At 46.9% G+C, this 132,633-nt stretch overlaps 2 protein-coding genes and 3 long non-coding RNA genes across 11 annotated transcripts; 4 read left to right on the top strand and 1 right to left on the bottom strand.

Moving 5' to 3' along the window:
• Window positions 1-11,497: 11,497 nt before the first annotated feature.
• Window positions 11,498-25,146, top strand: LOC128075508 (uncharacterized). The gene is made up of 5 exons (XR_008203872.1): window positions 11,498-12,520; window positions 12,625-12,709; window positions 14,274-14,476; window positions 21,782-21,854; window positions 24,546-25,146. It is a non-coding gene; the product is annotated as an uncharacterized LOC128075508 (long non-coding RNA).
• A 1,385-nt stretch (window positions 25,147-26,531) lies between these two features.
• CHD2 (chromodomain helicase DNA binding protein 2) lies at window positions 26,532-95,433 on the top strand. Of its 7 annotated transcripts, none has more exons than XM_052672325.1 (43): window positions 26,532-26,925; window positions 29,493-29,564; window positions 30,262-30,341; window positions 34,203-34,259; window positions 39,760-42,965; window positions 43,303-43,436; window positions 55,986-56,205; window positions 58,910-58,996; window positions 64,307-64,368; window positions 65,685-65,807; window positions 66,102-66,251; window positions 66,415-66,548; window positions 67,220-67,445; window positions 68,282-68,382; window positions 68,877-68,921; window positions 69,069-69,244; window positions 69,926-70,050; window positions 70,218-70,434; window positions 70,853-70,942; window positions 71,066-71,256; window positions 72,280-72,468; window positions 72,895-73,057; window positions 73,424-73,576; window positions 74,717-74,788; window positions 75,792-75,941; window positions 76,557-76,705; window positions 77,199-77,295; window positions 78,022-78,114; window positions 78,580-78,753; window positions 79,643-79,818; window positions 81,274-81,315; window positions 83,260-83,399; window positions 83,838-83,976; window positions 84,118-84,268; window positions 85,522-85,644; window positions 86,474-86,602; window positions 87,335-87,475; window positions 88,639-88,773; window positions 90,349-90,527; window positions 90,932-91,031; window positions 91,238-91,463; window positions 91,821-92,070; window positions 92,285-95,433. In XM_052672325.1, the coding sequence occupies exons 6-43, from the start codon at window positions 43,375-43,377 to the stop codon at window positions 92,616-92,618; spliced, it is 5,514 nt and encodes a 1,837-aa protein (XP_052528285.1). In that variant the 5' UTR covers window positions 26,532-26,925; window positions 29,493-29,564; window positions 30,262-30,341; window positions 34,203-34,259; window positions 39,760-42,965; window positions 43,303-43,374; the 3' UTR covers window positions 92,619-95,433. The 7 variants fall into 7 exon arrangements, with proteins under 7 accessions (XP_052528285.1, XP_052528281.1, XP_052528282.1 ...); XM_052672321.1 differs by having other exon boundaries at window positions 26,533-26,925; window positions 83,835-83,976; XM_052672322.1 differs by having other exon boundaries at window positions 26,533-26,925; window positions 39,760-42,969; window positions 83,835-83,976.
• A 1,396-nt stretch (window positions 95,434-96,829) lies between these two features.
• RGMA (repulsive guidance molecule BMP co-receptor a) lies at window positions 96,830-118,907 on the bottom strand. Its single transcript, XM_052672334.1, has 4 exons — window positions 118,750-118,907; window positions 112,404-112,519; window positions 101,794-102,305; window positions 96,830-99,913 (listed from the first exon to the last, which is right to left on the bottom strand). Exons 1-4 carry the CDS (start codon window positions 118,761-118,763, stop codon window positions 99,203-99,205), a joined length of 1,353 nt encoding a protein of 450 aa, XP_052528294.1. The 5' UTR covers window positions 118,764-118,907; the 3' UTR covers window positions 96,830-99,202.
• Window positions 111,729-115,056, top strand: LOC128075512 (uncharacterized). The gene is made up of 2 exons (XR_008203878.1): window positions 111,729-111,831; window positions 113,725-115,056. It is a non-coding gene; the product is annotated as an uncharacterized LOC128075512 (long non-coding RNA).
• Window positions 118,908-126,434: 7,527 nt separating the features above from the next.
• LOC128075513 (uncharacterized) lies at window positions 126,435-130,656 on the top strand. Its single transcript, XR_008203879.1, has 3 exons — window positions 126,435-126,938; window positions 129,360-129,499; window positions 130,566-130,656. It is a non-coding gene; the product is annotated as an uncharacterized LOC128075513 (long non-coding RNA).
• Window positions 130,657-132,633: the final 1,977 nt, after the last annotated feature.

Here is a 132,633-nt window from a genome sequence, read left to right as displayed (position 1 = left end):
CAGATTGTCTGATTCCTGGCAGTATATTTTGAGCGCCCAATTTGTTTCATGGCACAGAAGCATTTGTGGACCATGATGTTTCTATGTCAACACGTGCTTGAGGAGGCAGTCTATTCAGCTGAAGTGGCAGGTGTTAGAATCCAGATCAGAGCTCTCTCCACATCATTATTTTTAGTAAAGAACTTCTTTTTTAATAAGACATGTTGATATATTTTTCTCTATGTGGGATTAAAAGTACTTCAGGCTCATGCATGGAATTTCACTTTATAAATCTCTGTGAGCACAGATTTTCTCCACTCTTGTCCACTCTGGTTATATTGCCTTTGTGAAATGGGAATAATAAACCTTGTCTGCTTCCTGAAGGGGCAGGGAATTAACTCTCTGAAGTTTGTAAGACCATATAAATGCCTTGCTATTATTAAAGTTACTGCTATTCGGGGCTATTACACAGCTGCCACATTTCACTTGAGGGGAGGTTGCCTTGAACTGGTAGGTGAAGTGAACACAGTATATCAGGGTGTTATGTTGGAAAAAGGCTTTGGGATCTGTAGACTGAAAGGTGCTATATAAATATGAGTTATTTGCAAAAATGGATTTTATAACCCCATCACTCTCCTCTGGTGTACCTCTTAATCTAAAGGCTCCAGTATTCTTTATGATCATTTAACAAGATCTATATTAAGCTTCAAACCTCTTCAGTGCACATATTTTATATTTGCATCACTTTACAGCCTGAGTCAATGCAGTGGGAACAGATTTGGTTTTCTGCCCAGCTCACACAGTAGGTCAGCAATGGACATGACTTGCCTGCTTTGATAATTAGTAATTCATAGTGACCTGCTGTCTGAAAATGGTGAGAGACCTGCCGTAGCTTTAGGAACAGGGGCCTTTCAAGCTGTAATGGTCTTAGAATATGCATGCTTCTTCCTGTCCTTGCAGCCTTTCTAGGAATAACTGATGGTTTCATTTAGGCTCTGGGTAAGTGGGTTTGGATTACAGGCACAAGGCTCTGCCTCTCAGGCCGGTTTATCTGTGTTTGATCCATAGTCACTGTTCCCATTCCTTTCATAAATAATGGGACAAGAATAAACGATGAAAGCCTGTGAGTATCTCCGTTAATGCAGTAATGGTGACATGATGAGCAAACTATAGAGACTGAGCAATGGAGGAAGTGAGCTGGCATTTCTCACAGTTCTGTATTCAGGCTTCCAGACTCTTCATTGCTAGAAGATGAAGGATTTAAGCCCAGATAAGCATTTCTTGAAGGAAGATGATGAGAACTTCATTACTCCTGGTCCTTACACTTCTAACCTAGTGAGCTTTTTAATCTGCTTTGAGTCTTTATTAGTGGAGCAAAAACATTGTTCCTAACCTTTGCTTTATTATTTCTGCTTGGGAAGATGTGAGACAGGAACCAAATTTTGATCTGTGATACTTCACCAATGTGGAATGACATTCCTGAAAAGCAGCTGTTTCGGACTGAGTCTGGTGACTTGTTTTGAGCTTCCAAAGCTGCAGAGCAACAGCAGGGCACAGCCGCTCTCTTGCTTCTGCTCAGGGAGAAGCTCTCCCAACACAGTGTCTGTGGGAAGTCAGCAGTATGTTAATGTCTTACCAACAGACCTTAGGGAAGGCACAAACAGCCTGATGAGTCTCTTTCCTCCTCAGCAAGAAACGCTGTTGGTTTTGAATTCATCATTTGTGTTGCTGGAGAGTATAGGAGCACAGCCTTTCACCTTGCCATGGGAAGCAGCGGGCACGTTTGCACAGGATGTGTGTGGACACGTGCTATGCCCCGTGGGTTGGGACTGGGATAGATAGTGTGAGTATCCAGGTTTCTCTTTGCTCCCACGTGCTCTGGGTCCCTTCGTTAGTATCTTTGCCAAGTATCTATTGATTTCAGGCACGCTAAACAAGGTCCCTAAAATGCATTTGTTGCTTTATGTCTTCGGAGTACTCAACAAGCATTAGCAAATTAATCTTTCTAATGTGGCCTGTAAAATAGATAAATATTATTCTTGCCCCGTAGCCAGAGAAATGAAAACAAGGAGATACAGCAGCTCCATCAAGCTAACCTGGAAAGTTTTGTTAAGGCCAGAAATAGTGAAGAATTCTGACGTTTGATGGCAGTCGCCGTCTGTGCTGCCACAGGCAGGTGTACGTGTGGCATCCTTTTCTAGAGGAATTAACAGCAGAGAACTCATTTGTCATTGTGCTGATAAGCGAGATGTAGCATGAATTCTAATTTTTAGCTCTGCAATCCACATGGACTTCACCAAGTCTGGAGCTGCCAGAAGGGACTAAGCAGAGCCGATCCCTGTTTGCAGCATCACTTTATTTTAGATGCTCAGCTGCATTTACAGGTGCCACAAGATTTAGAAAATGAAATAGTGTGAGACAGCCTCTTCTTTTACAGCCACTTCATTTACAGCTGCCACGTAAATTGGATTTTGAAGAGGCATCTGAATTTAGGATGTTTCTTTCCATCAAACCACCAAACCTCCCAGAACTGGTGAGTCTACTAAGCACCCTTTCTACTGATCCTCAGTAGTTTTGCTTGTTCTCACCTGAAATCTGGTAAGAGGGAAGGTGAACTATGGAGGCAGGAGAGTATCCTGGATTTGAAAACCAAAGAAGCTTCCTTTACTGCTCTCAGTTTGAGCTAAAATTTCTCTATCAAGTTTGTAGCTGCCAGCATGCGGCTGGAAATTATTTGCCTTACTTTTGCATGGCTGTGTTTTGAATAACATAAGTCTTAATAAGAAAAAAAATACAGCCCAAAAGCTTGACACCGTTTTGCCCCGTTCGATGGTCAAAAGTTCTTTTGTTCTTTGTGCTGCCCCTGTTGTTTTACATGGAGAAGTGAGGCTGCACAGGCAGCTGCAGAGAAGAGGATTGAACTCCAGGAGTGAGCACCTGGTGATACCTGGAGGTGATGTGTTTTGTACAGAACATTTCGTTAGCTCCCACAACGCTAACGGATGCCTGTTCGTTAGCCATATACGTCCCAAACCAATTGCCATGTAGCTTTATCCCAGCAGTGCAGAGCAGGAGCATTCTGGAATTCAAGCTAGCCCCTCAGTAGGAGATGAGGGAGGTTGGTCCATCAATATTTCACTGCATTTCTGCCCTGCGACAGAAGTGGCTGTGGGATGTTTCTCTCTAGCTCTTGTGCTTCTCAAACATATCTCCTTGACAACTTTAAACAAGGTTTTTTTGGAACAGGAGCTGTCAAGGAATGACTCCAAGGAAGTTTTCTTGTTAAAACATGTTGGCTCGGCAGCACCATCTTCTGTTCTGCCCTTTGAACAGCCTTGGACATCACACAAAGCGAGTGAGCGTTGTCTTGGCCAGCTCAGGGCAAAAGGAGAGTTTGAAAAAGATGGAGCTAATGTTTTCCACGCTGGGAGCGTGAGCCATAGAGCTGACACGGGAGGTGTGGGTGCAGGTCTGCAGAGCAGGAGGACAGCAGGGCTGTGGCACACAGCGGGAGCTCCTTCGAGCAGCTGTGGGCACAGTGCTGGCAGCACAGTGGAGAAGGAGAAAGTGAAAGAGACCGTGTGCAGACCCAGACTTGGAGTCTGAGGACTCCAGGGAAGTCAGTAGGTCCCATCAGTGTGTTCCCAATGCTTACAAGCTCTGTTGCCTTTATCTTTGCAGTATCAAGCTTGATACCTCATTGTATTAATATATGTACACAACTGCCTACGTGTGTTACTATAGCATATATATATATATTTGAGAGAGAATATCTATGTTTTACTTCTGATTTAGAGTGTTTTTGTTAGGCCATAAGTAATTAATACATGAGCGGCTCAGATCCTTGCATGGTAATCCCCACACAAGAGAAAAGTGCTCCTATAAAAAATACAACAAAGGCAACAAAGGCCTTAAATCTAAACCACAACAGCTTTCTTGTCAGAGACACTCGGTGGCAGGAGCCTGCAACACAGCCATCGGCCCCCTTTCAATATCCACAACAGAACAATGTGGGAAATACTTGGACAGCAGCCACAGCTCTCATAGCAGCTGCTGCTACGTTTTTGTCAGGATTAAGTTCATTTCAATTATAGAAAGGCTTGTGATCACCTGCTAGGAGGTTTTCAGCAGCTCGGGTGGCCGAGGGCATGTATACAGCTATATTTAGCACTGACCCCCTTACATGTCCAGCACCATCCCATTTGCAGAGAGCTCTGTGGACATTCCCTACGAAAGTGCTTAAATATAGATTCCTTCTTCCTTCACGGCTTGATACGAGTGGAATTTTTTAAGATCCCTGTAAATCCTCATTTACTTTGAGGAGAATTTAAAGGAACTGAGGAGACGGACATCGGGTCGTGGATCCCTTTGTTACTGCTGCAATGCTCAGGCTGTGCCAGTAGGGGGCTGAGCACTGCAGCTTTTGGTGCTGTCCCACCCCTTCGCTTTCCACAGCCAAGTGTAAATAGTGCCAAGGACAGAAGTGCTGGCCATCGCCTCAAAAGGGAGCATTTCACTGGCACAGGGGCTGGCGATGATGCAGGCATCAAAAAGCCAGGGCTGAGAAGGCAGCATGGAGACCCGGAGCCCTCTGTGCAATTAGTGTGGAAAGGGAGAAAAAGAGGAAAAAGAAGATGCCCCATCCCTGGAGGTGCTCAAAGCCAGGTTGGTTGGGGCTCTGGGCAGTCTGAGCTGGCAGGTGGCACCCAGCCCATGGCAGTGGGTTGGAGCACAGTGGTCCTTAAGGTCTCTTCCAACACAAGCCCTGATTCTGATACGACTAGATCCTGCTTTGAGTAATGGTTACAGCCAGAGGATGCACAATTTCACATGACCCCCCCTTGATCTTATCCCAGGTGTAAATGAACCCAAGCAGCCTGAGTATATAAGTGGTCATTAATGCTCATCACCATGCCATTCCTTGTTGGTTGTCACCGGAGTCCTCCATCACGAGGAAGGTGACAAGTTTGCAGTGAGACGTGGCCTCCAGAGTGTCTGCACTCACAATTTCCTGTGCCTGTCTGCTTTTACTCATGTGTATCCTTCCTTTCCATCCATGTTTGAATGAGACAGAGAGGGATTTCTGACATTTGAATGCCACAGACCAACTGATGCTGTTCTGCACGTTTGCTTGTCATGTCCCATCAGCGCCACGGCACCATCACACAGGATGTGCTGCAGCAAAAAGGGACAGAGAGCGAAGCAGCCAGAGGACAACGTCAGCAAAAGGGAAGCCTTTGGTGACAGCAGCAAGTGGGGTGCTTGGCAGCTATGGGAAGTGGCTTCTGAGAAGAACGTCTGGCACCTCACCTTCTGGTAATGTATCTGGCCACAGGAGAGCCACAGGTATCGTTTGGCTTGGGGGGTGCTGTGATTTGGTTGTCTTTTTAGAAATAAATTGGAAAGTGGCTAACGCCAATTTTTAAGCATCTGAATAACTGAAGCTTCGTAGCACTTTCCAAAGTGCTGCCAGAAGGTTGTTCTCAAAGGAATTCATTTTGTCTAATTAAATATCTCTGTAGAGCTCTCCAAGTATCAAACCAAAACATGCAGCACTTCGCATGCTGGAGCCTGGCATTGTGAGCTGACAGGCGGGCAGATGGAGCTGATGGTGGTGGTGGTGGAAAAGTGAGAGGATAAGCCTCCCTTCCTACCCCCGCCCCAAATAACCGGTTTTGTCCCCCGTCTCAGTTCACCCATCTGTAAAATGTCTGGAAAATACTTGCTGTGGCAGGATTTACCCAGAGGGAAGCTGGTCATGGTCACGGAGCGTGAGGCAAAGGCTTTGTGTGAGCTGAGAGCTTTGTGCTTTTTGGATGGTGTTCTGATGAGCAGGGGCAGCAGCCCTGGTGGGAACCGGAGGATTGCATCTCTCTCTGCACTGCAGCAAGGCAACACTCAGTGCTTGCAAAACCCAAGCATCCAGGCCTGCCACTGTGTGCCCAAGGCTGGCTCCCAATCTCTGGGCGTTGTTGCATGTTGCACACCAGAGCACTGAGCTCCAGCCTGGAGCCAGAGGGCATCCACCACAGAGTCCTGCCCTGGCACATCCTCTTGGGTTTCCACCTCACACAAAACACCAGGAATTTCTGCTTTCAGCCTTCTGCAGCTGCCAGCTCCTTTTGAAGTCCCTATGGAGTGCATACCTTGCAATACAGCTCCCCAGTTGCTGCTGTCAGCTCCTCTCTCTTGCTTCTATTGAAGCATAGTGTTTACATACATTGCTATGTTTTTGCAAGCCAGAGAGATTTTTCATGCTTGGAAAGCAGAGGTTTTAAAAATATTTCTTACCATAACACCTTCGATTTTATAAAACCCCTAACAGTCCTTACAAATGAGGTTAAACAAAAAGAAGTGGAAAATGGCAAAGTCCTCAGAAGGTATAAATAGCAGTTGAAATGTCAGGTGCAGCCAATTGCTGCTTGGTGTGTGTTATAATATGTATGTTAAGTACCATCTCAATTACTTCTCAGACCATTCTGAGTTTGCTGCCTTTACCTATAATGAGCCTTTTCTCTATTTATAGGAGACTCTTCTATACTGCTCAAATGCTGGATGAGATTCCACAAGGTGAAAGCTGTCAGATGCTGATTACCTTGCAGCAGACAATAAGGTAATCCTGGGGCTTTTGGGGGGCTCCTTTAGCGAAGCTGCAGACACTGAGATGAACGTTTGCATGCTGGATGGTTTCCATTGACAGGAATAAGTTCTTTGTTTGGCTAAGCAACTGAAAGTAATAAGGGATGTGTAAAAAACGCTCAGTGTTCTGTTTCTGTAGCCACTGATAATTCAGCACATCTGGTAACTGACGTTTCCAATGGCCCCATTCCTGTCAGTGCTGGAAGGCTCCCAGGGGTGAATAGGGGCTCAAGGTGATTTTTGACAGGAGGGGGAGCTCTCTCTGCACCAACTGCTGTGGAAACACTGCTTGCTTCAGGCGGAAGGGCAGGGAAAAAGCCACGCTCACCATTTTGTTCCTTTGTGTGTTTTCTCATCTGTTTGCAGGAATTTTGCTGTTCTTACCTCAGTGATTCAGGTTTATACATTTATAGCAAAGCTATATAAACGTAGCAGTAATACAAGCTTCTGTGCAAGGTGTGGTTCAAGAAGAAACATGCCTGCTTAAATCCAACAGCTTGGTTCTTTTGGCACGGGAAGGGGATGGTGCACTGCTCACATCCCTCACGTCCCTAGGGGAGAGCACCTCCCTTGTAATGTCAGGAGTTGCTAAAAGTATGCAAGGCAGTAACACACGGTATCCAAATTTCTTATTAGCAGCAGCAGATTTCATATCAGATAAAAGTATTGCTGCCCTTCAAACTCAAATAAATAAGAAAAAACCAAGGACTTAAACATGAAGGGAAGGGAAGGGAAAGGAAGGGAAAGAAGCTGCAGCAGGATTCATTTCTTTGACTGAGATTTGCATGTTTACAAATAAACATAATCCCAGTTTTCTGATCACGAGGACTCCGTCGGGGCAGTTCCCTTGTTCAGCTGTTCAGCACTGTGCACCATAACTTGTTTGGGCTGTTCTGGAACACCTTTGTTTCTCACTTGCAGCAGTACTGCTGCTTACTTTTCAGTTTATATCACACCCTTTTGTCCAACGACAAAACACCATACATCCAAACACACCTACTCATCCAAAAGCCCCAGCGATGCGAACCAATCCAGAAGCTAAAGGCATCATTTATTTCTCGGCGGGTTTTTACTGCATTCCTAGTTTCTGTTTGTTAATTTAATTATTTTTTTTCCCCCAGCTATTCCAGGTTTTGCAGCAGGGCAGAGGCCCGGGGCTGTGCAGCCGGCAGGTGGCAGCAGCTCGTTTCCAGCGGGGCCGGAGCGGCTCCCGGTGCGGGATCGCAGGCACCGAGATCGGTGAGCGGAGCTGGAGGAGCCGAGTTCTATTTGCTCGCCAATTTTGTGCTTCATTTCACTCTGTCTGTTTGAATATCAGATGTAGTTTAATTCTCCTGGCTGTTAACGCGCTGAGCGAGTAGGGCAGATTAGCAGCCCTTGCACTTGAATTCCCAATTCCTTTTTTGTCTTAGCTCATAAGGCGGAATTACTTTCCAGTTTACTGCAGTGGACAAAGTGTGTGGCAAAGATGTGATTCCTTTTTACACACTGTGCTGGTTTTGGTTGGATTACAGCTGTGACCTCAATCTCTGTATACAAAGGTGTGTAACAGGATTTGCACAAGTTGTGATAGGTGTTAAGCAAAAAGCACAGCCAGACAAGCAGAACTTCCTTTTTGCAGTTCTGATCTTTGTCTCAGAACAGGAGGAATTTAAAGTCTGCTGGTATCCATCTGGTGAAGCATCCAGAACATTTTCCATTTCCATTATTTGTTTCTTCTCTGAGATACTTGCAGACATTAACAAATTGTGTGATCCCAATGGCTGTTTTAACACATCACCGAAACGATTCATACTTGCAACAGCCTTCAGAGTCATAGCATGACTGCCTGCTGAAATAGTTTTGCTCATTGATGATAGAACGCTTCTGTGTTTAAACAAGACATTCTGTCATAAAAAAAAGCCAAGATGGAGCTTTGACTACAAAATTCCTAGCAGATGAATGACATTTTATCTCTGTGTATTTCACAGTTTCAGGAAGATTCAGAGGACTTCAGCATTTCATGCTGACAACAGGATGGAGATGTGGACCCACCTGAGTGCACCTCCCTGGGCTGGATTGAAACAGAGCAGCCCCACACTCACTGTGGAGAAGGAAATGGGACCAGCTGCATATTTTCCAGTTTCTGGCAGCCCCATCTCAGGAGAGGTCAGTACAAACCCTTCAGTCCCAGTTTGCAGATGTGGGTGTGAAAAATCTGTCTTCACATACAGTGTGGGATGGCAAAGAGACATGGTTAAAGTCAAGGTCCCCAGAAACCCTTTCCTCATAGCACTGCTTTAGTCTTTAGCCTACCCTTGGCATTCACATTCATTTCTCCCTTAAAGGTTTTGCATTTATTCAGTGTAATGTGTCAGTGTGGTAGGGCTGTGCCAAGCAGAGGGGCAGCCCTGACACCACCACCGCAGGCATTAACAGCACAGCTGTGCCAACAGCACATGGGGCTAAGGCTGGGGTGCTGATGTGGGATCTCCCAAGCGCTCTCAGGGCTGCTAGGTGGGCATTATGTGTGTTTTGGAGAGCAACATGCATATTTTAGCATATTTTCCCAGAACAGACAACTGGAACCTGTTTCTCCATGAGCAGAAAATAAATCCCAGTTTCCTGCAAATCTGCGTCCTTTATAACTGGATTCCACCACAAGCATCCCAGCTGCCTGCCCACCCACACTAGGCGGGCAGGACATGTTGTGATTGACTGTGCAGTAATTGTCAGCTAAAGCACACGTGTGGGCTGGGGGGGCAGCGGGATGACAGATGGGTGCATTTACAGCCTCCTTACCCCCTGCTCAAGGGCATGGGATTTGGGAGAGAAAGGCGGAGACTTCTGGTGGGTTCATGCACCTTTCAGACGGGGCTGAGGTCGGAGCTCAAAGTGTTGCAGGGAGGCAGTGGCAGATGGTGCAGCACAGTGTTTCCATGGGGAAGTAAGACAGCAGGACTGAGCCAAGCTGAGCCGGTTACTGTCTCATGTGATTTCACAAAATGTCCACTTTCTGTATCTCCCAAACACCCTTCCCAGGTCTGCAGCTGCAGCTACCAGCACATCAAACGGGCTCCTGTTGGCTGCAGGCTGTAGCCGTTTCTGCATTTGGCCTTTTCTGGGCTAACACAGAAATACAGAAAATGTATAAATACAGAAACCAGAAATGCAGTTGGGTGAGTGAAAGAGCTGGTAGTGTCTCTCCTGAAGTTCCTCTTCCTATGTTTCCTCTATGTCTTCCGGCCCCTTACGTGGTCAAACCTTATCCCAGCATGAAGGAAACGCAGAGCACGCTGTGGTGGCCATGCTCTTTCTCCCCCACTGCTGTTTTTGCAAGCTCAGCAGAGAGGTACAAAGCTGCAGCAGAAGCAGAGGCACCAAGGGAAGGTTCAGCAGTTTGTTATGAAGGGCATGAAGCTGCAGCTTGACAAATATCTCCTAACATACTGGGGGTCAGCACCTGGCCTGGCCGAAAACCCTCTGTTTCACCGTCACCCAGAGCTGCTCCTCAGCCCAGCAGCCTGCAAGGCCACACAAGCACTGCTGCCAGCTCTCTCTCGTGGGTCTGTACCCAATTAAAATGACTATTAACTATGGCTCTCATTAGTAAGATTGACAACGACAACTTTTAATCGTGCGCTTGGCTTGTGGAAGAGGTGGAGGAGGGAACGGCTCACTTTTCCATTTACCACGGATACGCTCTTAAAAAAGCAACTACAAAAATTCCCTGCAAGTAATTTGAGTGCAGTGCAGCTGGATTTTAAAATTCAAGATTTAGGCCTGAGAAGGGCAAAACATGTTTTAAATCCCCATTTTCTCTCCCAAGCCAGACGAATTTGAGCATGGATCAGGTTCAGTTAAGATTATTTTCCACAATTACTTTTGTATTTCTGCCAGGACTGATTTTTTACATCCTATTTACAGTGGTGGGGATAGAGTAGAGGTGCTGACATGGCTTCACCCCCACAGTGCTGCTGCTAAAGACACGCATGGAGCTGGCCTTGGCAGCTTACCCAGGGCTCTTGGGAAACAGCTCTAAAAATAAGCCTGAGGAGAGCAAGCTGCTTGCACTGAGTGGGTGCAGCATGGCTGCTAGCTGTGCTACAGTCCCAGGACACTGCCTAGGGCTTCTCTAGAATCACTACCACAAGATGGGGTTAATGGCTCAAGGCGTGCTGGGAACTGCTGGCCTGATTTATGAATATCTGATATCCCAGGTGTATGAAAGGGAGAGGAAAAACCTAGCTGTGAGCTAGAATGGCCCTGTGTGGCCAAGGGTGGGGTTGATCAGAGTGCAAAGACCAAACACAGCCAATCTGTGCTGTGTCCTTCTGTCCCTATGTTAGTCCCTGGGAGCTGTGCTCCGCAAGGGCACTGCCCTTCCCTCACCTCTTGCTGAGATGCTCGTTGGGCCACAAACCACACGGTGAACCCACTGCAGGTGCAGGCCGTGACAGTTCTGCTTGGTGCCTGGATGCGGAAGGGCTGGCACTGCGAGAAACAGCCTTGTACTGAACAACACACAGTGTCTTAAGCTGGGGGCAACAACGTTACCTTGATTTTGAAAGAACCCAGGCCAAACCTTTGAGCAAAGCTGAACCTCGTTGTTTGCAGGGGGAATCTGCAGAAATCAGGAAGCTTGAGGCTTGCTCAAGCAGAAATGCTTGCTCAAACCGCAACAACTGAAGGGGAATTTAAGAGAGCCAGGGGCTTTTTACAAGAATTTGCTCTTTTCACACAATGTGAGTTCCTCCATGCAAGCAGGGCAGTGTGAGAGGAAACGTGAGAATTGCTCAGGAGTCTCTGTGGGCAAGATGGAGCCAAAAGGCAGAGCACTGTGGGCTTCACAAGAACTGGAAAAATGAATTCAAAATGAATATTCAGGTGGATTTCTGCGCCCACCCTGGCTGCAGGAAATGCGGTTATCCAGTCACTGGCTGCATTTGGTCTTCCCCTTATGACAACAGTATCCGCTGTATGGAAACCCAGATTGCATTAGCAAAGTTATAGAAAAGCCAGCAAAGCCATGACACATCTGCGTTCAGCTCCCTCATGCACGGTTACTGAACTTAAATTCTTTTGCTGTCTGTCAGAGCACGGCCTCAGCAGTGCAGCAGAAAACACCAGCAGCTCCACAGGAAGAGAAGCACGGGGCCACAGCTTACTCCAGCCTCGGATGCCTGCACATAGATCTCTTCTGAGCCCAAGATGAGCTTTCACCCACAATGCACATTTGTGGTTCTTCCAGGAGGTCTCTGTAGCAGCATTATGCAGTGCTGGAGGGTTTCATTTCATTTCTCTATACAGCTGTAAAAGGTTTCTCGGAAACCAGAGATCGTTGCATTTGACTTGAGTTTGCTTGTCTGCCAGAGGCTGTTTCAAGTTACTCTTTGTAGCCATACTGAATGAATCCCGAGGTGAGAAGGAGGCAGCAACAACAAGTGCTCTTTATCCTTGTTTAGAAGTCACTGCTTCTAATTACGTTCCCTCCTTGTAATCATTAATATCAAGAAAATGAGGTCAACCTCTATTAAATGCAATGACTTTGCCTGCGGAGTTGGCGATGAAAGCAGCTTCACAATAAAGGTTTCCATTTAGGGGGAAGCTTCTGTTTCAAGAAGTCCCCTAACCCAGTGCAGCGGCTTCATTTTTCATGTGCTGGTTGTAACAAAACACAGAGACTAGGGCTGAGATTTTAATCAGCAAAAACCCAGGAAAAACAGAAGAGTAAAATCTAAACATGCAAATTAAGAATACAAGAATACCAAAAGACAAGTTGCTGCAGGTCTGGCAAGCAAAACCTTAATTGGCAGAGATGACTGAGAGCTGCACCCCCGAACCAACTCGGGGTCATCATAAGCAACAGCTGCATGCAGCAAGAGGCAAGCAAGAGCAGCAGGTTTGCCTCATTTACCTGTAGGTAAGTGGGAATTCCCTGCACCTGGTTCCCTATAGGTGCCCCCAGTAAGCAGATACTGTGTGCTGTTTCTTGTGGTGGTAAAATGAAACTCGTTATGGATACAGGAGCTCATTTTGAGATGTGAAAGACTACTGGCTGTGTAGCAGCACTGCTTTCTGCCTGGTAGAGGAGTGCAGTCCTGTCCCATTGGTAAGTCTGCAATCTCTAATGTCTGATTTTCACCCAGCAGTAGCATGCAGTTTAAATGGGGTCGTAGTGTTATTACATTTGCTATTAGCTAAAGAGCTATTTGCATGGCTCTTTAGTTTGGCTTTAAGGTAGGCAGGCACAGGGCTGCCTTAAGAAATTGGCCTCTTTTTCACTTGAAACTGGAGGTAAAGATGGCCACGATTTTTCATAGCAGCTGATAAAAGCTTTGTGACTGGGGAAGTGAGATTGTTTTTTTCTTAAGGACTCCTGCAGCCGAGGCAGAGCATTATTGTGACTTCAGCTCATGGCTACTGTTAACTGCACCATGCACGGGTTGCCATCTGGCCGTGCTGAAAGCAGATCTACCATGTCTCCTCTTCGCTGCTCAGCTCTCTGCTTTGCATTTCTACCACTGCAGTCTGCTGAAATACCATGCAAATGCTCCCTGCCTTATTAACGCCCCAGCGTGCCGCTGACGCACTGCAGACCAACCTTCCCCGCTTAAAGGGGATTCTCGCCCTTTAAGAAAAAGCCCGCAGTAATTTTCCATTGCCCTGCTCTCTCCTGCCTACGTGGCAAGAATTGTTTGCGGAGGCCGGAGCGCAGCAAGCACCGATCCTGCTGCGTTGCCTGGGCACCCGCCTCCCTGGGTGGAATTGGGATTCTGTCCTCGTGCTGTGGGTGGGTGACAAATACTGCCCTTCCAAAGCAGCCTGGGGTTGGAAACACCAAGAGCCTCCCCAAATTGTGGTAATAATAGATCGGGAGTTATCGCCTGCGATGATTTCTCTGCCTTCGCGCAAGGAATTGCCTTATTAAAATGAGGTCTTATTTGCCGCTGCAGCAGTTGCTTCTGCAAAGCAGCGTGTCACATCACAGAAATCATACCAGCATATCTTAAATCCCCCTGCTTCTGTTGTTCTCATTTAATAAACGAGATGGATATTAGCTGCTCTGCAGCTTGCTAAACAGATTTGTTGGGCAGCCCCTGGGGTGCCACTGGGCGAGTCCCTGCCGCAGTCTGTGGAGGGCTGTGGGAAATGCCTGAAATGCTTGCAGCACTGCTGACAAGCTGTGTAGCAGCAGGGAGGACTGCCTTTACGTGCTTTATCTGCCTGCTGATGCCAGGAGAGTGCAACAGGCATTGCCGTGGTGGCTCAGGGATCATTTATTTGTGCGAGGCTGGATCTTTCCACACAGATAGCACAGCTTCTGTGTGCTTCTGTTAGCTGCCTGTATTGTTAAGGATTTTCCCTACATCAGTGAGGTCTACCTCCTGTGTTGGGAATGACCAAGTGCCCAGATGCTCAGGACTGAGCTTCTACATCCCAAGGTCCCACTTCCCCTCATGAGTAACTTTGAGGTTAGAAACAGCAGCTTACCCACCTGTGTGCTGCCTGGCTCCCTCTGCTCAGTTATTTTTTTTTTACTTGTCTCATCTGTCCCTGGATTGTGAAAAACTTCAGCTGCTGCCTCTGAGCAATCTTACTCAATCTTGGTATGAGTTTGGCCTTTGAAAAGTAATCACTAGTAATGGCTGTTTTCCTTTTCACTGTATTTTCAGGCATGAAAAGCAGGAGGTCTGGGCTCAAGAATTTTCCAGCTAACCCAGCAGCAAAGGGGGCCCCTTACTAACACTGGTTTGGCCCCTTCTGCATCAGCTCCAATGTGCTGCCAGTGCTGGACATTGCTTGGCACAGTGCAGTGCAGAGGATCTGGTCCGCCAGGAGCAGGACTCGCCTCTTGTTGGAGCAGTCAGGAATGTGGGTGAGTCACTGCTTTGTCTGAGGAATGCGACCTTAGATCTTGGTTTCTTAAAACTTTGTTTGCTTTCAGAACTGCAGTGGTTTTGAAGGCAGCACGCGCTCCTGGGTCTCCTTTGCCTCTCAATCGTAACATCAGCTTTCGTATTTTTCATTTCTCTATCTTGTAGAACCATGCAGGAGGGAATACCCATTTTTGCATGCACTCGTAAGTCCGTAGGATCCCATAGAATTATCTAGGTCAGAGCATGCAAAACGAGCTGGCGCTGCCCATTCTTCTCTGAAGCACAGCCTTGATACTGTGGTTCTGCCACAGTATCCTGACTTCTGTCCCCAGCGGTCAGGGCTCGTGTTCTGTACAACCACTGCAGCAGGAACTGCTCAGGGTTCTTCCACAGAATGTGACTAATGAAAGCCGTCTCAGTTTCCACATGACACTAGAATGGTCTTTGAGGCTGATTTGTTTAAGGAGGGTGAGAAAAGCAGAGGAGAGAACGGGCAGGGAAAACAACAGAACACAGCACAGTCTTCCAACTTTTGTAGCTTTCAACTGTTTAATTAAGCTTAGGGACCTGTGGCCATTTTGCGAATGGTTCATCTGATTTCAAAGGGTTTGGATACCTCAGGAGCTATTGCTACCTTTGAAAATAAGGCTTTTCATGTGGATGCTTCAGCATGAGCTTAGGTTCTTCCTATTATGTTTGCAAAATGGAAAAAGATGATGCTAAAATATTGCTCAAATATTCCTCGTACTGTTTTCCTTCACGAATATTTGATATCTAAGCCTGACCATATTTATGTAATAGATATTTTCATTATCTATTTATTGCTGTTTTGCTTTTTACAATTTATGATTTAATTCTACCAGTTATTCCCAAGTACTCTATATTTATTCAGTAGTGAGCATGGACTGCTGTGACCACATAATTATATCAAAATGAATTTGGGTTCTTTTTGTTGCAAAACATTCTAGGGCTGCAGATAGAGACTGAATGTATGATAAGCTCTGAGCATTGAGATCACAAGAAAAGCTATCTACAAAATCCTACAGATTAAGGTCATGCACGAGTTACTAATTCTCCCTCCAGTGAGGTTTGATTGCAAGACATAGTCAGCTCCCACTGACTTCTTAAAATGAGATGGCTTGAAAAATTGACCAGATTCTGTCAAATCTGCTGCTAGAAGAGCTGGAGGTGTCGAAGAAATAGGAAACTGTCAGGAAAGAAAGAAGCAGGGACCAAGAGAGGGTCAAAATCCGTGCTGGCTAGCAGCTTGAGAGTGAAGGAAATCACTGACTCCTCCTTTTTCTTTTTTCCCTTATTGGAACTTGATCTGCTGTGGAATTATGGTGCTCACAGCAGTGTTTTTGGGGCTGGAACTGAGGCTCCATTGTGCCAGAATACTCATCTTTCCAAGTAAGAGATACGAGAGCAGAGAAAATATGGAGAACAGAATAGGGGGGTAATAGGGAAAGCACCTTGATCATACAGAAAATTAAGTCACTGTCTTCTCCCGTGGAGGCAGAGATGCAACAGTCCACAACTGTATGGGGAAGGACAACAGCAGCATGTGCTTTTCTACCTCAATTTGCTGTTATCTACGTTTGGTCAATACGTTTCCCTGTGATCCGTGCAGCAGAGGGTAGCACTGGGCTCATCAACTTAGAGAAAGTATTTTTATTTGTTGCATCTAAGTACCTTTGAAAGGTGCCAAACTGGATATCCCTCTAGCTTGTAGATTTTTGCTTGGTGTTGATTTGCAATGCATCATGTGGCTTTGTGCTTGCTTACCTTCTGTTACACCTTGAAGCAACATGCCACAAAGCCCTGGTTTGCTGGAAGTTAAAATTGGATTACTCTCCATGGGCCAGCCCTATGGGAGTGATTTAGAGTAACTCATTTTGCCAAATGAGTGAGATGTATCTTTACAGGGAGAAAGCACTGTGTTTTTAATGGTTAAATATCAGTCAGCTGCACACACATTCCTCTTGAAATAACCCGTGGCCGTAACAGTCTCATCCTGCTGGAGCTGTTATTAGTCTCCCCCTTTCTTCATGATGCCTGTAACTAGGGCACGCTGCTGCCTGGCTGCACATCCCAAGGGAGCCTGGTGGTGTTTGTACAAATGTGATTGGGCTGCAAAAGGGGTGGAGAAATGCAGTTCTCTGTGCAGGATATATTTAGTGAATGCAGCTGTGGGAGGCAACAGGAACAAGAGAGCTCTTGTACTGCCAAGGCTCAGAGCTTGGAAGCCTAAATCTGCTGTTTGCTTTGCAGTACATTTCTTCCTCTCTACAGTGTTTATTTGAATGTAGATTTGCACTTCAGTGTAGCCAGAGCTGCTCTTGAAGCTTAGAAATGAGATGTCACAGTGCCAACCCTGTTAGCTCCTTCTGCAGACTCTGAACTTTTTCCTGGGTAAGGAGGGAGATTTGACCTCGTTTTCTCCGTTGGAGAGACTAGTGTTGTAGGAATAGGTGTGTCATATGCTGTGGCTCCTGCCTGGAGTGGAAGCAGCCTTGCAGCACCAGGATGGCCTCTCCCCAGCAGCAGGTGGGGAGCTTAGTGCATTTTGTGCTGCCATGTAAACACTCCTGGCTTCCCTGACAGTCTGATCCAATATTCTCTTGTACGTCATGGAATACAGAGAGCACAAAAATAGGTCTGCTGACCTGCCGAGTCAAGTGGGAGCCTGTTGCCCTTAGGTGTCCAGGCATGGCGCTGGAGGAAAGGGCTGGGAACTGAACCTTGTTTGCTTTGTTCCAATGCAGTAGGGGATAAAAAAACAATAATAAAGATGAGTGCATGGAGGACTGTGTCTGGGCACAGGGGATTATGAAGACACATATGTTTAGAGGGAGATGGGTTCTATCACTGCTCTCCCATGCAGAGGTGTTGTTCGCGTAGGAAATGCAGCACTTCCCCATAGGATGGCACGGATCTGGAAACGCTTACAGCTTCATTAGAACTGGCGCGCTTTAGTTCTGGATGCGGCCGTTTGGTCCCTGCAGCGCTTTCAGCTCCTCACCTCCCCGAGCCCGTGCCTGAAGCTCGAGTTTCCCCGCAGCGAAGCGGTTAACTCTCTGACTAATTGGCTCCGAGAGCTCCAACCCTTCGCAGCAGATGACTGCGGGCGGGGGAGCTGCTCCCTTCCCCCATCGCAGGAGCAACCGCTGCGCCGAGAAACCCAACACCGCGCGGCCCCGGCCCGCTGTGCCCCACGGCGGGGCGTCGTCCCGCAGCAGTCGGGGGTGGAGCGGCTGCGCGGGTCAGGCTGAGGCTGTGCAGAAGGTTCTGCCCGCACCGCCCCTCTAGGCCTGAGAGCAGGGAGAGAAAAATAATAGCGAACACAAAAGAAAGTGGTGTTCGCGGCCTCCTGCGGGACGCCCTGCGCCTTTCCAGGCGGCGGTGGGTCGAGCCGCCGCCATTTTGTGGAGCGGGGCGGGAGGAGCCATGTTGTGGAGCCGGAGCTGCTCCGCCTGGAAGGAGACAACCGCCTTCTGTCGCCCTCCTTTAGTGCGAAGGATTCTAGATTCAGGCTTAAGATAAAGAAAAGAATAAATTATATACGTATAAATTAAAGACAAGAAGGGAAAGCAAGGAAAAAATGATTTCTCAGGGAATAAGTGAGCAGTGGGAAACAAAAGTCTTCTCCAGAGGCTGCAGAAATGGCGGAGCTGTAACGTGGCTCTCACTGTGCGGCCGAGGTGCAAGGAGATGAGGTGTTTCAGCAGGAGGAAAAAGGTGTTTTTGTGCAGTATTTGGCTCCGGTAGGAGAAGATGGCTGTACACAAAACAGCGGTGCTTTCTGATGTGGCTTCCAGGTGTTGAGACAGATAGCTTTGATTTAAAAATCTCAGGCTGGCTGCAGCTGTCAGAACTGCCTGTTAGATGGGGAGAACGTGGAGGTTTTTGTCAGCATGGCCAGGCCGACTGCCCTCCAGCAGACCATCCTTAGAGCAAAAAGCAGCGTTTCTGCATGGGCCTCTGGTGTCTGAGTTTACTTTCTTTGCTCCTGGATCTCTCCCTTTCAGAGCGCGTTATACAGCTGGTTTGTTTAATGAGCCTCTGGGAGAGGGAGCGTTAATGCTGGCATTTGGGAAATACAGGAGAGATTGCTGCATGTGATTTTTGGTTTTGTGTCATTGTTTTCTGGTTTCAGACTCAGGAAAAGCTGCTCATCTATTTTTCATGCTGCTGTATTTTTATCCTGGCTTCCTAATGAGGCAGAGCTTGAGAAACCATGCTGTTGGAGGCCTTTAGCGTTTGATCCAATGGTGTGTTTCCAGCAAATTTCAGTGAAGTTTGTGGGAAGCTCTGGGTTACAGAGGCAAATCAGTGCTTCCACTAGAGAACTTCACAGTGCGAATAAGGGCTCATTGCTCTGCTGTCCTTGCTGCCCAGACCATCAGCGTCTTCTGGTCAGCGATGCTTGGCACAGAAGTACTCCAGCCCATGCTGTGTGGCACCCAGCCCTGCTCAGGACAGGGGGCAGTGAGCTGAGATTGTTGGGTAGAGGAAAGAACCTGTACACAGTACTGGGATTTCAGAGAGTTTTACTCATAAATGAAGCCAAGAGTCAGCTTCTTCCATGTTAACTGCAGTTCAGTTTTGCAAGGTGCCCGATTCTCTGTCTCTGCCTCTAAAGGAATGTTTCCTTTCAAATTTGTCTCCAACTATGAACTGCCTGAGGCAGTGATTCCTTTATCACAGAAAAAGAATGGAAAGAAGCCGTTTTGCAACCTCGGGATCATTATTTTCTTGATTACCCATCTGTATTCTACTTGGGGTACCTTAAATCCATAGGTCAGCGTGTCCTGAAAGCAGCGTGCATCGATTGCCAGCAGCATGTGCAGCATAGAGATCTGGTACAAAGTTGATGTACATCTTTAGTTTGCTTTTGTAAGACTGCATTATTATCATAAAGAATATAGTAATTGTAATTTATAAAAATTACTTTCCCAGCATATACTAATACACTTTTCTGAACCTCTCAGTTAGGTTCTATTTTCTCCTAAGCTTAATTCCGTTTTAGCATCACTTGAGTAGACTTTCTGCATTTAAATAATTGATCTTCAGCTTCATTTTTTGTTCCAGTTTTGGTCATTTTTGACTGTATGTGTATATAAAGACAGTCCTTTATTAATCTTTTAAACGTGAGGTTTTGTTCATGCAGTAAAAGCTCTCTCCAAATACTTATTATCAGTATTTGATTTTCTAGCCAGCAGCGCAATGTTTTAATAATTGGGATTAAAAAAAATAAAGTCGGTTATTAAAATCCCAGTGTTTCAATTTTGCTCGTTATGATTCTGAATTATTCAAGCATTTCGCTTAATTTCCTGTGCATACACACTTGTATTCCCCATACGTTTCCCTCCACAAAGTGTTCTGGAATCTTTTTTGTCTTGTGTACGTGTGCTCTTACTCAAAATTCTTGCAGTTCATTTCAGATCCTTAGGACAACATTCCATTTAGACACACCAAGAAAAAGCTGGAGTGATTCCACTGACCTAAATGTAATTACTCAGAGTGAATTAAAGGCACAGATATGCAAGTTAAGGCCTATACATCTGGAGTAGCAAGAAGAGATCAAAATCACAGCTTTTGTTAAAATGTTAAATGTTTCTGCGTTTTGAAGTGAGACAATTTCTAGGGCAAGTTAAATAACTTTTAGTTGCGCCCAGTATTCAGTCTTGAAGAAAATAAGTGATCTTTTTGGGCACACAGAGCCTGAAGTAGATCTTCCACTGGGCAAATCTGCAGTGAAGTTTGCAGTCCGATAGTGATTGGATGTCTGACCTGAGCTATCTTGTCTTGTGCCCTAATTTTGCAAAAAGCTCCTGGCCTTATGTTGTGGCAGTGCTGTTCTGACAGTGCTTCTTTGGGCTGCATATGTTTGGTTTTTTTTTACCTTTTATACCCTTTTAATATCAAATCTTTGAGTAAATATAAAAAAAAAATTCATAGTGAATTATTTCATTGAGACAAGATCTTCACCATTGATGACTTGGTTGGAGAGAGAGAGAACATTTGTTTCAGCATGCAAATTTATTGCTTTCAAGTATTAAAGCTGCTTATTCTCAATAGATAACATGCTGGACGTGCACAAAACTGCTCGAGTTTCAGGCTGGGTGAGGCCCTGCCAGCAGCCAGCGTGTAGCAAATAAACTGCAGGAAATAGAAAACCTCATGGGTAACATCAGGAGCTGTTTCTGGGAAGGTGACATTCTAATCCGAGCATGTCCTTGATACAGTATCACTACATCAAAAATTGGCTTTCTCCTCATCTAACTAGTGTTGACAAAGATAGAGGAGTTTGTTTTGAGCTATGAGTGTAAGAAGCCTTTCCTTTTATATATACCATGCGTTGTCATGCTGGTTGTCTATAAAATTTAAAAAGTAGGCTTGTATAATTTCGGAGAAAAGCGTGGTTCCTGTTACTGCATGTGGCAATTTGCTGAATAATGCATCATTTTGTCAACTATTATATAGTAATCAATACATTGCCCTGTGGTGCTACCTGTGCAGAAGAGAAAGGAATGAAGATTGTTATGGAAACAGGCTGTTACTATGTTGTTTGACTTGCTTGGAACAAGAATCTCATTCTGTATTGTATTTTTCGAGGCCTGGGTTGTGTTTCTTTCTTTATTCTAGAGTAGCTGTAATTCGTCTTGCTCTCTCCGAGTGAAATTCATCATGTTTGTAAGGGCAGCACAGAGCCCTCGTGGCCCTGGAACTCCAGAGATTTTTCAAGAAGAAACACCTTTTGTTATGTTTGTCATCAAAGCTTTCATAAGTCTCCCTTGACGAAAATAAAAATTGAGATTTGATAAAAAATAAGAATTAAATCTCACAGAGGTTTTTTCCCTTGATTTTTTTTTAATCTGTAAACGCAGGTTTGTGCTGTTTTCCCTATTCTCACACTATTTCTTAAATGCTGAAGCAATCAAACGTTACTGACTCGCATTTGAAGAAAACAAATTGGAAGGATGAATAGATGAATGATTTCAGGAAGTAAAATTTAAATCTGTGCAGGGCACAAGTCATGGTAGGATGTCAAATTATTGGAGTTTGAAAAATACTACATTAACTTTCTAGAAGTTCTAAATTTTTTTTTTCAGTTGTATTTGAAATCCAAATATTCTGAAGGTTTTGTTTAAAAACTATAAAATTTTTAACTCTTTGCATATCAGCTGTGTGTTACCTTGGAACACAGGAGTATGGTGTCTTTATTTTGAAACATGAAGCTGGGCGCAGCTCTCCTAACCTTGCCAATGCTTTCTTTTTTTTTTTTTCTTTTCTGACTCAAGATGAAATGGTGACCATTCCCCATCACAGCAGAACACTTCTATGACTCTGCAGACTGTATTTACAGCCAGAATGGTAAGAATACCGATTGCAGTTCTTCATTTCAAACCCTACAGATTTGTCTGACCTTTGCATAACTATCAAGTCTCCTAAGTTTCCAAAGCAGTGAAGAGTGTCAGTACAGAGAAGTTAAAGCGCGTAACTCAAGTGATACAGCCTGACTTCACATCCTGTAGCTGTTGGTGTTAAAGTTCCTGGGAATGTCCACATTAATCTCGTTTGCTTTCAGAAGTGATGTCAGTTATAAGCAGAGTTGCATCATTCTTCTTCGTGTCCAGATACTTGTTAGCACTTGTACAGATTCAGGTGTTCAAGTAGGTGCGTGGAAGGAGTTGATCAGTATTTTTTTCTACAATGTCCCACTCCTTTCATAAAAGTTTGCCAAGCCAAGAAGAATAGTTTAATAGTTACCCAAGAACCAAACTTGACAAACCAGGGCATTCCATACGAGTAGCTGTGGTAATAAGCTCCAGCAGCTAAATATATAAAAGCATCAAACTTCAAATTTCAGAGCTCCTTGAAGAAAAGAGCTCTAGATTTCTCCAGAAGAACAAGTGTGTATTCCTTGGTCAAGTCAATATAAAGTGCAGTAAGCACCAGGCAGTAGTTACCTTTTTTCTGTTTGCCTTACTGTGTGTGGGAATTCACACCAAATGAAATGAGCTGGGCAGGTTTTTGGGTGGTCTTAGATCTAAAATCTGAGCTCAGACCACAACTTCATGTGTACAGAAACAGTATCAATTCTTTGTGTTCTGACCAACAAGTCAAAAAAATTGCTTAGGATAGGAGACTAAATGCCACAAAAGATATTAGTTCAATGTCTCATTTTCCTTATGATATTATTTTTGTATTGATAAATTGTTTTTCTTTGAAAACATAAAAAGAGCTGAATTGTGGTTAAAAGAGTTTAATTTTGAGTAAGCTGCAAAAAGTACTGGAATATGGCGCAGCGGATTGAAAGATTTATTTTCTTTACCATATGCTTGTGACAGCGACAAAAATTTGTTTCAAATTATTCTTGGTAATAAAACTTTCTCTTGCTGCTCAAAAGGTTCATCGTTCTAAATGGGAGCACCATAAAAGTGCTAGCAAAAGTGCCATATTAACAGAATTGTCATTTTCAGCATTAAGTCATAGCAGCAAAAAGGGCGTATGCAAAATTTCTCCATGTAGATGTGTTTGCAGTTGTTCCTTACATGATGGAACAAAGGTCTGAGCTTGAATTCCAGTTCCAGACCCAGAGGAGAATGAACAGCATGAACTGACTGCTAGAACTGTTGGTGCTATCACTGCTTGCTGTGTGAAAGTAGCAAAAAACTTCAGCTAGGATCAATATACCATAATAATCTTTGCAGCCACAGAGGGAAGTTGGTTCTGTGCTTAGAAGAACTTTGTCTCTATTTACCTTTCTGTTTATTGACATTATTCTGTGTCAAAGTTTAGTCAAATCAATATCAGTCATTGTGAAAAGTCCACAAATGAGAGCAGTGCAGCTGCAGCTCTGTTCACTCAGCCTTGGTGCACGCTGCTCCAAAATTGCAGGTTTTCAGAAGTGTGATCAAAGGTAATTTATATTTGCCTGGGTGTTACTGTGTTTTTAATGGTGAATTAATAAGAAGGAAACACAAGAGAAAACACTGTTTATTTTATTAACACATTATATACAGGAATGGAATGTAGGAGTAGACTTAGTTTAGGACGAAGTGACAATTTCTGTGAACACACTGGAGGAATTTAAATGCCTACCACAAAATAGCTTATGTTTTTGAAGGGCTTCTGTTGTCCTGTTTGATAATGACCTTCATGGAAGCTGGGGAGGAAGGTTAAAAGCTCATAGAATAAAATTGGGTGCCTGAATTGGGAGTTGTAGCCACAGATGCAGTCTCAGAAAGCATTTCCCAAATTAGTAATGGAAACCCTAAGTTGCCTCATTATTCTCTGACAAGTGGTTCATAAAACATGGGTGAAGTATTTGGTTTAACGATACAGGAAGCCAGAAAAAGAAAGTGCTGTCTAGAATAGAATACAGTGTATAGAGGAAATTGCAGTTGATCAGAAATAAGAAATTTAGAAACCATAGAGGTGGTAGGAACAAGAATTTAGTGTTTATGCGGAGCTGACCATGGGAGATGAAAGTGTGAGAAAGGAAACTAGCACTGTTCTTCCGTTTTAGTAGGAAAACAGAATGCAAATGGTGTGTCATTGATATATGAACACGAAATTTGTCTGATGAGTGTAGTGACTGGTTGGAGTGACTGCACTTACATTCCCTTACGTACAGCTCACTAGAAGCCAAGAAAGAGGAGGAGAAATGGATCCTTCTGTCAGTCTTTTTGGAGCTGCTTTTGCCTTGGTGGCCAGGAAGCAAATGAGCAGCACTGACTATATTTAATTAGGATATTAGACTTCCAGTAACTTTCTGGTTATACTTAAACGCAGTAGAGTAATCGACTGTTAAAAACATACATCTGTAGAAGGTACAGGAATAAATATGTTTTTAAAGATGAATAATGTATTACATTAGGTAGTCCTGGGGTGTTGGAGAAAATCAGATAAGCGTGCAGGTCAGGTCTTGTTCAGTTATAACCTTAAACCATTCTGGCTAGAACCACACTATTCTTACGAAGTGCAGTTATGTCTTAAACACTTGATCTTTTCCATTTCATGTGGCTGTCACAAGTGATCGTACTTGATATGCTTTTCTAGGAATGTGTTCTGGGAAGAAACAGCAGAAAGGCTAGGAGTCGTATATTGAACTTCATGTCTTTACCCTTGCTGTGAAGACGGTCCTTCCACACTGAGTGACGATGCCTTGTAAGTAGCAGTGCTTTTGCTGTACTGTACTTCTGTCTGATTTGTGCCTCATAGTGGTTGGCTTTCCCTTCTCTTCGTTGTTGGTGATCTTCCAAGGAGCACAGGCAGCACCTGGGTTCTGTGCGTGCCAGCACCTTTGCATGCAGTTATGCATGCACAGTTCCACTGAGAGCAAGAGGATTAGCTTTTGCTTTGCAAGAATCTGAATGGAAATGAAGCTGCAGAACAGGTTCCCTGTACCCCATATTTTCAACAAACCAGATCTCCGATTCTGCTTGTGGAGAAAAATCAAAAGGCCTTTTGTGCTCTGCCAGTGAGAATCCAATATCTGCGTGTTTGCCCCACCAGTACTTCCTTGGCTGGAGGCTCCCTTTATCACCATGTGGGCCACCAGCACTGCTTTTAGGAGACTGCTAATGCTGTATCACCGCAGTCTGTAAGGCAGCAGATTTGTGCAGTCCTGCCATACAAATTGTCTCCACCTATCCTATGCAGAGAGGTCTGCGTTTCTCTGTATTTTGCAAAGAAATGCATCTCCCAGCTCAGAATCATTATCCTTGGGGACATTAGTGAATGATTCTTTCCAGCTGACCAGATACTGGCTTTTCCAGGGCTGCAATTCAGGAGGCTGCTGCTGCAGTCCAATTGCATGATTTCCAGTGCCGGACTAGTTCTCTATAGGCCTTCCCCAAACATTTCAGGTATTGCTGACTTAATTGCTGCCATAGCTACTTGCATTACTGTTTAAAAATAGGGGAAGAACGGGCCATCTTTTTGCTTTTAACAGAGTAAGCTGTACAAACAGAAGGAGAAAGGCATGCTAATCGCTCACTGCGATCGCTGAAGCATGTAAATATTAATTATGTCATTGTCACGTTAGCTGGGTGCAGAGCAGTATCCTCACTGACTGGCTGCAGGCTGACATCTCAGATGCTGGCCAGCACGTGGGGATGCTCCCATCCTCTTGGTATCTGGTTTCCATGGCAGTAGTCAAAATAGGAGACAGCATCCCGCTGAGGTTGCCATATGAGCCAGTTTCTATGGTGTTGGCTAAAAAAAGCAGGGTGCTGTGTTGTGTTTGGGCGCTTGTGGTGTTTTTGAGAGGCTCTAATGCAGACAGTGATGCTGCAGGCAGGCAGGTAAGAAGTTCCTGCAGTGCATTTGTCTGCATGGATGGGCATGTGGAGCAGGTGGAGGCCTCAGAGAAGGCACTAGGGTGAAGGGAGAAACATCTCTGCGGTATGTGGTGAGGTGGGCCCTGTCCGGACACGGCTGCTGGAAGGGCCCAAGCGAGATGTCCTGCCTCAAGGACGAATGAGAGCTGAGGCACTTTGTGAGCGCCTGAGGGTTGTCGAAGCCCCGTCTGGGAAGGAGGCGGTGCTCAGCTCGAGCGGGGCCGAGGCTAGGTGGAGCCGGGGATGCCCCGGCCAGGTGGGGTTGGCGCCGCCGGCAGGGTGGGCGCTCACGGCCGGCTCCCGCCGCCTCCTTCCCCCTGAGGGGAGGCCAGGGCGGACGGGACGCGAGCCCGCGGCGGGCGGGGCGGGCGCGAGGAGGCGGGCGGGAGCCAATGGGCGGCGGCCGGCGGCCTCCGAGGCGGGGAGCTGCGGTGCGCGCAGCCAACGGGAGACGGCGGCTGGGGTGCGCGCGAGCTCGGAGCGGGGAGGTCGAAGGAGGGCGCGGCGCGGCCAATAGGAGCGGTGCGCGCCCTCGGTCCCGGCGGGGAGGGCGCGGCGCGGCCAATGGAGAGCGGCGTGCCGCGCACGCGTAGTCGGAGGCGGCGGCGGGGGGGAGCGCCGCGCGCCGTAGGTTGGGGGCAGGGGCGGCCCCGCCCCTTCCTCGCCGCAGTGAGTAGCGAGCGGGCGGCCATGTTGTGCGGGGGGGAGGGGAGGAAGGAGTTGAGAGGAGACGGGAGAGACTCCCTCACACACACGGCACAAGATGGCCGGGGAAGCAGCCGCCGCCGCCGCCCGGCTCCCGGGCGCTTTCCCCGCCGCCCGGAACGGGGGGGTCCGGCGGGCGCTCCGGGTGCCGGGCTCGGCGGCCACGTCGGGCCCGGTGCTGCGGGGTCTCCGGGGGCGACGGAGCGCGGCCGGGGGAGCCGCCGAAGGGCTGCGACGGGCGAAGGGCAATGGCGCCGGGCTGCCGAGCCCTGCCCGAACCTCGCCCTCGGCGGGCGGGCGCGGAGCCGTCCCCCGGGCGCCGGCGGGGCGAGGAGGGCGGCAGTGCCCCTTGCTCGGGGCCCTCGTCGGCCGGCAGCGGGCTGCAGTCGCCGGTAAGTGCCCGAGCCGCCCTGCTCCTCATTGTCCTTTGTCCTTGGGAGGAAAAACAAAACGTCCTTGGAGCCGGTAGGGGGAGGGGGCCGCCGTCGCTCCCGCCGTCCCGTCCTCCCCCCCCACCCCCGCCCCTCTCCCCGAGGGCGGCCCGGGGGACCCCGGCTCTTCTCCCCGAGCCCCTCCGGGCCGAGAGGGAACCTTGGGGTCGGGGTGCCGCGGAGGGAGTCCCGCTACGACGCGTCCTCCCCGCCGCCTCTGGGGCTGCGGAGCGCTCCCCGCCCCCCGCGTGCAGGGCGGCCCCGGGCCGGGGAGTCGTGGATGGGGGCGACGGCGGGCGGCGGCCCCGGTGCTGCGGCAAGCGGACGAGGGGCTGCGGGGCCGCACCGCTCCGTGCAGCGCCGAGCCGCCCTACGACTCCGCTGCAGCGGCGAGAACTCGGGGGGTGCGGACCGTGGCACGGCAGTGGTTACGTGCTTAGCCCCGAAGCTCCCGTCCGTTTAAAGAGCGTTTGTTGCCCGTCGCTTCTCGGATGGGGGGTATGTTTTCGTAGTTGATAAGAACAAAGACGCCATGTCCTTTTCTCTCAAAAATAAAACTTAGTGGTTTTTTTTGGTGGGGTGTTGGCTTTTAACTCTTTCTAAACCAGCAAGTAAAAAAAAACAGGCTGCGGATGAGACAGCTCGGTACTTTATTGAGACAATGGATAGGAATATACCGCACTTGGAAAACAGTTGTTCAGGTGCTGAACTTTAAAGAAAACTCCAACAATTACGGATGATACGATTTTACTATTTAAATGGCAATATGAAAACTTCCAAACATGAGGAAAACAAAGATCGGTGGTGCCAAGTCTGTAGTTTGAAGTTGGCAGAATACTACAGTTGTGATTTAGGCGATGGCAGGAGAAGAGAAGGTACTTATTTAAATAGGAATTACGCGATACGGAGGCGAATGGGTTCCCGTGTGACAGTAGAAGCTTTTAAAAAGCATTTATTGGGTGACAGTTTTATTCCTAGTGTTCAATCCGTGCATTTTTCAGGGAGCTTGCAGTCGTTTCAGTTTATATAGCATTTCTATCGTTGTTTTGCTTGTTAATAATTTAGAAGTTGTCCGACAGCTATTGCAAGACTTTTGGAAAATGCAAGTTTAAATATCTGATGTTTGTTTTGTGCTGGCTTACGTTCAGCAATTAACAATTTAGGGGTAAAGCTGTAATTCCAAATGTGTAAGAAGTCACTGCAGTAAAGCAGGAGGTAAATATTAAGAACTTCAGTTCTAATTGGATATTGTGTGTAGCCATATTTATTGCATTCATCTGTTGTACAAGATTATAAAACTCCGTGCAGGTTTTAAATGCTGCAGTTAGAGGTAAACCTACATTTTCATTTTTTTCCTCTGCAAACACGAATCCATCGTGGCAACAATGAAAGTGGCCTTTTTTAGAGATGGAGATAGAAGTTTGAGCAGCCATTGGACTTGTATCACCTTTATGCAGGGTGCTTCATATCTTTGTTTTAGGTTTGGGTTCTGGCTTTGTAATTCCAGCAACAGTTCTGCAGTGTAGAACAGGTTCTGACATGCAGACTTTGCAGAAAAGAAAGTTCTAGCTTTAGGTGGGGAGCTGTAGTTTTTTGCTCTTTTAGTATGTAAGGGGACATGTTTTCAGATAGCTTTGGTTTGTTTCTTTCAGCTGCTGAAGCCAAAATAGCAGCCGTCGCTCACAATGAATTGCTTGTAATTTTTAACGTATTTTGTTTAATATCTGTGCATTTTTGTGTACGTGGGATGTTGGTCTTATAATTTAAATCCTTAACGTAACATGAAAACGATTTTTAATTTACCCACATATGAATGGGATTATTTCAAACTTCTTCCAGAGTATGAAGTAGCGATGGCAAATGTGAGTGCTGCAGGATTAAATGTTGAGGCTTTGCACAAAAAGCGAGGGAAGTTGGCTGAAGGTAATGCAGATATGGGTTGGGTGTGTGGAGGAGCACGGTTTGGGATCTCATGAAGGTCGGAGAGCTGGAGGCTTTAAATTCTATTCGGAGGGGCACGAAAGAAACCTTATTTGGGGAAATGAGGTAACTCTTGACTTAGCATTCAGAGAGGCCAATGACAGAAACCATTTCAGAACTTGCAGCGATAGCAAGTAATTTAAAATAGCGTTGCATAGCCTACTTGTAGGGACTTTAATGTGGGAAGAGTGCAGGGACTGAGAAGCGTTCTGCAATACAGAAATGACTCCTAAGGAAAAGCTAAACTGGTTAAGCATTTGATCTTTTGGTCAAAGGAATAGGAGACAGAAGAGCAGATTACAGCTCTTCATGCAGAAATAGAGATCGTGCTTGTTGTGTGTCAGTCACTCTGCATCTCCTGTGTTTTTCTTCAGCCAAGCATGTACAGTCACCCGTACTTTTATTTTTAGAGTTGAGTTATAAAGATGCAGTTACTGCTATTGTAAGTTTTTCTTAATTTAATAATCATCAAAAGGTCAATAAATTTCAAGCATCTTGTCCTAATTTTCTAAAGCAAAATGCTGAGTGTATTTTTTTTTTTCTTTCAGGTAGAGTTCCATGAACAATACCTTGTTTCCTGAATGGCTTCCAGAAGAATCGTTGGTACCTTATTTTCTTAGGTAAGAGTGGTTATAACTTATGTTAGTACATACAATTATTGGTAATTATATGATTGTGAGTTGTGCATTTTTACTACTGTGGGGAAAAAAAAGGCAAAAAATTCAACTTAAATTGGAAGGAATGCGTTTTATAAACGGTCTGGACTTCTTGGATGCCTTCTTTCTGCAGACACGGTTAGACTTCCAGCAATTAATGAAATACATGCCCTCTCTTTTCACTTTAGCTTTTCTAAGGTTATTTATGAAAGTGGACTGTATGTGTGTGAATATACACACGTGTTGTATTTGAGGGAGGTGACAGTGTATTTGTGTAGACCCAGATAACTGCATGCGTCCCGTTTCACCTGTGAAAACAGGCATTCAGCTTCAGAAACTGTGTTTTTTGTATTCAGAAAGTTTGTAGCATTAATGCTTGGGCGCATGGTGACATCTGTGTGTGACAGAATAACTTTAGGCTTCAGGTATTTCTGCAGAAGACTGTTCTGCGGGGTCTTGTTCGTTTTTGGAGACCTGAATGGTAATGCTTGGTAAATACAGATATTAACATGTATTCTAGGTACAATTTTTATCAGTCGTAAGACACCCAATGTGTTTTCAAGAAGTTTTTATCGGTCAAGAACATAAAGACCATAGGTAAAAACCCATGTGTGTCTTTCTTCTCTGACAGACTTGTTTCTTTTGCTTTGTTTTTCTTTAGTGGCTATTAATGAATACGGAGGATTCAGATGGCTGGTCAAGTAAAAGACCTTGATCAGAATTGAATGCTGTGTGTGCCAGGTATGTTCTACCATTGGTTTTCTGTTTTTAATTCTAGATGTGTTATTTTTTTAAGCAAAATAAACATGACGTGTTTAAGCTCAGACCTTGTTGAATTTTCTTTCCAATCTCAGTGCATTTGAGAACTGCTATTACATGCTAAATAATGCTCAAGTCTCTTTACTAATTTTCTGATTTTTATGTTATTTGTAAGACATTTTTTAAGAATCTGAAATGAGCAGAACTGTGAAGTAAGCCTGTGCTTATGGGAGTTGCCATTCTTGTCAACGACGACCAGTTTAATCAAACTTTAGAAATAGTTGAACTGAAGGTATTGATTTGTTAAAGGTGATGTTTGTGAGTTTTTACGCACTATTTTTACAGAAGAAAGATAGAAATTCTCTTCTCAACATTTTAATTTTTTTTACTCTTAGGAGCCTAAACCCACACTCAGTCTGAACAAAAAAATCTTGCTGTCCTTGCAGTGTCAGTTAACCAGCGTTCCAATGTTTGATTATTATTATTATTTTTTACATTTCGAGGTTCTGTGTTTAGAGACAGAGTAACATGTTACATTTGTGCCATGCTTTTACCACTGTATAATTAAAAGTTGGGAATCTTGTTTGTCTGTCTTAACTGGTTCCTTTTTGCAGCTTACGATGCTAATGTCCTTCAATGTAAATTCGGGACCTCAGAGCTTAAGGGCGTTTACTTGGAGATGTGTAGCAGAACTCTCAAAAATACTCCTGACAATTTGCTTTTAAATATACACAGAATTTATCCTCGTAAGTTAAGAAGACCAGTCTTACAGACTTACCTGAGTGCAGCTTTTCTCCTTGGCTTGGATGAAGCAACAGCCTGCTCGTATAAGAGGAGTTAAATACCTATTTTCTTTAGGCATTTTAAATCTGTTTGTATTGTAATGAACTTCTGGCAGTAACTTGCTGCAGACAATAGGCAAGATGGAAATCAGTGTTTTCAGGTAACAGACATACACCGTACTGTGTGGATGTGCTGCAGCAAAGATTAGAAAGGAAATACGTTGTTCAGTGCATTCTGGACCTTCGTTGTGCCTCTGCCTGAGGAGAAGTTTGAGAAGTAGAAATTAGTAGGAATGATCTGATACCTGGAGAAGAGCAGCACAGCATACTTGAAATCCCATGTGAATCTTCAGTTATGAGGGGCCAGAATTGCCAGGCGTATTACAGTCTATTATGTAGACTGAGCTGTGATTCACATAAAAGAATATTTGGACCTTGGTGGTAATAATGGAGCAAGTCAAACTCAAGATTTGTGTCCTAATACTATATCTTTAAGCTACTAAAATTACCACTCTTAATGACTTGCTTTTAAAAAGTGCTTAGAGCTGAGTCATCTTGACTGACCTGAGCATTTTAGAATGCATGTGAAATTGAGCTCTTTGGTCTTAATTGTTTTATATGCTCTGTATGCCATCGTGATGCTGTTTGTGCTGAATGGATACTTACAATACAAACAGTTTTAAAAGTCCCTTGCTGATTTTGTGACCTCTTTGGAGTCTCTTGTTTTTGTATGAACGAGTTTTCATCTAGTAAGTGTCAGCTTGCTCCTTAATTTAGGTATGCCTTACTGGGACTCAAGGAAAGGTTTAAGTTCACGACCACACTGCAGCATATTAATAGGGCATAACGTTTGTAGGATTGACAGCTTATGTGGAAAACCAGTGGAACGGCTATAGGTTGTATCATCTTCACAAAAATACTTCCTTAGTTTCTCCTGATAAAGAATGTGATGTCAAGTCAGTGGTTTAAGAGCAGCTCGTCTCGCCTCATTATGAAAGGAGACGTGTTTTCCTGCTTCGTGGACACACTAGTGCTAATCTCTTGGTGAAGGAGTAGCATCTGTGCTGCAAAGCATGTTTTCTGTGGGGGACTTACAACATCTCTTTGTACTCTGGAAATATAAGATGCAACTGTAAGCCTACCAAAGAAGTCCACATTAGTTTAATAATCTAATCACATGATATCTACAGCAATTACTGTGACCAGTTGGATTAAGAGCTGTTTAATTTGCCGCGTATGAAAGAACGCTAAATAGGAAATAGATGTGTTAATTGTCTTAAGCTTTTGTTTACTGTCTGCCCAGTCTGCCGCTCTTGGTGTAAGCATTCAGCTTTTGTGGTGCATTTAATAGGGAGTGAATACCTCAAGGGTATCGACAATTGTAAACTGAATTGTTCAGGTGTGTCTGAAAATAGTGAAAAAAGGATCACCTGTTTATGTACGTTAACTTGTATCTTGGTGGTGTTTTGTGAACCTCACTGTTCGATGGATTCATCTGTTCAATGAAGAGAGGTTTCACTACTTCTTAGCAGTGCCACCACAACAAATACTGCATCTGTTCTCCAACGTTTTGCTGAGTTGGGAAGAGTGCTGTCTGGTCAGCTCTGAACTTGAGCGTTTTGGTAGAGGAGGCTTTTACTTCGTGCTGTTACAAAGCCATATTTTATATCCTCATTCAAGTTTCTGAGAAATTACCTTAAATGAATGCTATCTCTAGATTTAAAGAAAACAAAGTAGCTTGAAGGTAGATAATGTGTTTTCGTTGTTAGAAATGATTGAGTGCTGTAACTGGAAAACCTTTCCATGGCTGGCTTTACTTAGTCTTCATCTATTACATTGCACTCTTGAGTGTTTTATTGAGTGCAATGTTAAATATGGGAGAGAAGGAGATTTGAAGGACATAATTAAGCCTCTTTATCTAGTTCACACATCTTAAGCTTTTCATGTGTGTTCTGAGTAAATGACTGATAGGTGCCTCTTGAATGGTCAAAAGCTGGCAACCATGTTGTGTTCTACAGACTCATCCACCATTTTAGGATTGCCTTCATGTTGTGCTTTCATTTAGTAATAGCTGTTGGATCATCATTTTAAGTACATGTTTTAAACATGTAAATTTCATGTTCATCTTGATATCCTTCATGTTTATGCACTCATGATCTTTATTAATTTTTCCTTCTAAAGGGATTTTTTCCCGTGTTAATTGTTTCAAGTGAATTGTAACAGCAGAGAAATAACTGTTCATCTGTTTTTCTTTCTACTCATCTGAGTAGCTATCAGTTTGAAGATGAGAATGTATAATACTGTAGGAAATGAACCTCATTATAATGGTTCATCATACAGGTTCATTAATTTTTACTTTGTTGGAAGGTGTGTTCTAGTATAAATAGAGTCTGAGAGACCATGAGAGAAGTATTTTCCTTCTACATCAGAAGGCAACTTCTGTATCTCATGACTGTAGGTTGATTGGTATGGATGAAATTCAGCAAGAAAAGGAGAGGAATTGGTGAGGTCTTGACATTTCAGGTTCTGTTTTAGTCTTTTTACCTCTGCATAACATGATTCTCAGTAGGAGTTTGTCAGTAGGGATTCCCAATAAGCATTTTCCAGATGGAGTTTTCATATCTGGGACTCGACCATAACGAGCAGCTTTGTAAGATACAGATCAAATAACTTGTTCCATGTGAGTCTGTCAAACTATCCTACTGCATCCAACTGATACCACCTATTTGTGAAATGAGTATTTTAATTACTTTTATGTGGAAGGCAGATTGGTTTCAGCATGTTTCCACTTGGTTTATTTTCTCTTTAGGAGATTTATGAATAGTTTTTTGGGGGAGAGTTGTACAGATTCTTACTGCACATTGCCCAGTCATCCCTCAGGTTCAGATTCTTCATAAAAGTGCCTTCCATACGTTGTGCTTGAGAGTGTTTCTATTCAAGGGGGGAACTTAACTTCTGTCATAAGCCTAGGCTTGTGTGTTCTGGTCTGCTATGTCTTTGTCTATGTTTTTATTTTTTTTTACTATTAATTTAAGCATTTAATATACTGTTTTTCCTGCAGATGTATTGAGGAAATGATTTACTGTAAGCAAAATAACTGCTCTTGGTTGAAGCACTGGTAAGTTGTTATTCTTAATAATGATTTTTACATTTTAGCTGTAAAAACAACTAAGAAAGAAAAAAACCAACATATGACTGTAATGTTGAACTTGCTGAAGTTTTTGGCTGAGTACATTCTGAAGTCCTTAAAAATGTATTGCTGTGCATGTGTGTGTTTCTACAAGGCTCACTTAGGAGGACCACAGCAGCATTGTTGCTGAGCTATAAGAAACAAAAGCTATCTTTCTGGAGAAGAGCTTTCATATGTAATTGTGGTATTCTGCTGCTTCTGTCACTGAACTCCGTATTTATGAGCATTATTGAATCATAAATTTGCTAGTTTAGAAGGGCTTGACACACAAATGCCTGTCACTCTGCACTTAAAATTTAGGTAACAAATGGTGTGGAAAGTGTCACAGCAGGATAAATTTGCCTTACAAGCATTTCATGTTGTCCTTTTATGCTTCTGTCAGCCTCAAGAGAGTGGCTTTGAGCAGATAGTAATTGTCTCTGTAGACTTTTTTCTTCTATGATGATTCTGTTTCTGTTCCATCTTTCAGAGTGTTTCAGCTTTGCAGAAAGCTGTAATGTTGATACAGCTTGCTGCATTAAACGGCTAGCTGATAAACCTTCATTTAAGAATCATTCCCCATATAGTCAACGTGTAAAAATGACTTGAGTCATTTGGCTTGAGTAGAAGAGTTTATTCAGTTCTGCACTGGATGAAGGTGGGGATGGAATAGTCTCCATCTTCCTTTACTGAAAGCAGTTGGGTCTCGATTTGTTTGCTGACTCTGGCACGTTCTGTGACTCTTTCAGGAGCCCTCTCTGGAAATACTCAAGTCCTTTTGTTTTCCTGTCTGCTTAAAGTTCCACATCCTTGGTTCTACGTTTTCACTTAGTCCATCCATTGGATTTGTGTGCATCAAGTGACTTTAGTAGGAGGCTCTGTATTCCTGTGGAACTGTGCTTCAGAACGTACCTTCCTTTAAGAGACAATTTCTTGGAGGCAGTTCTTCGTGTTTGAAGGGGTGTCTCATTGAGCAGAGCCTGCCTTAGGCTGCAGGTAGCTTGGAAAACATGTTGCTCCAAGATGCAGATTTTCCCTAGTTTCAGTGATGCACAGTAGCTGTTAACTTTTAACTGGCTATGTTAGCAGCAACCTCCAGCAACCAAACCTTAATGAGAACGAAATGCCATCAAAGCTGCCTCACGTGCTAGAAAAGCAACTGCTCCCAAGTCGCTCACTTTCTTCTGTTCTGTTCCTGTGATGTGAGGACAAAGATAGAGAGAGCTCTTCGGAAAGCAAAAAGGAGTGGGGGGGGGGGGGGGGGAGTCCTTATTCACTCCAGGATGTGTTGTGGCCTTGTGCTGCTTTTGTTACGCTTCATTTTGGAGTATGTTATCAGTGAGTGCATTGGGTCGTGAAGCAAAAGAGTAGAAAAGACCAACCTTAGGGAATTCAATTTAGTGTGTGGCATGTTTTGGTGATCTTGGCTTAGTTTCACCACTTCTTCTGTTCTCTAAATTTCATTATGTTCTTCTAAAAGTATTAAGCTACCTTTCATTGTGCAAGTGTATGCAAAACAGCTTATTTCTTCAGGTGTTGTAAGCAGATGTTATTCTCTCTAGCTGTTCCTTGAAACTCTTGCTGAGCTGCTGTCCACTGTTACCTTTCTTCCCTGATCATCTGCTATGATCTCTGAGCATGATTTATTAATGTGTTGCACTTGTCCGTGAAATATCTACCTCTTTCATTTTGTTGTATGTTTTCCCATTTTTTGTCATTGAAATGTAAATAAGCTGTGTCAGATCTGGTCTATTGAGGAGGGATTAGGCTTCAGGTTACACACTGGGTAATTTTTCCTGTCCTTATTTTGTAATCTTTACCTCAAGGAGAGGGTAAATGTGAAAGTGCCAATTGGAGGCAGTTGTCTTCAAGATCTGTTAATTCAAAATGAATTTGCAAAAGAACGTGGGAATGTTTGAGTCTTGAAAAGTGTATTTTAGTACCGTATGTGGGTACCTGCTAGCATGGATCCTGCTTTAAAAATGTTTTAATGTACTTTTTAAATACTTCTGATTTTTAATTCCTTTCTTAATTAGATGGGAGAGGAAAGCACTAGGAGCTTTAATGAAATTAACGTGCTTTGCTATGTGCAGTAAAATCTATGTGGCTTATGTTCATTCCAGATACTTTTTATTTAAATGTGACTTATGGTTGGTTTTGAAAATAATACTCCTGAAAAGTGCAGCTGTACATGAAGTCTGTCCTTGGTCACATCTTACATTAATCTTTAAATCTGGAATACCTGGAAAACTACTTTTCTCAGTTAGAAATTGCTGATCTCATGAGTTGTTTTTCTTTCACTGCTGTGCTTACTTGAAAGTGCAGTAATGCGAACGGGGACTTTGGACTGCCCAGAGCACCTGGTTACTTACTTGGAGGCTCTTAATGTCAACAGAGGGCACATTTGCTTTTCCTTCTAGTGCAGGAGCTACCAGAGGTATCTTCAGAATCTTTAATGACTCTTGAAAGTAAAATTTTTAATCAGCTTTGAAGTACGGAACTTGAGGTTTCATCTGCCAGAACCTCGTTCTGTCCATTCAGCTCCCTCTGTTGGAGTCCATTTCTTCAGCAGGCAGTTTCTAATCTTGTATAGCAGCCTTGGAGTATGAGAGACTTCAGACTAAAGAACTTGTAACTGTGTTGGTGTCTTGCACACTTGCACTGATACGTGGCTGTTCTGTATCTTGTCATTGGTCTTCAATCTCAATACTTGAGAAATAAAGGCTTTCAGCTGACACAAAAAAATGAGACCACAGTTTTGGCAGTAAGGGATGTATGTTGCTGCTTTGGTCTCTGAATAGATACAGTATCACATAAGCAATTATCTGAAGCAAAAACTTTGTAAACACAAAGGTTTCAGGAATGTTACCAGTTTGCCAGACTGGTCATTATGTTACCAGTGGTTACCAGTTTGATGGAAACAATATTACATTGACTACCCAGGTCGTTTTGTTTATCTTGGCTATTATACTGGGTATGGAAGCAAGTATATCGAATAGTAGGTAATAGAAATTGGAAAAATGGGAATATTGTCTAGCTGATGTTACAGAAGGAACTGAGTATGCACGCTGTCTGGCAGAAATTTGGCTGTTCATGGTTACACTAAATGCGAGGTCACTGCATGTCTTAGTGGAGGAGTATATTTTAGCAATGCTGCTGAAATGTCTTAGCCATCTTTTTCATAAGGACAGCTTGTAAGTACACAAGTGGTGTGAAATCATCTAATGAAGAAGTTTCACGTGAGACATATTGATTGCTCTTACGACGTTAGCCATTACTTCTTGATGTATGAGCAACTTCTAGACCAGTAGCTGTTGCAGCACTTTCTTAATTATGCTAACAGTTCTGTTTACTGCTAATTATTTTGCAAGGTCAAAAGAAGTGTGTGAAGTGAATGTGACAGGGCTATTTGCAGAGTTTTTTGTACAACCAAGTGTAGGTGAACCTAGTAAAGAAATTTGCCCTTAAATGTTTCTTGGCAGATCTCGTTAGTGTTTAAGGCAGAAAGCTAACTCAACTGAAAAGGGCCTTTCAAGGTTGAGTGATGTATAACTAAATTACATTTTTGAGAAGTGGGAAAAGCTATTATCAATAATTAAATTCACTTATTTCTTGAAATAAACAAAATATTTTAAAGATATTATTTGTAGGGCTTCCATTGCACTGCTGTTAATGCTTCTGAATATTTGATGATAACAGTAGTGTACAAATTAGTGCTGGTGATTTTTTTCCTCATGTTTTGGTACATGTTTGAACATCTTTGTTAAAAATACCCAAAGTATTACTTTATTTTCAATTGGCTGAATGAGTTTGAAATTAGGCTAGTGTATAAAGCAATCATTCAAACCAATCAACCAACCAATCCACAAACTGTTTTTTTTTTTTTTAGGTTAGCAATGAAAAGAAACCCTTCCATATATTTAATTTGTTCTCAGTGAGGATAAATTGAATGCTTGAAACAAAGAACTTGGGCAAATACGTACATTTTCAGAAGCAGAAATCAAAGATCTCATGACTAAGAGTGCCATTAGTGCAAGTGATGCACAGTGTTTATTAAGGAAAGTGGCTGACCAGCTCCTGCATTCCTCTTCTGTGCTGTGCTGCTTTTCCATTGTGTTTAAAACAAGGAGTAAACTTTTCTATAGAGGAATGGTGCATGAGGCCCATAGGTGGACTTCATTATGGAAGTCAGGTGGAGGCTTGCTGCACTGGTTCCATCACTATTTACTTTGCTCTTACTGGTAATTTTGAGACGAGGATGGAGAAACGTGGATAATGGGGGCCCACTAGATGGCTCCACTGATTCTTGCTGTGCTGTGGGTAATTTCTGTATCCCTTCTGAGAATGTGCCCACGACTCACAGGAGCAGCATAGGGGTGGAGTTAGCTTTCAGACTAAAATCTGATTAAAGCTGTGCACATTCAAAACAAAATACATAAATGTATTGTTAGAGTGCAGATACTCAAAATCAGGAAGCCATTATAAAATCTTTATTGTGTTTCAATCTCTTGTGGTCATCGTTCATTTTGGAATGATATTTTGACCATAGAGTAACTTCCTGTTCTTGATGTTTGAGTGTTAGGAGTGTTAGTAGTTTCCTTGAGGTACCCCAGCTTATTACTCTTGGAAGAAAACGTAAAGGTGGAGGCATTTGATTTTTGTTCATCCACATAGAGTTCATCTGGGAAATTGGTTTTTGTAATTCACCTGTGAGCTGGATTGCTGTTACGTGAAAATGAAGCTGGACTATGGCTCAGGAGTAGTATGGTGGCTTTGCTAAAGCAACTAAACTGACTTGTGACCTTATTCATCTGCTTTCTGACATGTTTGTTCTCAGTAGTAACCAGATCAGCCATCCTTTTTGTTTCTAAGTGTTTTTTTGTTGAACTGTATGTCTCCCATAAGCTAGAGAACTGTATTATGATGGTGTGATTTCAAGAATGTCTTGTTTCCTGTCACTGTCTTCATATAGGAAGCCAGTTTTCATACTTTGGTTTTGGTGGGTCACTGTGTTAGAAGAAAGGACAGTGAACAGCCGTTAAAAATTTTTGGGTTAATTATAATTAAATTGGCTTTTCTAAGCAGTGTCAGCTTTAGTTGATGGGTCAGACCAATAAAGATGGTTCCCAGGGCAAGTATCTCATGTTTTCCCACTATTGATTTATCTAGTGTTTTAACGCTATAGGAAAAAAAGATTAAATGGAGCTTATGGGGCCTGAAAAGGTTCTTGAAGTTGAAATCATTCCTCCTCTGCTTCTTTACAGTTTGGATTCAAGTTCACATTTTTGACTTTTGAACTGATGACCTTCTTAGTTGGTGAAAAAAGTAGTTATTTTTGGGTGCATGATATGGAATGAAGCATATTCTAAGGTACTGTTGTTGAATGTCTTAGTTTAAAGATAAGATGATCTGTATTCCAACAGCGTTTTTCTTTTAATTTTCCATTAAGAATCCAGTAAGATGAAGAATGTCAAAAGGAGTCTACGAATGAGAACAAGATGGCAGTTCCACTCTTGATTGAGAGGTTGAGGAAGTGGACTAATGCATGAGTGCTGTGATATTTCTGTCCAAGAGAAGGACGTTAAAACGTGGACTCCTGTGTTTTTTAAACCAGAGAAGATCTGGGTTGTGATCATCCGATCAAAATGGACTTTGCACTTGAATTGATCAGGGGACTGGGTCAGTGGTTGTCCAGTAATGGATCTGTTTGAGGATTGGGTGGTAAAATTTTATTCTCAGATTATATATGTTTAAGAAGGGAATTAAATTGGTAAGAAATCTGTTACTATCCCATTGGACAAAATGTATTTTTATTTTTTTTTAAAGTGACTTAATAAAAGGTTTTGGTTTCTTTCATGCTTTGTGTTTGTCCTTTCTGGCTGAATCTTTTCTTGGTCGTGTTGATATTTAAGTGTTGTATTTTTGGTTGCTATGAAAGTGAGAAATACTTTAGCTGCCAAACACTAAAGGCAAGGTAAAATTTTATGTTCCTAATGTTTAAAATGTGGTTTTCATTTACAAATTATCTTCACTTTGCTATGACTTCTAATGAATATTTATTCTGGTTTGTTCATTTAGGTGCTTAATGTGGGGCACTTTTTCTAAGCTTGGTGTGTTGTCAGGGTGCTTCTGCTGAGCCTTCTGAAGTTATTTTAAGGTGGAATCAGTATCATGCTGAAGGCTGGGCAAATGTGTTATAATAAAGGAGTACTTAAATGTTTTCTGTAGGTTTGTAAGATGTGCTTGTTCAGTCGTGTGTGTGTGTGTGTACAGAAACTGTTACCAGACTTCCTGGACAACATACTTCCTAAACAGTCTTTTTTCCTAAAATTGTTCTGTATGTGTACCTGAACTGTTTCACTGCTATTTAATGTGGACATGGCTTCCTGATTCTGTACCATGTATTTGATAAGGAAAGTTGTGTTAATTTTCTCACTGCTTCAGGTGATGGTTGCTTTTTCAAATGAATTTGAAGGTGGTTCTTACACTAAAAAAAAAAAAAAAAAATTCCAGATTTTTTGTGAATGAAATAATTGAACGATATTTCAACTACGTTTCACTTGAAATTCATGGTTGTCTGTGTCAGTTGGTCTTCATGCATAAGACAGATCTCATTCTGAGAGCTTAAGCAATGGAAGTTGTTGTTGTTTTTGTTTTTTTTTTTTTTAAAGAAAAAAAAAAAAAGTGGGCTATTCAGTGATTTTGCTCCTTTAGGCCTCTTTGGAAATATCCACTGGTACCGTAATGAGTTGTTCATGCTTGTTGGATCCAGCTGTTTCGATGATGCTGATGTCAATGCTTGCCTGTTGAAGTTTGCTTTTGCCATGCTTTATATGAGGTGGTGTTGGATGCTGGGACCAGCTCAGAGATCCACATTCAGATGAGTGGATTTTCTTTACTGTTAACCGAAAGCATTTGCAATTTTGTTGTTCTACTCCTTGGTTCCAGTTCAGGTGTTAAGGGGTCTTCTGTAAATTGTTGGTAAACTGACGTTCAGTGAAGTGGATGCTGACAGCAGAGCGGACCTTAATGTACCTCTTGGTATGGAGATACGATAGGTTGTTGGCAGAAATAGGCAGCAGGTGTGTAGAGTTCAAAGGAAATTTATTGGTTCAGCTGGTGGAAGCCAGTTGTTTCCAAGCTGTTGGGATGCTGTGCTGTGGACAGTCCTTGTAGACAGTGGAACTTGCCCAGTGCCTTCTTCCCCTCCATCAGTTACCCAGTGGCTGATTTCCATCTCTGGTTGTGATGGCTACAAATGTGGAAGAAGTCCTTGTGATTTAAGTTGTCTGTTGCTTGTGGGGAAACAAATGGCGGTCAGGAAGCAAGAGGCTGGGGATGCTTGGTTCTCCTCCATCTCCTCTGTGATGTCTTCTCAGTACCCCGGATGTTGGACTGTAGACGTGGCTTGATTTCTGAATGTTCATCTTGGCTGTTTCGCGGCTTTGAATTCTTTTGTTTAAATCTCTTGGCAAATATTAATGAGTTAAGAATGGAAATGAGAAATAATTCATTTGATGGTGTGGGACTTATTCTACAGCAGTGCCTTCATGTCGCTGATGAGATTGCCGTAGCAGTTGGGTTTGTGTTGCTGGGGCAGACCACTAGGGAGGCGCTGTTGAGCTGGAAGGGGTTGGAAGCACTGTGGGGCTTTTTCAGCAGCTCGTGGCACTTCTGTCCCAAGCACTACGTGCAAGCATTGGATGACAAAAGGAAGGGCTTTTGTCTGGGGGTACTATGGCTTAATTTAAAAATAAATGCCCCTCGGGTGGGGCGACCCCCAAGGTGGGCTGTTGCTGGCTGCATGGCTGTGAGCTCCACTGCCATTCTTTCAAAATGGCTTGTAGCAGCAGCACTTCCTGTCCAGGGAGGAAGTAATTTTAGCCCATGCACTGAAATATTTAGCAAATCTTTAAAACAAAAGGAACAAATTACGTTTCTTTCTGGTTTCAAAAGGGTGGCTGAGCCACAGGGGGTTAAGGTGCCCCTTCTGCTGGGGTAGTTGGAAGGAGCCAGGGCTGTGGGGGGTAGCAGGCACCCTTTAGGTGGAGGCTATCTCTTTTTTTGGTAGAAATGAAGGGGTGGGTCTATGGTACATCACCTGAGTTGTGGGGTAAATGTAGAGAGTGTCAATCAAAGGCAGAGCTCAGAGCTGGGAAGGAGCTCTAGATGGCGGCTGTGCCTTAGAGAGAGCGCGCTCAGCTCCGTGCCTTCCCCAACACTTTACGCAACTTTCCCTAACTTTCGGGCAGCCTCAGGGGGCCCCCACAGCCCCTTGCCTCTCCTAGGCACTAATAGGGGGCCGAGCGGATCTTTTTCGGGCAGAAAAGCAGCTTTTGAGGGCTCCCTTTTCGTGCCTTGCTGGAAAGAAGAAGCCGTGGAGAGAGCCCAGGTCGTTGTTTTTCCAGCTTAGAAGCCATGGCGTACCTCCATTTTTGTGCGCTCTCCTAATGAGCTTTTTCCCCCGGACATTTTTGTACTAATTATCGTTCCTTTTGCTTTACCGACAGCATATTTTTGGGATTAGAATATATATATTTTTTCTTTTTCTGAATTTCGTATTTTATCATCCGAACTCTAAATATTTTGGATCTAATGTTTTTCCACGACCCGAAACTAAGATCGACTTGGTCCTGGCGGCGGTGCATGGATCAGGTAGGTGAGCAATTAATAATAATAATTTTTAGATTTCTGCCGTTTTGAGTACTTTGATTTTCGACCGATTCGGGCTGTATTCGGATGACGCAATAAGATAGAGATTATTTGCATCCAGTGTTACTTTGGGAAAGTTTGCAGGATGCTCCTCTTCGATGTTTATTCCCCCGTATTTTTTTCTCTAAAAAATGATTATTTGTTTTAAATCTCCGTTTTGCTGTGTCGATCAGTTTTGTGTATTGTTACAACAATATCATTGCAGCGTCAGGACTTTGTTCCTGATAATGAAAGCCAGTGAAACGAGCTGGGACCTTACCTTTCTTTCAACTTTTGACAGTAAATACCTGGGCACAGGACTTCAAAGCAAGCAGACATCCCTGACCCCCTCTTATTATTTAAGAATAAAAAGATGATGAGAAATAAGGACAAAAGCCAAGGAGAGGAGGGTTCAGTCCACAGCAATGCATCGAGGTATGATCTATCAACTTTCTTTTTTTTTTTTGGTAAAACCTGTGAATACCCTGTTTACTTTGACAGCCTTGGGTTACTGTCAGTGCTGAATACAAAACATTTTACTGATTTTTGTTTCCTTTTTAAGGAATGACCTTGAGATTGTTAGCATGCCACACCCTAATTTTTTTGGTAGCAATTTCTGAAAGTTGTGTTGTGACTTAAGGGCCCATGTCATAGTCAAAAGGTACTGTACCTTCATTCAGGGGAGCCCTTTTCTCTGTATGATGTTTTTCCAGCTTTTGAATTTCAGTTTTTAGGTTTTTTGTGCTGTGAAAAATGACCTTGTCGGTTTAGCCATTGCTGCATTGCACCATTTTACATACAAGGCAAATTTTTCTTTGAAGAATCTCAGAAGTCTAAACTTTAACTGAGGGCCATACAGAAGCCTGGTGTAGTAGTAAATTATAGTAAATAGGCACAAGAAAAAGTTGCATGAATGAAAAAAAGCTCATTTTAAAATATAAACTGAAAAGTGCCTTTCTGTCCGGTAGCCCTTACTTCATTTTTTATTTGAGCTTGTGGAACTTTGATGCTGTTTTGATATTTTAGAATATTTTCATACAATTTATACTCAACTTTTCTCCAGTGGTCGTAGCATTTTGTATTATAAAATACAAACCGGGGCTGCTAACAAGAGGCTGCAAATGCATTGTCTGTTTATTTAATGTATTATTGCTGGGAGTATTTTTATTTATTTTGTGAAGTAATTAGATTCTTTACAGGTTTTTGTGAACTGAACCTTGATGTAGGAAAAGTATGGAATACTGACAATGTTGGTTCATTAAGAATGCACGAGTATAATTACCTATTGCTCATTTTTATATTTAATGGGTCGACTTTAAAAAAAAAAAAAATTGAAAATTAATTTACATGCATTTTGTCTTCTGGTTTGTAAATACGCCGAGTTTTGCATTTTGTTAATTTTGATGGAATTCTGGCCTGCTTATTATTTTTCCTTTGGTGTTAAGTAATTTTTAAGTCGCACTAATAAAAAAAAATTGTGAACAGTTTGTGGTATCACATGTGCTCTGATGTGATGTTTGCAGGTGTTTGACTGGTATTTTTGATGTCCATTATTTAACCTTAAATGCACACTTGACATACTATGGGAATATTATCCAAGTGCTGTGACATTCTAAAATACATTTATGGTATTTGAGATGTATTAAGACTGCGGTCAAATTTTTAATCCTAGAATGGATGGGGGTAAGTTGAAAATGATTATTAATAACGTTAGCTTTAGGGATGTTGAAACATTATATATAGCACCTATACAGTGATGTTATAGTAATGCAATCTGAAAATAAGTCAGATTTTCAAACCTTAATATTAGTGTTATTAGAAATACTGCTGATATTGCTTTAGAAGTCTTATTTAAAAAAAGAAAAAAGAGTATTCACTTTGTTTTTCTGGTGGTTTTAAGTGCGGGTTGACAGCTAAAGCAATAGTAGGTGTGATTTGCTCAGGAAATCAAAATTAAGGCAGCGTATCTGCTAGAAATACTGTGCTGAATAGGAGGTGAAAACAGAGACATCTAGCAGTAGCTGCACAGAAAGAAGACCTTTGTGTTTTTGTCCTCGGGGTGATTATATTTGCATAGTCTCACATGTGTGATTTTGCTGATTTCTTTGAAAGGTTGTTTATCTCGATTGATTTATACGCAACACCTGTTGTGAGGTTACCCTGCCTCTTCCACTGTTCTTCCCTAAATAAACTTGCTGTGGGTAACATCCCCTCACCTGAGGTGTGGGAACAATTGAACACGGGCTGTTTGTGAGTGAGCCCTGTCGAGCTGGCTTCTGAGCTGTGAGTCAGCTGAATGTCGTAAAATGGGCTTTACTTCCTGAGGTTGACTTGAAGTTGCAGGGGAAATGATTTCTAGGAAGTAAAGCCACCACTTTGCTTTACTGCAGCCCAGAGCTGTGCTCATGTCTGCACCTCAAATGCTGCTGGCCTTTTTTTTTTTTTTTTCTTTCCTGAGTTGTGACCATGTGTACATTGGTGAAGTCCTGGTCTGTAGTCCTGGATCGGAGGTGTGGATGGTGGCAGTGGGTGGATAAGGTGGATACAACCACTGCCACTTGAGCTGGAGATGCCAAAATACAGGACTAGGAAAAAAAGATGTTAAAGGAGAAGAAAATGTAATACTTCAATGCTCCTTCAGTGCGCAGCCTGGGGAGTATTTGGAATTGACACCTGCATTGCCAGTCCAAAGGAAGTGAAAAGCTGTGTGAACAAACCAGAATCCATCTGAAGGTTGTCCTCGAGCGGGTGATCATTGCTGGGGACAAAACGATGCTGACCCCCCAGTCTGTGAGCTGAAGGAGTGCTGTGGTGGTGCCCCTAGGGGACCAACCACACCTGCCCTCATGTCCCTTCTCCCCACAGTGCTGGGCCTGCCTTGCTATCAAGTGATCAATTCTGGGCCACCTCCTCCACGTGGGTGAGGTTCTAATAACCACCACCTGTGTGTTGGGGGCATGAATTGCATGTAGCCAAACACAGTCCTGATGCTTCCCAGCATCCTTCGTTTTACCCTTCTTGAAAGGTGGGAGCTTGTGCTGGACACGTTCAGTGCAACCCTGATGTGAGCTGCAGCAGTGCAGTGCAGGTGGGGGTCCTGTGACCCCTGGAGTGGTGCAGGGATAGTTCACAGCACACAGCCACCATCTTGGTTTCCCTTGGCTCGCTCCCTGCCTTTGTTGCAGTGGCTCTTACATCCCTGCGTGCAGGGAATTTGTTACGAAGGCTGCAGGGCTGAACAGCCCATTGCATTTAGGTCTTCTCACCATTTTGGAGGAAAAAAAGAAAGAAAGAAAAAAAAAAAAAAAGTTAAAGCAGGGTGGGCCTGAGGCTGTGTTGTTCGGAGCAGCGGCTCTGACTCGGCGGTGGCTCTGTGGGCAGGGTGCTGCAGGCTGCGCTGCCGCCTCGGCCCAGAACGGCTCGCTGCTCCTCGGCAGCCATTTTATGAAGATGTAGTTCCAGACAGAGCACTTCGTGCGGGGGGGTGGGGGGACGAGGCTGTGAGCAGAAATGGCTGCACCTCTGTCAAGGGGAGCGTGGGGCAGCTCTTCCTCTTTTGCGGCACGAGGAAGGCCACGATACCCCGCGAAGGGCGAGGGGAAGGCCGCTCCGCCTGGCATTTTGGTGCGGGTCCGGTCGAGTCACAAAATGGCTGTTCCTTTGTGCCGCATAGCTGACAGACATACTGCATTGCACTGTGTGTACTCTAAAAACAGCAGGAAGTTGCTGGTGGGGAGTTCAAAGGCCATCTTGTGCTCGCCGGGGCCGGGGATTGGCTGCGCGCTCGCCTGGTAACAGCTGGCTGGACGGAGGCGCTGCGGGAGGCTGGGCCCTGCCTGGGGCTGCGTGCGCAGCCTGCCTGCGCGCTGGGTGCTGGGAGCGGGCTGCGTGCCGAGCGCCGGGTGCTGTGGGAGCGCTGGGTGCCCTCGGTGGGAGCCCAGCGCCTTCGCTACCCTTCTCTCATCCTCTGCCTTCTGGGTTTCCTTTGTGCTTCTACGAAACGAACCGCGGGCTGTTTTTGGAAGCGAGGAGGGGGTGACTTGGAAACGAGCGGAGAGCTATTTTTGCTGTGGCTTTTTTTGTACTTTGGAAGTAATTGCAGAATATAGTATTCCTGAAGCACCTGAATGTCTTTCGTAGCGTTTCAGCTTGCAGCATTCCCAAATCATTGAAAATTAAATTTACTCCCAGCACATTTTGTACGACTGGCTTTATCCAGACTGAGTGGAGGCAGTGACTGTGTTTACTAAACCAAGAGTTCTAGCTTTCCGTCCACGCTGGCAGGTTACTGTGTACTGCTCTGCCGTCCTGCGCGCACAGTCTCTTTCGGTTTCACTTGTGCTGGTGCATTCTTAAATGAGATTTTTCTTCTTCCTACTTGATCTTTAACCCTTTATGAAGCTGTCGAAGGCCTTTTTTGGGAAAGGGAAAATGCTTTCTCAGAGTAGGAATCCAAAGGAGTAATGTGTGAGGAATTCGTACAAGCAGTGATGTAAGCTGTGGGGGGGCACAAGGGAGATTGTTCTTCTTTCCTGACTTCTGTTTCATATTATCCTCTCAAAGGAAATGTCTCATCAAATTACAAACGCGCAATTCTGAGAGCTAAAACTTCTCAGTTTCCTGTTTTATGACTGCTGCCAGGAATGGATACTATATATAAAGCTCACCGACTGCAGGGAGCTGCATTTAGCTAGATTTCATCTCTTTTGGACTGTGTCCTTTAGTTAAACTTTCTAAGGTAGATAATTAAATGTTATATTTTCTTGAAATGCGTGACTTCTGCTGAATAAAAATGGAAAACCAGAGCTCACCTGGGTAATTCAGTAACCGTTCACAAACACTCCTGTAGCACGTGGCACGTGTTTCAGCCAGAGCTCTGCTGAGCTGGGGCACACGTGCCATGCCACAAACATCTCCTGCCTGCATTTCACAGTGCTGCTGCCATGAGGAGCTGCTGTGCTGAGATCGGAAATGAAACACCTGTTCTGCTTCCTTGGGTCGATGTTTCACCTGCAGCACTGAGGGCAACAGTTACGCTCTGCGAACCTTCCCCCGTTTCTGAGGAGAGCTGATGTGGAACGCTCCCACAGATGGGGGAGAAGTGATGTCAAGAGCACAGCTATTTCTTTCAGAGTTGAAGTGAACTTCAAGTATACACCTGGGGCTGTGAGCAGTGCCTGAACTGACGCTTCTGATGCTGTGGCTGTGCAGCTTTTGAACTCCGATCAGCTGCAGTGAGGCGTGGGTTTGGCAGCTCGGGCTGAAGTGGCTTCTCCTGATAAACAACATGGAGGTGTATATGAGCACCTGTTGTGCTGCAGACAGCAGTCCCAGTAGGAATTGCACTTTTAAGTTAGGCCGAGTTCTGAAGATGAGAAATGTTTCTGTGGCTCTGGAAGGCTCTAATGGATGGAGAAAATGCAGAACAGCACTTTCTTTCTTTTTTTCCTTCAAGGGATGTGAATATGAACAGAACAACACTGAGGGAGGGGGTAGCCTGGATTATCGTAATTAGTTAAGCAGCCTTCTAGCAAAGGATGCACTGCCCTACTGACATGGTGTCTTACATAAATTTTGCTGGTGTACTTCTATGACAAGATGTGTGCTGAAACACCACCAAACGAGCTGCTTCCAAGAGGTGGTGGGGTGCTGGTAAAAACTGCCCGTATCCTGCAAAGGATCATTGGAATGAAAGCAAAACCAGTGAGAAGAAAAATTAGTGTCTGGTGGTTTGTGATGAAGCTTTTTGTAAGTGTCACACTGCTCATGCCTTCTTTTCTTGGAGCTGGGAATGTTTTCTGGCTATAATATAATAAGCAAAATCTTGATTAGTCTTTCCAAATATGCAGTAGCATTTATGACCCTGCTGCTTGTGCAGCACTGCTACAAAACTATAATTTTTCAACATAGGGTTTACTTAATGTTAACGTTTTGAGATCGTCTATCTAGAAGCAGTCTATATGGGATCCTGTCTGGGATCCTCTCCTGGTATGGTGCTGGTAACTGCTCACACAGCCTCACACTTTGGCTGGGCTCCTGGGGAGCCTTTGCCAAGTACTGAGCCTCACAGCTTGCTGTGCTCCTCATCTGTTTGCTGCTCACAAACCTCTGCTCCCAGCTCCAAACGACTGTGTTGCAATGTGAAGAATTCCCTGTCTTCAGAACACTCAGATCCCTAGGAAAAGAAAAAAAAAAAAGTTGTAATAGTTTGTTTCTTGTGAGTTTTCTTGCTGGGTGCAGATGTGGTGTAATTGTTCACATATTAACTCGAGGAGTCATTTATGTCTCTTTCATGGGGAGGAGCCTCTGCTCTGAAGCCAGCAGGGCTGTCGGTTGGAGGGCTTTGCATGCCATGTGCTGTCTGTACAATGCAGGCTTAAGGCGAGCCTTAGATCTGTTGCTTAGAAAAAGCTTTCAACAGACACATGGAATGCGATTCTCAGGCTAGGTCAAGTTCCGTTCTTCTGAACTGCGGGTCATCTGGCACCAGGAAGGAAGCTGTGCCTCTGACTTTTTGTAACTGATTCTAAGTCACAAATTCTCATATTCTGTTTCTTTACCGTATTACTTCTCAAAGGAAACTTGCAAATGTTAAAGGGAGAAAAAAAACATGACCTGCCCGCTGCAGTAGTTTAGACTTGACTTGCATGCTGTGTGCTCTGCAGCCTCCCTGTCTTGCAGCTTCGAATTCTTTCTATCTGGCAATGTGTGCTGTTCCCATTGTGCTGCCCGAAGCAGGAGCTGGAGTGGCAGTGGGGTACGGTGAGTTCCCCCCCCCACGCCTTGTTACAGCCGCCTGGAAAAGCATAAGCACCCGTTGGCTGCATTGCATGGAGCTGCTCAGTGCAGCGTGTGGTTTGGAGTGGCTCAGTAATGGATGTTGAGCGTTGCAATGCTTTGCTGCCTTCCTGGGGGTGGGGAGAGCTGTCCTTTCAAATCCGTGAGGGCTGCAATTGTACTTTCTACACTGCAATTGGTGCAGGGAAGGATGCTGTGCTGCCTTTGGACGTTCTCAATGGCACTCCTTAATCAAGCAGACAAGTTGTGACTCCTTTTGTCACCATCTTTTTGTTTCTTTTTTTTTCTCCCCGCTAAACATCCCAGGCATTTTCAGCCTCTGGCCCAAAGATCAGAGAGCAGGAGAGCCCCCTCTCCCACTCATGAATGAACTGCTGGTTTTGCTTTATTATGCAAGCATAATGTGGGGCCTTTGTAGTGGGGGGACGAGGGGAGGAAATTTTCTGGAAAATACTTGTCATTCAAGATAGCCCCATCTGCTTTGAGCTGCAGCAAAGCAGTGAAGGATATATTTAGCTCGCTCTGTGCTCAGGACTGCTTTGCCTTTGGCATTTGGGAGTCCTGTGCTGGAGCAAGTAAATGGTGTCTGTGGAGATTTCCCTCTGCCTCCTCCCCTTCCTGTTCTTTGAGCCAGGCTGGCAAGTGGCACAAGCCAATTCAGATGGTTATTCAGATAGGATGCCTGCTGGGTGCATAATCCCCTGGTTTTTGGGTTGCACGGTGGGCCTGTTGTGCCTGCTGCTGTGTAAATGTAATTAACACCCACTTTCTGCAAGCCGGGTTTGCAGTCACGTGTGGAGGAAGAGTTACCATGGAGAATATACAAGTGCCTATCGAGGAAGAAAAGTTGGCTGTCATTAAGTGAGATTGGGGAAATATTTTTCTACCTCCAAATCCCTCCGTTTCATCTGTGTTTTGAAGGGCACCTTGGTTATCTGGCAGGTACATAAGCCATGGGTTCTTGTGCCCCATGACAGTCTATCCAGATTTTCCCAGATCTGTATGTTGTGAGTATTTTAAGGTGCTGAAGAGCCTCTCTGCCTTCAGTGTGTTGTAGTTTAGAACTAGAGACACAAGCAGTGCGTGAGTACTGATAACAGAGTAATGGCAGTACTTTTCTTCCTCTCCATTCCCTCCCCCATTTGCTTTGTTGCCTGTAGGAGATAAGTTCATTGACTAACCCAGGCTGGGAAACTTTAGTCTTTGTTGACTAAACTGTCCCAACCGTTATCACTAGAAAAAGCCACTGCCTCAGGAGATGGGTGGGTGCCTATCACTTTTTTGAAAATAAAGCCTATAAAGTTATGAATGGATTTATTTTCAGTGACACAGGTCGGATGCTGTTCAGTTAGCTCTTCTACAAGCTCTATGTACGGCTGTACTTCGTATAGCATTGGCTTGTGAACTTTTTTGTTTTCTTAGGCAAAGGATGGATCCTATTGAGAACTTTCAAGTTCTTGTGATCCATTTATTATCCCTTTTTATCAAGTGACCTGTAGCCACAACCACTCATGTTGCTTTCCATGGCTATAGGTGGATTTACATGGCTTGATTTTTTTTTTTATTTGTTATTTTTACAGCTACTGTGTGTCTTGGGCCATGCATCACTATTAACTGATAATGCTTGTTCCTAGTATACATAAACACAGTGTATGTTTGTATATAATAATAGAGAACATCACATTTATATTCGGGGAAATGTTAAAAAAGAAAGCAGCGTGGGATCTGGCTGGATCAGTGCATGTTACGTGGTTTGTCGCATTCCCTTTGTGTGTAGAACCACCTGTGTGTAGGTCACATTAGGAAAGCATATCTGTTTGAAATGGTTGTGAGTTGGTGGCTTGCATTGTCTTTGCCACTGTGTGCTTTGGAGTAAATCCAGGGTTGCTTCCATGACCGGTGCTGCTGGTGGGCAGGTGATGCTGGCAGCCCTCACTGAAAAACTAAAGGGAGTGAGAAACCCCTTCTAGTGGTAAAGCTGGACCTAAAAGATGCATGCCCCAGGGCCTGGGGGAGATGCACAGCTGCTCGGTCTCATGTGCCTGCTGAGTGTATGGCTGGAACATGTCCCAGCCCCTTCAGCTATGTTCCCAACCAGGATTACCATGGGGCTGGAATGCAGCTGACCCTTGTGGCAGGATCATTGGTTTTGCCAGAGGAGGAGGATGTGGATTCAGGTATAGCCAAACTGGCTTCTTCCTATCCCAAAATTGGAGTCATGCTGCTGGCCCCTTTCTCCACTGTACTGCTAGGCATGATATACTTCCAAAGTTCTGAAGACCCGGTTCATGCTGGCTCAAGCAAAAGGTGAGTTTTGGGAACAAGGGCTGGCGAGTAAAGGTGGGTGGGAGCGAGTGCTTCGTGTTCCCAGTTCAGTGACAGTAAGCTGAGATGAAAGTGGGGACCTGGGCCTCTGTCATCTATATGCCATGTGAAGCTTTGCTCAGCCATACACAGGGGTGAAGCATGTGTTTGCCTGCAGGGATCAATAAGTTTCGTTTCTGCTATTATCCAACTCCTGGAGCCTGTGCTGAAGACTGTTTTGAGCCTGCACTAGGATTACTTGGCTAGCACCTGGGTTACTTGGCCAGCACCAAGTGCCAGTTCAGCTTGCAAAGCCTAGCAGAGTGTTGCTGTTGGGATTTAAACTTGTTTAGATTCAAAACAGTGATGTGTTGAGTACTTAAAAATCTTATTTCTGGGAGGGATTTGGCTTATGGGAGGATCTTGGACCTTTCATCCTCACTTCTCCCACTGGCTGCATTCAACTTCTGTCTATTGAAAGCTGAGTTTTGAAGCGTGGGCAGGAAGGTGCTGGTAAGAGCCATTTCCAGGGCAGCTCTTGACTCCAGCAACATGTTGGGTCAGTGCTGAGAGTTGTCAGCTTGCCTTTTATCTTCTGAGAGCGTCCGCTGTTTTTACTGGTTGGGAGCATTTAAAACGTTTTGTTGCTGTTAGCAAAGATGATCTCCTATAGAAAGAAGTCACTTTGCTCAGGCGTGAAATACTAAATGCTAACTCAGGAGGCTTCAGGCATGCTGTAATTGCCTTGTAAACGTAGATGCCTGATGGTGAAAGGTCTTATCATTGCCATTCAGCCACTTATTTCTTGGAAGGAACGTGTCCTTCTTGGTAAGGGATGATTTAGTTGTTTTTTATTTCTGTATTTTTTTCCTTCCATCCAGCAGATTCTTAATTAAAACAGAACTCCGGCCTGAGTAGTTCTTAGAAAACAAAGGAACATGATCTGCTGAGCATTAGCAGATTAGTAATTCCTATTAAAAATTTTCTCACTTTAATGCAGTTTCCAAAGATCCAGCTGTGGTTTTGGCATTAATGGGTGATTATCAGTACTGAATTGGAAGCGCGTGGGACTGGTTGGGTGTTTATAGCTTGCCCTCAATTATACTTCAGTAGAAAATAGGCCTTTTTGGATGTTAACTCATGTATCTTAAAGCAGGACATATTCCCAAACCAGCCTCGGGAAGGAGCCCTTCAGTGTTGGGTTATGTACAGTGGTGGGTCCTGAATTGAAGTGTCACGTTGCTAATCCCTTGTATTCAGTTTGCAGGTGGAAGCACTGCCCCGATTGTCTCAGTGGTATTTATTGAGATCACTTTATGGAATTGGCTTTTTATTACTATTATTTAGCATTTTAATATAGAAACGACGGCGAGCACAAATCCTTTTGTCTTAACTGGATTTCATTGTTGTTTTATATTATTTGCAGCAGCCTAGAGAAGGACGTACCATTTCTCATCTACAGGATATGCAAGAGTTTAAATACAGTAGATATCAGAGTAACACAACTTGTGTTTAATTGCCTAAATTACTACAAGGGGCCTTTCCTTACTAGGGCAGGCGTATGCAGCATTTGTGCCTGTCACTAGGGAAATGGCCTTTTCAGAAAACACTGTTCACATCAAGGAAGAAAATGACAGTCTGCATAACGTAGGTAATGTACATGAGTGATGGCTATTTGTGTCTAGGAAGGCTGTGTTCCTCTGTCCTTGTAATAAAGCTCAGGGCCTTGAGAAACAACGAGCTCTGGCGTGGGAGGAGGCCAGCAATTGCTGCTCTGTCTTTGCACAATACTGCAATGCTGTCTGGCCCCAGCATTGTTCTAATTTCTTCCAGCTCTTGCTAATAAGTCCAATTGAGGAAAAGTTTTTTTTGTTTTTTTTTTCTGTGCCCCCATGGAATACTGCCAACTTAATGCAGTGCCAGCCTGATGTTGCTATTGGTGTGGTGGCAGCAGGGGTTTGGATGCCTCCAGATGCCTTCTGAGGTCAGGGCCCCAGGGGTGGCTCCACAGGATGTGTCCTGCTGTCCCAGGAACAGCTGGTGAATCGTTTTCTTGGATGCTTTTGCAATGGTTTCTAATAAAAATCCCTTGGTTTTCTTGAATAAATGCTAGATCTTCCAAAAATCTCCAGCAAAGAAGTTTCAGTGCTTCTTTGAAGGACGCTGAGTTGGAAAAGTGTGGTTGAGCAGATGTCAGCGCATTCATGGATGAATTCAAGGAGGATCTTGGGGGTGGGGGGGGGGATGGTGTGCCTGATGGCCAGCAAGGCAGGGCCTGGTGTGGGAGCTGGGAGTGCCGCAGCCGGTGGGCAGGAGCTGTGCTGGTGTGCAGAAGCAGGACACGGTGGTAGTTGAGCTGGATTTTCCTGTCCTTCTGGGAGGGAGCACTGCAATACCCTCATGCCTGTCCAAACCAACTGGGACAATGAAAGCAGCAATCATCAGTGATGATGCGTCCACTCCCCTTTGCTGGAAAAGCCTCCGTGTCTCTTACCTTTGACGTTTCAGCTCACAGCTGTTTTTTATTCCTGTGCTCCCCTAGCCCCCACCACAAATGTAACTTCTTCCATTCTCGGCCTTGCAAACAAAGCCAGAGCACCAACCACCCCAGCAATGAACTCCTAAGATGGTGGAGGAGGGATGACTGTGAAATGGCGGCCGGGAGCTTGGCTGCGTGCCCTGCGCTGGAGGGATTTGGGATGAGGCTCCCGCTGCGCTCAGCTGCTGCCCTCTGCCCGCACCCTGGGAGAAGGCAGCTGCAGGCCTGCTGCAGGGAGGCCTCACAGGACTTAACAGCAGTTTTGAGCATCTGGGGCTGAGAGCGGAGATCCGACCTCCCCGGCGTGACCGGTCCCATCTGCACGTGGATGGGCATGTCAGCAGTAGCTGCCTGCAGCTGGTGGGTGCCTCTGAAGTGTGTGTTGATTTCTGCATATTGTTATGTAATTACATACATGCTTTTATTTTCCTTTGGTATATTTTTAATCACGATGAGCAGAGTTTTCCATGTATCTTGTGTAAATGGAGGAAAAATTAAACATCTGCTTTCCCTCTGTGAAGTTTTTTCTGGCTCTTTATTCATGGTGCTGTATTTGCAACATACTCTTAAATATAATGTAAGCATTTAGCAGCAGATAAGAGCTGACTTGGAATGAGAAGCTCCTTGTTCTAAGGATCTGTAGTCTCATTACAACACTGCTTTTTAGCTTGTGATGGTGAGATTTCTAATACTGCCTCACTGGCAAATACGTTATGATGAGTTTTCCGTTTTAATTGGATTTGAAAAGAGGAACAGAATACATGTTGTGGGAGAGGTTGGACAAAAAAGTATTTTGAGTAACAAAGCCTCTCACCGCTTTGTTTAATTGAGGAGCTGTGTTCAACTGAATGTTTGGTGTATTAACATGTTGATGTAAAGCATGTTAACGTAGGAGGAGATAGTCTGCTCTCCTTGTACTGGATAAAGCTCCTCTCTGCTGCTGAATTTACTCTTTTTGAAAAGAATGTCATGTTTTCCAACACATGATATAACGTGCACAGTGCTTGGTGCTTTCAGAAATGGGATTGTACCAGGATGTAGAGGAGAGAAGAGCGAGAGGACCAGTGCTGGTGGTGTTGCTCGCGCTGCTCCTCATGCGGCACCCCTCATTGCTCTGGTTGATGAGCAGTGATTAGGAGCTGGTGCTGTCCTCTCTGCATTCAGCAGAGGTGAATGTGGAGTCCCCTGAAGTCTGCTTCAGTGCAACAAAGCAGAGCATATGTCAGAAGCCACGTGCCTCACACTTGCATTTAGGCTATCCCAAGCTTTGAAGCTTGGCTGCGGCTCAGTTTTACTTGTTGACAGTTCAGTTAAAATATAATCTCTTCTCTCTCTACCATTAGTCACTCGGCATCCGAAGAAGCCTCTGGCTCTGACTCTGCAAGCCAGTCTGAGAGCGAGCAGGGCAGCGAGCAGGGCAGCGAGTCTAACAGCAGCTCCGAGTCCTCTGAAAGTCAGTCTGAATCTGAAAGTGAATCAACGGGTTCGAAATCCCAGCAGACCCCTCCTGAAACCAAAGAAAAACCAGCCTCTAAGAAGGAAAGGATAGCAGATGTTAAAAAGGTATTGCCCCCTGCTGCTCTGCAGAGCTGTTACCCTGCACCCACCGTGGACGGGCAGAACACAGGGCATGAACCTAGCTGTCTTTCACTTCCCTGCCGCTTGGCAGCCTGAATTGCACATCAACCAAGCAAGCTCCCTCTTCTGGTGTCCCCAAGCCCCTTACTGGCCATTTGGTTTGTGTACGTATGGCCCTGTGTCATTGGTGTGAGCAGGAGCTTGTGTGTGCGATGTGACAGCCCTTTGGGCACTAGGCAGGTAATGGAGGAGGAGAAGGAGCCTGTCTTCAGTAAATGACGCTGTCATCTCATCCTCTCCCTCCATCCTTCCATTCCTCTCTGACGTCTGATCTCTCCATCTAGAAATAGTAAAGCTTCCCCACGGGTTGCAACTTGGGAAAGTACTTATCTTTTATTTGGGCCACTTAGTTTTGTTTCCATCACTACCTGCCTCTTTGGAAAAAACATGAAAAAAGTGGTTTAACCTTTTTATTTGTTATGTTCAGCACAGTTGTGTGGTTGTTGTTTTTGGTTTTTTTCCACAGCTCCCTTAGCAATCCCTGTCCTACCTACACAGGCAGGCTTGCCCTCACCTTGTTGCTGCACAGGTAGAGGAGGGCACGCAGGTGGTGCATCTCCATAGTGCAGCAACTGTGCCTTGGCTCTCTGCTTGACCCAAGAGGTGGAGGCACCTGAGTTACACACCAGATGCAAGATGAGGGGAAAAGTGCCCAAGTGCCCATTTGGAGATAGGAACTTGGTGAAGTGAGATTTTTGGAGGGAGGAAGGTCAGGTTAGGTCAGTGATTTTCTGCCTTGCGGTGTGTGACTCGCCTCTTATGCATAACTGTGGCTTGTACTTTGCACAGCTCATTCACAAGATGGAGTTTTGTGGAGAAATTGCTATGTATGTGACGCATAAGAAGAGCAGTGCTTGCAGCCCATGTTCCCCACATACCTGGAGGGGAGAAGTGGGAAATGCAGCATCCGTATTTCTTCCTCTCACCAACCTCTGGCCTGCCTGCTCAGGTTGCAGTAAATCTCCCATATTTAGGGAATGCCAGGGAAGGATGCATTTGTGAGGCAGTTGTGGTAACAGCGTTCAGATTTTTGTTTTATTGTTGATAAGTGGAGACTACTGGAAGTTGTCTCTTCTGTGGCCTTCTAGAAGCATGTTCCCAACAATAAACATTAGGATTACACCATGAGGGAACGCATCCCTGTAGAAGAGGATAATTAGCATGGATAAAACTTCTAAAGGTCAAGACACCCTTTAATAAGGAAGCTTCTCCCTCCCTTAATTCTGCTGTTAATGGGCGTTTTCCTTAGCTACCTCTAACCTGGACATACCTGTTTCCCTTGAATAACCGAGTCAATTAATTATATTATTGTTTATATTCTATCTCTCCAGACACACCCATGAAGGTGAGGTTCACTTGCGTGTGGTTCTATTCTGATGTGTAATGGGAGGCAATTCTTCCTCCAAAAGCTCTGCCACTTAAAAGATAAAAAGACAAATTCCTCAAATAGTTGGGAGAGCGTTTTGAATTGTTCTTTCATGTGGGACAATAAACAATCTCTTAATTTCTCTCTGCCTTTTTTCCTGACAGATAGACACGCCAGCAGTTAGGCTGCTGTCATATTAGCTTCTTGCTTTTCCAACAGCAGCAAAAAAACCAAAAACCTGCCAGGCTGCAGCCTTGCACTCACCATGCCTGCGGTCCCAAGTCACTGCAGTGACTGGCAGTGCATTTTGATTTCTTTTTCCTGCCAGCTGCTTGCTGAGATACTTGAGAACTGGAGGGAGGGAGAAGCAGATAAATGCTGAATAGGTTTAGAAAGCTGAACAGTGATAAACTGCTGAGGGCCAAGGCAGAGGGATTGTTTTAGGTGTTGGAGAGGTGGGTCATGGGTTTGCATCTGCCCTGAAAAGCTTCTGTTGTTACGTGTCACCAACACGGTCACATTCCTATACATCAGGACACCAGTTCTTGAATTCCTCTTCTCCTCCTGTCCATCCAGAGAGAACAAAGGCTTGCTTTTGTACGCAGTGTGAAGTTGCTGTGGGGCCTGGTTACAGCACACAGAGCTGTGTTACGGCACACAACCCTTTCCAATAGTCAGCTGTGCACTTCCACAAGTCCTGCACTGCCGAACCATATCCTGTCCATGCATTCAGGAGAAGAACAAGGTGTTCTGGCTCACTTGCCATCCAGGATGGGTCACAGGCTTCGCACGTGAAGTTGCTGCTGGTGACTTTTTGCCACTGGGCTCGGCAGGCAGCTAATAGGATTTCTCTATGGAAAACAGTAGTGAGGGCTGTGTGCGAGACCGAATCACCCTTTGTGTTGGTAGGTTCATTCATTCCACCTGCACAGTGCTGCCTCTTGTTGCTGCTGAGGGTGGCTGCCTCAGAGCTCTGTCCTTCAGCCTGAATAAGGTAGAAAGTGCTTTATGCCCTATGGGAGAGATGACCAGTATAAAGATAATGCTAAGTTAAATTGTATGCTTGAAAGCGTTACCAAATAGCCCAAAATAATCATGATCTGTTTCAGATTTTTAAGCATCTGTCTACTAGTTGCTGCTATCAAAATTCCCTAATGGTGCTGTGTTGATTCTTTCATTTTTTTCATATTCACAGTCAAACCTCTCTAGAAATCAGAAATAATGGAGCGAAGCAGGCCTGCTGATGGTCTGTTTATTTTGCAGATGTGGGAAGAATATCCTGATGTTTATGGGGTTAGGAGGTCAAACCGAAGCAGACAAGAACCGTCACGATTTAATATAAAAGATGAGGTAAGGAAAAAAAAAAGAATGAGGGATTACTGAACATATAAAAACAACTAAACTCAGAGAACAAAGGCTGGTCTCATCTGCATTGCCTTGTGAACACCGAGTCCTAGCCTGGTTTGTGGATGGTGGAGTTCAGAACTGAGGTCCTGGTGCTGCACTTGAGTCTACGTGGCCCAAAAGCTCCGATCTCAGAGGGCTGCTGCATGGGCTGAGGTCTCTGCACACTCATCCAGCCACTAGAGCGAGGCGTAGCATGGGTCTGCCCTGCTGTAGAAACCTGCTGGAGAGGAGCGGGTGCATGCTTAAAAAGGAAAACACAAAACCACAATGAAAATCCAAGCAGGAATAAAAGAAAGTGCCCAGAAACACCTCACAACGATCAAACAGATGTTGTTGCCCATCCTGGAATGGATCGTGCTCACAAATGCATTTGTGTGTGTGTGTGTGTGTGTTCAGCGTTATGAACCATCACTTCAGTTGAATGTCAGGAGTATTTTGTGCTTTAATTGAAGATGGCAGGCGAAACTTGCTGTTGTTCCTATCTCAGGACTTGCTTTTTCTTTGAAGATGCAGCCTCCGTTTCCATCTATCAGACCTTGTGCACGTCTGCAGATCTTCAGGAAGGTTAAGTAGTTAGAGAGGAGAAAAAAAAACAGGCTTAGACTGAAATTGCAGGGTGGGATACTTCAGTGTGAAAGCAGTTGGGAATCTGCAGAGAAGTAGCCAGATTTTGGGCAGGACAGGAGCCTGGTGGTGCTCTCAGCAGGTCAGGCTGTGCTGTGATGCCAAAATACACCGGTGGATGCCTGAGAGCTGCAAGCATAACACAGGTCTCTGCCACCTCCTGCGCTGGATGTCCCTGCAGCAGCAGTTAGGAAGGCCCTGTGGCACATCATTGACTTGGGTTTTGTTTTCCTTTTCAAGTTCAGGAAAGCCCAGGCTCCCCGGCCGCCTCTCTGTGATGCCCCAGCGTGCACTATGCGCTGTGCTGGCACTGTCACACCCGCCACAGACCTCGCCTGCAGCCCCAGTGCCCTGTAGGGGGTTCAGGTAAGTCCTGTCATTTTTTGTTTTACAATATTACGTGGTTTTGCAAATGTTGTTTTCTTTTTCAATATCTTTATTTCCTTCTATTTGAGGTACGATAAAGTTAAAAAAAAATTATAATAATTCTGAGATGTACAAACTTTGCTATACCACAGAATATTGTAAAAAACAAAAACAAAATCATCTGAATGAGCCCTTCATTCATGGAAATTAATGAAATCGGACCAGTCCATTCCTCCTTCTCCTCCTGAAGCAGCACTGCCTGCTTCCCATAGAGCAACTCCAGTGGCGGGTGTGACGTGTCAGGCACAGTGCTGGGGCCTCGCAGAGATGGGACGTGGCAAGTCTTGCTGTTGGAAGACCCAAAGCAGCAAGGGGAGGGCACAGCAGAGCTGATCCTGCATGGTGCTGAGCGCTGCTGGAGCTGGCAACGAAACAGGGCACTTGACATCATCTAAGATTGCTTCTTGCCTTTCAGGGCTAAGCCTGTCACCAGTAACCTGCTCTTGTTGTTTGCTGCTTGGGACTTCCAGCACCATGTCTAGGAGCTTTGAATTGCTTTCTTCCCTAACACTTCTATGCAGTACTAGCAAGCAGCACTGCCTGGGCAGCGGGTCAGACTCGGTGCCAGGCTGCAGCAGTTCCAGCCTTCTGACTGCCCCTGGTCAGGGTGGTAGAGTTGTTTCAGGTTTTGGAAGCTGCAATCTCTGCCGAAACCACCAGTTTGGGCAGAGCTCCTTCCCTTAAGTGCCTGAAACACTTCTGGGAAGTGCCCTGAGGGCATCGGGCACCTCATGGAACTCTCTGAAATGGAAGCAGAGAGACTGGCAACTTCTGGTTGGGGCAGAAGTGTGGGCTGTGAAGGGCAGGAAGCAGAAGTGCTGTTTTGCATAAGGTGAAGGAGCTGCCCAGGGCACTGAAGCTGGCTCCAGGAATGAGAGCACACGTGAGCTTACAGTACAAACGGTCATTGCTTGTGCATTTTGGGTGCAGCTTATAAATCACCTTCAGGTTTCATGAAGGGGAACTGAAACATGCAGAACAGGGCAGTCAGGAAACAGCGTGCCCAAAACAGGCACAATCCATAGGCTATAAAGAGGATGGTTTGTAATTTGCATTAGTAATAAATGTCACAGTGCATCTGTTCTGTGAAAGAGGCCACAAGTTGTGTGCCACAGCTGTTCCCAAAATATGTTTGGTTTCACCACTGTAAAAAAAACATATTTCTGCTCATCTGCATTTTGATTAATGCTCTTTCTCACATCTTTGCTGAAAGTTCAGATTTTAAACATCAGAGACACAAGAAGACTAAGCTGGCAAGCTGACGGTCTCCAGCTTCTCCAGGCTTGGTCTCTGCTAAGCCTGAAATGAGCAAATCCCTGAGCTCTGTCTGAGATTTTGGGCCTTCCCATCTCCTAGCAGGCAGCATGAGCTCCGGAGCACTGCCTGGACCATGCCAAGGGGCTGAAGCCCCCTCCGTGGGCTGGTAAGGGGACAACCTTGGGCAGTCCGTAGGACCAGAATTGCAAAGCTGCTGCTGCTTTGCTCTGCTTAGTGCAGTGTTTGTGGTGTCATGTCTTGCATAGCATTCCTCCTTGGTAAGCTGCAGCAGAGTTAATCTAGAAAAGTGTGTGCACTAAGTGCTAGCAGAGAAGAAAGAATGGTGGATATCCCATCTCTGGAGCAATCCAGGGTCAGGATGGATGGGGCTCTGAGCACCCTGATCTGGCTACAGAGGCGTTGCCTTTAGAGGTCCCTTCCAGCTCAAATGATTGTATGAAATTATATGGGAGGATTGGGTGAGGCATGGAAAGGGAGGACTGACCCTTCATCTGAGGTGGGCAGTGCAAACAGTAAGAGGCAGGTCCCTAGTCCAATGGGAAGAGGGGCACGTTGGCAGCATTCAGTAGAAGGGGATTAAGGAAGGCAATTTGGGCGGCACTGGTGTGCAGGCTCACAGAGAGAAACACACACCTGGCATCTCTTGCTGGACTGATAAAATCCTGGTGGGGACTGAAGGCTGAATTTGTCACTTTTGCCCATGCCACCTGGGGAGGTGACGTTATTAAAACATGAGTTTAATGCAGTTTTCCCTTCTTGCTGAAGGTGGCTGGTGGGCAGCCTTGGACCAATTTGAGCAAGCCAGTGCTAAGTTCTACAGCTGGGTCAAGAAATCTGAGAGATTGCTATAGTATGGTCTTTAAAAAATTGTTTTAATTATTTTGTAATTACTACACGTAGAACAGAATTAAGCAGCTTTCAGCCATGGCAGGACCTGGGCAGCCTGGTGCTAGGATGGCAGGAAGAGTGGGTGACAAGTGATGCTGGGGTGGATGAGGGCACTGGGGAGCAGAGGCTGAGTCATTGGGTGCGTGGGGTGGCTGTAGCAGCAACAGGCAGTGGTGACTCAGGCTGGGACTGGCTGTGTCAGAGCTGAAAGATCTGGGCTTGCTGCCCGAAAGAGACAACGGCGCTTTGAGCAATGCAGCTGGAGGCAGCTGAGCTTGGAGTCACAAGTTAGATTTGTTTCAAGGCAGAAAGAAAAGAGGAAAAGGTGAGTTGTTGAGCAACAGCTATGTAGAAACTGCAGCGGCAGGAGAAGAGCAGAGGAGTTGGGGAGTGGACAGCAGGATCTTGAAAAGTAGGACTTTGTCAAGTGGATTGAAGTTCAGAAAACAATAAAGGATGTATTTGGTTTTCTACAAACTTCACCAAGTTAGACTTGGCAGCTCTAGGTTAATGGTTGGACTTAGAGATCTTTTCCAACGTAAATGATTCTGTGATTCAAATCTTGTCTTCTCTGATGCAGAGCAGAAGGAAAACTCACCGCTCTCTGCTCATGGTTTGCCTAAAGACAACAAAAAGTAACTGCTCATTGAGAGATGGCTGTTGAAAAATATCCCACCCGCACAGCTGGAGTCAGCTGTGCTGCAGTCACTGCTGTCAGCCAGTCCCTTGTTTCTTGGATGCTTGGTGTGTGAGACAGGGATGTCAGGCAGTGGAACAGGCATTGAGCACGTTCACACTGAGCTGCAGGGCAGGGGTGTCACTGTGCCACACATCAGTCTGGCATGAAACCCCCGAGAGATTCATCAGCGCCCTCGGTCTGACACAGCATCCAATACTCCATTTTGAGCAAAAAGGAAGTTTCTGTTGGGGAGAAGGAAGATGGAAATAAAGGCTGCAGAGATATGGGGCATGTCTTTGTACCCTGCCTCGACTTCTGATCTTGCAGCTCATGCCATTTCATGTCGTTCTCTGAACAGCTCTTGGCGTGAGCCTTGCTGAATGTAGTGGATGTACAGGAGGCACAGACAAAGACAGGCTTCATCTGCAGGGCCTCTCTGACACAGCTTGGATGTTGCAGCAAAAAACAGCATTGAAGAGAAGGTTTCAGATGAGCAAGATGCATACAGCAAGCAGTCCTGAGGCTTCTCAGAGCATTTAAATCCTCTTTAAAAATCTTCTGCTTTCTTCTGCAGTTTGCTCCCTGCTGATTTGTGCTTTCTGTAGCAAGTGTCTAAGGCGAAGTCATCTGTTTGTTTCGGGGTGCTGCGTGTGCAGGGATCTGTTTCTGTGGTGGACTGGCTTTTACAAAAATAGGGTTGTGCCCATCAAAGCTTTTCTAGATTTCTCAGCCAGTGGGAGTTGATGACACCCACGTTTAAAATAGTTCAGCAAGGACGTAGCATCTCTCTCGATATATTTAGCTAGAGAGTCTGCTGGTGGAGGCTGGTATTGCTTGCAGGAAGGAAAGCAGCAGGGCAGGGTCTGACCCATCTGCTTCCTCAGCTGCTTTGGCTGTGGGAGAAAAATTCAGGAAAGCAGGGAACACCCTTGTGATAAGAATGTTGTCCTTTTAGGAGAATTTCCTTCTGTATAGAAAGCTTCTGTAATGAGAGTAGAGCTGGTCACGCATTTGTGTGATTGTGAAAGGTAGGTCTGCAGTCACAGAAACGCAGTCTGATCCATCCCCGACCATTACTGGGTTCATACTGACGTGGCAAGTATGGATGCTCTGCATTCTGCCACTGCACTTTTCAGTTACAGCCTTGTAAAAGAGCTCAGCTGCTGCAGGAGCTGTGTGGGGCAGTGGGCAGCACTCCTGCAGCCTCATGGCTCCCCAGAGCATCCTTCTGGCTGCAGGGAGAGCGGTGCAGCTGTGCCTCAGCTCACCCCACCCCACCTGCATGTGTCCAGCTGTGTCCTTGGGGAGACGATCCGGGTGAAGCCTACAACCTCATTTTTCTTTCTTTTCAATTAAAGGCAAGTAGCGAATCTGAAAATGAGAGCCCAAAAAGAAGAGGCCAGAAGCAAGTGAAAAGAAAGTAAGTTTCTAGGGAAAAGAGTTTTGAATAGTGGAATTATTATTTATTCATTGGTTTTCAGAGTAATGCTATTTGTTTGACAGACATTGTCAACATGAAAGGCTTGTAAAATGAATTATTTACTATTTTCAGTAATAAAACTCTGGGTGATAGAAATTCAAGTATGAATGTAAACCTAGGATGGATGAAATTTTCCAACATTTTCACTGTTTTTTTTTTTCCCATTTTGCCTGTCCAGGAAATCTAAAGAAGCCAGCTTCACTTTTTGTTGTCAGTCTTTCGCTTCTTCATGATGTTATTTATTCTTCAGTGACACTTAAAATAGTTTAACCTTCACTCCTTTCCCGTCCTTAGGAAATGGAGAATAAAATGCCAACTCGTTTTGTTAATCTCCCATAACCCTCTGATAAGTTAAAACATCCCATTAACACATTTTGGGGATCTCATCACAGTGGCCAGATGCGCTTATTTTTACTGCCTTTTCCATCCAATCAATACCTTTCAGTTTTCCTAAGCACTGAAGTGTGCTGATGAGGCCTACTGAGCTGCCTGCTGGAGAAAACTCGAGCACAGCAGAGTGCTATGTGATCCAGCTCCCTCTCTCCTCTTTCTTGCTTTTAATTTCTCATTGTGTTGTGTACAGCAGTGCAGCACAACAGGGGAGGTAATAGAAGCCAGGGAGGGCGGCAGCAACAAGGGAAGGACTCCCAATGTACCCCTAGGAGACAGGGGGCATTGCAGAGCTGAGGTCTTGCTCTGAACTACCCACGTGGAACCTGCTTCCTTCCACGAACGCACAGTGGGATTTGGCTTCCACCCTGGAAGCTTTAATTGCCTGAAGTTCAATGGCATGCGACTCAGTGCTCTTGGTTTTGAGCAGCAAGGAGAAAGTGCATCAGTGCGTGTCGTAAACCGTAAGCGGAAGCGAGCGCTTCTCAGAAATGTCTGATTATTCAAAATCACCCCGAAGATTTTTTTTTTCCCACCTCATTTCAGAAATGCGTGAGTGGGAAGGAAAGCTGAAGAACTTGAAGCACGCCCGGCCGTGCGGGGTGCAGCCCTGCCACAGCACGTGGTAGGAGCCACTCGTGCTGCTCTGCTAAGCCAAATCCAGGTGACAGACCTGTTCCTAGAGGAGAGAATTACAGCCTAAAATCCCCAACACATCACAGTCAACAACTTGTTAGCGAGAGCGCAGTGGTGATCTGTGGTGATCATGGCCTGCTAGGATCAACCCAGTTGGGTTGGGTGCCTACTTGGTCAGGTATTTGCGTTGAAATATGGTGGCCCTTGATCAGCTACTTTTCTGACCATAGAAAAAAGTGGAAAAGAGAGATTTCTGGTGAAGAAGAGGATGAAGATGGAGGGGATCAAGGCACCAGTGCAGAGAGCGAACCTGAACCGAAGAGAATTAAAGCAAAAAGACCTGTCCAAAGGAGGTATGGAGTGGTTGGTTCAGTCTGTATCTTTTTCTGTGTGTCTTTCCTACCTTTATGAGGGTGGAGAGGCAGCTGCCATTTGCTCCTAAAGCATGTTTGTTTTCTTCAGCATTACCTTTGATTACAAGCCTGTGGACCTGGTTGCTTTGTCCAGTGAGTGGAGTAGTGATTTCTGTGGTAGTTACAGCAGGCTAAATGTCTGGGAATCTGATATCTGAGATGTGTTTGTTCTTAAAGACTTCAAAAAAAAAAAGTATGTTGAAGTAAAACACTTTCTCCTAATACTTATTTTAGAACAATGGCCAAAACCAATGTTAAAAAGCCTCCCAAACTCCAGCGTGGGAAGAAGAGAAAGAGACAGGTGTCATCTGAAGATGACGACGATGATGAAGATGGTGAAACTCCTAAGAGACAAACTCGACGAAGAGCAGCCAAAAATGTCAGGTATCAAAAAGTGTGAGGTGGCTTGCTTAAGCAGTGCATGTGCTGAACAAGCACTGAGCCCCAGGGTAAATACTGGTCTTGCTGTGCTCTATGTAAGAAGCCATTCTTGTGTTTCTGGGCAGAGTCAAGGGCTTTTTACCAGTTTGGTTTTGGTCTTGTTCAGTTACAAGGAAGACGACGATTTTGAGACGGATTCTGATGACCTGATAGAGATGACTGGGGAAGGGGCTGATGAACACGAAGACAACAGTGAAACTATTGAAAAAGTCTTGGACATCAGGCTTGGAAAAAAAGGAGGTGTGTCGGCTATTTCTGAATTCAGTCACGCACTCTCTGTTTCTCTTCAACTGCTCCAACGTGTTTGCAATTTTGAAGCCTTCCAGTGAGGCCCAGGGTTATTTCAGTGCTCTTCACCCTTTCCTGCCTGCCTCTTTATTTCTCCCTTCTGGAAGGTTTTTTTATTTGTTTTTGTTTTTAAACGATCTATTATTGAAAAACCTAAAATGTCAAGTTTATCTGCTTGGCAGCTGTCTTTTAGTGTATACACTATTTTAAAGATGCAGTCATTGCTCTGCAATTCTTGTTTTTCTCCCCTTTAAAAGATAAAATAGCTCTTCCAGTAGCAACAGTTTTTGTAGCTCCATTGACAAAGCCATAATGGGAAATAAAGCTGATGCTTTGTTCTCACAGCCATACAAAAGTGTTTTTGTAAAACTGAATGGTCTTGAATATTTTCAAGAGACCTTTGAATTATATTAAAGAAAAAAAAGGCATTTATGATAGAGATTTAAAAAGATCCTGTTGTGTGGAGAACTTTTGTGTGCCTGTCTCATTGGGTTCAAGAATCTGTAGGACATTCTTTGTGCTGTCACAAAGGATGTGTTAGAAAAACGACTTCCTGCTTCAATGCAGTTCGTGGCCAGTGGTTTTTAACAAAGGTACCAACTGCAGCCTGATTTCTTTTGCAGCCACTGGTGCTTCCACCACAGTGTATGCAACTGAAGCTAATGGCAACCCTAGTGCTGACTTTGACCCTGAAAAGGATGAGGGAGAGGTTCATTACCTGATCAAATGGAAAGGCTGGTCGTACATCCACAGCACATGGGAGAGCGAGGAGTCCCTGCAACAGCAGAAAGTGAAGGGCCTGAAAAAACTAGAGAACTTCAAGAAAAAGGAGGAGGAGATCAAGCAATGGTATGCTCTATTTCAACCAGTGATATCTGGCTTTGGGTGAATCTTCTTTAGCCATAGGTACGCACAGTCAGGACTGAACACATTCATTTTTTTTCTTGCTAAGCATATTCCAACCAAAGCAAACGTTTTCAGTTCACAACACTTTTCTCTCTCTCTGCCTGCTGTAGAACCATCCCCCTTTATAGAAATGATATCTGTGGTATTGAAAGGGAGAAGAGGCAGAGCTTCACAATGCTGCCAGTTCTCAGGCTCAGGAGTTGGGTAGCTGAGAACAACTAAATGGTGCACGAGTGAATCTGGCCCTGGAGGTGATACAGGGGCTCCTAGTTAGCAGTGAAACCTGGCATGCTAAACTAAGCAGCTGTGCTGGGAAATAGGGCTCGTCTCAGGACACGCTGCTGAATTTTGCTTTGCAGGCTTTGTCAAGGCAGCCTTGTCAACCCTTGTTAATGATGAGCCTGTCTGTACGTGAGTTTTTGTCTGACCTCCTCAAGGACTATAAAGAGAGCTTCTGTGTGTTTCCAAAGTGATAAAGCTGGAGCAGCAGCTTCCATCCCCTGACTGATTTTCATTTTTGTGACTAATTCTTGCAGCAGAATAAGGAGTCATTTAGCAGGGAAACAATGAGTATCTATAACATTTGCTTCCCAGTAAAGCTTTATCATAGGAGATGCTTTAGGAAGCATTAAGAAATGTGTCATATAAGCAGTGGTTTGCTTCAGTGACTTAGTTTCACAATCATAAAATAAAGTAGATTTTCTATACATGGTCTCAGTAAGCACATCAACACTACAGAAGCATTATAATGCCTAATTTGTTTTTCTTTTGGTATCTAGGCTGGCCAAGGTATCGCCTGAAGATGTGGAATATTTCAACTGCCAACAGGAGCTGGCTTCAGAGCTGAACAAACAGTATCAAATCGTGGAGAGAGTAATTGGTAAGTGAATCCAACACTTTTGTAAAGGGATGAAGTAAGACAGAATGAACTTCCTCTTTCTCTTTGCCCTCCAGTATCCCTGTAGAATGGCATTGAATGTATTTCACTCTCCAGGTGGTTGTTGAAGTTGCTGCTGCTGGTGTAGTTCTTTGACCTCAGTTCTTTGCAGGCAAGGTGTTTGCAGAAGCACAGGCCTGGCTGCTTCCAGGTCTGCTTTCTGTGACGCTGTGGTTAAGGATGTGGTTAGGCTGCAAGGTGGCTCAGGGTTTAGACTTTCATGATTTGTTAAAAATAAAAAATGGGACTTTGCACTAATATTTTAGCAACGTCAGTCAGAGATGCTGGCATCCAGTTGCTTTGGGAATTGGCCTAGAGAGCTGTACAACCTATTTCCATACGATTCTTATCAAAGCACATGATGCTCTGTTTGTGCTGCTCCCCCTGCTGGCTCTCAGCACAGCAAACCCTTGTTTCCTTTGTGTCTCCTACCACAGCTGTGAAGACCAGCAAGTCTGCGACAGGGCATGCTGACTTTCCAGGTAAAGGACCATTTTCAGCCTCTCTAAACATTTCCTACTAGCCAAGACTTGTGCTGTGTTTGTAGGGATGAATTAGACTGCCCTTGTGAACCATACTTGCGGTTCAGCCACAGAACTGAGGTTTGGACTTTTTTGCATATTTTGCAGCAAACAGTCGCAAAACATCCTCGAATGACCCCGAATACCTGTGCAAGTGGATGGGACTGCCCTATGCAGAGTGCAGCTGGGAAGATGAAGCTCTGATAAGCAAGAAATTTCAGCACTGCATTGACAGCTTCAACAACCGTAACAACTCCAAAACAATTCCTACCCGGGACTGCAAGGTTTGCTTGCTTCTCCTCTCTCTTCTTGCTTTGTTTCTCCAGGCTGGGTAATGAAGCAAACTGTGTGAATATGAAGTTTTGTTAGAATAAACGTCAGAGAGTGTTTTCCAATCTTTCCTCCAGCATTTGAATGGTTGTTTGCTGTTCTTGTACTTTAGGCAGAGATGTGAACCCCTTTTGGTTTCATTTACTCGAGGCATGGTGAGCATGGGGGATTGGGAACTTTAATTAATCCTTGCAAAGTGCTTCTTCCTGAAGAGATGCTGCTCTTGCAATGCAGATTTTTAATATCACTTGAACGGAAAAACAGCACACCAGGGAGAAGAGGAGGTCTGCAAGATGCTGATACAGTGTGGGAGAGAGATGGAGTACATGGAAGAAAAACCAGAAGGGGCCAAAACAGAAAATGGAGTTTGCTCCATCTAATAGGCATTATATACAACTTATTGCACTCTTGTGGGGACTCAGCCCTGATCATCAGGACTGGAGGTCAGCAGGCAAAACATAACGGTGCTGAGGGGCATCAGAACTGTAGATACCAGAAGCAGATAAGAAAATGTGGCTGGACAATAACTGACAAACCAATCTACACTCATTGCTGATTCTGCAGATTTAACTGCTGAATTTTCAACCTTACCTAGTCTTTTCTTCAGGGGGCTTACGGTGCATTGTTTTCCTCAGGTACTGAAGCAGAGACCAAGATTTGTTGCCTTGAAGAAGCAGCCTTCTTATATTGGCAGTGAGAACCTGGAGCTGCGAGATTATCAGCTGGAGGGCCTCAACTGGCTTGCTCACTCGTGGTGCAAGTAAGTACATACACCGAATGGTGCAAATGAGCTGTGTTCATTGTGGGTCTCCTAAGCTTTGTCCCAGTGGGATCTGACTCTCTTGTTCTCAAGTGAGGTTTTTGACCGGCCTTGAAATGATGCAGACGCATTAAATCAGGACTTAGGTTTGTTCTCTTCCTTCTCAGGAACAACAGTGTGATCCTGGCTGATGAAATGGGCCTGGGGAAGACGATTCAGACAATCTCATTCCTGTCGTACCTCTTCCACCAGCACCAGCTGTACGGTCCTTTCCTGGTGGTGGTTCCTCTGTCGACCCTCACCTCGTGGCAGAGAGAGTTTGAAGTGTGGGCACCTGAGATCAACGTGGTGGTTTACATCGGTGACCTCATGAGCAGGAACATGGTGTGTAATCTGACAGCAAAGCCTGTGGGGTTGGATGGGAGCACTGGGCGCTATCCTGTGCAGCGTGTAATGTGTGTGACGTGCTCTCTGCTGGAGCAGCTGATGGGGGCTGCTGAGTGTCCTCTGAAATATTCAGACAGGGCAACCGAAACGTGTTGTGAGCCTGGTGGCGTCAGTGAGATGATGGGGTAATGTCACAACAGCAAGTTGCTTGACTTAATTTTGTTGCTTGTCTAAACTTGTGTAAAAACCATGTGTGCCCTAAAACAAGCTGCTCCTTGGACGCCCTTTGCTCATCGAATGATACACTGAACAATAGAGCTTGGACTTGATTGGAGATCCTAGCTGTAGCTACAGTAAAATGATTGTTAACTCTTTGATAATATTCCTTGATGGTAACATCTGTCGTTTCTCGCAGATACGTGAATATGAGTGGATCCACTCTCAGTCTAAAAGGTTGAAATTCAATGCACTTATCACCACATATGAGATTCTCCTCAAAGACAAGGTGGGTAAAGCTCCAGGGGTGTTCTATTTAGATCCTCTCTTGCAAATGGGGAAGCCAGCCACTGACTAGTGGGTTTCACCTCTTTTTCTTCTGTGGTGATGGAGAACACTTCTTTTCCTCCAGGCTGTTTTGGGAAGTATTAGCTGGGCCTTTCTAGGCGTGGATGAAGCCCATCGTTTGAAAAATGATGACTCTTTGCTGTACAAAACATTGATTGACTTCAAGTCCAACCACAGGCTGCTGATCACTGGCACTCCGCTTCAAAATTCGCTCAAAGAGCTCTGGTCCCTGCTGCATTTCATCATGCCTGAGAAGTAAGTCTCCTGTTGGTGCTTCATAAAATACCTCTGTATGTTTGTCTTGGCCACTGAATAAACTTGAAGGAGAGCAGAATGGCAGAAATCCCTGAATTAAGCTCAGTGGAGTTAGACCAGCTTAAGGGGAGCAAACACTGGTGAGGAAAAGCAGAGTTTAAATGACTAACACAAGGAGGATTTCTGGCAGCAAGTTCAGTGAAGAAACTTAAAACACGTCTTTCAAATCTGTCTGCTGTTTTCAGTGCCATCTCTAAAAAGCTGAACTTGTTTTAAGCAATCATCTCAGCCATTTCTGAATTTCCCAGCACATGGTGTTTCAGCTGTTCTCACTAAATGTTTTATGGCAGTCCCTGGGAGTATTTCTCAAAGACAGCACTGCCTAGCTGATTGTTAGCTTGTCCACATTATAACAGATGTTTTCTTACAAACAAAACAGGTAATGTGCATTGCCAAGACAGGCATGTCCCCAAACTCATCCAGATGATGTTTGACTACAGAAGGAGCTGTTCCCCATATTCTTTGTTGGATCACAGAAGAAGCGAAGGAAAGATCTGAGGTCTCCCAGGTGGAGAAGGACAGATGTCCACATTTCAGAGGAGTTAGAGAAATCAGCAGTCCAAAAAAGTAATCTGAGCAGTGTAAAACAAAATCCAGTTGACAGAACCCTGCCTAAGGATGGGCTCTGTGGAAAGTTCAGAAACTGCTGCTAGGTAAATCCTAGCAGGTGACATCAGAGTAAATATTGGGGAAACCTGGGATTTTGGGTCCTGGAAGGTTGATGTGGAACTGTGAAGCTCAAAAATAAAATACTTGGAGGTACTTACACCCGGAGAGCTGCTAGCTTTGCCACCAATCTGCTCAATTAGCCAGAGAAAAGCGAACTTTCTATCCTTCACTGTACGTACATCAACTCGATGGTCTCCCATCTCATTGTGTAGTGTTAGCATATTTGATACATGCTGCTTGGTACCACAAGACAAGATATTCTAACTCCTTTCTATTACTCATCTCTGTCACTAGGTTTGAGTTCTGGGAGGATTTTGAAGAAGATCATGGAAAAGGTAGAGAGAATGGCTACCAGAGCCTTCACAAAGTCCTGGAGCCGTTTCTCTTACGCAGAGTGAAGAAGGATGTGGAGAAATCTTTGCCAGCCAAAGTGGAGCAGATCCTCCGTGTGGAAATGTCTGCTTTGCAGAAGCAGTATTACAAGTGAGTCATTTATTAAGTTACTGGGAGTACCAGCAGAAGTGGGCGCATCTTTCTTTGTGACTTGGGAATATGCACAGTATATATAGGACACAGCATGCTGTGTCCTTCAGAAGGCACCAGTGTGGCAGCCAACACCTGTGGCAGGAAGGTCTTTCCAGTAGGAGTGCAAGGTAGGGTTGGGTGGTGTCTCCCCCTCCAGCTCTGGACTACTGGATGTGCTTTTCTAGCATCATAGTAATTCAGCTGGCCAGCTTTGTAGGGCAGGGACTGTATCTTGGCAGAGTAAAGCTCAGCACGGAATTGTGCTGGGGAAGAGTGTAGACAGATGCTTGAATTAAAGTGTCCCTGAAGGTTTTGTATCTCGGGCTCCAGCAGGCCTGCTTTGCGCTGTGAAATGATCTGATCTGTTTATTTTCCTGTCTGCAGGTGGATTTTGACAAGAAACTACAAGGCTCTTTCAAAGGGAACAAGAGGAAGCACATCTGGTTTCCTAAACATCGTGATGGAGTTGAAGAAGTGCTGCAACCACTGCTACCTTATCAAGCCTCCTGAGGAAAATGAGAGAGAGAATGGCATTGAGACCCTGCAGGTGGGCAGAGACATTGCTTAGCTTCATTTTTCCTTTGTTTTCTACTTCCTGCCATTCTCCCTCCAACATAAGATCTGGTGAAGCTTTTGCTTCTGACCATGGGAATCTGTCATCACAACTGAGTCACTGAATTTCCCGCCCTTTTCATACACTGACAGCAGAACATTTTGGCCATTTTGAGCAGCAGGTGAATGCAGTGTGAGAACTATCTTGGGTGATTTATCGTGTCTGCGCCTTCTGCTGTCTAAGCACAGATGATTTGATTAGAGAGGTACAAGAGAAGTATGGCCCCCAAAAAACCAGTTCTCTAGTGTACGTAGGAGTATGGTTGGAAAGCACCAGCTGGAATGACGGTTACTTTTTCAGTCTCTGATCAGGAGCAGTGGAAAGCTAATTCTCTTGGACAAGCTGCTGACCAGGCTGCGGGACAGAGGCAACAGAGTCCTGATCTTCTCCCAGATGGTGAGGATGCTGGACATCTTGGCAGAGTACCTGACTATCAAACACTATCCTTTCCAGGTGAGGAATAGCATGTGGGCTTCACCTGAAAATTCAAGAAAACAGGGAGGGAGCTTGAGCAGTGAGAGACACTTGGCTTCTAAGGCTGTCCCTTGCGTCCCTAAGGGTGGATGGATTACAGATTGCTCTTACTGAAATGCACTGAATGGAACTGGAAAGTCCTTTCGTTTCAGTGTGGCACTCAAGGAAGGGAACGTATGGAGAGGCAGAAGCCAGCTGAGAGCGTGGGATGCCTCACTGTGTCTGATGCTTCTTGGGCACGGCACATCTCTCTTTGTAGATGTTTTGCTGTCTGTAATGAGGATAATGGTACGTCCTTTGAGAGCTGCAGATGGAGGCTGCTCTTACAACAGTCTCTGTAGTGATGTACAAAGTGAGAATCAAAAAGATTGGCATAAACCTGCACAATGGATTCAAACATTTATTGGTGGGTGTTAATCACTGAACAACCATCTTGTGGTTCGGACCTTGCCTGACAGAAACACTCGTGTCCATGATCTATCTCTGTAGCTGAGGTCAACTGATGTGCTTATGTCAAAAGCCCTCGGATGCAGATCTCCCTGCATGTACCAGCACACTGTTTTGTACAGACAGCTCAACACTGAAGCTTGCTTCCCTTGCTGGCTCTCTGAAGCTATTTAGAGATGCTGTTATCTGCATTTCTTTTATCTGAGGTGGCTATTGCATCCTGTGCAGCTTGTTTCCATCCAATTGATGCTGACTCACAGTGACATGCCATCTTTCTTGCTGTTTCTCTGGACTTCTGTCACTGCTTGAAGGTTGCTGCGTGGGGCATGTTTCCAGCATACAATCTCAGTAAATAAAGCCCCATCCTCTGCTGGGCTCCTTCTCTGGCCTTCATCCTGTAATAAGCCCTGAGGAGAGGATAGAGAATGCAGAGATCCTGGCTGGGGGCCTGTAACAGGAGCTGGAGCGTCACTGCTGTGTGACTGCTGCCTGAGCATACCACCTCCTGCCCTCGCAACACAGTGTAGCTATTTTTAATTGGTGGCTATTTTTAATGATTAAACACTACAGGCTGGGGCTATCAGGCTCCCAGAACTTGATTGCAGCAGCTCTACGGGGCTCTTTTCCTTCTTTATTTTTAATTATTATTGCTGGTTTGTTTTTTTCTTCCAGCGCTTAGACGGCTCAATCAAAGGGGAGATCCGAAAGCAGGCGCTGGACCACTTCAACGCCGACGGCTCTGAGGTATGGCAGATGGGTCCTCCCTGCCTCCAGAGGGGTCTGGTGGGTGGCAGGAGGGAATTAGCTCAGTTCATTCCTTCTTACAGAACACCTGGCCCTTTTCAATGCAGACACAACACATTTTGCAGTCATCCATATCGCTTGTTTCAAATCTCCCACATCCAAAGAAAGGGGCTGCAAGGCAGATTTCCAGATAGTGCCAAAGAGGCTGGGAAGAGCCAGAATCTAGCAATTCTCTCTTTATGGTCTGAAGTATGAGCCACTTGCTAAATAAATCCTCCAGTCTGCAGTTGTTTGTGGATATGAAATGGCAGAGGCAGAAGGGAGATTTTAAGACTAGGTAGGCAGTGAAGTCTGGCATTGGAGGTGAAAGTCTCTGCTGCAATAGGAGAGGGCGTGCTGAGCCTCTTGTCTAGGCTTGCTGACTCACAGTGACTGGTGCAAGGCACTCGTATGCCATCCCCCTGCCATGGGAAATGTCTGTCCTCACTCCAGGAGCCTGCGCTCTTGTTTGGCACAGGAGATGAAGAGGGTGCTGTGTGACGGTGGGGAATTAATAAATAAAAGTGAGAAGACAGAAGTGCGGGTGGGAGAGAAGGGAGGAGGACTGTCCATGGAAGCTGCTCTTTCTCCTCTCCTGGGGGTTCTCAGATAATCCTGATTCTGTCTTGGCACCCTGTACCTTTGGGCAGCGACTCAAACATCCCGTGTTTGGAACTGATCTCACCCCCAACAGACTGCAGACAACAAAAGCACGTGTCTGTCTGCTGCCTTCGTGGGGATCTGATGTGCAGTGTGATCTGACCTTCAGAAGTGACTCCAAGGTGCCCTCACCTGACCTTCCTCACTTTGTGCCTTGGCTTTCAGCCTTTTCCTTCTCTTTGAATGAAGTACGGACGCACCAGAGCCTCCCTCGATGTCCTTGTGTGACTTCATAGTCACCATTTCTACCTTATATCCATGGTGATAGGCTGGCTAACTTAGTTGTTGCTGCTTTTTCCCCCAGGATTTCTGTTTCTTACTGTCAACACGAGCTGGAGGGCTGGGAATTAATTTGGCCTCTGCTGATACTGTTGTTATCTTTGATTCGGACTGGAACCCCCAGAATGACCTTCAGGCTCAGGCTCGGGCTCACCGCATCGGACAAAAGAAGCAGGTCAGAAGAGTTGCCTCGAGTCATTTTCTCTGTGGCTTCAGTGTGTGCATTTAAGAGAGCATCTACATCACTAGAACTTGTGAAAGCATGGTCTTTTTGCCCCAGGTCCTGGTTGTAGAGCAACGTTATCCCAAGGGAAACTCACTTAAAGGTCAGGAAACGAAAAGTCAGCCCAACACCGCTAGATGTTTCTGTTGATGTTTAGTCCTGGCATGGTTCTGAATGAAGAACCCCATCAGTGGCACCACGTTTCTTAGCCTCACATAGTCCTGCTTTTTCTTGCCCTATAAAAATTGCTAGATAGAATATCCATTTTTTCCTAGAGTTTTATTTCAGATGTGGAAAGTTTGATGCTCATTAGGATTTAGTGCGATTTTTTTCAGTAGATTTGTACTTTGCCTTTTGTACACTACAAGATATGTGTTAAGCATCCTGATTTAAAGTGGTCCCCCTGAGACAAAAGAATGTGCTTGTCTTTATTCTAAAGAGGCAAATCTGTGCATGAAAGTAGTGTGTCAGCAGACGAGTCTCCTCTGAAACTCAGGGATGCATCACTGTGTCAGCACAGTGTGTTCAGGTCCTGGAAAATAGCTCTGTTCTTCTCTTGCCCTTCAGGTGAATATTTACCGCCTGGTCACAAAGGGTACAGTTGAGGAGGAGATCATTGAAAGGGCCAAGAAGAAAATGGTGCTGGATCATTTGGTGATCCAGCGTATGGACACCACTGGACGGACTGTTCTGGACAACAACTCTGGGCGATCCAAGTAGGTGGTTGTGTCAGGAGGCAGACACATCTGATAGAGCACGTGGCATAACCAGCTTCACCTTCTGATATCTGCTGATTTGATTGGGTATGGGGCAGAAGAGAGCTTTCACTAATAAGTAGTGGGAGTTTCCACTGTTTTGCCTCACACAATCATTAATTTGGACATCGAAGATAAAGATGATCAGAAATTGAAATGCATTGCTTGTTTTTCTTTACCTCTTCCCACCAGAGACCATCCTGGTCTGAGAGAAGCTCGTGGTGGCAGCATGGAACAGAGTTTTGTCAATGACCTCAGACTCTCCCCATTTCCTCTCCATAGATGGGGCTTGTATCCCTTACAGTAGCTCTCCAAGCCAGAGCAGGAAAGAGATGAGCGCTGAGGAGAAATCTTGCTCCTCATTTTAAATGGGAAAAACTTTAGAATGGCTTTGTGCTGTGACACAGCTGACTTAACAGCTCTAAACCCTTCTTCATTCTCTTTCTGTTTGCAGTTCAAATCCTTTCAACAAAGAAGAGCTGACAGCTATTCTGAAGTTTGGAGCTGAAGATCTCTTCAAGGAGCTTGAAGGAGAAGAGTCAGAGCCTCAGGTAGTTTGAAATAGAAATAACATCGCTGTCGGTAGTCCTCTGCAGGTCTGCACTGGGGATGTATTTATGTCTGCTCACTCTTTGTATTTTCTCTATGCACAAGAGCAAGTTGGTGAATAGCGTGCATGGGAGTCCTAGGAAGCTGAAGGAAGAGAGCTCTGGTGCTGGGATCAGGGGCTGTTGTTGGGGGTTAAATAACAGTGGTCACCAGGAGAGTCCCAGGGCTCCCTAGGATTCCTGAGTTAGTTATAGCACAGCTTGAGGAAAGCTTCACTCCGTGTCTCCTCTGAGCACCTCCAGCTTCTTTCTTTTTGGATTGTTCTCATGGAGACTCTAGAGCCAGCACAATGAAGTCAAATAGGTCACTCCCTCCTTTCTCATCACAGCAGTGCTAGGGAGTTTATTATTCAGTGCTTTGACCAATTCTCTTCATGTCTCAAGTAGCAGAGCTACCCCTGAGGGAAAGAGTTTATACATCTCACTGCTGGAAAATTTTCCCTGCTGCTCAGCCTTGATGTTCTTTTTCTTCTATCACTGTTTTTATATGCTTTTGTACCACTTGAGATAGTTCATTCCTGCCCCTCACTGATGACACCCTGCAGGTGTTAGAGCTTCATTTAGGACATATCAGCACAATCAGTATTTAGCTATTGCACCCTGTAAGTCTATTCTCAAAGCCTTCTGTTCCTCTGTTCTCTTTGACACGCTTTCCTTTCTGACTGCTAGGAGATGGACATTGATGAAATTCTGCGCTTGGCTGAAACACGAGAGAATGAAGTGTCCACCAGTGCCACTGATGAGCTGCTGTCACAGTTCAAGGTAGACACCATTGTAGTGGGGTGCAGGAGCGTGGCTCCCCATGTCTTCCCATAACGGTGGGATCAGGAACAAACAGAACAAATCAGGCCCAGTGAGGGGTGCTCTGTACAAAGCAGCTTTCTGAGGGGCTGCCTGGACTTAGTAGCTGGGCAGATGTGTAGGTATTCATTTCCTTTTATGTGGTCTTGAAGGCTGTGAATAAAATGCTGAATTTACCAAATTTGGAAACAAAAACGATAACTTAGGCTCAGCAGTACTTTTTAAACTGCACGTACTTTCTCGAGAGTTGTTAGCCCAAAGACGTGGCAAAGAACCAGGAATGTAGTGACATAAGGATCAGTTATATAGTAATTATGGAAACGTTGGCAAAACTCCTCTGGAGAAGAAGTTGAAGCTTAGCAGACAGCTCTGGGGTATTCCTGCCAGGGGAGGGAATTTCTGAAAGCGTTTCTTTGCTTATAAAAGGTGGCTAACTTTGCAACCATGGAGGAGGAAGAGACAGAGCTGGATGAGAGGCCCCAGAAGGACTGGGACGATATCATTCCCGAGGAGCAGAGGAAAAAAGTGGAGGAGGAAGAAAGGCAGAAAGAACTGGAGGAAATCTACATGCTGCCTCGCATCCGGAGCTCAACGAAAAAGGTACAGCATATCTCCAAGAGCTGAGGGGCTGGAGGCCAAAGCTGGCAAAGGCAGTGCTTATGGGGAAGCTTTCCTGTGCTTCTGCCCCTTCTCCAAAGCTGGTTAGGGGTGACCCGCAGAGTCACATTGGCCTCTTGTTGGCATCAAGCATTAGACCCGTGGTTCGTCATGCAGTGTAGGAGCTCACACTGGATTTGGTACAACTCATGCTGGGCTAGACACAGAAAACCTGTAGTGAGCACAGGGCAAAATAACTACACTCAATCACTGCAGACCCTACTGAAGTTTGTGGTTTTCAGTACGTTTCTTTCTCTCAGGTTCTGTAGCTGTTCTTACCTAAATGTTTCTCTTGAGAGCAAAGAGATACCATCTTCCTAAGTTTGTTTTTAGGTGATGTGATCTCCCCGAATCCAATAGGAAGCAGTCTGTGAAACTGCTGAGATACAGGACTTGGAGAGGTTGTGAGCTCTTCTTGGGGATAAGATGAGGAAAAGGTTTAAAGTGGAAGCTAAAGAAGGATACTTTGTATTTGTGTGATTGCAGTAAGGGAATTGCACCTCACTTTACGGGTGTCTTGGTTTTCAAAATACTCCAGATACCAAGGAGCCTAGGGTACTATAGCACAGAACTATGGAAAATTAAGGTCTTATACCTTAGTAAATCAAAATGCAGTTGAGAAACTAGGCTGTAAAGGAAGGATGACCATGGGAGTCTTAGCTAGCCAGAAATGGCAAGCATGCACAAACTTACTGGTGTGATTACGTGGTCTGCATCTTCAGGGATTGGTGCTGAGTTGATTCAACATAAAATAGTGCCAGTGCACGGCAGGTATGGAAAAGATTGGCAGATTAGCAGTTAAACAGCCCTGCTATCCTTCTGCTGCATACAGGCTCAAACAAATGATAGTGAATCAGATGCAGAGACTAAGAGAAGGCTTCAGAGATCATCGGGGTCAGAAAGTGAGACTGATGATACCGATGATGAGAAGAGACCAAAGCGCCGTGGACGTCCTCGGAGCGTTCGAAAGGATACTGTGGAAGGATTTACTGATGCTGAAATCCGGAGGTCAGTGCTGAGCAACAGGGATGGTTCAGTAAACAAGTATAGAAACCCCACACAGGTGTTGAAACTGCCCAGGTAATCTAAGAGAAGTTCAGATGTAAGCATATCAGTAATGTATATGAAGCTAGTTCTTTGGAACAGCTTCCGCGCTGTTGTCCAGTTCTGTTTGCTGCTGGCTGATGACTTTAATATTCACATCTGAGCAAAATGGGCTGGAACGTCTTCGTTTAGGCTGCAGTCAAGCTGGTACCTTCCTAGAATCCATCCCTGAGGCAGCTGTCCAACCCGATCTGTGTGGATTCTGGGTTACATATGAGTCTTAAGTGCCATGAGATAGCGCTGGAGAAGCCAAGGACTCTGGCCGTACTGACGTTGTTCTGGCAGTAGTCCTGATGAGTTAAGCCTGAGTGAAAGGCAGGCTCTGCCTGGCAGAATGAACCCCATGAGAAGCAGTGGTCCAGTCAATCAGAGCAACAGTGTATCCTCTGCTGCACCGCGTCCCAGGAGTCAGCTGGGGGCTGAATTCCAAAGTATTATTTTCTTCTCATATTTTCCTCTCCTTCTCAAGCCTTTCCCTCGGGCCCTTTGTCTTATGGCTGTGCCCAGAGGTTTAGCCAGAAACAGAAAAGGGTTTGTGAGTTTTCGTTGCTTCTGTCTCCAATAAATGTATTTTTAAAAGGCAGATATTAAACCTTTTTGCATTGTGGCAGATGCCCTATATGCAGCCCTGAAACCATTGAAGAGGAAAGAGGTGTTGCAACGTGACCTATAACAGCTGTTTTAGTTAAAGTGCTGTAGCTGAAAGAGGAAAAGATGGAAAAAAAGAAGGGAAAAAGTAGCTCATTTAAAAATAATCTGTTAGTTGAAGCCATTGAGTCTAGTTCCAGCACACAGCACTGTTCAGTTGCAGCAACAGTGCCTGACTCTTGCCTTGAAGGTGCCGTTAACAATGGCAGTGATTTCCACAATAAAAAGTAAGAAGTAAACATAAATAGCAATTCTTGTCTGCAAGGCTGTGTGATGGATTGCACCACGTTTGGCTGTTCTGCAAGAGGTTGTTACACTTACAGCCTGAGCTTTAAAATTACTAATGACATTGATTTAGTGCCTCTTGAATCCTTGGAAATTGAAGTTAATAATTACCCATACGGTGAGAGCTAATGCTTTCTTCTATTTTTTTTTTTTACACTACAGTTGTCTCTCCTCGTTCTTGTCATCTGTCAAACATCTGACATTCATAACAACATTCTGTTCTTCTCCAGCTGAGGTCACAGAACTCTTTGTGGGGGTTAATGGATTAAGCTCCCCAGTCCTGAGTGATGCTTAGCTAATCAGTGTGGAATGCGAGCTTGATAATACGACAGGCTGTAATTAATATATCCAAGCATATTTGTGATATTGGACACATGTTTTATGGCAGTTGCTTTAGTTCCCTTTTTTTTTTTTTTTTGTTCTTAGGTTTATCAAGGCTTACAAGAAGTTTGGACTGCCTCTTGAGCGGTGAGTCTCAACCTGACCTTTCTCCAAAGGGTTATCATGGGGGAAATGTTGTGTTTCTGAGCTCTGCCATACACATAAGTGTTTGTCAGCCTCACCTGACAGCACAGAGACCAGCAAGTTTGCTGTCATGTGCTCCAGTAACCCAAATGCTGCCATATGGTCTTTCATGTCTCAGTTGGTGGGCAGTGATGAATGCTGCCCAAAGAGCAGCTGGAGCACTAGTGCTGCTGGCAGAATCTGGCCCTCGGGGCATTTCCATCCTGCCTTGGAAGAAGCAGGAGCAGCTGTCTGAACAGCAAATGTAACCTCAAACACTTGTCAAGTTTCTCCATACATGTTACAAGGGCTGCTGCAAAAGGAATTCTCCTATTTGATGATGTTGGCCACTGATGTCAGAGGCAGGTCTTGGTGGTAGGGCAGTAGAGGTTGAACTTTCCTATGAACTGGGAGATTATGATGAGGGAACTACGTACAGAGCTGAGTACTGGCTTCGTTGCAGTGGAAATGATGGTGGTAATGTTGGAATATCACAGAGTTTGTGCAGAGTGGGTACTGGAATGCTCACAGAGAAAGGACACTGTATGCAAGTTTGCCAGGACCTACTGGATCAATACAAGGCTGAAGGTGACAGTTTACTGGATCACATTGTTACTGGTGTCACCACTGTGGGTTGGAGTTAAAACAGCAGCCACGGTGTGTTGACATGGAAATTCTCCATCCAATAAAAATTTCAAGACAAGGCCTCAGTGGATGAAGGGATGTGCAGTGTCTTTTGGGAGAGGAAAGGCGTGATCCTTCTGGATTTCCTGGAGCCCAGACAAACCATCAACTCTGACTGCTCCTTTGCAGTGCTGACAAAGCTGAAGGCTCAAAATTCCTGAGTCAGGCCAGAGAAGAAGACAGGGATAACGCCAGGCCCTGTGCCAGTTTGGTGGTATTGGAGCACATTGCCAATCTTGGCTAGACTGTCCTACCACACCCACTGTATAGTCTGGATTTGGCACCTTCTGACTTCCATCTGTACAGGCTGATGAAAGATGGACTGCATGGCAATGTTCTCCTAGCAATTACAGCTGTGAAACTTTGTGCACCTCCACTGGTGCAGATTTTTACAAGCATGACATGCAAGCTCTTTTTCTTTGCTGGCAAAAATGCATAGCTAATGGTTGTGACAGTGCTGAAGAACAGTGTTCTGTAGCTGAGGATTTGCAATGTCAAATGGTGTTGCTGTGCTCTTTATATCTGTTGTTTCCATGGAAATAAATAGGAGGCATTACTTTCAGAGCAACCTGCGTAAATTCCAGATTGAATGTGGAGCATCTTTCTCCCTCTTGAAGGGATGTGGGGAAAGACATTGCCCCCAACTCTGGGTCTGCACAGCCCAGTGCTGTGCCCCAGCATGAATAAAAGGAGACGTGTGCATGTGGTGGGTCTGCTAAGCTGGCACCCTGACTGAGGTCTCGGAGCCAGAGCAGGAATCCTTGCGTGTGTTGTCTGAGAAATGACTGTTTTTTCAGCTGGTTGTACTCTTTGGTTGTGAAATGCAAGGTTTGTATGGGCCTCGATGTTGTGAAATTCAGCCAGGCAAAAGAGACAGCAGATGGCAGCTTTTGACCACCAAATGGAGCTAAGGCAGCACTGAGGAGGGGGGCATAAAAGCACACTGGACAGTCAGTGTGCTGGTTGTGCCACAGATGGACAGTTCTCACCTTTGCTTTAACACTAAAGAAGATGAAGGACTGGCTCTGTTACGCTACATCTACACTGGATTGCAGTTGTCAGAACTGAAAAAAGGACTAAAACCTGTGCCAGTCCCACTCATGAAGGTTTCACACCTTCCTACACACACAGCATTCATTGACAATCAAATTGCTCAGGGAGCGACTGGGATAAGAAATGCTACATAAAATATAAAACTTGCAATTTGTTTTTCCCCTTCCCCAGGCTGGAGTGCATTGCCAGGGATGCTGAGCTGGTGGATAAGTCTGTGGCTGATCTGAAGCGTTTAGGGGAACTCATCCACAACAGCTGTGTGTCAGCAATGCAGGAGTATGAGGAGCAGCTGAAAGAAAACCCAGGTGAAAGTAAGTGAGAGCATTGCTGCAGTTAGAATGTTTTTGGTGATAAGATGATGAGAAGCCATTCCCTTGGTGCTGAACGGGGTGGCCATCCCACATTGCAGCTTCTTAAATCATCCCATCTCCACCAGGCAGCTGTTGCCAACGGAGATACACAGGGATTTGGGGATGCAGGGCTGGATTTCCCACAAGGTCTCTGCTGCTTCTGATGTGTAAAACTTCTGAAGCAACGCTCCAGCATACTTAGATGTATTTTTAAGGTGAGGGATGCTTCAGTTGCAGATCTAAGTGAATTGATAATGATAACTTATACTGGGAACCTACGTTAGCAGATTTTGTTTAAAGAAACTGTGAGTAAGGTGTTGATCTCTGTGTCTGTCTAGGCATTGTTTTTTTCCACACAAAAACATCCATTCCTAGTTGCTGTGTTTTGTTACTAAGCAGGGAAAGGACCTGGGAAAAGAAGAGGTCCTACCATCAAGATCTCTGGTGTCCAAGTGAATGTGAAATCCATCATCCAGCATGAAGAGGAGTTTGAAATGCTGCATAAATCCATCCCTGCAGACCCAGAGGAAAGGAAGAAGTGAGTGTGAAGGGCTAAATGGGCAACACAGAAAGAGGCTCGGGGAATTTGGATTTTGTAGTGGAAAGAAACTAGCCTAGATATGTGGATTTGCTTTAGCCCTGCAGCATTAAGAGCAGCTCATGTTTGCAATGCCTTCAGGTACCGCCTGACGTGCCGTGTCAAAGCTGCCCATTTTGATGTAGACTGGGGAGTGGAGGAAGATTCTCGCTTGTTAGTGGGAATTTACGAGCATGGTTATGGAAACTGGGAACTAATTAAAACAGATCCGGAATTGAAGTTATCTGATAAGGTAGGTGGTTTTGCATGTTGCTTATATTGGGTCCATTACAGTCTTCGTAGAGAACACATTTGATTTAGTCCAGAAACAGATGTTTGTTTGTAGCCAGTCCAAAAATAACAATAAATAATAACAAGGAAAACGGCAACCTCTGTGGAATGCTGCATGCTTGATGGAAAGCAGAGTTGTCTGATTTGATTGGCAGTAAATCTTCTTTGAACAGTCCCATATGCGCCACACTGAAATGATGCAGGAGGAAAATAGTAATGCTGACATATGTGGTTCCATGCACAGTATAGAGAGTGCTTTGCATAATTGTGACTTATATTTCCTCGAGTGTCTCACGAGGAGCTGAGTTTGAATTTCTGTTTGGAAGCTGTTTTTCACAGATTTTACACTGCTTATGTCAGGAGTGGTCTGTGTTGGCTTCGAGGGTGTAGTTCCATGAGTGGCTGCAACAGCAAAGCCAGCTGGAAAGCCTCTGTCTAGTTCCTCTGTTCCTCAGTCATTCCCACAAGAGCTCTTTTTAAGGGCCACGTTGAACCTGGTTACAACTAAGCAGCCGTCCCTTGTGTCAGCACCGTGGAAGGAGTGTGCACTGCAGCACTGGACTGAGGAACACTGGGACACTTGGCTGCCAATATGCTTCATTACCACGACATCCCCTCTAGTGCTTTTAGCAAAGATCAGACTGTGGTTGAGATCCTTCCTATGTGAAGTTTCAGAAAAGGAGTTTTACAGTTTCCTGAGACACACCATCCAGTAGTAACCTTAGCTGGTAAGTTGAAATACGTCCTCCACAAAGCAGTGCCTTGCAGCCTTGTTTTCCAATAAAAGTTGCTTTACCAGTGTCTGAGGCCATCAGAGGGGACAAGGCTGCTCTGACAAGGCTGTCACGAGAGAGTCTAGTGAATCAAAGTGAGTGGACTCAGTACTGCAATGCAAGTACTTGCATTTTGCAGGGCTTTTTTTTTTTTTCTTTGCACATCGAAGATTGTAGAGAATCTAGATTGCTGCCTTGGGATCCTTTTTCCTGCAAAATGCCCCAGCTCTTGCTTGGTGCTTTGCTTATGGATAGACAGGGGGAGTCTGTGTGAAGTTCTGTGTGAGGTTGGTGGAAATGCTTGAGCTTTGTCATTCCCCCTAGAAGGTGCAGCATCTCCAGCCATTTGCTGCACCTGAAAGGAGTTGTGCCAGTGTGTAGTTCTTTTGCCAAGGTTTGATATGTACATGTAAATGTAGATATTTTTTCTTCTTTATCAAAGATCCTACCTGTTGAGACAGATAAGAAACCTCAGGGAAAACAGCTCCAGACCCGAGTGGATTATCTACTGAAACTGCTGAAGAAGGATCTGGAGAAGAAAGAAAACATGAAAGATGGGGAAGAGGTGAGACACAGCTGCTTGGCTCAGGGCTTTTCAGGACGAGGGGTTGGTTGCTAGTAGGAGTCAAGCTCGTGTGACTAGGTCACTGAGTCTGTCCTACATGAAAGCATATTGGCTTGTCTGCTGTCTGATTGCTTTGCGATGCTGAAGTGATAATTGGTGGGGGACAAGTAATTAGTTACTGCAATTACCAAAGGACTGCAGTATGGCACTCTAACTCCTAATGCTCTAATGCTAGATTTTCAACTTTTGTCACTTAGGAAAAAAAACCCAAAACTCTGCAAGTTGAGTGCACACCACTGAGGGAGAGCAGGATGCCTCATGCCCTGTTTAGTAAGCTATTTCTGAGAGGTGATGGAATAAACAAGTCTGTGTGCTGAAAACTCCCTCGATTCTCAGCAAGGGGCACTTCAGGCTATTCAAACAGAACGTAAATTGTCTTAGAAAAAAAAAAACAACATATATTTTTTTTGCTTTCCTTTTTTCCCACATGGAAGTTGCATCGTGATATGCTCTGGTAAACATGCACAGAATACCTGGTGTCAGTGGGAATTGGGTAGTGTTCATCCTTGCTACCTCACTGTCACTGGTCCATATACACCAGTCTATAGATGTTTGAGATATTCCCTTGGCCTCTTAAATTTCACAAGCAATTCCTCTTTCTGGCTGATATTTGTTTGTCTAATTTTGTATGTGGTCCGCCAAGCTTTCCTGTGGTTTCTCAGGCATCCTGGCACCCTGCAGGACCTGCAGCTGTTCAGGAGATGGGCTATGCCTCTAGGAAGCAGCTGAAGGTATTTGCTTGCTCTGACTTGTTCTGTCTTCTCTCCAGGGCAAGCTAAAGAAGAGGAAACCACGAATAAAGAAAGAGAACAAGGCTCCCAAAGTCAAAGATGAGCATGGGAACGAACTCTCCCCTCCTCGGCACTCAGACAACCAGTCAGAAGAAGGTGAAGTCAAGGTGAGTCAGCTTGGATAGCAGGTTTCCTTGAGCTGTACTGTTACTATGGAAACTCAAGTTGAGAAGCACCCCTGGCAAATGTCCTGTGGAGTCAAGAGGAGCTATAGAGTGCATTCCCACAAGAGACTAGCAAGCTGACAAAAAAAATAGCACAGGTGTTGAGGTGGAAGAAGTGCCTTTTACCACCTGCTTTTTTAGGTCGGTACTTGTGGTGCTTTGGGGAGGATGCTAGAAGGGCCACACGTCCACGTGCTGACCTGCAGGAAAGGTGGTCTCAGGACAAAATCTGTTGCCCTTATAAAGAAGAAAAAGAAGAATTGTTTCCTTCTCCTTTTCAGTATATCAGTCAGTGGTGAAGCTGGAGTTTACCAAGGTCACACTGTTGCTTAGAAAACCTTCTGTCATTGAGTGGTTTGGCTTGTAGTCTAAGGCTTTTTGTTCATGTTCTGATCAGTATCTGCCTTATGGACTGAGTGTTCTCCAGCACAACTGGCATAGGAAAGTGGTGCTTATCTGAAGTCTGCCAGGGGCTCGTATAATTTTTATGCCTTCTTGTTCAAGGTTGTTTGGGTGGATTGTAGCACCGATCTTGCTGTCGGGTTAAAGAGGTGTGAGGACAAATCTGGATGGATCTCAACAAATGCTTGCTTTTCAAAGATGCATGTTTTATGGAAGAATGTGTATGTGAGGTGAAGGACTCCAGCTTTGACTGTGCCGTGACTGATTTTCTAGGATGATGGCTTGGACAAGAGCCCAGTGAAAAAGAAACAGAAGAAGAAAGAGAACAAAGAGAACAAGGAAAAACAGACAAGCACTAAGAAAGAAAAGGAAAGTGATAAAGAGAAAAAGAAGACAAAAGAAAAGAAAGAGAAGGTATGCAATACTCTCGTGAGCAGTTTAAGAGACAGGGAAGCCTGAGCAGAGGGGTAGGCTGTGAGTCCTATTAAAGGCCCAGAGTGAAGAGTCATTAATAAAATACTGGGGTGAGACCTTATCCATTTTGCAGCCCTGCTGAGCTCCTTAGTGTGTAGAATTGCACTAAGGAGTGGAAAAGGCAACAAATCCTAAGCCTTGTGAAAAAGGAGCAAAAAGGAAGAAAAGATTTTGTTGGACTGTGTGTAAAGTATAGCTGTCCTGTGACAGCAGCGTGGCTTAATAGCTGGTGTTAAGGAAGAAAGGGTGCAGAGCACAGAGCACTCAGTTCAAAGTTATGTTCAGCTGTGATTTATCACAGGATTGGCAGCTACTTGTCTGCATTCCTCTCTAATTTAAATTCGCCCCAAATAACCTAGCAGACCATTCTGCCAGGACTGGATTAACCTTGTGACTGTTCAGGACCCATCAGAATCAGTCTTTCAACACCAATGGTATGTCATAGGCTAAAATGTCCCTTGAATTTTGGGTACGACTGCCTTTAGGCTGAATTCAGATTGGAAGAGAAGTAAAAGGTTCTGGAATGATTACCTGATGTGCCTGCCCAGTGGGCAGGTGTGTGCTGTGTGCTCACTGTGTTTTGACACTGAGGTCACAAGTACAAACCAGAGAGCTTCACTGTGTATGCAGGAGACAGTTTGCTTTCCAGTGATGCTTCGTGTGGTTCTGACTACAGATAAACTATATAAGTAAAAAATTACACCTAATTTAAATGTGAGTTTGCTTTCCAGAACAGCTAGTTTGAGGGCTAGTGATGCTATGTGAAGTTGCAAGTCTTCACAGGCGTGAGACTAGTCTAGGCTGTTTGCAAGGGGCATATATTCTTTAGCTTCACCTCTCCAATGCTGTTTTTTCTCTTTGTGAGTATAACCATAATATTCAGGTCCAAAACATTGGCTTTTAGTTCCCTCTGCTCCCTCAGGGATGACATAAAGCTAAACAGAGGCCTTATAGCAGAACAGTTTGAAATCTTGGGAGGAAAGTTGTAGGAGCTGTGCCCAGGGTTTAACGACTGCCAGTAACAATAGTGTGCAGGCTGTTACTTGGATCACTTGGGGTCCTGCAGACTGGTTCATCATGTGATGTAATTTGTCCTCGTAAAGCCTAAAGGTGGTGAAGCCAAATCTGGAAGTAAAGGGAAGAGATCGCAAGGTCCCGTCCACATTACAGCGGGGAGTGAACCAGTCCCTATTGGAGAGGATGAGGATGATGATCTGGACCAAGAAACATTCAGCATAGTGAGTATTTCTTCAGGAGATGGGATGATAATGGCAGAGCCTCCCAGTAAGCCAGTGTGTGCTTGTACTTTATCCGAGGGTGTGTTTTGGGTGTCAGCACTGATCTGTAAATCCACTTCAGCAAGGAGAGACCCTCCTCATAGAGCCCCACACCAATTTCTTCTAGTTGGCCTGGCAGCATGACAGAACAACCCTGCCCAAGAGATTGCCCAGCAAGGGTTGTCCTCTGTGCCCGCCAGCAGCTGCTGTACATGGCACCTCAACAGGAAGAAATTTCAAAGCTCAGAAAGCTGTCTTCTTCAGCTGATCATATCACAGAATCATAGAATGGCCTGGGTTGAAAAGGACTTCAAAGATCATCCAGTTCCAACCCCCTGCCATGTGTAGGATCACCAACCACCAGACCAGGCTGCCCAGAGCCACATCCAGCCTGGCCTTGAATGTCTCCAGGGATGGGGCATCCACAACCTCCTTGGGCAGCCTGTTCTAATGCGCCACCACCCTCTGAATAACAAGCTTCCTCCTAATAGCTAACCTAAATCTCCCCTCTCTTACTTTATAAGCATTCCCCCTTATCCTATCACTATCAACCCATGTAAACAGTTACTCCCCATCATTTTTATGTGCTCCCTTCAAGTACTGGAAGAATAAACTCCCACTGCTCACTTGGCAGCCTGAGTCACAGATGATACAGCAGCCTGATGTGGCAGTCTTGTCTGCTGTAGGGGCCAGGGAGCCATTGGGGGCTGCTCTAGGTGGCAGAATACAGGGGGACTTCAAGAGTGACCTTGTATGGCTGTAGTTGGTATGCAGTTGTTGGAGCTGTGTAAGCACATCCCTAGCTCTGTAAATGCTCTGGCAGCAAACGTGCCTGCAAGGCTTGTAAAAATAGCCTAGCTGTTGTGACAGATGCTTCTTTGTCTGACTTACATAGTGAAATGCTGAAGTATCAGTTTTTAAAAACAGTTCCGTACTTTGAAATCTCTCTATTTTCAAATCTGTGTATTCCCTGTAGGCCCTATGTTATCTTTATGGCTTTTTTTTTCCCCTTTTATTTTCCCTCTGTGGTGCGTGAAAGGTCCAGTCAGGCAGTGGAAACCTGTCTGATGTACTGCCTGTGCAAAGTGCTGATGGCTCCAATAGGAAAAGGTGATGCTTCCATCTCGTGTCTCCCAGTCTTAATAAAAGCAATAGATTAAAGCAAACACAGGCTGGGATGGACAGGGAGGCCATTGAGAGCACTAATTCAGCTGGGGCTGCTCGTTCAGCGTGTCGATGCTCAGTTCCACTTCCCTGCCTGTCCTGGGATCAGCCCGTGTGCCTTTACTGTTTGCAAAGCAAATTGTTCACCTCCAAAAGACTGAGGGGACGGCACAGATGGAGAGACTCATCATTTCCTGATTATTTTCTGCAGCACGTCTAACGAATTGCTGCTTTCAGAGATGGTTTCTCCTTGCCTAACGGTTAGATAAAGCTAATACCTCATGCTAATGAACTTCTTTCAGCTCTGATTAACCAGGGAACAGTGCAGAGCCCTTTGCCAAGTGAATCACTTTCTACTGTTTCTTTCTCAAGTGCAAGGAAAGGATGAGACCAGTGAAAAAAGCACTGAAACAACTTGATAAGCCTGATAAGGGACTGACGGTTCAGGAACAGCTGGAGCACACACGCAACTGCCTCCTAAAAATTGGGGACCGCATCTCTGAGTGCCTTAAAGCCTACACCGACCAGGATCTTATCAAGCTATGGAGAAGGTGAGGGATCATTTTGTTTTCCTTTGCTGATCTGTGATATTTCAAAAGGGCACTTTGGCTGCTGGGTTTTGTGTGGATGAGTGTGCTATTTGCCTCTTACTGAATGTGAGAGAAACCTCATGTTCTGTAGCCTATTCAGACCTTGATCAGCCTCTGGTGAGGGTTTTGTTTCCAAGTTGTGCTGGTTTCATTTAAATTGATTTCAGAGCTAGTTTAGAGAAACCAGTGCAAAACAGTTATTCTACTTCGAAGGGCTTTGTTCCAACTCTCCTGAAACATCCTGTCCTGAGCTGGAATGTGACTGTTTTCCTTAGAGGGCAGAACTGATTTGGTGTTGGTTTGAAAGCAGATGGCAGTTGAACAGCTCACATAGCAATTAACAGAAAAAGTTCATGTCCTTCCAGGAACCTATGGATATTTGTGTCAAAGTTCACAGAATTTGATGCCAGAAAACTGCACAAACTCTACAAGATGGCTCATAAGAAAAGGTCGCAGGAAGAGGAGGTGAGATGTGAAGTGCCTTTCCTCTGGGTGCTTTCTTTACCACTTGTTGCACTTGCCCACACTTGGGCACAGCTGCTTCACAAGGAGGTGGGTGGCCCACAAAACGGGGGATCTCCAGCCCAGGGCCTGACAAACTGAGCCGCCGCTCACGTGATCTGAGTTGTGGTCGAAGAGCAGCTGAGTTATAACTCTCTTACCCCTTCCAGGAGCAGAAAAAGAAGGAGGACATGGCCAGCATGCCCAGCGTGAAGAAGCCGTTCCGCCCAGAGCCTTCGGGCTCCAGCCGCGATCCTGCCATGGCCCAGTCTCACGTGCCTCACAATCCTCATTCCCAGAAGCTCCACATGCCCCCTTCCCACGCCCAGCAGCAAATGCACGGGCACCCACGTGAAAGCTACGGCCATCCCCCCAAGAGACACTTCAGCAACACAGGTGAGTGCTGGGAAACCAGAAGCAACCATTCCTCCTAACCTAGTGGCTGTTTGCTCTTGGACACAGGCTGTGGCTGCTCAGGTTTGAAGGTGATGGGATGGAACGTACATGAATGCTGTCCTTACTGCTGGACTAGAAAACATGATAACAGTGTGGGGAGAGAGTATAAAAAACAGGAGAGAATGAGATTAGCTAGAATAATGGTGAGGAAATACAAGAAATAAAATGAGATCCGTATAATTCAGGGAAGAAAAAGTGAAAGGAGCAACAGTAAAAGGTTATCAGTTGTTTGAGGATTGAGCAAAGAAGTACTAGGCTTAAAATTAAACGCACTTCTCACTGCTTTCCTCATTGCAGACCGAGGAGAGTGGCAACGAGATCGAAAGTTCAGCTACAGTGGCAACAGCAACCAGATGTGGGGCGGGGAGCGGCATCACCAATACGAGCAGCACTGGTACAAGGACCACCACTATGGGGACCGGCGATCTCGTGGAGAGCCGCACCGCAGCTCTGGGAACTACAGACCAAATAACCTCTCCCGCAAGAGGCCGTACGAACAGTACAGCAGTGACCGAGACCACAGAGGCCACCGGGATTACTACGACAGGTAATTGTAGTTCCTCTCAGGGAGGCTGGCAGGGGTTTGCAGCAGTGCACGCAGCCACCGTGGACAAGCTTTCTTAGAATCGTTAAGGTTGGAAAAGACCTGTAAGAACATCCAGTCCAACCGTCACCCCATCGCACCGTGCCCACTAAGTCACGTCCCTCAGTGCCATTTTCCTTGGGGAGCTGACCTCCATCCACCCGTTTTCTCTCCGCAGGCACCACCACGACTCCAAGCGCCGACGATCCGACGAGTTCAGGCCTCAGAATTACCACCAGCAGGATTTCCGACGGATGTCTGATCACAGGCCGCCCATGGGGTACCATGGCCAAGGACCTTCGGACCACTACCGGTCCTTCCACACAGACAAACCGGGAGACTACAAACAGCCCCTTCCTCCACCTCACCCTTCCGTGTCGGACCCTCGCTCGCCCCCCTCTCAGAAATCTCCTCATGATTCCAAGTCGCCTCTCGATCACAGGTCGCCTCTGGATAGGTCGCTAGAACAGAAAAACAATCCAGACTATAACTGGAACATTAGGAAAACGTAAAGCGACTGAGAAGGGGGGGAAACACATCTGGAAAGACTTGGATGCAACAACCAGAAACTCTGAACATGCTGCTATCATCTTGCTGGGTCAAGGAGGATTTTGGAGGAGCAGGTGGAGGAAGACTCAGTTCTAATTTGGGTTCCCATTTTGTTCCCCCCCCTTTCTCTCATTGAACGTTGGAAACAGACTTGCCTCATTCTTTTTCTTTGGTTTGTTTTCCCCAATCCGACGGACACATGGTGAATTTTCCTCAGCCACAGTGTTTCCTCAAAACTGAGAAGGCGGATCAGTGCTGCTTAGGATTGTGCCAGAAGGCTGTGTGCCTGCGTGGTCTTGATGTTACGTGACAGATGCTGCTTTGGGACTGGGGATAAACTGGTTGGGCTGGGCTTTGTGTGTAACCAGCATAGGTCAATGGATGGTATTTTCCAGGAGGGATAGGAGATTCCCTCAGCATCCAAGCTGTTGTTGTCACAAGGGCTTGGTTGAAAGAGGAACTCTGTGTCCCTACAGTGACTCCAAAGGAGTTGGATCCATGCTGGTGACAATCCATCATTTTTTTGGACTCATTATCATTTCTCGTGTCTTTATCCATTTCAAGAAACTGGCTCTGCTCTGTCTGCCATTGTGTCCACTGCCACAGAAGAGCAGAGGGGGATCCAGGGCTGGAATCAGCAAATCTTGACTCTGGGAGACTCTGAGATATGTGAAAAAAGGCAGACTTCTTGTGTAGCAAAGGGTTATTTCACTTCCAACAAGTAGGAAAGAAACTAGGGTGAGAGCAGTATTTCCTCATGGACAGGGCACAGGAATTCGGAACAAGACCCCTCTTCTCTCCTGACATGGGCAGCTTGGATATCCAGGAATTAACACAGGTGCTGGCTGGGAGCAGGACAAGAGATGGCTCTTGGCATCTGGGGACCCTGAAGCTCTTAATTCTGGGCAAGTCATTTCTCTCTGTGCTTCACAAAAAGGTGATCACAAATCTATACTACAACTAACAGATAAGGGGTGGTAGCACAGAGTTGAATGGCAGTGCTGTGAGCTGATCTCTGTCTGGGAATGGTCACCTGTCACCTTTCTGCCACCGTTCAGCAGTCCAAGTTGGAGATGTGCCTGCGGGCTTAGCACTTAAGTGAGGAGGAAAAGAAAAAAAAAAGAGGAATTCAGGACTTGGTACTTAAAAATTCCTGGTGCAGGTGTTTTAGAGGCCCAGCGTGGCAGAGGGAGAAGAGGGGTTTGCAAGCCCAGCTCAGCGGGCAGAGCAAACATTCCTCCAAGTGTTGGAGTCATTGCAAATGATACAGAACAGTGTCCAGCCGGCAGTGTGGGGAGCAGTTCTGCATGGGTTGCTGATCAGAAGCCAGTGTGGTCTTTGTCAATAGAACTGCATCCCTGCAAAGAACAAGGCTCTCTCAACAGCCAGGCTGCCCAAAGCGTGGTGTCTGCGGATGCTTCGTCTCCCAGAGTTCAGTATTAAAGATCAGGCCGTTCCAGGCTGCTCTTCTTGGTGGGGGGCAGAAGTTGAGGCTCTGTTAAGATGCCAGTATATGACCTTAATAAGCTGTGATGTCCTTTCCCTGATAGTCTGAGGGGTGTTGAGGGCTGGCCTTCCTGCTCCAGGCGCTTTGGAAAGCGCACACAAATCAACACTAACCCCCACGTGTCCACGCCGTGCCAGAGGCGTTGAGGCAACGCGTTGCTGCTGCCTTTCTCACTAAGCTGTGATTGCACTTGCTGTGGTATTCTACAAAGAGGTCCTTTCTTTTCAGAGGTATTAGCTTTTAAAGTAAAATTGGAAGAAACCTCACAGAGGCAAGGAGCTCTTTTCATGTTCACACAGTGGTGCTATCGTGATGGAGAGTTTGTGCCATACAAATCGTAGCAAGAGGCAATACTGGCCAGACCAGTGTTATGGTTGGTGCAGGGTAACTTCAAGCTTCCAACAAGAGGCACTTCTGTGCCCGTGCACGAAGGGTTCTGTTTGTCCCAGATTCCAAGCATGAGGTGGTTTGGGTTTTCTTTCTTGAAACCAGTGCAACAGCAAAAGCTTTGCTGTAGCTGGCAAAGTGTGGTCCCCACTGTCACATGGTTCTGCCACTGAACAGTCCCCTGGTTTTGCTCACTCACAGTGGATGGCTCCTCACTGGACTGCACGTTCATGCGGCTGGAAATCTGCAGGGAAAGTCTTCCCCAGGTGTGCGTGCACACATTTTATCCCCTCTAAATAGGGACCAGACGTAGTCGCTTGGTGTGAGTGGCATTGGAGAGGACAGATCCACAGCCATAAACGTCACTGCGGTATCTGTGTCAGCACCTGGTGCAGCTCTTCCTTCTGAGCCAGCTGTGGGGTTTCCTCTCTCCTCTTTGCAGGAAAAAGTAGCAATGTGTTGGGTTTGTTCATTTGTGTGTTTGTTGGTTCGTTCATTCGTTTGTTCATCCGTTTGTCTTCTGAAGAACGTTTTTCAGCCTGAGCCCTGGGAAATGTTGTGAGTTCAGCCCACGGAGTCCTGCAGAGCAGACAGGCTGTGCGGTGCCCAACCGAGGTGGCTCTTTGAGGTCCCTCACGTGAACAGTTTAAGTGACCCCCACACAACTATTTTTCTGCTTTCACTCATTTCCTCCCCACCTCCACCTCCCTCCAGGGAGAGAAGGACTCTTACTGTAAAAGTCTTTTAAACCTGTTGACTAAAAAAACAGTAATTAATATTAATTTATATTTGTGGGAAAAAAAAAAAAATGCCACTGTCCTAGTGATTTCTGATGTAAATATGTTGTTTATATAGTATGTATTAAATTTTCCTACATTGTAAAACTGCTGTACTTTTGATTCTTGTATATTAAAAAGTGTTCCTGAGGTTTTCAGAACTGTGCCAGACTGGATGCAATGCGGTGGGTGCTGAAAACTGGGGCTGTCACAGGATTGTGGGACCCTTCTCTGCATGCCAGGATGGGTGTTTTCACCGTGCAGCAATAAGCATGTCCAAGTTGTTCTTCTCAGCTCTTTTATGTAATTTTGCAGCCTCAGGTGATAGAGGAGGGGTTGATCCAGACTCGGAAACCCCTTTGGATGGGAATTTCCACCTGATCAGGAGAAGCTGTGCCATTTCCTCGCTGGTTTCCATCCAGGATGGGTGTGATGTTTATCCAACCTCCTGCTCTTTGGGATCTCCGTGGGTACACAGTCCTCTTTTTGACCCTTTATTGGGACAATTCCCCTTTCCATGTTCCCTGTTCTTTGGTGGCATTCTCTGCTCCTTCCCCCTCTCCCCAGCTGCGATGCGATGGGCTCTGCTTCACTTTGCTTTTTCCCCTCCACCCGTTCACACCGAGTCCCCAGCGGGGCACAGCGCAGGCACTGAAACCATTTCTCCCGAGTTATAAGAGCTCATTGTAAAAAGGGCTTTTGCTTTTCACACCTGCAGCCGCGGCGTCCGCCCCTTTCCAGCCTCTCTTCTGCTGAACCGAGCCAAGTTTCGACCGGGAGTGAAATTTCATGGCTGAATTACGTGCCCCTGAAAAATGGGTTTCCTAATGGAAAGAATGATGGGCTGTCAGAACGGCCAGGGGCTGGAGGCCCTGCAGCGGGGCCGTGGGAGGCGGGCTGCCGTCCTGCCCTGAGCACAGCGCCGTGCACCCAGCCGAGCCTGCGGGTCTTCGTTCCGCGCTGCCTCGTCTCGTACGCAGGGAGAAGGTGGAGAAGCTCGGGGCGGACGGTGCCGCAGGTAAGGATTTGGGCACGGCGGTGTAACGTCAGGCTGATCCGCTCACAGATCATCCCCAGCCCAAAGGGATGGAAGCCCGAAGCACGTGGACTCGGCCGATGGCCACAACCGCCCTCGGCCGTGTCAGGGCGCAGCGCAGCGCCCTCGGCTCCCAGCATTTCCCCTGCCCACCCCCCCGTGCCTGGAGCCGAGCCCCGCCTCGCGTCAGGCCGCGCGTTCGCCCCGTGCCGTGGCACAGCCGGCCCTGCAGGGGGCGCCCGCTTCCCGGCAAAAAGCCGCCCGGGGGGATCGCGGACCTCGTGCTGCCCTGCCGGCGGACAGGAGCTGCGGGGAGCCGGGATGGGGCGAAATCCGCACGGTTGGGCCAATTCCAGCGCAGGGATGAGGTGTGAAAGGCTCCTCGGGTTATGGGTTGAAGCGAGCTGCTTCGGGGAAGGGGCAGAAATGGGGCAGCGAGCGGCGAGCAGCACCATAGAACACACCGGGAATAAAACGAGACCCACTGATTTATTGTCAAAAAAACCCTCAAACTTTACTTGCATTTCTCTCAATAAATAATTTACAGTATGTACAGGCGGTGACACTCCGTGGGTCTGAGCGCAGGGAGGCGGGGACCATCCCGTCACAGCCCTCCCTTTCCTACGCCTTTTTGTTTCCATCCATTGGGTCTTTCTTGGCCACACTTCACCTCTAAGCAGAACTGGGTCGAACACAACCAAAATAAAGTGCTTCACTGTTTGCTTCTAAAATAGGGATACCCCAACCACCTTCTAACAGCCGACCACCAGCTGGGCTGCTCACCCCAACAGCGGGACTGAGCCATGCGGTAATTAAACAGGCTTTCCTTGGCTGGAAATTACCCTTGATGGGTCATTAGGGGAGGCCTTATGGGATGGATGTACTTGTTGGCACGCTGTGGGTTGGTCAGTTAAGATCACATCACACCACGGCTGTTACCTATGGGGTAGCAGCAAGAGACGGATGTTTCCTCTGAGTGAAAAACTCTCTGCCTTTCAAAATGTGGGTTTTGGGTTTCCAGGAGACAAAAGTCTGGCTATTTAGTATAGCAAAAACGTCCCCATCAGCCTTGCTGAGCAGTCAGCACGTGGGGAAGCCCAGCAGCCCAGCAGTTGGTCTCCTCAGTGCCGTCAAACTGCGATATCCTTATTTTAAAACCTGCCTAAACAGAATTCCTGGGGCACCAGCAAACAAAGCAAGGAGCAAAGTAGTAAACACATCTTTTTTTTTTTTTTTTTTTTTTTTCTTTTTGTTTCTTTTCTTTCCTTAAACGTTTAAAAACCAATTACATCTCTTCATCTGTACAGTCACACGAGATCAATGCCAGGGCTCTATATATTAAAGAGACAATATAAATTACATCCATTGACACAAATTTTTGCATTTCTCTGCTGCTTTACAAATGGAGCTCTAGAGCTGTTAGGACACAATGAAAAGTCACGCTGAGTATTTACACCAGGCTGCCTCTTGGCACCAGTTCTGACTGCCAAAGGTCGCCTATTCCCACCTCTTTTGGTGCTAGCTTGACTTGTCATGCCCAGAGACCTCCCTTGAGCAGGACGTTCCCCCAAGAGTGATGCATGTTTGGGGGATGACTTATGGGAAATTCCCTCTGAGGAAAGGAGGGAAAATCCACAAAGAGGTCTCCACGGTGCAAACCAAAGGTGGTCTCGTTTTGTTCAGTGAGCAATGAGGTGAACCACAGAGGAATACGGGAAGGAGAAGGGAAGCACTGTGTGGTGGGGGAAGGAGATTACCAACGGTCTCGAGGGAGGGAACAGACATCTGGGGGCAGATGGGGAGGGGGGACCCTCTGCTGCATCCTGTCTCCTGGCTGAATTTCTAACATTGCCCCATTCCAGAGACAAGCCCAGATGGGCTTAAGGTGCAATGGGTCTGCAATGGGGTTGCAAGTCATGACCCTGGGAGAAGGAGTGGAGCAGAGATCTAGCAGCAAACAGAGAGGGATGCTCCTGCTTCAGGACCTGGCTGATCCACAGGCAGGTAAGGGGATGCGGGGCCTGAGGGGGTGCAGATGGGGTCTCCCACTGAGCAGCCTCCCCAGTGCCAGTTTTAGGGGAGCAAACGGCACAAGGAGCTCGTCTGACACTGGGCACAAGTTAAAGAAAATGCTTGAATACTGGCCAGGTTTCTCCTGTTGCAATCAAGAGTCCTCAGCGGGTCCGGGTAGAGACAAGGGAGCCAGGAATAAAACTGTGGAGTGAATCAGTGAATCAGGTGAAGTGGCTAAAATAGCAGATGCCCTTTGAACCACAGAAAACACAAGCTGTAGCTTGAGGATCACGGCCTCCTTCCACCATGATACCTTTTTTCTTTCTGCGGTCAGCCCCACCATTTTGGCCCCTGCCTGCTGCTTTGCATTGCTTCCTGCAGCGATGGGGCTGCAGAAAGAAGCACACCCCAAAAAGTGGAGCCCAGCCACATCACGCCTGTGGCTCCCTAACACAAAGCCACGTTCACACACGCCAACATCACAGTCACCATGAGCATTTTGGGACCGTGGAGCAGCGGTGCAAGGAGGTGGGGGTTCCCCAGCACTCATGCTACAGAGAGGAGGAGGATGAAGGTGAGGGGAAGTGGGGAAGGACCACCTGAGGTGTAGTCCAACAGAATCTCCCAAACGTCCTCAGGGCATATAGTGTTCCTCCAGGGCAAGAGCTGGGGCGATGAAAGACTGGGTGCTGGAAAGGAGCTGAGATCTGAGGACGATCCACGTGCTCCCCGTCGGATCCTTTTTCCAATCTCTCCTTGTCCAGTGCAGTCATCTTGTCCCTTGTCCCCTCCTGCTCCCCTTTCCCCACAGCGTGAAGGAGCAAAACTCTATAACAAACCCAACCAACACTGACTCAAACTCAGCAGTGCTACCCAGAGGGCAGGGAGGGCCCAGGGATGCTCCGAGGGAGCCGCGTTTCCCGGGGCTAGGGCCCGTGTCCTTTCATAGAGGTGCAGTTTATCTTTGTTGGAGTGAAGCATCTTCACGTCCTCAAAGGCATAGTAAGCAGCCAGCATGAAGTTGACATCCCCCGTAGTCAGGAGATCAAAGACGCAGGACTGGAAGTAGAGGTCCTCTACGGGCAGCTTTTCCCTGCACTTGGCTGTGGCGGATTCGTAAGTGAAGGCCTCAGGGGGGGCCGGCAAGCTGGGCCCCTTCCTGCGAGCACGGCCCTCGGCGGCCTGAGCCAAGCGGAAGGTCTGGAAGTCAATCTGTTGGTTGAGCGGACAACCGCGGAGGCACAGGTAGAGGCCCTGACTGTCCCGGTCCTCCACGGCGTTGACCACCTCCTCCGGCATACGCACGGCGAAGGTGAGGTAGCGGCCCACCTGCCTCACCACAATGGTGGTGCCGATGTACTTGGCTTGGATCTCGATGTGCTGACCTGACACCTTCTCGGTGATCTTCAGGCTGTTGGCTCCGTGTTTGTCGCCGCCGTTCTTGGAGCCGTCAGCAAAGGCGGCAGGGAGCTCGTCCATCTCCGCCTGGTACACTTTCTGCTCCACGCATTCCTGGAAGCTCTTGAAGATGATGGTGAGCTGTGGGAAGAGAAGGATAAAAAGGAACGGGGTTACAAGCTGAGAGACCGCCTGAGAGCACGCAGCCACCGCCAGGATCAAGGTGGGAGGTGAAAAAGCTGCTGCTCGACCTAGCTACGACTATGGCCCCCACTTCAGGGGTGGGCGCTTTCTTTTAAGAAGCTGCCCCAACTTTTAGACACGCAGACAAGATAGTGCTCCAATTTAACACGCTCAAATATGGTCATCCTGCTTCAGCATGGAGGTAAAGGCACCACGCACTGATGCCAAGACCCAGAGCCTGGACTGAACGCGCCACCTGGAGCTGTGCTGTTATCTCCAGGCCCCACGCAGAGCTCCCATGCAGCTGGAGCTGGCTGCAGGATCACCAGGCACAGGCCTGTGGTGGCATGCCCATGCATGCAGCACTGTCTCGCCCCCAGGGCCTGGCTCCAATAGGTGGTAGAGCTTCTCTGGCTCCCATGGTATTCACATCCCACAGTCCCAGCCTCCTCCCTTCCCCGGCTTTGTAGACGAACGGGAGTTTTTCCTTTGGACCCCTGAACGTGTTGTGCTCCATCTCAACTGCATGCATTCAGTATCTTCTAGCAAGCGTGATACAAAGGGGAAAATGGAGGCAACTCAAAGGCCTGGGCTGAACACGTGAGTGGCTCCCAGCCGCTCTGCTCCCAGCATGAGCCCAGAACTGTCCCTGCCCCTGTCTCCCACCACTCTTCCACTGAGCCCCAGATGCTCCCAACCCAGTGGCAGCTCTGCTGTCCTCTCCTCGGCCGTGTCCTTAGGCACCACCTTGCAGCACCACCCCTCCCACAGATGTCCTGCCGCCTTCTCTGGATCTTACCCTGTCTCTGGCTGGAAGGCATAAGGGTAAGTCACAGACTGTCAAGCAGAAATACAAAGAGCGCCTTGGAGGAAGAGGCTTTCCTTTCAACAGCACATGGTCCACTATCAGTGGCCCAGGAATGCTTCCCGTAGCTCGTGCTGCAGATCTCATGACTAATCTCTTGCCACCACAAGCCCGTGAGGCAAATAATGGGTGAAAAGGCTCAATTAAAATGGTGACCTTGGGATCCAAACTAGAATTGAAGGTCCCTGTGTCCTCAGGGACCACCTCCCTCCAGCCAGACTTAACTGCACTGCTTCAGCAAGTTTTTAACACTCTTTGGTAAATAAGGAGTTGCAAGCATCAGCAATTATCTCTCAGGATGTTTATTAGGGACATGTCAAAACCAAAATGTCAGCTTCAGCTCAGACTGAAACAGTCACATCCAGAAGTGGTGGCTGTTGGGGCCAGCCCCGGGTTTGTTTGGACCTCAGGTGTCCCTGAAAAAGTGCTGCCATCTTTCCCAGTCTGCCTGTGCACAGACATCTGGAGTCCCTCAGGAGGGGACTTAAATTTGTCATCCCCATTCTTTTGTCTGTATTGCCCCCTACGTTACAGCAGCCATGGCTCTAAATTGCACCTGGAGAGGTTCAGGCTGGATATGAGAAATAGTTTCTTCTCAAGAAGTGTTGGGTGCTGGCACAGGCTGCCCACAGAGTGGTGGAGTCACCGTCCCTGGAGGTGTTCAAGAACGGTGGGGATGTGGCACTAAGTGACATGATTAGTGAACATGGTGGGGATGGGTTAATGGGATGATCTCTGTGGTCTTTCCCAACCTTAATGATTCTATGATTCTATCCCATCTCTCTAACTGTAGAGACAGACGAGGAAAATCTGGATGAGCAGCTGATATTTACAGCCAAACACCCGCTTGCAGAGGAACTCCCACTCTTACCCTCCCCAAGGAGACGGGCAACTTGTTGAAGAGACAGCTTTTGGGAAGAAATGGCATTCGGAAGCACCTGCACCCTGCTCACGAGCTTTGCCCAAGGCTCACCTTGCTGGTGGCGGTCGCTGAGGAGCCAGGCAGCACCGGAGTGTTGGTGACCTGGACGTTCAGGTAGTTATTATCAATAAGCGGCCAAGCTCCTTGCACCTTGCAGGTCTGGAAGGTGTCTGTGAAAGTCCTGAGGTGGGGATCCCCGAAGAGCCCGCAGTGGGTATAGTTGGGAGCTGCCGAATGTTTGTGAAAGCTCTTCTCATAGTGGCAGATTTCGGGGCTGTCAGAGCGCTCCTGGCTGTCCCCGGGGGGCAATGTCCGGAGGCGGGGCTGGGACGTGGGTCCATCCTTGGAGCAGTTGTGTTGCACCATGAGATCGTCTATGCCATGCACGGCCGAATGGTAGGCCAGGTCCCCCCTGCAGGTGCGGGCGGTGCGACGGGTGCAGTGCGCGTAGGCGCGCAACGCCGTGCAGAATTCCGGGGTTTCCTCTGCGCCCAGGTGGTGCGAACCCGACGTGGCCGCCCAGAACTCAGAGTTGCACTTGAGGATCTTGCATGGAGACGTCACTGCGAGGCAGGGAGAAAACACAACGGGGTCAGTGCTTGCGTGGTCCCCACCTTGCACGTCGTCGAGGTCCAACTCTCCCCCCCCAGCCGGGTTCCCGCAGCCCAGCCCCATCACATTGGTTGCACCGCGTGACGTGGCCTCGCTCACCAGACGTGACCCTCTCACATGACCCCAGCTCTCATGCATCAAAGCCTAGGAAGCCAACAGAATGTGCCCCGATTTAAGCCGAGAAGGGAAAGAACACCCGGCCTTCAGACGAATGTTCCTGGGGGAAAATGGGGTGTTGAAGAATGGGACTCATTCATTAACAGCATAAGGCGGGATCACTAATGTGGTGGGAGAAGCAGTGGGGTTCTTAATGTGGTGGGAGAGATGCAATGGGGCTTTTATGCCCTTTTAGCACTTGACATTGAAAACGGTGCGGGGCAAATTATCACGTGTTCTGCCTCATCTTCACCACGGCAAAAATCCACGGGTGTGAAAACCCATCCCCAGCACAGCCACTGCGCCCCAGACATGCAGTGATACCGGCACCGGGCAGAGCGGGATCCGAGCTCAGGCACCGCACTGCCAGGTTTGGTGCTGCAGCTGAGAAGCTGTGCACCAATCCAGCAGCACCCCATGCTGCAGTGCACCCCCGGGTGCTTGGGGAGCCCGGGGCGGGAGGCAGGAGGCCCGTTCCCCACCATGACCCATGCAGAGAGGGAGCGGGAGGCTGACGCAGAGGAGAAAAACCGGCACAGCAGGGTGCAGGCTGCCAGCCGCCCCGCTTGCTGTTGCCCACGCGGAGAAGCCGAAGGCAGCAAAGCCTCTGCCGGGCTCAGCAAGCTGGAGGAAGGGAAAGGAAATTTGGATCCTGCTCTTTTTGTTATTTTTTAATTCCCCTTCCCAGTGCCTATTCCCCAGGGTTGTGTGGCTTCCCTGGAGCGGAGCTGAACGCAGCTGTGCAGAAGCACATGGCGTTCACTGAACAGCATGCAGACACTGCTTGTGCCAATCCGGAGCTCTGCTGGGTGAACTCAGGCTCGCACCACTTAACATTCATGGTGCTTTCCTTCCTCTCTTCTTCATCAAACCCCTTCAGAGGGCTCGGAGACGGGATCAGGCACAAAAGGCAGCAGAGCAACAAGAGAAAAAGCCCCACTATTTCCAGATGCTTTTGCATGTGCATATATTCCTGTCTTGGCGCTTGTTTAGAAGGAGGCTGGCAATGCATCTGTGCCAAAATCATTTCACGTTTGTTTAAAAAGAAAGTTACAAAACCCAGCATTGTTGCAGGCAAAACAGCGTGTTTTAGTTTTAAACACTGCAGTGTTGGAAACCTAAACACAGTCAGTGCTGGAAAATCAGAAAGAGAGAGCAAAGCTATAAAACACTCAGCAGTCCGGCTCTTGGGCTGCGTGCTCTTTCCAAGAAGAGTGAAGTGCAAATAGGAAACGGTGACAGGTTCCTCACAGCTTTAAAATTCTTGTTTTAATAAGCACAGATGCTAGCAACAGCTCTGAGAACCCAGGAGCTGTTTCAGCTTGGCAGTGTCCAATTTAAACCTGCAAGAAGCACTGTGGAAACCCTCGTATCCCGCTGTAACTTGCCATCGGCTGGAGGTGACCTGAAAACAAGCTTTGGACCTGAGACATGGGCTGACACTTTGCTGTGGTTGTTACAGCTCATACTATAGCTGCACAGTGCCTGAATGCAGAGGGAGAAGGGAAGGTCGGTGCTGGAGGTGGCATTCCCAGTGGAAGGTATGAAATAAAATGCACACAGAAATTTGACTGGTACCACTATACTGGTACCACTATCCCTGATGCCTGTGGCACTAGGCAACAGCATCCCTGCTTTCCCATTATGCCTAATGCTTTGCTCAAGGGTGCCCCGAGGCTGCACACAGACAGATGTTGCTGCCCCTGGGAACAACAGGACACATCCCTGGGCATTCAAGACCCCCAGCCCTGGTTCCAGACACCAGGATGCGCTGTACGGAATTTTCAGCAGGAGTGAAGTCACAGCCCATTGCTCAACGACCATTAAGTCCAGCTCCTGGGCAGTTGCTGCTGCATAACAGCCCCCAACGCTATGTGCCCAACGCATCCCACACTGCCACACCACTGAGGATCACTCACTTTATAAGGTTCAGGGTTAAAAAAAATAGTAATAATACCCACAATGGCAAGGAAGCCCATCTCTTCCCTCCCTGAGCCCGAAAGTGGGAGCATTCTTCTTTAAGATGTTATCGCTTGGGTTTGGCACCCGTCCCCTTCTCACTGTTTCGCACGCGGCCCCATATAAGGCCACATTTCCAAGCCAGGTGCCGTGGCAGCAGCACATGGGGCGGTGCACAGCAGGGCTGCACACAGCCGTGCTGCTCCATGGATGTGCCTCTCAGCAGGCTGGTGGTTTGGCAAAGCCCTGGGGGTGCTGCCTCCTCTTTTTGCTATGGTGTGGACTGGCTACGGGGGGCTGGATGGCTGTGGGTTTGCAAGCAGGGCTTGGCGAGCACGGCCTTGCTGTTGGACACAATGATTGTGCAGGCACCTGTGTGAGTCAGCCCTGGGCTAGACACGTGGCTGCCACCACTACCACGCTGGGGACACAGGACAGAGCCACCACGGAGGGCAGCAAACGTGTCCTGTTCCACGCCGTGCCCTTCCCCTGGCAGCAGCTTTGGCACAGTCACGCAGGCTGTGCATTTGTACCCGGGCCAGGGAGCGATGTTTATTCAATTTCACATAATCTATTTTCCATCTCCTCACAATGGATCTGTTTTTGAACCACAGATGACTTAGCACAGGAACAAATCCCTCCTGAGCAGGAAACCAAGGAGGCTCTCCAGGCTCTGCATGACACCCTCATCTCTGGGTGACACTGTCACTGTGGTCTGTGGCAAACGGACCTTCAATCTGATGACTAGGTGATACCAATGACACCTGGCCTCCTCCCTTCTCCTTCCAGGGGCTTGGTGCCATTCAACGAAGGGACAACATTTCCTTCAGTTGTCAAGGCTGGCAGTCTGGGAAAGTTTAAAGCTAGACAAAACATTCAATGACAGCCACTCTGCCAGCCCAGTGTCTGCGGTTGTTCAAGTGCACTTCCCAGGAGGACTTCTGCAGCCCAAGGTGACCACAGGCTAAAAAGCAATGCCCCTGCTGTGGGAGTTTATCACCTTTACAAATGTGGGTCCTGCTTCTAAGTGGATTTTATCTGCCTTCATTGTAAGGACATAAAAAGAACCAGCTTTTCTCCGAAGCAGTAAAAAAAGTCCGTTAGTAACCAGCATGTGTTTCCCACAAAGATATTTACACACGGCAATCAACTCACTTGTCAATCCTCCAGATAAGCTAAACGGTTTGCACTTTTAAGTTCCCACTGCAAGGTGTTTGCCCAGCCCTGCAATCAGCCTGCTGCCTCCCTTCCCCACGGCAGGAGGCTTTCTGCAAGGCTCACCTCGCCTCTGCCTGTGCACACAGGGATCAGTTCATCCACCAGCCACGGCCATCCATGAGCCATGGCCACCCACCACCAGTGTGCCCAGCAGTGGTGAATTCACCATATTCCATCAAGTGCTTCCCAAAATCAGCTGCCATCAGAGAATCACAGAAACGTTCAGACTGGAAAAGACCACTAAGATCATCCAGTCCAACCGTGGACCCATCACCCCTGTGCCCACAGAGGATCATGAAGGTTGAGGAAGATCACTGTGGCAGAACCACACTGTGCTCCCCTCCAGCACAGCTCCATGCCCCGCTATGCTGCACGATCCAGGGGTAAGTTTTCATGCTTCCTCCACACACACATCCAACTTTAAGAGCCAAACTTTAATCGTCTTCTAATTATCAGTGCCCCTTCGTCGGGTGTCAGGTTGCCCAAAATTCATTTACCCAAATCACTCTCCTGCAGAAAACCAGCACAAACCCAACAATTCATCCCTTCTCCTGTAATTTCTCCAGCAATGAGAATTACTGGAAATTAGCTTCTGTGGGCAAAAGCCGGTTCTTTTAAGAGTCTTGGGTGCATGTTAACCAGACCTGTTAATTTTAAAGCGTTCACTGCTAAGAGATGTTGTTTAATATCCTCTTGGTTACTAACGGGCTGGAAAGTATTTCATCACCCACATGTGATGCAAATACATCACCCCGCTCCTTTCCAAATACATGGATTGAAGTGTAGATGTGCAAGCCTCACACATGCAGTAAAAGGCCTTTTCGGAGAACACAGTAAAACGTAATTACCTTTGGCCTCACATCTGAGCACGTAGACTCGGGCTCCTAAACACATATTTATTTAAGTAATCTAAATAAACATATTTATGCCGACACCTCCATAGGAAAGGCACGGCTCTCGGCTCAGTTCGGGGAGCGTGCAGCTCCTGCATGGACATCGCAGGCAGGAGAACGACGGGGAAAGGGCTGCAACAACCACAGCGTTCCTTGAACAACCTACGGAGTGCATCTCCTCCTGCGGATCTCCTCCTGTGAGGTTTTGGGGTCCGGATGGGGATGGGGATGGGCAGCATCACCCTCGGCCCAGCTCCGACCCCGAGCTCCGCCAGCGACCTCCTTTGAACTGCTAATCAGAGCCAATCTTGCCGAATAATAGCCTGCTTATTATTGCCTCGTTTGCATAACAAAGAGGCCCAATAAAACTGATTTGACTGTGCTCAGAGGGGGTGTGAAAGATCAGCTCTGAGAAAAGAGCTGCAGGAATGCAGCAAACTGCTCCAAAGCCTCAACCCAGGAAGAAAGACAATGCAATTTGCCATCAAGAAAAGCCCAATAGACCAATAAATTACCCATGTGCAAAGGGATTAGATCAGGTTTCAGTTGCGCTGAAGTGGGGGGAGGAGGACCGGGAGGAGGGAACTGCAGGAGAAAAATAAACCTGGCTCTTAAAACGGCTGCAGCTCATATTTTGCAAGGGCGTGCATGGGGAGGTTGGCTCAGCTGAGGCACCTTCGGCGCTGCAGCCTGCATTTCGTGCTCTCTTCCAGAGGCCAAGGCAGCAGTAAATGCATTAAAAGCATTAAACGCACAGATGCAACAAAGGATGTGCTGAGAACTGAGTTGAGTCTGCAGCATTTTTTAGCCCAGCGGTTGTGTTGCTTAAAAGGATGCTGGGGAAGGGCTCCATTCGGTTTGTTTGTGCTAAAAAGAACACAGAAGTTTTCCCCTCTCAAGCACTATAGCATCTGGAGGACCTGCCACAGCCAACTCCCCGTTGTCCTCAGCACCGAGTTCATGGCCCCCATCCCTCTTCTCCCAGCATCACAGGCACGGGGCAAGCACAGGCAGGAAAACAGCAGCGTCAGTGCCTTCCCTGGCCACGAACTGCCAGATGCTGTGGAAGAAGCCCACGACTGTTCCTGTCACAATCGGCCCTTCTGGCTCCGGGTCACCGCACTGCGGCACACTTAGCGGGGCTGAGCGCATCTCCTCCCAGTGCCCAAATGGGAGAGCTGACATCAGCACAGAAGCAGCAGCCCCGTGCTTTGGAGCTTGTTGTGATGCTGCTTCGACGGGACCCAGCAAATCTGGAGACATTCAAGATGGACCGGAAAGGAGGAATGAGGATTCACGGCCGGAGCAGCAAGTTGCAGGTTGGCCCATTTTGCTCTTCGGCTTCACTGTGGGACTCAAACTTCAGCAGTGCCTTTACTGCTTGGGTTAAAGCAGCAGCCTGGAGCTGTGCTGCTGCTGGAGGGTTGCTGAGTTTTGCTTCACAGATGCAGATGGAGAGTTGGTGGACAGAGGAAGACAAGCGAGGGAAGCAAGCTCCTTTGATTCTTCATCTGCAGAAGGGCACTAACAAAGCGGCTCCCCGCCACGTCACACCACGGGTTTTCCTGGCTGCTCTCCCAACACCAACAACATCCGTGTGAACCACCTTGGAGGCGTGCTCCATTTTACAGATAAGAACACAGGGCCAGGCAGGGATTCACCCAAGGTGAGCCTAGTGGAAAACAAGGCGGTTTTCCTCCCTCAACCCCTATACGAAACGTCACCCCCAGCTTCTCCAACAGCACCCGTCCCTAAAGCAGCGACACGGGTGCCCTCGGCCACCTCCTCCAGCCACCAGCCCCAGCCACCCCAGGCCTGGCAGCCCCACAGACATCTGCTTTGGATTTCCATTGCGCTCCGTGCACCCGAGCTGTTTTCCCAGGGTGCCTTTGAAGGCACAGCTGCCACCCACCAGCGCCCGCGGGCCCCCCAGGTGTGGCAGCGGGTCCTTCACCCTCCTCCTCCTTGCCCGGGCCGCAGCAGGGCTGGCAGGGAAGCACTCAATGCTTACAGGTGTGGATTCCCTCTAGGAATAATCATCCCCGCTGTGCTCTTGTGAAATTTCAACCCTTCAAACGCAGAGGTAAATGAGACACAAAATGAGGAGATGGAGAAAAGCCCGGAGCACATAAATCTGGATGAGGCAAATTTATACAATTAAATGCCTGCCAAAAAAATTGCGGCATCTCCATCGGAGGCGTTGGTTTGAGCGCAGGGCGGGGGGTGGTGGCACAGCACCCAACCCAAAACCTAGGTGGGCACCCAAGAAATGCTGGGGTCACAGCTGGGGAAACACAGGGACCAAACAGCCCATGAGGTAAAAAGTAACAGAAAACCACCCAGCTTTGCCCACCCATCCTTGTGCTCAGCCGTGCCCACGGCTGCAAAGCCCAGGGCCAGAACCTCTCAGCATGCAAACTGCTCAGGATGCTCACGCAGTGCACAGCAGGACTCAGCACCCTGCACATCTTGCTGTTCTCGTATCCGCAGGGACTGCAGCCCCGCACACCACGGCCGGGACGTTGCACAGAACTGCTCAGTTGTAGGAGCCAGCTTGTTCTCCGCAGTCAGAGCCCTATGACTTCATCAAGGGGATGGCATCTGGTTTTGCAGTTGGACATAATTCAATTCTCCCCCTCGCTGCAGGAATTTCAGCTGGTGAAGCAGTGATTTACTCAGCCAGGCTGCACTTGAGTGCAAAGCAATCTCGAGGCTACAATCGAACGCTCTGTTATTTTGAGAGCTGACGGACAAGACGAGGGAATAAATATCCCAGTGATGGGAGCTCTTCTTTTAATCCTGGCTGTTGCCAAGTGCAGGTTGCAAGGCTTTTTAAAGGCACTTAGGGGCTCTGCTGCTAGAAATGTGCTCCGTGCCCCAGGATAAGACTCCTCAGCTGTCCCATCTGCACATCTGAGCACAGCCGCTTCTGAGCATCCCCCATCTACTACATCCCCACCCCATCCCAAGCCTGCAGCAGCCCTCAGCTCTCTCCAGCCCCATTTAAACCATCTGGGACACCGACTGCTCTTTAGGCCCCCTTATTCCACATTTACTGGAGTACCCATTTATCTGTGCCAAACCCCCATTGCCACTGCTTTTTTTCTTGCCACTCCTCTAATGTTCACCCAGGGCTGAGCTGGAGGGAGAGCACAGAGCTCACTGTCACCATGCCCCAGCTCTCTGGGACCAGCAGGTTGGTGCTTAGCCCCAAAGCCCCAGGTCAGGAAGTTCTTTGGGCTGCACCGAGTGCTTTCACACACACAGCCGCATTGGCCACAAAAAAGGAAACCTCAGCTGCTGCCAATATAAACCCAAAGTCACCCCCGATATTCCCCCATTTCCAGTCAGCAAGGACCTAGAATCGTGGGAAGGCAATCTGTGGGGGAAAAACAAGCGAAGTGCCCACCCCATATCCAGGTACAAGGCCAGCTCAGCATGCAGTACAACAGGGAAGCCCATGTATTTCCAGGCTGACGTTTGAATCTCTCCCCACTTCCCAGCACTGACAGTGTCTTCCCAGTTCCTGGCCCTATTCAAGGTGCTCAGGTGGTTTTGGTTCAGCTCCTCTTCTCAATATTGGCTTAATGCTGTTATCACATCCCTCCTTGCCAGCGTGACAAAAACATTTGGGCTGGATCCTTCATGGGAATCCACCCCTTTGCCCAGGTGGACCAAGGGCAGAAAATGTTTTGAAGGCAGAAGCAGCCAAAGCAAGCCACCATCTGGGAAAGCCGAAGTGAACTAAAGGACATGTGGGAGAGCAAAAACTGGACTGATTTTCAAAACGATTTGCAAGAAAACTCAGCGCAGCCCCAGCTAGGAGGTGGAGGCACCCCAGACACAAGGGTGGGACAATACCCATGAACATCCCAAGTGTTGGTGTGAGCACCATCCTGCTCCCCATGCAGGACTTCTGCCAGTGGTAGCTTTTTGTACACCAGGATCCCCCCCCCCCAGGAACTCCATGGAGTTGAAGCCAGGTTGAAGTCATTGGTGTGAAAGCAGTACACTTGAGAATCCAGCTCAAGCTGCATGTAGGGGGGGGTTACGCAAGTAAATAAGTAAGGCAGGACTCGATGAGGCAGCGATCCAGCCCACCAAGCCCCACGTCCCCCCAGGTTTTGGAGTACTACGTGGCTTCCTGGGGCCGCGACACCTTTTTGGGGACTCTGCCAAAATCCTTCATGGGAAACCAAGAGGGGGAAAGGAGGAAGAAATTCCCCCCCGTACCCCATCCCCATCTTCCCACCCCCAGAGCTGGCAGCGGGCCCCCCAGCACCACACACGGGCAGCACCATCTGTCTGCTCCCTGCTCCCGCCGGCTCCGGATCGCCCCGTTTTGCCAGTTCTTTGCACCTTATTTGACTGCTGAAGGGAGAATCAAACAAAGCAGGCGGGCAGATCGCGTATCAAGTTCTTTCTTGCACCGTAAATCTCACAGCCCCAACCCGCTCAGAACAGGGCATTGTGGGTGCTGCGATGGCTTAAACCCCCAAACTGGGCGTTTGTGCAGGGCTGGGGGGGGGGGACGGCTCGGCGTGAGCACGGCACAGATGGGCTCATTGCATGTAAGACAGGAGGGAGCAGAGCAGCGCTTTATTTATTTGCCGCATGTGTGTGCAAGACGGCTGCACCTACAGTTATGCAAAAGAAAGGCATAAAATTTGGGAATGGGGAAAACTTGTGCTCAAATGCAAGATAAACAAACCTGGCAGAGCGGAGCGCAAAGGCTGTTCGCTCTCCCTCCTGCTTTCTCTCCTTCCCCCCTCCACTTTTTTGCAAGCAGAAAAAAAAAAAAAAAAAAAAAGGAGGTAAAGAAACTGGAGAGTTTTGGAAGGAACAAATCCGCCTCTGTGGACTCGGTTTCCCCTCCCCCAACAAAAACAAGCACTCAGGGCTTGAAGGAATTTGCAGGCAGAGATCTGCCAAAAACATTGTGAAAAACTATGGGGGATTCATTGGAAACAGATGGCGTTTTCAGCTGTAATTCTGAAATTCTCTCCTTTTCTGACACAATACAAACAAACCGGGGGTAGGGGCCGGGGGGGCAGCGGCGTTACGGGGCAGCGCCGGTGCGGGGCCGGGCCATTTGGTCGCCGTGCAGCCATTTGCTGAGCCCCCCCTCAACCCAACCTCCCCCCACCTCGACCATCCGCGACCGAAACAACGATGCAAAGGCTGCAGCACCCGCGGAGGGCAGGAAGGTGACGGCGGAGGGGGGGCAGCTGGACCGCACATCCCGCCCCAGGTGAGCACCTCAGGGCTGTGCCATCCCCCACCGCCTTCCCCATTCCCAACCGCATTCCCCCCGTCTTGTTCCCATGCCAGCACAGCAGCGGCGATCGAAGCAGACCCCCCCGGCACTCGCACCCATCAACGCATCAGTGGGCATCAGGCGCGCTCAGGTGCCCCCACCGCTATTTCAGGGCACCCCCAGGGACGGAGAACACCGTGGTCTGACGGCTGCTGTCAGAGCGAACCCCTCCTGCATCGCCCTGTTGTTTTGGGTTGTTTGAATTATTATTATTATTATTATTATTCCTTCTCCCTCCCCCCCCGCCCCCCCCGCCTCCCAAACCCTCCCGATCGTCTCTTTTCCCCGTGAGACGAGGCAGCGGGGAGACAAAGAGGTGAGCGCACGGCAAAACCCCCGCAGCGCTCGGGGGGGGGCGGGGGCAGCAAATCTCAGCCCCCCACTCCACTCCTCCCCGCTCCTCTTAAACATGTGGCCAAGTGCTGCGGAGAGCACGGAGGAGGCCCACGGGCAGGGGAGCGGTGATATGCAGGGGATGGTCTTCAGAACAAGAGGTTGGTCCTTACCTGGAGGGAAGATGCAGAGAAAGACAGGGAGGATTTGGAAAAGTCCCAGGGCTGTGGATCCTGCCCCTCTCCCCATACCCATCCATCCAGCTCGAGCTTTAACCACTATCCTCTCCCTGGAAGAAGAGTTTAAAAAAAGAAAAGAAAAAAAAAAAAAAAGGAAGAAGAAAAAAATAAATAGGGAAGGGAGGAAAAGAGGGAAAAAAAAAAAAGGAAAAAAAAAAAAGGAAAAATAAATCAATCGAAAGAAAGAATAAGAAAAAAATAAAATCTAAAAGCCCCACATGGCTCCGAGGAGCGATGCAGGGACGGGCGGCCCCAGCTCCTCCGGTGCCCTCTGCACTGGAGGATTACACAGTTTTCCTCCTCCTCCTCCTCTCCTCCCGCCCAGCCCCGGCCGTCCGTCACCCGCCGCCCGCCAATGGCCGCCGCCCGCCCCGCGCCTCCTCCACTGCGCGGCGGCGGGGAAGGGGCAGGGCCGGCGGCCATGGGAGGCGGAGGGAGCGGCGGGGGGAGGCGGCAGGCACCGGGGGTGCGGCTTGGGGGAAGCGGTGCAGTGCCCCCCCCCCCCCCCTTCAAATGTCAGCGTTTGGAGCTAAAAGGCGCCGAGGGGAGGGGAGCTGAAGCGGGGGTTGTGGGAGCTCGCCCACCTGCGCGGGAGGTGCGAGCCTTTCGCAACCCGTGATGTGAACCCGGCTCAGTTAGAAGGGCGGCTCTGAGGTCCTCAGCCCTGCACCGGCGGTCCCCGGGGAGGTCTATCTTTGGGAGGGGTCCCTAAACGCAGCCTGCAACGCAGCCTGCAATGCAGTGCATTGTGTAACTTGTGCTTTCTCAAGACCTCCGCTGAATTAGTTCTGGATTTGCAACGTATCCTTCTTTTTTTCTAGGGAAAAATCCCACTGTTTGTGACATACGGTTGCCCCGGTGAGTCCTGGAGCTCCTTCCTGCTCCCCAGCAGCAGCTCCAAGCACAGCAGACGTTGGTTTGCCCGCCGGGCTCCAAAACCCTTCTTCCTCCCACCCCTGGGTGTGCAGCGGGACGAGGCGAGCAGGTCGGACCTGCAGGTCCCAGGGCTGCGCTCCACCCAGGGAAAGGCAGAGCCAGGAGGAAAGCATCCCCTTAACAGCCTTCTCGGATCTGTTTAAAATTTCCCTCAAAGGATATTTTAGCCACAGTGAATTGAAGACAACTCCTGAATGAGAGTGCCCATGGGCGCACTGTGCTCTAACTAATGTGCTTTAACTTCCCCATTTTGGATCGTCAGCCCTCCTTTGATGGACTGCTCTCTCACCCTCTGAATGTTTCCTCTCCTCTCTCCCAGGAGTTTTCTACAAAGAAGGATGCTGGCTGTTCTCCTGCCCTTCTCCCAGCTCTGAGTGCCATCTAACATGGGGCCCTTCCTGCCATGGCCCAGCACAGCCTACAGATGCTCACTGACTTCACTTCCAGTTGTCCTTGGAAATCGCCTTCTGCCTCACAGCACTCCAAAGGATGCTTTTCAGCCTGACGGTAGCTTCAAGTCTCCAAGAAGAGTCAGTGATTTCCTCCCTACAAATATCCCTGCAGAAAGCACGTGGAAGAGGAGACAAGAAGATATCCCTGGAATGGAGGGATCTAACAGCGCCTGCCTGGTTCTCCTCGGGGGCCTGAGCCCCTTGGCCTCCAGATGAAGGAGGGCTTTGTCCAGGCTGCAGCCAGAATTAAAATGCTGGAGCTTTTCCAGATGGGACCCAGATGGGATCCAAAGATCCTGGGGCTTTGCCTGCTTGATGGGAGATGTGTCTGGGTCCCGCAGCTGCACACAGATCATAGAATCGCAGAATGGTTGTTGGATTGGAAAGGACCCCAAAGATCATTCAGTTACAACTGCTGGGTGATGCCTGCTGAGGGCAGAGGGAGCTCCACCAGGAGGGAGCTGCTAGGCTGCATCCAGACCCGGGGCAGTGGGGGAGGAAGGCTTACAGCAGGCTCCTCTCTGTGGGGGATGTCAGATGGGGGCAAGTAGGGCCCTTCCAGCTGCTGCTGCCACCCAGGGAGAGGTGCTGATGGCAGTGGGAGGCTATGAGCTGGGGGAGCCTCGGCCTGGAGAGACGGGGCCAGGCGCACAGGCTGCAAATACCCTCCCCTTCCTCTCACCTCCTCCACTTCTCAGCCCTAGTTCCTTTCAGCCCACCCTTTGCTTTTCCTCCGGTATGAAAAATGTCCCTCCTGCTATCACTGATGACAGACAGTGTGATCTATTTGTTTTTAACTTGCAAAACAGCCAAATGACCACCATTCAAAATCCAGCTGCTAAATAGCTGCTGCAAGGCTGGTCGGATTGTCTGACCTAAAGCCTCCTCGCTTTGGTGTTGCTGTTTTGTGGCAAGCTGACACATGGAAATGATACACTAAAAATCCCGTTTGAGGCGATATTTTAAAAATGAGATCCTCGTTGGAGCTTCTGCCTTTGGTACAGGAAAAGCTGTAAAGCAATGAGCTGTTGCCCCTGGCTCTGGTTTGTGAAAAAATTTCTCCTTGACTTTGCACAGTTGCATCACGCATTGCAAATGGGATTGCTGTTTTTGGCACTGATCAAAGCAGCGGATTTCACTGGAGAAAACAACAGATGTGTCCAAACTGAAATGGCAGAGCATAAAAAAGCCCCAAATAAGGTGTGTCTCAGCTCCTGCTCCCTGCTCTGTGCTTTTCAGGTCACCTTCACCTTTCTGATTAGCTGAATCAAAGACCTGGACTTAAAATCAACCACTAAGACCGAAGCAGCATGAAGCTGGGATTTCTGCCTTGCCCAATGGGGCTCTGCAATATGTGTTGGAGAGCTCTGACTGCAGTTTCCCTTGCTCCTTTCCTTCGTGAAGCCAGGATGAGGCTCCCTGTTCAGGCAGCCCAGCACTTTTTGCAAACAATATGTGGGAAACCACCCACCGCTATGTGCAAACACCTCCGAGGCACAGTGGAGCTCCCAGGTGACAGGCAGGGAGAAATCCCAGCCTCTGCCAGCCGATAGAATCCTGCTGATGCTCAGCCGGCCCTGCTGGTCTGAATTTATTTTTCAGAGTGTTTCCCAGTGCGCTCTGCCCTATGCCACACTATGCATATCTGTGGGCTTCAATGGGGCTGAAGGAATGCGCCTAATTTGAACCCTAAGGTTTAAAGGTGATTCCTTTCCTTACAGCCTTCCTAATGGAATTACTCAACACCTGTAATTATATCACTAAAATAGTAAATATGAGTATTTCTGAGGGCTGTAACTGGTAGTTAGAGGAGTCCTGGTCTGCTCCTGACTCTCCTGTGAACTTCCTTTCATGCAGTGATCCCTGCACAACTGCAACATGCCTTTGCCTTCTCTGCCTCAGGACAAGGCATCCTGTTCGTGTCCTGGCTGGGGTGAGTTGTGATCAGGAAGTTCATCTTGCACCGTTCAGCAATGAGACGTGCTTGGGTTAAGCAGAAAAAAGCTAATCATTCCCTAAAGGAGGAAGGGAAGTTTGTAGTGGAAACCCCCAAATTATTATCTGGGGAGGTTTGCGAACCGATTCCAAAATGCTTATGGAAGTAAAAGCAAACACCTGTGCTCTGAAAGATTCCCTTATTAGAGAAAAAAGCTCTGAACGAGAAGAGAAATAATGAGAAAAAAAAAAGCCAACATTTTTCACATCTTTCTGCAGTAAGTCACACCTCTTGTGTTTGCGGTATACTGGGAAATTCATTTCCTTTCCTCTGCTGTTTTTTTTTTTCTCAATTATTATTATACTTTTGCAGTTTCCCCAGCTGACAGCACAAGCAAACTCTGCTCTCCCTGAACTGTGTGCCTCGAGGCTGCCCAGCAAGTGCCTGAAACCTCTTCCCTCCAACCTGTCACCTCACACTGTTGGTAGCAAAGTGTCCCTCCAAGGTCTCAGCCACGCACCGAGTGTCTGTTGTGAGCGAATGGGGCAGGCGTGCTGGAATTGAAGGCTGCTGCGTGGCAAAGTGCAGGAAAGTGTTGGCTGCCTGGGATCATCCACCTGCCTCTGTGAACGTTAGACTCACCGACCTGGCTATGCAAAGAGAGGCCAGTGGGGCGAAGGTGGAATATGCATAGCTTCGTAGCACCAGTAAGTAAAGTAGGAATGGTGCGTTGTCGACCTGCAACTTTGCATCTGCCGAGAGTGGCTAATTAACAGCAGCCCTAATTGAAGTTGCTGTGGATTACCATGCTTCAGGCTCTCTGTTCCGAGAGCCTGCTCCAGACTTGCAGCCACAAGTCACCTTGGAGTGCTCCAAACCAGCACAAGGCAAACAGAAGGTAGAAAACTTTGTCTTGCTCATCACAGAAAGTGAAAGGTGGGGATAGTTGCAATCAAATTCAGTTCGTCACGTCCCTGCCTATAACAGAGGGATTGCAACTAGATGATCTTAAAGGTCTCTTCCAACCCAAACCATTCTATGACTCTGTGATTCTATGATTTTTTGTCTCGTACTTTTTGACTGGTGGTATTCCTTTCTCTCTCTTCCCCTTGATTGCAAAGCCTTGTGGGGTAAGAGTGCTGCATGGGCAGACTGTAGCTCTCCCTTGTTCTGTAGGGTTTGGAGGGCTGCCTGGCATTCGCTCTCTGTGTATTTCGTTCTCTGCAGGGTGCTGTGCTTTCTAGTCTCCTCTTTGGGGTAAGAATCACTACCTCTGTAGTGTATCTTCCGCACATCTGGGCTTCTCTAAAAAAAAGAGGTGGGCTGGGAGGTGCCCAGGACGAAGTTCAAATGGCCACACGTCAGCTCAGCAGAAAAGATGGGTAAACCTGAACTGCCAAAAAATAAACAGCACAGAAGAATTCGCACCCAGAGCTGGGTGTTTATCAGCAGAGACAGAAACCAGGCTGTGCAACAGGACAAGGGGGCAACCTTGGCTTTCCCTGCCGCCTTTAATAACTACTGCTGTCTTGAGAAAGTGCAAACAGAGCTCCTTAATCCCACCCCAACCTGGCAGGTCAGCTGAGGACATCTCCTGGGTCTCCACATTTAAAGGTGGGCCATGACACTGTGTGTGTTTGTGAATGTGCATCTTCAGTTGGTTGAGAAAGGTGTCATTGAGAGGTCTTATGGAAAATGCTCTGTGAAACCCGGCTTGTGTCTCCTTGTTTCAATTCCTGACAGCGATGGACAGAGATGCAGCAATCCCATAGCACACATTTTGTGCAATTATTGAGGTTCCGAGATGCTGATTCAAAACTTTTTCCTGAATATCTGCAGAAGATGCTTTCCTTTTCATGGAAGGGGGGGGGGAGGGAAGGGAAGGAAGCAAAAACTGTAAATCCAGCACTTTTCTATGTATTTCAGGAGGTGAAACTGGGCCGGTGGCAGCTTTCATGGGGGGAGCAGCTGGGGGTGGCCGTGGCCCCACTGGGTGGTGCTGTTAGCCCTGCACCGCCTGCACAAGGATCCAGTTTATAAAATAAATGCAATCCAACGCCGCCTTAAACCACATGACATAACAGCAGCTTGCGAGCTCCCATTAAAATCTCAATTTGGGGAAATTGATTCTACCTCTGAGCAATTGCGATGCAATTACTCCAACAGGCAGCAATCAAGAATCACATCAAAACAACACCAAACTTTCATCTCCTGCCTCACAACCACCACCACAACAAAAAGCACCTGTCTTGCAAACACAGCCCAGCTTCCTTCAACGTATATAATATTTAAGAAGAGCAACGTGCAGGTCCCAGGCTGGAAGCAAGCCTGGACAGGGGCTGTAGGGCTGGTGCCTCTGTACTGTCCTGACTCAGGGCGAGCTTCTGCCGCTTTACACTTCTCCCACCTCTGCATCCGGCTGAGACTGGGGGCTGTTTGCAGAGCCAGTTCCCCAGCAGCGAGGCCAGCCACTCCAGCTGTGTGTACTCTCCCTGCACACAGCAGCAGCCGCCCCTGCCCACCTCCCACATCTGGCCAGCTGTTAGGCATCGCCCACCCTGCCCACGTCCCACATCTGGCCAGCTGTCACCCTCCCGACTCGCAATCCCCACCCAGCGCTTTGAGACCCCAGCAGCGCATCCGCAGACCAGCTCGGTCACTGCGACTGGCCCCGCTCTGAGCAGACCACCGATGAGAAAAGGGAATCTTTTCCGTTCTCATCGGCGGTCTGCAAAGAATTATTCGGCTGGCTTAGCCCAGGAAGGTGCAGCTTTAGCGGCGACCATCAGGAGGAGGATAAATTAATAACCGCATGCTAGCAGCAAGCCGGCCGGAGGGGAAGGGGAAGAGCCGGGGTTCCGTATGGAAGAGGCCGGGGAGGGAGCAGGCAGTCGGGGCCATGCGGGGGGCCGGGGGCAGCATGCGGCCGGGGGGGCCCCGCGCAGCTCCCGCTTACCTTAGCGGCCGCATCAGCCTCTCCAGCCCTCCGCGGGGGGGTGGGTGCAGGGAGTTTTTGGTTGTTGTTGGTTTTTTGGGGTTTTTTTTCCCGTTTTTTTTTTTTTCTCAGTAAGAAAATAATAAGAAAGAAATAAAAAAAAAAAAATAAAAAAGAAAGAAAGAAAGAAAGAAGTAGCGATGGCGGGGAGGGGGGGGGGGGGGGGGAAGGAAGGCGGCCCCCCCTGCCCTGCGCAGGGCAGCCCCGGCGGGGAGCAGCGCGGCCTCGCTCAGCGGGACGCGGGGAGCCGCATCGCCCTCCCGGAGCATGTGAGAGGCAGAGGAGGAGATGGAGCCAGATAGGGAGGTCTCCTCCCTCCTTCCCTCCTCCCTCCTTCGCTCCGCGCACGCTGAGCAGGGCCGTTAGCATGCGGCGGAGAGGGGGGGTGGGGGAGCAGGAGCAACCCCTGCTATGGGAGCTGGGGGGTCCGCGCTGCAGCCCTCCTTGGGCAGCACGACGAGGCTGCAGGGTCACCCCGACACGAGAGGGGTGGGGATGCTCCACCTGCAGCAAGAGCTGTGGAGGGGATGGGGGCTTGAGGCGCATCATTGTGTTGGTGGGGTATTGTGGGGAGAGCCGGTTTCGGGGGAGGGAAAGGAATGCTCTGCATGGATCTTTCAGGCAATAGCGGAAAGATGCAGACCCTGGGCGGCACCCCTGTGTAACCCCTATCTCAGTCTCTCCCTTCAGCCCCCTCACCCACTGGGGTGAGCCCAGGGTGGGCACCGAGCTCCCATGGAGACTTGGGGACGCTGTGGCACACGTGGGCACCAGGTGCCCGCATTTCTGATGGGAAAGCTGTGGGTGCAAGGCTGTGCCAGCCGGAGTGTCACACACACAATTAATTACTGCAGCCCCAGAGCCACAAATGTGCTAAATATGCTGTCGGTGTAGCGCGTGGATAATAGCAACCCTTTGCAAAGCGTTTCTTTCTCTCCTTTCTCTCTCTCTCTCTTTTTTTTTACCCAGCTCAAGAGACAACAATTGCAGAGAGCACACAGCAGCTCCGCCGCTTGATTAAGTCAGCAGTGAAGACAAAATGTGCCTACACAGCTTAAGGAGGATCTGAATGTGTGCTAGGTACAAATTAGAAAATGGATGTGATTTAATCACAACAAATCTAAACAACCCTGCCACAGAAACCCTGCCATCCAGGAGGTCTTTTTCTTAAATGTGGATATGATGGGTGTACAGTCCTGACAAAGGAACAATGTATTTGAGGATGAATTGTTAAAGCAAGAACAGAGAAAAGGCTGGGAGAAAGGCCGATGTATACCAGATATGTTATCAGCTGTAGAAAGAACCATTTTCTTCTGTCATACTTACTTGCAAATTACTTTGCAGCTCTGAATGCTGTGGGGTCTGGATGCTGTAGCAGAGGCAGGGCTGCTGCTGCCAGGGCTGGGAATGGGTACAAAACCTTGGAGGTCTTTCAGCAATCCCCATGGCCACTTCTCCCAGCTCTTATCAGCACGCCGTTAATCTTTGGCATCACAACAGCAGTTGGCACCTCCAGTTCCAAGTGCAAGGTGCGTGTCTTTGACCTTGTTTTCTGTGCAGCAGCGTGGTGCAGAGTGCAGGCGGAGGTGTAAAGGCCCTGGTTCTGAGGGTGTAGCTCTGCCCTCAGTGTGGTGGGGAGATGCTGTGGGAGAAGAGAAGGACTCTGTGGAAATGGACTGTTGGTCTTACTGATAGGTTTCAACATCACTGGTATGAATTAGCTCGCAGTATGTAAATTCCAGCCAGATGCTTCTCTGCCTGCCCCAGGAATGCCCAGTTTAGTGCTGTACTGCTCATGAATTTATCCTTCTCCCCGCATAAGGACCTGCTTGGCCACAAACCAAACCAAGCGAACAGTGCTGGTAAACTTTGTCCTTCCACAAACCATTAAAGCAACGTGACCGAGTCGGCAGTTAAAGGAGGAGCCTGGCCCTGGGAGAAGCAGAGTGGCAGTGTGAGATCAGCAGGCAGGTGGTGTCCTGGGAGCTGCAGGGTGCAGGTGATATTGGGAATGGTGGCATGTTGGAGTGTGAGACTCGTGGAAGTCATCTTCACTGGTATCACTGGGTTGAGCTGTAGGTATCTGGGTTGAGCTGGGTTGAGCTGTGGGGGCAATGGAGAGTGTGGGATGCACAAGTTTTCCATCTTCTTTTCCATTTTCACAGAAGTCACCTCAACACGTTATTTCCGTGCTGCAGCTCTCTTCCTGACCTCTCCAGGATCTGGCTGATCCTGATCTCGAGATGAAAGATTGCCACCTGACGGGCTGTGAACACTGGCCCGTGAGATTAGGCTCTGAATTATTAATCCAATCAATGACTGCCTCCTTTCATCATGGAGGAGGCACAAAGGAAAGCTATGGGGGCCCTGGAAGGAAGGGAGAAAGGAGAAAGGGAGAGAAGTAACCGGTGCAGATTGGTGTCCCTTGGGTGGAAGCACTTCCATGCCTGTTTGGTTCTGGAGGCAGGGACAGCAGCACCATATGATTGCCTATTTGAGGCATTCTGGGGAAACTGATGTCTCTCAGCTCCTTTCCCTGTTGCATTCAGGAGGAACGTACCATGGCCCCATCCTAGTGAAGGATCAGGGGAAAGGGAAAACTGCCCGATTCTGAGCCCCGTGTAAGAAATGAAGCCAACTGGAAACAAGAAAATAAAACAGCATTTTTACTCCAATTTTCGAGAGGTTAAAAAAAGCTATTGTGCTAATAGAGCTATTCTTTCTGGGAAGATAATGCAAAGCATTGCTTCGGTGCTGGCCAAAATGTCTGAGAAACATTTTTCCCCCATTTTCATTAACATTCAGATCAACATTACAAGTGAGATAAGAAAAGAAATGTACAGTTACAATTCTGTAGCGCTTTGTGATCACAACCAGATTCTGTAATCCCTACTCAGGGGGTTTTAAGAGTTCAATTTAGCTTGTTTCAGAGCATAGCATTGAGCTCAGCCAATGCTGCTCTCCCATACAACCCTCATCTGCGCCCTGGTCACACGAGAGACCCGCGGCAGGACAGGCTGCACAGCCAAGCAAAACCTCCCTGGTGTATCAACTGCCCTGGATGGGGACCAAGCCAAACCTCTTTTTTTTTTTTCCCCCTTACAGCCATGTATTAAGACTCTTCTCTTATTTTGAATCTGACATTTGCTTTAAGCATCAGAGAAAAATGATAGCGGTTCAACTGCAGCCCGAGCAGTGAGTGCACAGCGTGGTGACTGAGAAACATCACGAGTCATTGCTGTTGCCAGGTATTCCTAGAGAAAATATTTAGGATGTGGTCCAGGACAAGATTTGTAATTCTGCCTGCCACTGCTGCTGAAAGCTGCATGTGGGCACATGGCTTGTGTGCCACTGTCCCTGCCAGCAACCTGTGGGCTCTGACCTCAATGGGGCTCTGTCCCACAGACAGGACTGAGAGCAGAAGCATTCCTCCTCCTTCTCCTGTGCTTCAAACCATCTGACCTCAAGGTGCTTGTGGCAGGCATAGGAATGATCCCTCGGGTTCAGAGTGGCTGTCCCACACTCATATTTAGGCTCAAGGTGAAATATCTGGCTGAGAGTGACGTTTAAAGTTGAGCAACCCTGTTGGTTATATGGATTTAATGAAGGAACTGTTAATTTCAGTGCCAGGCTGTGCACAGATAAATCAGAGAATCATTAAGGTTGGAAATGATCATCAAGTCCAACATCACCACCATGCCCACTGAACTGAAGTTACAGAGATACAGAAATGGACAGGAGTCAAGTGGGCTTCTGGGAGCAGCCCCAGCTGCTGACAGCTTCTGCTGTCATTCCTCAGTGTTACATCTCAAGATGGAAGAGCAGCGGATGGCAAGAGGATGCTCCCTCAGCAAAAGTGGTCCCTCGCTGCGACACAGAGCTCTGCCTCCATTTCCAGGCTGCTGTGAGATTAGAGAAACATTTGCTATCATGATGTTCCCTAAAGCAATCTGTGAAGGACAGCCTGGGGAGGCATTTGGGTTTGATGTGAATTTAGGTTGCACTTTGCTGAAGTGTTTCATTCTAACCATGCTGATTAGGCTTCCCGCAGCAAACATTGCATTGAAGGCAGGTCTGGCCAGAAGGTCCCTCAAGCATCATCTGCCCCACAGTTTGGAGAACCCACCCCTCTCTGGATAGTTCAGTCCCACTGGGTTACAGCGTGTGCAGTCTTCATTTCAGAAGGCTACAGCTGAAGAGAGATTGTAGGGATAACATTGAAGTAGAGTAACGTGATGGCCAAGCCATAGACCAACCCTCGGAAAAGAGAAAGGAGCTCCAAGAAGCTGGGGGTGCCCAAGGGGTGCCCCTTCATGGGACCTTCAGTGCCGCTCACTGCTCCGCTCCGGTGCCTTCATGTGGGGGGAATACAAATTGGGCAGCACTGAGCATATGGAGGGGGAAGAATGCTCAGCTGTGAATTTCGGGATGGGTATTATACAAACCCAGCCACCAGCACATCACCTTTTCAAAGGTTTCAAATCCGCTACAAATTGCCTCTGAATGACAATGAGAATTTCTCGCCCTTCACAAAGCCACCCATATTAGCATCTTTATTGGAATAAACTAGCTAATTTCTCCAGTTGGAGGGCTGGTCTGGAGAATCCCTAATTCCAATTAGATGGATATTCATCAAGCCGCCTGATGCAGGCGGGGAGGCAGGGAGGGGCTCACCACCTGCCAAACCCAGATCAGAGACAAAGAGAAGGGGACGGCTCCGTCCCCAGGGCCAGCAGCAAAGCTGGACATTGCGGGGTCCTTTTAATCCTCAATTTGTTCTTTGTGGCACTTGGTAATTCCCAGGCGCAGGGTGGGGAGGCTGAACCCAGCCTGGCAGGAATAATGATAAATCTGTGTGCCTTGCTATTGCTAAGGTGCCTTTGATGACAAATATACCTTCTACTAAGGCAGGCTGAGTGCAGCTGGGCTGAAGCACACATGGACCAGAGGGAGGTACAGTCTGTCTGTCCGTCCATCCATCCTGAACAACCGTGCAGCAGCTTGTAATGAGTTTCACTGTCAGCATTTGTCTTGTAAAATGGGCAGTGGGATTTTTCCAAGCCAAGGCTTGTTGCCTCGCACTTGGCTGCACTGCAAAGGTGAAATTTCTTTTGCTGCCATTGATAAATTTCACACAGAGAAATGAAAAGAAAAAAAAAAAAAAGATAGAACTTGAAGTCCACAATACAAATATCCTCCTACTAAAATCCGATGATCTTGCAGGTAAATGGAGTTAATCTTTCATTATGAACCAAAAACATGAAGAGGGCTTTTCTTAGACTTTAGCTTCCTGCAGCAAGGTTTTTTTAGATGTCAGGGGAAAATTTTTTGCTCAGTGTTGTGGATGCCCCGTCTCTGGAGGTGCTCAAGGCCAGGTTGGATGGGGCTCTGGGCAGCCTGAGCTGGTGGGGGCAAGCAGTCCATGGCAGGGGGTTGGAGCTGGATAGGCTTTAAGGTCCCTTCCAATCCAAGCCATTCTATGGATCTTACAAGTATATGATTTATTTGGCCATTCCTAGTGCAGCACTGGCTTGGCCCATGGCTGGGCAGTCAAGATCTGGCCAGGAATGGCACAGATCACATGGAGTGACTGACAGCAGGAGGGTATTTTCCCTTTGTTTTTGAGTTCTTGGATTTAAGCTCTGAGACGTGGTTTTCCATGGGCAGTGAAGCCTTCAAGTGGTGGCAGATCCTTTTGCAGCAAGCCCACACTGAGTGGATTTCTCCGTTCTTCCCAATTGATAAACACTGTCCCCAGTCTCCCCATGCTGTTTGTCGCACATCCCGTGCAAAAAGTCCCAACACTGATCTCCCCTCACCTCCTCGGAGGGTTAATGGAAACAGGAGATGCCGGTAAACAAGGCTGGGCTGCGGAGGGGAGTGGGTCAAAGGACAAAAATGAGGACAAGTCTGCACATAGCCTTGTGGCTGCCACCTGCCCCAGCCCCGGGATGGAAATTGCTGCCTGACTCTCTTCCTCCCATTAAAGTATCTCCCTTCATCAAGACTGTGCCTATTTGGGCTAAAAAAAAAAAGATGAATTCCATTTTTTTAGAGGGTTTATTCTCCCGCAAAAAAAGAGGCTTATCAAACTCCCATGAAAGCAAATCATCTCCTTCTGTATTTTTGCAAGCTGTTTTCTGAGGCACAAGGGATTCTGCTGAGGAGGGGATCTGACCCAACACGTGAAGAGCAATGTGCAGTTACTGACCGTCACCTGGAGCACCGGGCTGCTGCCCTGCCTGATGTGACCTGCAGGACACAGACATGCAATGGTGCAGAATGACAGAGCTCCTTGCTTTGTCACCGGGATTGAGCCTTGCTATGGATTTATTTATGGTGGAAAAATTATATTTGAGAATTGCTTCACCAACCTCTGACAGGCAGCCGCTGCTGGGGTGGGAACCATGAAGGGTCCGTAGGTTTCCCTATCCCTCGCAGGTGCTGTGATCCCAAACATCTTTCATCAGTGCCCTGGTGATGGGATTAGCGTGTATTAAGAGTTTCTCTTCTCATCTCTCCCAGGGAGGATCAAATGCAGTGAAATATCCCATTTTGCTGGTTGCTTTTTGAAAAATGTGTGGTATGTGTTCATGTTAGGAATGTAAGGTCAAAGGAGCAGGAGCACAGGACACGGAGCTGCATAAACCCTTTTAGGACATTGGGTTCGGTCCACGCATTGTAGTCCTGTTTGCAAAACTGTTCTAAAAGTAGCGTGTTTGTTTACCCTCAGCACATGTGCTACAAAGGCTCCTCCTGAATCACCAGTGTTTTCTGGGAAGAAACGTGGAAGGAAAGCTGTGGGTTTCATGATCCCTTGTCCCTTAGCCAAAGACCAGCCCCTGTACCAACGCCGCAGGAGCACCATGTCCTGCACCTGTGAGCATTCTCCTCTCTGGGCAAGTTTCCACTCTACCCAAGGAACACAGAACTGTTAATGAGGTTTATCCCATTGCTTTACATTGGCTAGTTAGGTCTGGAGAATGTGGCTTTGAGTTTTGAAAGTTGTTTTGGCAGAAATCAGCACTGAGCAGAGACCAACACTGTAGATTGCATTAAGGGATGAGTAAGAGGGGATGCTGAGGAAATTGCATCCAGCTGAAATAAGGTATTGGAGCAGGTGAGTTTAAAAACCAAAAGTCATTTAGGCTGCATGAATATATGAAGCACATGGACACCGAAGCAGGTGGACACTTTGGCAGTGACCACCAAGTCAGCCAGGTCACTCACCTGCCATATGGTTTGAAGCAGGTCCCGCACTGAACGGTGCAAATAGCAAGGCCACAAGCCCTCTCAGGAAACAGATTGACAAAGACAGGGGTTATTTAACAAGTTTTGGGGAGAAATTAGTGATAGTGCTGCTTGTTTACAGCAACAGACCACTAGAAGACAAGCTACTTGTTCTTTTTCAAAGGCCTTGGGGAAAAAAAGGGCCATCACTTCCAGGCAGGAATTCTTCTGAGGAGAATATTTTTTGTGCCTGACTGAGAAGAGATGAAAAGGTCAAAGAAAATTAAATTCACATGCTCAGAACATTTTGGGGCAGGTGTTTTTCCTAAGCCAGATTTCAGGCTTGGGAGGGCATACCCAGGATTTATGCCCCTCCTAACATTTCACCTGTTGCACAAGCACTAGAGGGCAAAGGATTTCACAGCCCTGGCAGCCTGGCTTCTCTGGACCCAACTCAATAACTTTGCTTCAAGCTCATTGCAATTTGTACAGCTCAAAAGAAGGCTCAGATGAGCACTCCGGTCTGGCTGCTCATCACTACATTTCACTTGGCATGTAGGCTACGGATGAGGAATGCACAGAATTTCCTTTTCCACCCCGTCAGATCCTCTGTCTTGAGCCTGGCCCAGCCCCAAGAGCACAACGGATGCAGCTGGAGAAGGGCAGGTCCAATCTTGCTGCTCAGCTCCAGTGACACTTAACCTCCTCTGCTGCTGAGCTGCTTGCAGCTGGCAGTGGATGCTAATGAGCATCAGCCTACTGAAATGGCTCATCAGGGAAGGAAGGGGAGTTGATTTCTTTGACTGGAGAAGGCAATAGAAGCTGGAGCTTTTGTGGGAGAAGATGATGCTCAATCTCAGTGAAGGTGGTCTTTGGTTGTGCAGCTTGGTTTTCCTATTGCTGTCGATCTGTTTGATAAGGTAACAGGACTATGGGTCTCCCTTTTGGCTGCTAAGTTTGCTGTCAGCAGTTTTGTCCCACTGTAAAGCTGACTGCAGCTAACTGTAATTTCTTAGTACGTGGGAATCAATAGGGAGCTCTGAGCTATCAAATAATGAGGTCAGTTAATTCCTGGTGTTGCTCTAGGGAAGGTGTTGGGGAAGAAAGATGGCAGCCTTTTGGGGCAGGCTGTCTTCTTGGTGACACCTATGTTGTCTGTGGGACAACAGGGCTTTCCCACAGGTCTGTTAGCTTGGCCTTGGTTGCGAAGGGAGCTGTAAACATAGGATCAAATTCTGTCTTATCTCATCCCTAAAAATGATTTTTCTTGGCCTGGAATGGAACGCTCACTGGCTTTTTTCCTAAAGCAGCTGTACAGCAACGATGGGATTGAATGAGTCCTTTCCCTTGAGCTTAAGCACAACTTGTGGATGGGTAGGAAACTGCTATTGCATCTCTGATACAATAATAACAATAATTCTCACTGTTTCTGAAGATACCTGCATTTAATTGCTATCAGTGATGGCTTTACTGGTTGAAGCATCTTTATCACACTAGGAAAACAAGTTTTGCTCCAGGGACGCTCCTAAGAAATGAAGAAGAGGATTTTATTTATATATTAGTTTTGGTGGAATAATCCCAACAAGCAACGCGTAAGTTGCTGCAAGTCAGATTCAAAAGGCGTTCGAAAATATTTCTCTTCATCCCCAGACCATAGCTTTCCTTTAAGGGAAGGACAGTGTCTTAAAAATAGCCTGCAATTGCATTTGTTAATTACTCTTTATTTTATTTATATATTTAATTTCATTGATGTGGTTGAAGGCTGCATAGGCTGAGAGAATTAGCATCATTTTTCTCCTACTTACTTCTTTGCCTGAGATTTTCTAGGACTGTTGAACTTTCTCTTCTGACTTTTGCAAGGTCTTCCTTTGCAGGGTAGAAGCAGGTTTGCCTGATAATGTTTATTAACGTAATCAAAATATTAACAAAGACCTTCTTTAAACAAAGTGCTGGCTAGGCACTGGAGCAAAATATCTGCTAGCAAATCCTGTAAGTCTAAACTAGAGAGGAACCTTGCTCAATCGTTCAGCTTTGTGTTCTGATGGTACTGTGATTTTACAATTCAGTATCCATATAGATCTCAATTATCACTTGATTTTTTTTTGCAGCATCAAAGAGAAATAAAAACTCATTTGCTGAGAGTTCTCAGCTTCTCTCTCCAGCAGCAAAGCATCTAACCTTAGTTCTTGTACGTATTGCTCTCTTTGGCCTCCTTGCCGATTATTTTGGGTTGGATTTAGTTTAACCCAAAGCAATCATCAGGTCACTGTGACTCTGGAAACAATTTTTTTTTAATAGCTATTTTACTCTTGTCTCCTTTCGTCCTTCCCTTCTTGCTGTAAAGCAAAAGGCTTCAGTTGTATTTTCTCCAGAGAGATCAACAGCAGCATGTGGAACAAATGCTGTGCTAATGAAATCCTCTCCTCACTTAATCTAAACAGGGACTTTGGCTAAATTCTGTTTGCACAGTGACCCCCCAGCGCAGAATGTCCTGAGGATGGCTCAGCCTGTGGGGGTGGTCCTGGTTTCAGGAATGAGCCTAAGGATTTCACCCGTGTGCTGGGATCCCGGTGCTGATCCCATCCACAGCTCCTGCTGCTTTGGGGACAGGGCAGGAGGGGAAAAAAGCAGTGATGGAGAGGAAGGGTCCTGCTGCATAGTAGAGCATCCTGCTCTGCACGCCTTCTCTCTTCAGGTAAGGGCAGAGCCTACCTTGCTATTGCATAGCGTGGAAAATTCCCTCCTAGCCTCTGAAGCATAGTGCAGTGATGCAGGATGTACAAAATGGACAGCATTTGAAGTGTTTCCTTATAGGATAATCAGAGGAAGTCATTGTATTAAATATCCATTTGTGTCATTAGCCTTTTATTTGGTGCTTTGTCCAGACATCCTGTTTGCTTCCCCTTTGAAGTAATGAATGTTTCCTGTGCGCCGGGTCCCATCCGAAGCTCCCATGCAAAGGTACCGAGCTGAGGTCAGTTGTGTCCTCAGTGCATCTCTGGGTTCACATTGTGTGAGGAGTTCTGGGGTAAATCTAGAGCTCACCTGTTGCCCTCAAACTGCCCTCTTTGTGCTGTGAGGACAAAGAGTCGGAGTTGTCACTTCCTGGCATTTGAGATCTCACGCTATTCTGGTTGGACACTACAGCAACGTTGGCGTGTCACGCTGAGTGCTTCTGAGGTCTGGTCTGGCACTCGGGGCACGCGGAGCAAATACTGAACTGTAATTCCATATGTTAGGAGGCAGCAGGTGGGAAGAGCTGTGGCCTCTCTGCCTTTCAACCTAGGAGTTGACAAGCTACTCTGCATCCCTCTCCCTTCCTCCTTCTTGTTCCCATACAGGGATCGGTGTCCTGCTACTTGTCTGCAGCAGCTGCCTCATATCTGCTACCTTATGGATCCCTTCCAACTCAGGATATCCTATGATTCCTCCTTCATCATCCTTCTGCTGAACCTGGGACCTCCACAGTGAGCAGCTAAAGGTATTCTGTGTCTACACCAGGGAGAAGAGAGAAGCTCTCTGTGAGGCCTGAAAGTATGATGCATGCTTATGAGCAGGCTCTAGGCACATACAATGTACTCATTAAATGCCACAAGGAATGCTGTGCCGGCAGGAGGGATTCTAGCCCCAAAAACCACTGCATGACCTCTCATCCTCAGGCGGGAGTGGGAGGACACCTCCATCTTGTACTCTGCATCAGTCAAAGAAGTGCTCTCCTCATTTACTGCCAGTTTGGGAAGGGTTAACAAGGGAAGCACAGCCCCCAGGGGCCAGCACTGTTGTTCCATGCAGATTGGCTTGTTCTTGTTTCTTCCATCGATTGCAATCACTCAGAGCTGTGCCTGTAACAAACTGCCTTAAATCATTGCAATCATAATAAGCACACCTTAGTAAATAATGCATGAGGTATCCATAAGCCTATATTCATTAGGAGGAAGGCATATATAGAGCATGGTAATCACCTGGGCTCAAGGAGGGGCTTGGCTGGTGGGGCTGAACGGGGTTTGGGGCAGGCTCGCCAGTCCCTCCAGATGTTGGAAATGTAGGCAGGTTCCTTGTCACCTTCATGAATTTTGCACGAGATGTTTAAAAGGCCTCTAAGGTTCACAACGTAATACAGGTTGGGTGGAAGTGGGCTTGTGGCGAGTCTCCAAATGGTATAATAGCAAGGCATCACAATTAATCGTGTTTAATATGTTTTAATGACTCAAAACACATAGTGCGTAACAAGTTTTGCTGTGAGAGCCTCGTAGCCAAGTTAATGGTCTGGGTATTAGAAGCCATTGTTTTAAAACAAATTAAAAATGCTTTGTTTTCCCTTTTTCTTGAGGAGCAGAGTGGTGCTGCAGCATGGAGCTCCTTTAGGGCAGATCCACTGGGCATTAGTGCCATCCTGGTGCTGTGGCCTTCACTGCAAGGTTTTCAGGACAGACTGCAAAGGAAATTAGGCAGAAATTCCCCCTGTTCTTTTTTTTTTTGTGTGTGTGTGTGTGTGTGTGTGTGTGTGAAATGACAGCAATAAGGATGGTTTTCTTTTGTACGGTTAGAAGGGATGGAGCTGCAGCAGAAGCATTCCTGCTCATATCAGACAGCTGTGGATGGCAATGGGTCATTTCACTCCATTATGGTTTCTGGCAAGTGAGTATTAAGGGGTGTGTGAGGGCATCGTTTCTCAGCGATGACTTCATTTGGCTGTCTAAACAAACAGCCGTTCCTCACCAGGTGCAAAGGGCCTTCTATTTGTTTTTTAACTTTGTGAAGGGAGGGAAAAAAAATACCTAAAGGGAAAATAGCAGATCCTGTCTGTTTGACAGCCATGGTGGTCTCTGTCTCCTCAGAAAATACCAGCAATGAGCACTGTGGGGACAACTCGCTCCTTGTTCAGCCCCAGTGGATGTCTTCATTGTCAGGGTAAGTCTGTTCAAGAGCCTCCAAACCACAGACCTCCTGGTGATGCTGGTTTGCTCAGGGTTGTCTATATCCAACAACCCAATCCCTAGAAGTCCTCAAAGCCAGCTTGGATGGGGCTCTGTGCAGCCTGATCTGGTGTGAGGCAACCATCCCATGGCGGCTGGGAGGCCATGCCATTCTATGGAATCTTGGAAGTACTGGTGGGTCTGCTGTCCCTGGAAGGAGACATTATCTTTGAGAGCTCCCAGAGATCCCATCTCTGCTTGTAACCAAACCAGAATATTTCTGCTTTATACACACAAACCATTTACATGTACTTCAGAGCCCTAAGTAGACCACACTTTAGATAAATTGAAAAACTCCGCTCTCCTGTTGGCAGACACTTCCTAAACTTTCACAAACTGCTATGCCTTCATCTTTGAAGCTGTGTTTTTGTCCGTGATGCTCTTCCTGGAAGAATGTTGCAGAAACTCACAGCTGGTGGTTACGGTTAAACATAAGGAAGAGCAGTCAAAACTTCTCCTCTCTAAAAACATATATCTGAGTGCCAAGCTCTGCCTTATCTCCAGAAACAGTCTGAAGAGCTCAAGATGATTTTTGGGTCCTGGGTTCTCTCCAGAATCAATTCTTTGTGCTTCCTTGTGGTGTAATTGAAGAAATAAATCCCCCCAGCAGCTCAGCTCCATGCAGAGCAGAGCCCCTGCTGAACTAAAGTGATGATCCTGTCTATTCTGCAGTGTTGTTAAACTGTCTTTTTTTTTTTCTTTCTTTTTCCCTGCAGTTCTAGCTGCATCATCTGTCACAGAGAGAAGCAAAATGACAAAGAGAGAGACCAGTAAGTTTTAAGCTAGAGAAGACCATTCAACCCAAGCAGAAGCAGATAAATGGGGAATCATTACCTTCACTGCCCTCATCTTCACACTAAGCTGCCTTGAGTGCCACTTGCCTGGGTGATGTCACAAGAGATGTGGCCATGTGAAACCATGAGTCCTGTCCCCATCTCTTGGAAGTGGAACCCCTGTGCTGGGGTTTGCTGGGACTGGGTGTGATGCGGTGTGATGGGGAAGCAGCCCCTGGGTGTGCTGCTCAGAGCCCATCAGATTTGCTCTGAGCCAGGAGTTGAGCCAAAGCCTTCAAAGGTGAAAGGCTGATCCACTTGCCACCCCCTGTGCTGCTGAGTCCCTGTGCTTTGTGGAGATGCTGAATTTGGGGAAATCACTCCTACAACCCATAAATGAATGCATTGTGAAAGCCCTGCTTGCAAACCCACTGCAAAGAAAGCCCAGCAAGGTTGCAGACAAAAGGCAAGGACAATCAAGTGAAAGACTCCCTGGCTTCAATTATGGTCTGGAATTTAATTCCAGTGAGTTTGGTGGGGTTTCCCTACCCCCGCAGCCAATCAGCCCCAGGGAAAGGCCAGCTCTCAGGCTTCTACGAGGGCTCAGGACAGCCTGCAGAGATATTAGGCTCCTAAGGGGTTTCTTATGCACAGAAAGTCTTGTAGATACCAGAAGCTTGTGCAGATTACTTCTGAGTGAAGCCGTAAAGCTGGAAGTGAAAAGAGCTGGGATGTTCTTGAGGCTTGGAAGTCCAGGCTGCAGAGAAGAGAGGATGGAGGGTTAAAGCCTGTAAATAGTTCAGAGCTAATGAAATAGCTGGGTGTGGGGGAAAAGGGGAGAATAGCTCCTTTTTTGAAAGCAGAGG

Source organism: Tympanuchus pallidicinctus, unplaced genomic scaffold (assembly GCF_026119805.1).
Source record: "Tympanuchus pallidicinctus isolate F22 unplaced genomic scaffold, pur_lepc_1.0 scaffold12, whole genome shotgun sequence".
NCBI lineage: Eukaryota > Metazoa > Chordata > Aves > Galliformes > Phasianidae > Tympanuchus > Tympanuchus pallidicinctus.
Note: the sequence above shows the minus strand (reverse complement) of the source record. Positions and strands in the feature narration are given on the sequence as shown.

Excerpts from the sequence above, each read along its gene's own strand:
- RGMA (XM_052672334.1), bottom strand. Across the intron at positions 102,306-112,403 it reads TCTCTGCATCTTCCCTCCAG|TGACGTCTCCATGCAAGATC; the intron begins GTAAGGACCAAC and ends CCTGCCTCGCAG. Across the intron at positions 99,914-101,793 it reads CAGCGACCGCCACCAGCAAG|CTCACCATCATCTTCAAGAG; the intron begins GTGAGCCTTGGG and ends CTCTTCCCACAG.
- CHD2 (XM_052672319.1), top strand. The coding sequence starts at position 51,853 with ATGGCTGGAACATGTCCCAGCCCCTTCAGCTATGTTCCCAACCAGGAT. Across the intron at positions 58,997-64,306 it reads GATTTAATATAAAAGATGAG|GCAAGTAGCGAATCTGAAAA; the intron begins GTAAGGAAAAAA and ends TTTCAATTAAAG. Across the intron at positions 64,369-65,684 it reads CAGAAGCAAGTGAAAAGAAA|AAAAAAGTGGAAAAGAGAGA; the intron begins GTAAGTTTCTAG and ends TTCTGACCATAG.